This window comes from Silurus meridionalis, chromosome 5 (assembly GCF_014805685.1).
Source record: "Silurus meridionalis isolate SWU-2019-XX chromosome 5, ASM1480568v1, whole genome shotgun sequence".
Taxonomy (NCBI): Eukaryota; Metazoa; Chordata; class Actinopteri; order Siluriformes; family Siluridae; genus Silurus; species Silurus meridionalis.
Genome location: NC_060888.1, coordinates 26,062,114 through 26,195,026, shown reverse-complemented (window position 1 = coordinate 26,195,026; position 132,913 = coordinate 26,062,114). Strand labels below are relative to the sequence as shown.

The 132,913-nt window shown below is 39.8% G+C and overlaps 7 protein-coding genes, 1 long non-coding RNA gene and 1 pseudogene across 9 annotated transcripts; 3 read left to right on the top strand and 6 right to left on the bottom strand.

The window, feature by feature from the left end:
- The first annotated feature begins 11,057 nt into the window (after positions 1–11,057).
- Positions 11,058–17,020, top strand: LOC124386046 (cytochrome P450 2D15-like). The gene is given in 10 exon segments (XM_046849642.1): positions 11,058–11,239; positions 11,932–12,091; positions 12,213–12,260; positions 12,263–12,364; positions 12,482–12,642; positions 13,371–13,544; positions 13,640–13,775; positions 14,540–14,727; positions 16,275–16,416; positions 16,535–17,020. Coding segments are annotated over 10 exon segments (1,470 nt in total). The 5' UTR covers positions 11,058–11,077; the 3' UTR covers positions 16,732–17,020.
- Positions 17,021–21,285: 4,265 nt separating this feature from the next.
- Positions 21,286–30,302, bottom strand: LOC124386058 (annotated as a pseudogene).
- A 4,734-nt stretch (positions 30,303–35,036) lies between these two features.
- On the bottom strand, positions 35,037–38,831 carry LOC124386053 (cytochrome P450 2D14-like). Of its 2 annotated transcripts, XM_046849652.1 has the most exons (9): positions 38,618–38,827; positions 37,799–37,961; positions 37,540–37,692; positions 37,276–37,436; positions 36,954–37,127; positions 36,154–36,289; positions 35,879–36,066; positions 35,665–35,806; positions 35,037–35,516 (listed from the first exon to the last, which is right to left on the bottom strand). In XM_046849652.1, the coding sequence occupies exons 1-9, from the start codon at positions 38,777–38,779 to the stop codon at positions 35,320–35,322; spliced, it is 1,476 nt and encodes a 491-aa protein (XP_046705608.1). In that variant the 5' UTR covers positions 38,780–38,827; the 3' UTR covers positions 35,037–35,319. The 2 variants fall into 2 exon arrangements, with proteins under 2 accessions (XP_046705608.1, XP_046705610.1); XM_046849654.1 differs by lacking the exon at positions 36,954–37,127 and having other exon boundaries at positions 38,618–38,831.
- A 3,213-nt stretch (positions 38,832–42,044) lies between these two features.
- On the bottom strand, positions 42,045–47,772 carry LOC124386054 (cytochrome P450 2D15-like). The gene is given in 10 exon segments (XM_046849655.1): positions 42,045–42,241; positions 42,388–42,529; positions 42,588–42,775; positions 42,863–42,982; positions 42,985–42,997; positions 45,825–45,998; positions 46,147–46,307; positions 46,415–46,567; positions 46,674–46,836; positions 47,582–47,772. Coding segments are annotated over 10 exon segments (1,473 nt in total). The 5' UTR covers positions 47,744–47,772.
- A 2,799-nt stretch (positions 47,773–50,571) lies between these two features.
- LOC124386055 (cytochrome P450 2F2-like) lies at positions 50,572–54,796 on the bottom strand. Its single transcript, XM_046849656.1, has 9 exons — positions 54,450–54,796; positions 53,507–53,669; positions 53,271–53,423; positions 53,043–53,203; positions 52,790–52,963; positions 51,626–51,761; positions 51,345–51,532; positions 51,135–51,276; positions 50,572–50,820 (listed from the first exon to the last, which is right to left on the bottom strand). The coding sequence occupies exons 1-9, from the start codon at positions 54,609–54,611 to the stop codon at positions 50,615–50,617; spliced, it is 1,485 nt and encodes a 494-aa protein (XP_046705612.1). The 5' UTR covers positions 54,612–54,796; the 3' UTR covers positions 50,572–50,614.
- A 2,474-nt stretch (positions 54,797–57,270) lies between these two features.
- Positions 57,271–62,754, top strand: setd6 (SET domain containing 6, protein lysine methyltransferase). The gene is made up of 9 exons (XM_046849657.1): positions 57,271–57,460; positions 57,940–58,038; positions 58,469–58,613; positions 58,694–58,835; positions 59,434–59,628; positions 59,705–59,819; positions 59,928–60,108; positions 61,891–62,033; positions 62,372–62,754. The coding sequence occupies exons 1-9, from the start codon at positions 57,434–57,436 to the stop codon at positions 62,705–62,707; spliced, it is 1,383 nt and encodes a 460-aa protein (XP_046705613.1). The 5' UTR covers positions 57,271–57,433; the 3' UTR covers positions 62,708–62,754.
- Positions 62,755–63,189: 435 nt separating this feature from the next.
- cnot1 (CCR4-NOT transcription complex, subunit 1) lies at positions 63,190–82,928 on the bottom strand. The gene is given in 50 exon segments (XM_046849658.1): positions 63,190–64,181; positions 64,285–64,419; positions 64,509–64,641; positions 65,077–65,257; positions 65,343–65,492; positions 65,586–65,759; positions 65,841–65,942; positions 66,028–66,145; positions 66,311–66,474; positions 66,618–66,866; positions 67,013–67,244; positions 67,399–67,568; positions 67,707–67,815; positions 67,925–68,067; positions 68,157–68,354; positions 68,480–68,599; positions 68,692–68,796; positions 68,896–69,036; positions 69,139–69,434; positions 69,828–69,962; positions 70,044–70,221; positions 70,324–70,401; positions 70,750–70,860; positions 70,942–71,058; positions 71,156–71,335; positions 71,429–71,569; positions 72,156–72,386; positions 72,498–72,576; positions 72,669–72,955; positions 73,046–73,170; positions 73,520–73,645; positions 74,293–74,494; positions 74,594–74,738; positions 74,922–75,073; positions 75,192–75,314; positions 75,405–75,524; positions 75,679–75,919; positions 76,049–76,176; positions 76,352–76,522; positions 76,621–76,731; positions 76,809–76,935; positions 77,021–77,189; positions 77,275–77,391; positions 77,394–77,477; positions 77,660–77,714; positions 77,792–77,860; positions 77,945–78,043; positions 78,608–78,715; positions 79,943–80,240; positions 82,747–82,928. Coding segments are annotated over 49 exon segments (7,110 nt in total). The 5' UTR covers positions 80,045–80,240; positions 82,747–82,928; the 3' UTR covers positions 63,190–64,102.
- A 5,370-nt stretch (positions 82,929–88,298) lies between these two features.
- Positions 88,299–120,291, bottom strand: kdm7ab (lysine (K)-specific demethylase 7Ab). The gene is given in 21 exon segments (XM_046849443.1): positions 88,299–88,826; positions 89,696–89,828; positions 89,831–89,956; positions 90,045–90,112; positions 90,732–90,880; positions 91,973–92,157; positions 93,445–93,542; positions 93,659–93,801; positions 94,483–94,601; positions 94,689–94,919; positions 96,965–97,051; positions 97,296–97,387; positions 97,547–97,653; positions 98,918–99,005; positions 100,108–100,270; positions 100,428–100,614; positions 100,866–101,007; positions 107,474–107,634; positions 108,876–108,993; positions 109,591–109,676; positions 119,970–120,291. Coding segments are annotated over 21 exon segments (2,670 nt in total). The 5' UTR covers positions 120,068–120,291; the 3' UTR covers positions 88,299–88,737.
- LOC124385936 lies at positions 111,167–116,863 on the top strand. The gene is made up of 2 exons (XR_006925825.1): positions 111,167–112,571; positions 115,334–116,863. It is a non-coding gene; the product is annotated as an uncharacterized LOC124385936 (long non-coding RNA).
- Positions 120,292–132,913: the final 12,622 nt, after the last annotated feature.

Below are 132,913 nucleotides of genomic sequence, written 5' to 3'. Positions count from 1 at the left end.
TGTAATTTAACAAACTTAAATTACATTGTCTTTTTTAATCGTACAGATAAGAGCAATACATCATTTGAAATTGTAAGGGGTATACTTTTATTCGTATACACTCATAATAACTATATAAAATAAAGAAAACAGACAGGGGGCGCTCTCTGTTGTCTCTGTCATCTTTCTTCACAAACACAAATAAAACAACCTGAATCTCAGTGAATATTTACCTCACAGACTTACTTTTAAATAAAATCTCTGATTCTGTAATCCGTATGGAAGTTAGAAGTGGTTTCTCCGGTATCACTTCATTAACAGTCTGTGTGGAAAAATAGCAAAACTTCAGTTTGGTGTCCTGATGATTTATGTAATTTAAAACACCATAATTACATTTACAAGAATATTTTGTCTTTATGCTCTATATTGAGTTTGGTTTCACGAATAATAATCATACATTTGCATAAAGCATCAATATTTCTCCATGCCCATGTTGATTAGAGTTTTAAAAACGTAAAGTATTCATTTATGGTACATTTAGAAAAGATTAAAAATGTGTGATTAAGATGCGATTAAATATTTGAATTGATTGACAGCCCGAATATTACCGTATTTTTCGGACTATAAGCCGCTACTTTTTTCCCAAGTTTTGAACCCCGCGGCTTAAACAACAAAGCGGCTAATTTATAAATTTTTCCTGGATTTTTCCCGGTTTCACAAACTTCAAGCCAAAAAACTGAGCGACATAACATTAGACCAATGAAATTTCCGAACGGAAACGAAAAAACGCACCTCACCTGAGTTCTGAGCTGCAAGTCTTTTCGGGAGAAAAAACTTCCATCGGGTGATTTTTAAACGCACGACAATAACAAAAGATAAACTCCAGAGAGAAATAGTTGTGAAAGGAAGGAGGAAGACAGTGAACAATGACTTTCTTGGTCGGCTACTGTTTAGATACAAGCCGTTGTAACGTGTTGAGTCTGGGTGAAGGGAGAGCTCGCTAACTCCAGTTACAACAGAAATCATATAAGCACAGACAGATTTCCAAAACTCGTGCTTTTTTATTTTTTTAGGCAACAGCGTTATGGGTTAGTCAAAGAAACTTAGAAATGAGCATCAGAAAATAATAAGGACATATTCCTCATCTTGAACACACGCAGTAATAGCGGGAAAATGCAGTGGCAACCTATTCCCAAGATACCGCTATGCTCCTAAAGGAAGCGCAACATATTTCACCCATTACACCGTGTGTAAAGTGTCTTTCGTTAAACTCTGTGTAAAGTACATTAGGCGGCTTATAGACAGGTGCGGCTTATTTATGTTCAAAATAAAAATATTTGTAAAATTCAGTGGCTTATATAAGGGTGCGCTTTATAGTCCAGAAATTACGGTAATATGAAGTGAGATTCAGTTACCAGCGTGACACTAAAACAGGTAGTAATAATGACTATTTTTACTTAAGTACACATCAGAGCCCAAACTTCTTTACTTTAACTTGAGTAAAAAAGTGTAGCCAGAACTTCATCTTTTACCAGAGTCTTTTAAAACGTCAGTATCTGCACTTCTACTGAGTGAAGGATGTGTGGACGTTTGCCATCTCTGCCTGGGTTTAACAGTGCAAAGTAATGCCCCTAATGGGGTCGCCACAGTGGATCATCCACAGAAAACTACTCTGTCCTCTACATCTGCCTCTTTCAAAACATTTAATTATTACATATTATTTCATCTCATTTAATTATTACATCTTTATATAAAAAATATGTTAGCATACTAACTATAATATATTATATATTAATATATTATATTAAATATAATAAATATAATTATTCAAACTGAATATAAAATATATTTATATATTATTAAAAATAACAATGTGAATATTTGTGTTAATGAAATTATATTTTATAATATGACGTGTTTAATAATATATAATAAATATAATAATTATTCAAACTGAATAAAAAATATATTAATATATTATATATTAATATATTATATATTAATATATTATATATTAATATATTATATATTAATATATTATATATTAATATATTATATATTAATATATTATATATTAATATATTATATATTAATATATTATATTAAATATAATAAATATAATTATTCAAACTGAATAAAAAATATATTAATATATTATATATTAATATATTATATTAAATATAATAAATATAATAATTATTCAAACTGAATAAAAAATATATTAATATATTATATATTAATATATTATATATTAATATATTATATTAAATATAATAAATATAATAATTATTCAAACTGAATAAAAAAATATATTAATATATGAAAAAAAATAACAATGTGAATATTTGTGTTAATTATATATTATAATATGACGTTTCATATTATATAATAAATATAATTATTCAAACTGAATAAAAAATATATTAATATATTATATTAAATATAATAAATATTAAATATATGAATTAATACATTCTTATACAAAAATATTATATTCATATTATGACTGAAGACCCTTTACAAATATCTTTCTAAATCATTAAAAAATGCTATTAAATGTTCATATATGTCTGTATAAAACTCAACAAAAAGAAAAAATACTACAAGTTTACTGTATCTTAAAATCAAAGAAATAATTATATAAATTCTGCCAATACTTTAAATGATTTTTTGACTGTTCAGATGATTAATGGAGTAGATAAATATATGCTTTATAATAATTACTCCCCACAAAAGAATATAATCATGGGACCAGAATGCTTTCTGTATATTTTTTAACTCTATGGGTCTATGGGATGTTCAGAGGTTGACCTCTTGCGTTGCGTTGCACTGGTCCAGTCTTGAAATGACAAGAGACTGATCAAACATCTGGGTAGCCTGTGTGGACAGAAATGGTCGAATCCTTCGGTTGTTGTAGAGAAGAAATCGACAAGAACGGGTCACATTAGCAACATGTGAAGAGAAGGACAGGGTTTTTTTTTATTTTTTAGGCAACAGCGTTATGGGTTAGTCAAAGAAACTTAGAAATGAGCATCAGAAAATAATAAGGACATAATCCTCAGTCTTGAACACATGCAGTAATAGCGGGAAAATGCAGTGGCAACCTATTCCCAAGATACCGCTATGCTCCTAAAGGAAGCGCAACATATTTCACCCATTACACCGTGTGTAACGTGTCTTTCGTTAAAATCTGTGTAAAGTACATTAGTGTAGACAGGTGCGGCTTATTTATGTTAAAAATAAAAATATTTGTAAAATTCAGTGGCTTATATAAGGGTGCGCTTTATAGTCCAGAAATTACGGTAATATGATGTGAGATTCAGTTACCAGCGTGACACTAAAACAGGTAGTAATAATGACTATTTTACTTAAGTACACATCAGAGCCCAAACTTCTTTACTTTAACTTGAGTAAAAAAGTGTAGCCAGAACTTCATCTTTTTCCAGAGTCTTTTAAAACGTCAGTATCTTCACTTCTACTGAGTGAAGGATGTGTGGACGTTTGCCATCTCTGCCTGGGGTTAACAGTGCAAAGTAATGCCCCTAATGGGGTCACCACAGTGGATCATCCACAGAAAACTACTCTGTCCTCTACATCTGCCTCTTTCAAAACATTTAATTATTACATCTTTATATAAAAATATGTTAGCATACTAACTATAATATATTATATTAAATATAATAAATATTAAATATATGAATTAATACATTCTTATACAAAAATATTATATTCATATTATGACTGAAGACCCTTTACAAATATCTTTCTAAATCATTAAAAATGCTATTAAATGTTCATATATGTCTGTATAAAACTCAACAAAAGAAAAATACTACAAGTGTACTGTATCTTAAAATCAAAGAAATAATTATATAAATTCTGCCAATACTTTAAATGATTTTTGACTGTTCAGATGATTAATGGAGTAGATAAATATATGCTTTATAATAATTACTCCCCACAAAAGAATATAATCATGGGACCAGAATGCTTTCTGTATATTTTTTAACTCTATGGGTCTATGGGACGTTCAGAGGTTGACCTGCAAGCAGAGAGTTGCAGTAGTCCAGTCTTGAAATGACAAGAGACTGATCAAGCACCTGGGCAGCCTGTGTGGACAGAAATGGTAGAATCCTTTGGTTGTTCTAGAAAAAAAAATCGACAAGAACAAGTCACATTAGCAACATGTAAAGAGAAGGACAGGGTTTTTTTATTTTTTAGGCAACAGCGTTATGGGTTAGTCAAAGAAACTTAGAAATGAGCATCAGAAAATAATAAGGACATATTCCTCATCTTGAACACACGCAGTAATAGCGGAAAATGCAGTGGCAACCTATTCCCAAGATACCGCTATGCTCCTAAAGGAAGCGCAACATATTTCACCCATTACACCGTGTGTAAAGTGTCTTCGTTAAACTCTGTGTAAAGTACATTAGGCGGCTTATAGACAGGTGCGGCTTATTTATGTTCAAAATAAAAATATTTGTAAAATTCAGTGGCTTATATAAGGGTGCGCTTTATAGTCCAGAAATTACGGTAATATGAAGTGAGATTCAGTTACCAGCGTGACACTAAAACAGGTAGTAATAATGACTATTTTTACTTAAGTACACATCAGAGCCCAAACTTCTTTACTTTAACTTGAGTAAAAAAAGTGTGGCTAGAACTTCATCTTTTACCAGAGTCTTTTAAAACATCAGTTTCTGTACTTCTACTGAGTGAAGGATGTGTGGACGTTTGCCATCTCTGCCTGGGGTTAACAGTGCAAAGTAATGGAGAGTGTGTTAGAGAAGTGAAGAAAAGAGTGCAGGCAGGGTGAAGTGGGTGGAGAAGAGTGATAGCAGGAGTGATTTGTAATAGAAGAGTATCTGTGAGAGTGAAAAGGAAAGTTTATAGGACTGTGGTGAGACCTGAGATGTTGTATGGATTAGAGACAGTGGCATTGAGTAGAAGACAGGAGGTGGAGCTGGAGGTAGCAGAGCTGAAGACGTTGAGGTTTTCGTTGGGAGTGACGACGATGGACAGGATTAGAAATGAGTTTATTAGAGGGACAGCGCATGTAGGTCGTTTTGGAGACAAGTTGAGGGAGAAGAGATTTAGATGGTTTGGACATGTTCAGAGGAGGGACATGGGGTATATCGGTAGGAGAATGCTGAGGATGGAGACACCAGGAATTAGGAAAAGAGGAAGACCAAGGAGGAGGTTTATGGATGTGTTGAGGGAAGACATACAGGTAGTTGTTTTGAAAGAGGCAGATGTAGAGGACAGGGTAGTTTTCTGTGGATGATCCACTGTGGCGCCCCCTAATGGGAGCAGCCGAAAGAAGAAGATTTGATATATATGATGATATTATAACATGTTTAATATTAAAATAAACTGTACATATAAAAATATATTGATATATAAATAACCATTTATTATGATAAGAAAATTTGTATTATATCTATTATATATTATAATTTTATGCCATATGTTTAATATTATACATAACATATTAAATATTATTTCATTATTACATCTATATATAAAAATATATTAGCATATTATTACAATTACATATAATAATATATTATATATTAATATATTATATTACATATTCTTATATATATATATATATATATATATATATATATATATATATATATATATATATATATATATATATATAAAGAAAAAATACTACAAGTGTACTGTATCTTAAAATGAAATAAATAAATATATAAATTCTGCCAATACTTTAAATGATTTTTTGACTCCAATAAAATTATCAATTGGTACGAAATGAGCTCCATAGCAGCACCTGAGGCATCATTTAATCTGGAAATAGAGCTCTAAGGTCAATAAAAATGACCAGGTTCCATGACCCCTTTTCTCAGCACAGTAGGTCACAGTAGTGCAGTTTGCAGAACAGGGTTGTGTAACTCTGTTATCAAAGTTATATAACAGTGTTACAACCTGGAATGTGTGTCAGTTGTAAAGACCCACAACAATCATGCACTTCACAAGTTCAGATGATTAATGGAGTAGATAAATATATGCTTTATGATAATTACTCCCCACAAAAGAATATAATCATAGGACCAGAATGCTTTCTGTATATTTTTTAGGTCTATGGGTCTATGGGATGTTCAGAGGTTGACCTGCAAGCAGAGAGTTGCAGTAGTCCAGTCTTGAAATGACAAGAGACTGATCAAGCACCTGGGCAGCCTGTGTGGACAGAAATGGTTGAATCCTTCAGTTGTTGTAGAGGAGAAATCGACAAGAACAAGTCACATTAGCAACATGTGAAGAGAAGGACAGTTTTTTTTTTTATATAGGATAGAATTTGTAGTTGTCCATTGATTCGTGTCTGGGTTCCACAAACCTTCCATTAAGAACTTTTCTAAACTATATAACCGACCTGAATTTTTTAAGGGTATTATTTTAGAAAGCTCGATATAACTGACCAAGTGGCGCTCGAAAAACATTATCTCATGTCAAACATTCTAACTGTTAAATTGTAAAAAAATTTACTTTATTTATTGACGAAACATAACAAAGATCCATAGCTTGTATTAAAAGAGCGGTTGAAGTAAAAAACTAAGTATTCATTATTTATATTCCCAGTACTGAGAAAGGGACAATCCACGAACCAAAATAGCAAAAAAAGGTAGCTTTTAATCGGAATCAGAGTCTTTACTAACAAGTATTATGGGTTGCATGCACAAGGAATTTTTCATGGTGTTCTGGGGCTATAAAATAGGAAAACCTATTAAAAATTGGAGAATCAAATCATAAATAAAGATAAAGACATTAACTATACAGTTCAGCCGTGAAATAATTGTTTTTCCTGAATAAGTCCAAGGTGCAGGGTTGCAAAATATTTGTCCTTGTTGATTATGTTAATGTAACAATGTGGGATTTACATTATTGTTAGTGTTAATGGAAGGAAGATCCAAATGTACAATAAATGTATTATGGAAGCGCAATGGTACTGTGTAATACTGTAAAGTGCAAATGTGAAGATATTCGAATGTGACCATAATAGTGCGAAAAAGCAACATGAGGTAGAGTGTTATAATCTGTGCAACAGTAAGAGTTATAACGACATGACAAAATGACAAATATAAATCTTTTTAAGAACAAAAAAAAATCCCAGAAGATATGTTTGGAAAATATTGTACACTGAGACATTAGATTTTGTGGCATTTGGTAGAAACCCTTATCCACAGCAACTTGATAAAAAAGTCCAACATTTTAACCACTGAGCTACAGTTTTACCAATAAATTCAACAAGAAGACTTTAGAAGTACATTTCTGCGTTTCTAGAATTCCCAAACAGTTCCATTGAGTAATAGTAAACAAGCTGAACGTGACGCAGGAGAGTCTCAGGAGTCCTTGTGTGTCATTCTTGCTCAATTTCTGACCCATGAGTTGTTATGTATCAATTAAAAGCTTGATATTTTGCTTGTTCCTCCTGTGTTATCCCCAATATTGGTTGAGATTCATTCAGCCACAAGGGTGTTGATAAAGTCAGGTACTGATGTAGGTGAGGTGAGGAGCACTGGGGTGCAGTCAGTGTTCCAATTTTATCCTAAAGGTGTTCGATAAAGTTGAGGTCCAAGCTCTATAGCAGGAGATCTTCCACTCCAACTCATGTAATGCACATCTTCAAAGAGCTGGATTTGGGGCACTGTGATGCTGGAACAGGTTTTGCGTCTCCTACTGTAGTTCAAGTGAAGGAAAAGTTCATGCAACCACCATCCAAAGACGTCCGATACAATTGTGAGCCTCCAACTTTGTGGTAACAGTTTTGGGAAAGAACCACATATGGCTGGAAAAGTCCACTGTTCCAATACTTTTGTCCATATAATATTTTTATCAAAAGATCAAATCATTATATGGTTCTCTCATGCAACAGATGCAGCTCATCAAGAGCCTGATGTCTAGATCATAAACAGAACCAGGATTGTTTTCTTCATGCTCATTTCCTGGCCAATGAATTGTGGCCTATTTTGGGCCTTTTAATAGGCACACACTTACACTTAGACACACACACACACACACAATTTCAATGTCATCCTTTTTTCCTGAAAAATCACTGTTTAGAAACCAAGTGTGAAATAATAAATACACCCTCTAATTCAAATTTGGATCGTAGTTAATGTAGTTAATTTCAAAGTTTCTTTTTCATGCCGCTCAGGGAGTTTTTTTCTTCACCACAGTCGGCACTGGCTCGTTCATTAGGGACAAACTTACAATTATAAGGAACAAACGTATCCTTTTATAATCACTTTATCACTATAAAGCTGTTTTGACACAGTGTTCACTGTGAATACAATTACATTCAAGGAAGCTCCTTGATCAGTGTTTAAAGTTGTTTTGGAGAAACATTTACCACATGTTTACTAATGTTTGAGGACATTCGTCTGTGCACAGCCTTCTGGACATCCTGTGGTATTTGATTATTTGCCTGTTTTGTACTTTTGCTATGTTAATAATTAACAGGCTCTGTTAACTGTATAGTCTTGTCCTTTCCCAAGGTTTGAATTCTGCTTGTGTTTTGCATCTGTGTCCTCTTTTCCATTCGACAGATAGATATATTCCTCAAAATTCTACAAACAATACCCCATAATAACAATTAAAATTAAAAAAATTAAAATTAATAAAAAAAAATTAAATTAAATAAAAATAAAAATCACATTTACATAAGTTTTTACAGCTTTTGCCATTACAGACTCAAATTGTGTTCAGGTGCATCCTGTTTCCACTGATCAGCCTTAAGATGTTTCTACAACTTGTGAGTCAACCTGTGGTAAATTCAGTGGATTGGACATGATTTGGAAAAGCACACATATGTCTACATGAGGTCCCACAGTTACAGTGCATGTCAGAGCACATATCAAGCCATGAAGTCCAACGAATTGTTTGTAGACCTCCGAGGCAGGACTGTATCGAGGCACAGATCTAAAGAAGGGTGCAAAAAGATTTCTGCAGCATTAACAGTCCCAATGAGAACAGTGGCCTTCATCATCATAAATGGAAGAAGTTTGGAAAGCGTAGCCGCTCTGCCAAACTGAGCAATCGGGGGAGAAGAGCCTTAGTCATAGAGGTGACCAACAACCTGATGGTCACTCTTAAAGAGTTTCAGCGGCTTTTTTTGTGGAGAGAGGAGAACCTTCCAGAAGAACAACTATCTCCGGCCAGACGGAAGTCACTCCTCAGTAAAATGCACATGACAGCCCGTCTGGAGTTTGCCAAAAGGCACCCGAAAAAATTTCAGACCACAAGAAACAAACATTGAACTCTTTGGCCTGAATGCCAAAAGTCATGTCTGGAGGAAACCAGGCACCGCACATCACCTGGCCAATACCATCCCTACAGTGAAGCATGGTGGTGGCAGCGGCATGAACTGGGAGACTGATCAGGATCGAGGAAAAGATGAATGCAGCAATGTACAGAGATGATGAAAACCTGCTCCAGAGTGCTCTGGACCTCAGACTGGGGTGACGGTTCATCTTCCAACAGGAAAACGACCCTCAGGCACACAGCTAAGATAACAAAGAATTGGCTGCAGGGAACTCTGTGAACAGCATTGACTGACTGAACATCTCTGGAGAGACCTGAAAATGGCTGTGCGCCGACACTCCCCATCAAACCTGATGGCGCTTGAGAGGTTCTGCAAAGAAGAATGGTAGAAACTGCCCAAAAATAGTGCCAAGCTTGTAGCATCAAACTCAAAAAGACTTGAGGCTGTAATTGGTGCTTCAACAAAGTACCAGGTACAATGTACTTACGCACATTTTTAAAATGTATTTATTTATTTTAGTAAATTTGCAAACATATCAAAGAAACTTCTTTCACGTTGTCATTATTGGTTAATGTTTGCAGAATTAATTTTGAAGAAAATAATTAATTTAGTCCATTCTGGAATAAAGCAGTAACAACTAAATATAAAAAAAGTGAAGCGCTATGAATACTTTTCGAATGCATTGTGTGTGTGTATATATATATATATATATATATATATATATATATATATATATATATATATATATATATATATATACCGTAATTTCGGACTATAAAGCGCACCCATATATAAGCCGCACCCACTGAATTTTACAAATATTTTTATTTTTAACATAAATAAGCTGCACCTGTCTATAAGCAGGTGTCTACACTAATGTACTCTCCCTTCACCCTGAATCAACGCGTTACAATGACTTGTACCTAAACAGTAGCCGACCAAGAAAGTCATTGTTCACTGTCTTCCTCCTTCCTTTCACAACTATTTCTCTCGGGAGTTTATCTTTGGCATCGTCGTGCATTTAAAAATCACCCCATGGAAGTTTTTTCTCCCGATGCCGTGCAGCTCAGAACACAGGTGAGGTGCGTTGCTTCCGCTCGAAATGTCATTGGTCTAATGTTATGGGGTTCAGTTTTTTGGCTTGAAGTTTGTTTGGCTTATAGTCCGAAAAATACGGTGTGTGTAAGTGTGTAGGTAAAGGCTATAAATAGTGAAAAAGTGCAGAAGCTGTTGCTTCTATACAGTAAGTATTTAAAAGATCTATAAGTGTAATTTTAAATTTAGAATATGTGCAAGATGTGTGTAAGGCACAGTATATGTAGAAAACAATAAGATAAAACATATAACACTGTTTATTAATAAGATCTCTTTTATGGACAGATTAAAGAGCTTTTAGCTTGGACCCATATAATTAATTATGTCCCTGTTGATTATAGCTGCCCAATAAAAGTATTTTTTTAGGTTTTACTGAGCACATAAACATAGCATTTTGTGTTGTCGCGGGGGTTCGGGTTTGACAAGCACCAAAATTGCTATTGTAACTTCAACTTTTCTTCCTCTCAACAGAGAATGTATCTTAATTTTGTTATCTACCAAGTAGGATAGACCCATATAAGCTCTAGTTTAACTCATACAAGGACATTCCCCACTGCCTGTTGTCTGTTCCTGAATTGAAAAAAACATAGGATGGAGATTCAACTGGTTTGCACTGTAAAATTGCTATGTAAATAATTAACAGGCTCTATTTGCTGTGAGCAGTTGTCATAACAAACATTCTGAAGTGCAAAGAGCAGCAGCACAACAGACATCATGCTGTGCTTGTGGCTTCTGGTTGTGTTTTGTGTCTGCCTACTGTTCCTCTTTATCAGGATCCAGAGGCCCAAGAACTTTCCTCCTGGACCACAACCCATCCCTCTATTCGGGAACTTGTTTCATTTCAACATCAAAAATCCTCTAAAAGACTTCGAGAAGGTAAAACATCACGTTGTCTTAAAAATAAAAGATTGATTGTGTAAGCAGTTAATGAATGGGTTGTAGCTGTTTTGCCCAAAAATTATTCATTTGACAAAAAAAACAATATTTAAAAATGATAATAATTATTATAATAATAAGAGTTTGCTCCTGAAGACTAAAAATAATATGTATAATTTAGACTTTATATATGTTTTTATTTTGTATTATATACAATTATATTTGCAACTTAAATATACATACATACAATTTATGAACTTTTCACTTAGCTTAATAAAATGTTATGTTATATATATATATATATATATATATATATATATATATATATATATATATATATATATATATATATATATATATATCTTTAACCATTTTTTCGGAGACTCGTGCATGTTCTTTTGGTTTACTTGCAACAAACTAGGTAATTTGACCATAACAATTTTCATTAAATTGTCACCTTAGGAAATAAAATTTGGTTTTTGAAGAAAGACATGTAACTTTGACACATTTCTGTTTATATTTGGTGTACATGCTTCCTCATTATATACAAGTAGGTTAAATGAATGTAAAACAGTTAAAGGAATCTTATATTTATATTGTTACATTACCTGGTTTGTTGCATAGAAACTAAAGGAACATGCAAAAACCAGGACTCAGTGTTTCCTAACAAAATTTTAATATTTCACATGTAGTTGGCTGAACAATATGGAAACATTTACAGCCTGTATTTTGGAACAAAACCAGCTGTTGTCCTTAATGGTTTAAATGCTGTACGAGACGCTCTGGTGAACAAATTTGCAGACTGTTCCGGACGTCCACAAAACCTCGTTAAAGATGTAACTGAAGGAAAAGGTGAGATCTGGGGCAAACTATACATCCCATATTAGCAGACGGTTTAAAAAATCTAATATTCATGCACCATTATTGCAACTCTAACGTATATTATGTTACTGAATTATGTCAAATGAAACAGGAGTCATAATCGCTGATTACGGCCCTCAATGGAAGGAGCATCGGCGCTTTGCCTCATGACCCTGAGGAACTTTGGCTTGGGGAAACAGTCAATGGAGAAGAGGATTCTGACAGAACTTGAACAACTAGTTGTAAGACTGGAGAAACATGCTGGTACTAACCGTTTTTTTTTTATTATTATTATTTAAGTCCCTGTTGATTATAGCTGCCCAATAAAAGTCATGTTTTTAGGTTTTACTGTGCACATCAACATAGCATTTTTATTTGTAGGCAATTCCTTGTATCCTGAAACTTTGTTCCATGATGCAGCATCAAATATCATTTACCTGGTTTTGTTTGGCACACGCTATGAATATGGAGATGAAAAGCTTAAAGTCTACGTTCGTCTGTATACTGAAAATGCAAAGCTTTTTAGTGGAGCTTGGGCGATGGTAAGTTTTTCTGATTTTATTGATATAATAATAGACACTTCATTTTTTGGAAATCAGATTGATTTGTAGATTTGCATCCTTAAGTGAAAGAAACCTTCAGAAGAACAGTCTCAATTTATTTTTACATTCTGAAATTTGGCACATTGACTGGAAAGAACCTAAGGAATATTCAGACTAAATCTGGGTCAAGTGCTGCCAATGTTGCTATCAGAACATCTGGATGAGTGCCACCATCAGATCACATTTAAGCTTAAATTGAAAGTATGTTTATGGACATACGTCAAGACAATGGATTTTGGTTTTGATTTTCACTACAGTTTTTCTTCTACAATTTTTGCAACATTGTAACCAAATTTGGTGCCTCACAATAGCTGCCAAAAGTGCTTTAAATTCTCCAACTGGATTCGATATAATGAGATAACAGTTCATACAACAAATGCTAAATGCCCCGAATGTCTAATCTCTATTGCCATGTGTTCAACCCAAAAACGCTGCTTGTAAATGTAATTATATGTATTACATCAGATTCAATTATAATCATTATAATGTTTTATGCATTTAAATAATGACTCAAATATTTTGTACAGTTGAATTATGTTAAAAAAAATGTAATAGTCAGTAGAGTTCATGTTTACTTACAAAGCACTCTGGCTGTTAAAAGGTTGTGTAAAGTAGTGTTCATTATACATAGACTACAACAAAAAGAAATAACTTCTGTTTTCCTGTAGATCTATGATGCACTCCCGATGTTAAGGTCCTTACCCCTTCCCTTCCAAAAAGCCTTCAAAAATTACGCCACACTTAGAATGTTGACATCGAAGATGATCAAAAAGCACAAGACAACGAGAGTCCCGGGAAAACCGAGAGACTTTGTCGACTGCTATCTGGATGAACTCGATAAGGTTTGTATTTGAAGATCAAGGTCATGAAGAACCTCCTGTTTTGCTGAATCAGAAATTCTGCTGAACTGTGTTACATTATGTATTGTTTTTCGCAGAAAGACCCTCAGTCCACTTTCAGTGAAGAACAACTGGTGACGTATATCATGAATCTGCATGTAGCAGGAACCGAGACCACGTCGAACACGATCCTTACATCGATTCTCTATCTCATGGCTCATCAAGACATCCAAAGTCAGCAATTTTAAATTGTCCTTTGCTTTGTATGTAAGCAGTGGTGGACAGCGAGAACGTATTTTTCTTTGTTGCAGTACATAAGTGCATTTTTTAGGTATTTGAAGTTTATCAGTCGTTTTATTTTTGTGAACCTTTTACTTCTACTACTGCACTATTATTATGTAATATTTTACTTTTTATTTCACTACGATTCAGAAGAACATGACATTTCCTACTACTTTAAAGTGAAAACACGTCATTTGAATATGAGGTGGTATTAAAAAGTTTCGAGATTAATACTGCTAACTGGTGCTATTCTGACGTTACCACGTCTGCGATTTGGTCGTGGACAGCAATTTTGAACAAAGAGCAAATGTTAAATTCTGCATGAAACTGGGCAAATCTGCCACAGAGATGTCTGACATGACATATGTTTGACGCAACGAGTCGTTCGAGGTGTTTCTAGCGGCGCTCGCTTTAAGCAGCAGAAGCGCATCACTTGAACAATCTCAACCCCTGTAAATTCCAAAACCATTCAGCAACTTGTGCATGATGATTTGTTTAATTATTAACATATTACAGTATATTACCAAACTGATCACCATTCTTTAAGATTCCTGGAAAGGCTTGGCCATGTCTTGACTTACCATATTTTTAAGTTACGATGGGGTCATCTTCATAGTAAGTTGGGGACCACCTGTACTTTGTCCATCGCTGATTCTGCTTATCGGATTCGTACCGTCTTTCATATAATAATAGCGCCATGCGTGCCTTGTTTCTAGAAAAATGCCAGCAAGAGATTGATGATGTTCTACAGGGGAAAGCTTGTATCTCTTTTGAGGACAGACATGACATGCCGTACACACAGGCTGTGATTCACGAGTGTCAGCGCATCGCCAACACCACCCCTCTGAGTGTGTTCCACTGTACCACAAGAGACACTGAAGTATTGGGATACAGCATTCCAAAGGTGATCATTTTACCTTGGGGTTCCAGATATTCGTCTTGTCAGGGTTGAGGCTCAAACCGGAGTGTGAGAAATCAGAGCTCTAACAGTCAGCCATAGGGAGGTGTGTGAACCCGAACTCAAAAATGAGAAAAGATTCATAGTTTTTTATTTCTTAAAAGTGCAAAAGGTACAAAAGTAGAAAACTATAATATAATAGAATATATATAATTACCAAAATCTCAGGTCCCCATGAATGTTAGTAAAACAAAATCAGTCTTCAACTTACAAGTTTTTACTCTCTCTATTAGTTGTAAACAAAAATTTCTCAGGAACTCAGTAAAAAATTATCAATCAATCTTTAATCAAATGCACACTGTGCGATTTTGGCCACGATTTGGTCGCCTGAGACAAATTTTGAAAATCCTAAAAGATTCCTATAATCCTAGGCTAAAGTCTGTAGTCTTTGATCGCTGGTTCGTTCACCAACAGCCAATTAAAAGCCGTTGCTACATTTTAATTTTCTCCAATGAAATTCTGCCAGTGTCAGAAGATTTCAGACTCTTTCCTGCAGTGTGACTTCTCCATACGTCAACCGTCAAACTGAGAACCAATGGGAGGAAAGGGTAATAAAATATTCTACTCAAGTAAAAATACTGTTACTTGGACTGGTTTTCAGAAAGGAGGACAAGGAGATAAAAAACTTAAACTATTTGTTCTTAATTGAAGGAACAACATTTAAAGTTATGATATTTGAACTTAAAGTTCAATAACAAAATAAATAATAATAAAAAAGTCTATGACTTATGACACTGCAGTCTATGACTTGAGTCTAATGTGAGTTCTGCACTTTCAGAGCAAACAAAATAAAAAAATCCCCTGTTATGTTTATTTATTATAACTAGCAAAATCACAAATGCAGATTCAGAAGTCAGACAGTAGCGCACAAATTAAACAACTTTCGGTTCAACAGCATTTTGCTTTCAGCTGCATCCCTGATGTCTGTCTTGTCCGTCTCCATCTTTCTTTATTGTGAGTTTGGCATGTTTGTTTTTTCCCTTGTACTATTTTGAATTAGTATTTTTTACTCAGTTACAGATATGATTAAATGTACAAAACTTCAAACTAAATATACTTCAGTAAAAGTAAAATTACAGATTTTAATAACTACCTTTAAAAGAAGAATAAGCACACAAAACTACTCAATTACAGCAATGCGAGTAAAAAACCTCTGCCAGGAATCGAAAGGAGCATTTGAGGATGATTTGCTCCACACACCTTGTCTTTGAGAGATCGGAGTCTGTGTGTGTCACGGATTAATGACGGATTGATTCAGATGAATCTGTTTTCTTGTGCATATCAGTTTTTGACTGTCGTACAGACTGACATTATTGTCATGTTTGTACAATTTGATCGCATAGGACTATTAAAATTTGCAGTGTGCGTCTGGCAAAAGGGCCGGAGACACTCTGGCGACATTGGTGGTCAAAACAGAAAACACAAGAGAAGAAAAAAAAATGAAAAGCCAGATGACATATTGCACATCTCTTGATTTTGATTCTATGTTCCAGGGAACTATGATCATCCCCAACCTGTCCTCTGTATTAAGTGAAGAAGGCCAGTGGAAGTTTCCTCATGAGTTCAACCCATCCAACTTCCTCAATGATCAAGGACAGTTTGAGAAGCCTGAGGCCTTCATACCATTTTCTGCTGGTAAGCACTCCAGAGTGAAATTTTTGCTACTTTATTTAAAACTTTTGGTTTAACAAAACCAGAACTAATTTAATCAGACAAAAAACATATCAGTTTTTGTATCTGTCTTTGTCTTCAGGTCCTCGTGTGTGTCTGGGTGAAGGTCTGGCTCGCATGGAGCTCTTCCTCTTCATGGTCACGCTGCTGCACCGCTTTCAGTTCATCTGGCCTGAAGATGCAGGAGAACCAGATTTCACTCCTGTGTTTGGATTAACACTGACACCCAAACCGTACAGGATGGAAGTCAGACTGAGAAAGCCAGCTGGAGAAATGTAGAATCAGTATCATTTCATAATGGCTTATAAAATGAGTTTGTCCTTCTGACACGTGAAAGTTACTCTAGTATTCACATTAGATTGTTCTAATCAAAATGGGTTGTTGGATGTTTCAATCACTTACTTTCTCATAGGCTGATTTATCCGATCTTGTGGAGGTTTTTCGTAGAGAAATTCGTAAAAAAAAATAAAAGGTGAATCTGAGGTCTTTTATCCATATAAAATATAACTGCTAATTGTAAACCTGCATCCTGTTTTGACTAATGATTAAAAAGTCGAATTTGTCAGAACATGTTTATATCTATAAATATTGCAAATGTATTAAAACAAACTACCGTATTTTCCAGACTATAAGGCACTACTTTTCCTACTACTACTATTCCTGGGTTTTTTCTGGTTTCACAAGCTTCAAGCCAAAAAACTGAACCCCATAACATTAGACCAATGAAATTGCCGGCTGTCTACAGGAAAGGCGAATCATATATCACGCTGAAAACAACCGGGTATGAAAAAACGCACCTCACCTCTATTCTGAGCTGCACGGCATCAGGAGAAAAGCTTCACCGGTGGTGATTTTTAAACGCACGACGATGGCGAAAGAAAAACTCCCAAGAAAAATAGTTGTGAAAGGAAGGAGGAAGACAGTGAACAATGACTTACTTGGTCGGCTACTGTTTAGATACAAGCCGTTGTAACGTGTTGAGTCTGGGTGAAGGGAGAGCTCGCTAACTCCAGTTGCAACAGAAATCATATGAGCACAGACAGGTTTCCAAGACTCGTGCTTTTTTATTTTTCTTGGCAACATGCGTTACGGGTTAGTCAAAAAAACTTCTAAATGAGCATCAGAAAATAATAATGACATATTCCTCGGTCTTTCACACATGCAGTAATACCAGAAAAATGTGAGGCAGGCTATTCCCAAAATGCCGCTCTGCTCTTAAAGGAGCCACAACATATTTCACCCGTTACACCGTGTAACAGACACTGTCTTTCGTTAAAGCCTGTGTAAAGTTCTTTAGTTTCAGTGTAGACAGGTTTATAGACAGGTGCGGCTTATTTATGTTCAAAATAAAAATATTTGTAAAATTCAGTGGGTGTGGCTTATATTTGGGTGCACTTAATAGTCCGGAAATTACGGTACTAAAACAAATGTAATTGCTTATATAGTAATGCAAATCCAACTTCGAAGGAAAGTGAGGAAAGTTATAATTCTAGTAAGCATCATTACAAAGGAGTGTGAGGATTTTTTCCCTCTTTGCTGTATTCATTTATTTTTACAAATAAACATTATGGTTTTCCAGCTATAAAGATAAGATTATTTTGAGTCACAGGTGATCAGATTTTCAGAATATATATACGAAGTGGTATTAAAGGTAGTATCTTTTCGAAGTGTGTCAAGAAAAGCAAAACATAAAATTGCTTGTTATTTTTTATTAACGCAGTTTATTATTATTAACATTTGTGTTCATCAACATTTGAACAGTTTACATTTTTAAACAATTTTATAATAAAATGCCTGCTTGGTTAAACAATATATAAAATAATATTTGATAAAACAAATATAGAATAAACTGATTTAATGCAATACACATTTTTATTATATTAATAAAATTGAGTACTTAATTAAATTGGCACAAATTAAATTGATTAAATAATATGAAACCAAACTCAACATAGAGCATGAAGACATATGGTGTTTTAAATTACGTAAATTATCAGGACACCAAACTTTTACTATGTTTCCACACGGACGGGTAACGAGGTGATACCGGAGAAAATGTACCACTTCTAACTTCCATACGGATTATGTAATCAGAGGTTATTCATCAGAGATTGTTTATTTAAAGTATACATTTTAAGCTTTCTATAGATATGTTTATTATGTCTCTGAGGTAAATATTCACTGAGATTCAAGTTGTTTTATTGTGTCTGTGAAAAGAGATGACAGAGATGGCAGAGAGCGCCTCTCTGTTTTCTTTCTTTTTTAAAAAGTACAGCATTTTGTTGTTATTATGAGTGTATACTATATTTCTAGTGAAAAAACGAAAGAAAAGAATGCTGAAAATATCAGTTTGTAAACATGCCAATAAGAGCAATCCCACATGCTCATGATCTACCATATTAGCCTTATTGTGCAAAAAGGGAAATACTTGCACTGTGACATGGCCACTACTATTTTTATATACATGGTTGAAAAGCCTGATTTAACCTTTCATAAGCCACAAGCATTTTCAAGGCTTGCTTCTATAACTTGATTTCAGATGCAAAGCTGACAGGAACCCAAAAAGAACCTTATTTAAATTCTACTTATATAAGACTGAGAACCCACAGTGACCAAGCTGTCAATTGTATTGAAAACCTCCCAGAAACAATCATTGATATGCTCATCTGAAAAAGAATGACTGGCCATGAGCTGTAACAGAGCAATGCTAAGCTAGTAATCATTACTGTTACATCATCCCAGCTTCTGGATCATTGATTTGAATCGCTGGTTGAGAAATAAATTTTTAAACCACTGGGAAAACACAGACAGCCTTGTAAATAGGTGATAGGTAGTGACAAAGACCTTCCTGTGTATACAGAGACTCTTTTTTTTAAATACACCTATATTTGGACACCTTTTAAAACACAGAGTTGACCTGAAAAAGAGTTCAGGTTGAGGTAGACCTACATACAGTACAATGCTGCACTTTAGCATGATTATCCTGGTAATTTCATCTAAATTCCGGTACATGCAAATGACCGTTCAATAGACTTTCACTTTTCAATCCTGCATTATTTATGTCACTAATATAACAGTTTTGCTCCATCATCAGCGGTTTGTATCCAAAAATTTCTACAGCCATGAAGAAACTCCAGACTCAAACTCATTATAATAGAAATCAATCAGTGTTTGAGTCATTAATATCATTCTATTAATAGATCAGTGTGCTGAGAGTCACATTAGAGTCTTTTTACTTAAACTGAGGTGATTAAGTAAAGAGTCTTGTGATAAAAATTATAATAGGAACATTAAATTTATAATAATTCATCACAGTGGAACCCGCTTATCTCGCCCTCGGTTACCTCGACAACCCTATTAAGTCGACGTTTTTGAAGTGGAACCGCCAAATTCTCGCTTTTTCTAAGCATTTTTTATCGGTTATGTCTTTTTTTATGTCACCGAACCCTAATATCTCGAGCACAAGGGGGGAAAATTTGCTATTTAACGTCGGTTATCTCGGTGCAGCCGCTTTGGGAAGAAAAGAGCAGCCGTTGAGAGAGTGCCGGTGGGAAGACACGTACCGGGAAACGCATGAGCGATAACAACGACCGCCGTGAACCAACATATACCAACAATAACGGACAGTGAGAGTGTGGAAGTTTCAATAGGAGCTGGTGATGATGATAAACAAGCACCATATGTGAGAAAGCGGCCGAGAAAGCACCTGCCACGCTGAAGGGGGCCGAAGGGGGCGTGGCAGGTGGATTCCTGACAGATAAACATGTACTGTATGTATTTTTATAGCATGCCTTCATCAAACAACGCCGTTGTGTAAAAAACCCCTCAAAAACACGTGCATGCACATTCTCATTTATTAACGCACATCATGTACATAAAGAAATTTCAAGCATGTTAATATATTGCCACCATTTTGATTTTCGTTTATCTCGATCATCGGTTACCTCGATGCTTTTTGGCGACCCCCTAGGACATCGACATAACCGGGTTCCACTGTATTTCGGATACTTAAGTGTATTTGAAGGCAAATACTTTTGTACTTTTACTCAAATGCAAGGGACACTTTTAGTTTTACTGGAGTAATTTTTGAATGTATCTCTACTTTAACTCAACTTCATGGTTTGTGTACTTCATCCAACAATGGTAAAGATCCTGTTAGATGTCTTCACTTGTTTTAGAGAAAGCATTTGTTGACCTTCACTTTCTCTGGTTGGTAAGTAATGAGGAGCGCTGGCTGGTGGTTGGTATGAACAGATTAGTGAGTTAATGGGAAAAAATCTACAAAAAAGAAACTACACTGAACTACTGGATATGTAAACTACAGGGGCGCTGTGGCGACCCCTGATGGGAGAAGCCGAAAGAAGCTTCTCCCATCAGGGGTCGCCACAGCGGATCATCCGCATGTTTGATTTGGCACATGTTTTTACGCTGGATTCCCTTCCTAATGCAACCACATTTATCCGGGCTTGGGACCGGCACTAAGAGTGGCTGGGGTTGGTTCCCTGACCAGGGATCGAACTCGAACTACTGGATATAAACTGGCAAAATCCATAAGCACAATTGGATCCTCAATTTATTTTTTAATTAAGCCCACATGAGAAATTGACTATGGCTGAGTAAATGAATATGATAATGTCTTTAGAATGTTTACTATGTAAATCGTATTTACTGTATAAAGATATAAATTTTTATAATATATAATTATAATATATAATAATATAATATATAATTTTTTTCTTGGCTTGTTTATTGCTGAAACAGGATTCAGAGCAAATATAAACACACATTACAAAGATCCACTACAGACATGATAAGAGAAAATAAGATCCAGGCTAGAAGGACAAGCTTATATTAGCTCCTTCACCTCGGTATCAAACTCCTTAACATACTAAACATTTATATTGTCTTCATGTTATTGTATTGTTGGATCACTCATTTATTTATTGGGATCTACTACCATTTATCCTACCATGACAAATTTGTCAGTTTACAGTATATGTCGCAACATAGTTCTACATTTCTCTAGCTGACTGTCTGAGCCTGACTCCCATCCTGTATGGTCTGGGTGCAAGTGTGATTCCAAACACAGGAGTGAAATCTGGTTCTCCTGCGTCTTCAGGCCAAATGAACTGGAAGCGGCGCAGCAGGGTGACCAAGATGAGGAAGAGCTCCATGCGAGCCAGACCTTCACCCAGACACATACGAGGTCCTGCAGAATAGACATACACACATTAGCTTACCATAGTGTGATTTGTCAACATCGTCTTGATGTTAGATATGTCTTCTGTTATCAAATCCAAAACCTATTTTGAAAGCCTTGCATGCATTATTTTTGTACTATACTAAGTTTACCAGCAGAAAAGGGTATGAAGGCCTCTGGTTTCTCAAACTGTCCTTATTCATTGAGGAAGTTTGATGGGTTGAACTCATGAGGAAACTTCCACTGGCCTTTCTCACTCAGCACCGAGGACAGGTTTGGGATGATAATAGTTCCCTGAGAAACAGAGAATGGAAAACATAAAATGAGTTGCAGAAGGTAAATTGAACCATTGTTTGAAAGCCTTACCTTCGGGATGCTGTAGCCCATCAGTTCAGTATCTCTTGTGGTAGAGTGGAACACACTCAGAGGGACAGTGTTGGCGATGCGCTGACACTCATGAATCACAGCCTGTGTGTACGGCATGTCATGCCTGTCCTCAAAAGAGATACAAGCTTTCCCCTGCAGAACCTCATCAATCTCTTGCTGGCATTTCTCTGTGTTTGGAGTCAATATAAATTGATTTAGCAAAATGGGATTATGCAACAAGACATATAATGAGCTGCAAAGTTTAAAGTTTAAACCCTGGATGTCTGGATAAACCATGAGGTAGAGGAAAGCCGTAAGGAGGGTGTTGGATGTGGTATCAGTTCCAGCTGTATACAGGTTGAGAATGTTTATTACTAGTTGATGTTCATCAATGGAGGATCCATTGTCCCTCTGGTAAAACAAGTCAGTTTAGTTAGTCCAGATTTTACACTTACTAAAACCTTTGGCCATATTACCCCAAATTAATTTACTTTACATGGACTTGGTCACTTCCAGTGCTACAAAGCACTAAATCAATAGGTTACTGTTCGTAACCCCGGTTCTCTGAAACATAGAGTGGAGGATCCACCTATGGGAAGGGCATCCTTACCTGACCTCTGCAGAAGCATCCAATTGCACCATGTCTGGCTTGACAGACAGGTGCGTGTGCCCAATGGCAGGTAAGGGAACGCACCTTACCCGAGTACATAAGGCACCTGCACGCGCTACCTTTCCTCAGTGAGCATATTCGCTTCTCGTGCAGCAAGCAGGGCAAACTTGGTTTGGTGTTTAAAAAAAAAAACGGGGTTACGAACAGTAACCTATTGTTCTCTTTCATCATCTCGTGTTCAAGATCCACTCACAGCGAGGCCCTGTAAGCCAGAAGACTGCCCTCAAGGTGGTGCTCGGCACGTCACAGAGTTTAGACCTCACACACTGAGAGGGTGAAAAACCCAGCCATGAAAACATGACGTGTTAACCCTGATGACACCCAACAGGCGGGCCGCATGCAGAAAAAAACATGTTGATATACATGTAATTGGACCAATCTGGGTGTCAGGAAAGAGTACAAACTATCATGCTTGAAAACATGCAAAAACTAGGCTGGGCAGTCAGTATCGGGCCTAGTATCACAAAGCTACGAAGAGCCCACACCTAAGACTGCATGAGCCACTGAGGTCTGGGAAACATCAAGCCTCAAAGTAATACCTGACAAAGGTATGTGGAGAGTGCCAGCTTGCAGGGGCACACATTTCCTGCAAGGGAACCCATCTAAACAAAGCCCAAGAAGCAGCCAAGCCTCTAGTGGAGTGAGCTCTGAGGCATGACACACAGCGATAGATGCTAAATAGACCTTAATCATAGAAAAGGTTCTTCCATGATCGATAAGGTCCTGCAAGAAGCCCAAAATATCAGCGACTGAGCACAGATTTAAAATTAGCTCGTGCCTCCCACACCACTCCTCGAACACACGCCACTTGTAATCATAGAGGAAACGTGTGAAAGAGGCCCTGGCATTCTAAACAGTTGCAATAACATGAGGGGGAAGCCCCAAAGTGTTTAAATTTGCAATCTCACGGGCCAGGCACAGAGAGCCACCCTTTCTGGGTGAGGATGGTAGATCTTGGGTTGGGAGGTCTGTGCACAATGGGAGGGGCCATGGCTCTGCATACAGAAGGGGGATTATCTCTGCTAGCCACAGTGCCTTGGGCCACCTGGGTCTATGAGGATCAGATACAAATCCTGTACTTCCTCCCTGGCCAGGGTTGGGGTTATCAGGCAGAGCGGAGGAAATGCGTAGAGCAGCACGTTGGCCCATGGATGAGCCAGTGTGTCCACGACGAGGGGGGCATTCTCGTCCCGTAGCGAGAAAAACATAGGACAGTGGGCGTTTTGGCGCGAGGCAAAGAGATCTATGGCCACCCGGCCGAACAACTTTCATAGCAGCCCCACTCTCTGAGGGTGGAGCCGCCACTCTCCGTGGAGTGGGTTCCCCCTCAACAAAAGGTCTGCACCCCTGTTCAGAATGCTCGGAACGTGAGTCGCCCGTTATGACAGAAAATGCCGTCTGCTCCATACCAACAGCTTGTGAGCTAGAGCATTAAGCTTGGAGGAGCGCATCCCCCCTTGGCTGTTGATATGTGCTACAGCTGTCTTATTGTTGCAGCGCACCAGCACCTGATGCCCCTCCAAGCAGGACAGGAAATTACTCAGAGCCTTCCACACAGTAAGGAGCTCCAAATAGTTAATATGGGCTGAGTGAAGTGTGTTTGGCCGCACACCATTCACCATTCATGCCCTCCTGTGTGGCTCCCCACCCTGTTAAGGAGGCATCTGTCGTTACCACTTTCCGCAGCATTATCGCCCCAAGAGGGGTCCCATGCATGTAAATCTGTGCCTCTCCAGTGGCGCAGCGATGCTGTGCATGTGCCATAGCGGCAAAGTGACATAGCGTGACATAGCGTGACATAGCGGCAAAGATCGCGCAACGGGCTGAGATGAAGAGATAAGGTCCACTTCAAGAAAGTCCTCATTCTCAGCAGGCCAAGAGGCAAGACATGGACAGCCAAAGCAATAAGACCCTGTAATCTGAGACGAGAAGATGTGCAATACTGAACCCTTGCTCCTTCCCTGAACTGCGAGAGACAATTCATGAATGAGGAAATGCGCTTTTGCGACAGGCGAACGCGCATTGTAACAGAATGCAGCTCCAAACCCAAAAATATGACATTTTCAGCGGGAGTGAAATTGCTCTTTCTCAAATTGACTCTGAAACCAAGCGCTGTGATGTGCACAAGCACAAGGGTAGTGTTTCGTTAGTCACTTTCTCTCTTGAATCGGCTGTAATCAGACAATCGTCTATGTATGTCAGGATTTGAGACCCGCTGTTCTCAGTGGCGCAAGCCCCGCCTCCACACACAGACAAAACTGAAGTCTGTAACCCCTTGTGATTGTGTGAATCACCCATTCAGGGGCTGAAACAGACAGCCAGCCTGTCATGTGACTCCCAAGCATCCCCACGCAGTCTGGTGGACTGCCTAAAGTCGATCCAGCCGGATCGCTCATTACTGGTGCAATAGCGCCATCCAGTGGGCGAACTAGGGGCAACATGCAGGGGTCTGGAGAGAAATTCTCTCTCAGAAATGAATTAATTTGGTTCATTAGCTTTTTAAATCTATTTTGTGTTTTGTGAAACATTGGGGCCATAGCCTTTATTAAATTTGTGAGAGGAGTGTGAAGGGGGCTGTGTGGTAACTTTTTCTCACATCCTTCCCCTCTGGAACGGGGAAACGCACTCTTTACAACAAAGGGAACAGTTAAGCCTGTGCTAAATAGAGATCGGCACTCACTGGCAAGTTGGGGCTGACCCCGCCGAAAGAGAGAGAGAAAGGGTAAACATGGAGGGCAGAACAGGGGTCCTTAGGGCTGGCCTCCCATGAACGCAGACCGAAAGCCCCTGTGGACAAGCATCAGGCCGGCCGTTTACGTTTAGGATCAGAAGGAGCGGGGCTAGGTGGCTTCTTTGCCGCGGTGAAGGACATCTTACCCCAGAACCTAGCAGGCCACTCTGCTGAGCCAGTGGTTTCCCGCAGGGTTTGTTGGTTCTGACTGTATAGTGGGAATGGCATCCCACAGCAGGGCGCACGGCACGGCACCAGCTTCCTCGGAAGACACAGTTTGAAAGCCTCGTCCTCCTTCTTTTTATTATCGGATTATCAGAGGATTAGCAGGGCAGGGCCAAAAAGAGCCTGTCCAGGGTCAACCGGCGCTCCTGCGATGCGACATTTCTCACTATTAGGGAAACCGGATAGATTAAGCCACAGCACGCATTCTCCAACCACCGATAAAGCCATAGAGCACCCACTCGCTTGGACAGCTTGACAGGCATTACGGAGAACAAGAGCATTAACCTTAACAATCTCCTTCCAGTGATCAGGTGATGGTGACCCTTTCTCCAGTTGAGCTGGATTTTGGCCTGATATGCGAACAACAGCGAGGAGACGTTAAGAGCTCTTATTGAAAGAGCCGAGGCTTTGTACTAAGCCTGATAAATGGACGCGGAGAAGCGATCCATCTTACCTGGTAGGACAGGCTTGGGTGGGGTGAGCAGCCCGCCTTTAGATGGGCACCAGTGTAGCCGGTGCCGACATAGAAAGTGCCATGAAAAAGGTTATGAAGCAGGCGGGCACCTATAAAAAAGGTACAAGCGTGGGCAGCTTGCGAAAGCTAACCTGGCTAAGGACGAGCACGCCGGCGGAGGCTGATCGGAAAATGTGTCCTCCTGAAGATAAAATAGTGTGGTCCAATAACCAGGAAGGTGTGAGGTAGGATTACAGAAGTGGCGAGAAGCGAATGTCAACTGAGGAAAAGTAGCATGTGCAGGTGCCTTATGCACTCAGGTAAAGGCGTTCCCTTACCTGCCATTGGGCACGCGCTCCTGTCTGTCAAGCCAGATAGTGCAATTGGATGCTTCTGCAGAGGTCAGGTAGGGATGCCCTTCCCATAAGTGGATTTTAAACACAAGATTATGAAAGAGAACATCTCATCCCAAAATGTGTAAATGATATTATGTTTTATTGTTATTTACCCTGCCTGCTTTAATCAATGTATACAGGATCTTTGTTTCTGCCCGTGGTGGATAAAGTACACAAACTATGTAATGGAGTTAAAGTACAAATACACTCGGTATAATATTACTCCAGTAAAAGTAGAAGTGCTCCCTTTAAACTTTGACTTGAGTAAAAGTGCTTGACCAGTTAGTTTTTTATCCACTCATGAATAAAAAGGAAAGAATGATTTAACAAATACAGTACAGTAACAGTAACAAATTACATTTACTTCATTATTGTCCACCACTGTTTTATTACATAGATTAAATCTACATTTCAAACACTTTCTGCTGGCATGTAGTATTATGAGGACACCATAAAGAATGCACTTCACTAACTTAAATAAACCCAAGAATCCATTATTTTAGTCAATGACATTAGGACAAATTATAGAAATACAATTTAATTGAAATGAACTAGAAATATTAGATATTCACTGCATTACCACATTTAATCTTAAACCCACACAAACACATACCAACTCAAGCTCATCCAGATAGCAGTCAATAAAGTCAGTTGGCTCTCCTCTGACTCTTGTTTTCTTGTGTTTTTCTATTATGGCACTTGCCAGTTTTTTATCTGCTTCGTTGTTCGTGAAGACTTTCTTGAAGGAAGAGGCAGGGATCTCAACAATGGAAAACTATCATAGACCTGCAAGAAAATCAAGAGTTTCTTTTCTTCAGATTTGTCCTTACTAATAAGTTACATAAATTTGTTTTAGCATTTTTTTCATGCCTACATTTAGAATTAAGAACAGTTCAAATGCAGTCAGTGATGAGGTGATGATATAATGTCTTACCATTGACCAAGGACCATTAATAAGCTTGGTATTTTCAGTAACCCTTGCAATATTTTGTTTAAGGGTTTCGTTGTCATATTCATGGCGAATACCAGACAAAACCAGGTAAATAATATTTGATGCTGCATTGTGGAAAAATATCTGAGGATTCAAGGTGCTTCCTGCAATTGGAAAATATATGTTCATCAGCATGTCTTTATTAAAAAGTTTTATATTTTAATAATCATCAACAGAAACTTGATACATAAGGAAACAAGATGATACCAGCATGCTTCTCTAATTTGGCAACAAGGTGTTAAATTTCCCCCAAAATCCTGTTCTCCATAGATTGTTTCCCCAAGCCAAAGTTCCTCAAGGTCATCAGAGCAAAGCACCGATGCTCCTTCCAAGCAGGGCCATAATCAGCCATTATGACTCCTGTTACAATTCAGGCAAGTCAGTAACTGTATTTCAGTACAAATTTAATCAAAAGGAGTTTTAGTCATCATGCTTGTGTATGTACAATAATTGTTTGTAATCTCACCTTTTCCTTCGGACTTATGGGTAACTAAAATGTTTTGTGGGCGTCCTGAAAAGTCTGCAGATTTAGTCACCAGTGCTTCTTTTATCACCTTAAAACCATTAAGAACAACAGCTGGGTTTCTTCCTAGATAGAGTCCATAAACGTTCCCATAACGTTCAGCCAACTAAAAAAAAAAACATGCTAGTCTTTATTAATTCACACAGGATTCACGTATGACCTACAGTGTGTACTAGTGGTTACAATGAACATCACTGAAATGCTGTTTTACAAATGGTTTGTCATGTTGGAGAATGTGGTATCTAGGCATTTATCAAATACTGACTATAACTAGAGGTACAATGTGACATAAATACCAACACTGCAAGCAATGGGAGAGAATAGCAAGCAAAGCATAGAAGAGCGGTAGATCACTAGGATTGTTAATAGACACATATATTGGCAAGTTGGTTGGCTCAAACACCTTGTTTTAGTCTGGTACTACTGTACAATAGGTTCACAAAGACTAGAGTGATCTACAAGACCAAGAAAAAAGAGCCAAGACTGATACACTGAGACTACTCAGCTGTGTGTTAAACAGAAGAACAAACATCTCTGCCTATTCTGATTTTTTCATGTCCAGAGATCAATTGTTCTACCAAGCAGATAAAAGGATGTTGGTTGGGAGTTTGGGAGGTTCAGACAACATATTGTCTTGATAACAGTACCCTAAAGACATTTTGCAGTGAATGTCAAGAGCTTCTCCTCAGTTTTCTTAATGGACAATTGAAGCTAACTTCTTGCATATTCTGGAACACTACATTGAACAAAGTTATACTCACTCTCAGCCAGAGAGATGGATAGAAATTTATAAAGGTTGTGACAGTCACTGTGAGGTAGGATGTAGTCTAACAGGGTCTCCTATTAGTAGTCTAAGGACCCTCTTTTCCAAAGCAACTTACAAGAGTGCTTTGTAGTAGCGAAAAGTTTAGGGTCATAAAGTCTTATTACTGTCATAACCTGTCAAAACATGTCATTAATACCGCATGAGAATTTTTTTTCCAGTGAAACAACATATTTCCTCGTGAATGTTCAGCTCTCCATGGATTGGCATGTGGTTTCATACATCAAGTGAACTCAGCAGTGTCGTAGCCAAAATACCTTCATTTCCAGTTGCCCAGGCTTGTTGTTTTTTTTTTTTAACACCCATATCTGTCAGAGAACCACCAGCCATGCCTCCTCCTTCACTCAACACTCTCGCTCAGCCTCGCCCTCCTACTAATCACCTACACCTGTCCTGCTCCCACTAATCACCTACACCTATCCCCATTTACCTGTCCCTTTATATGGTCCCTATTCCCGTTTACTCACCGTCCGATCCACAGGTTACTACCATAGATCATTCCTGACTACCCACTGCTCTGTTTTCTGTGCATCCATGCTATGCTTTGCAAGAAGCACTCAGTTAAGTGTACCATTTGATTCAGTCACATCTTAAACTCTTGTGTGTGTATGTTTGTGCAAAAAGAACATTCTGTGTTGCTCCTGGTTTCTGATGCTTGGTCTATCAATGACAATATAATTTACATATTTGTCTTAGCGAAGTTTTCACACCAGATGCTCTTCCTGATTCACCCCTGCCATTTTATCTGGGCTTGAGACTGGCTTTTGGCTCCCTGAACAGGAATCAAACCTGGACCATGGCAGTGAAAGAGCTCAATCCTGGATTCTTTCCAGTGCCCAGGCTAATTATGTAAAATCAGTGGCTTCCGTTAAGAATTTCTTTTGCCAAGGAATCAGTTTAATGGTGCCACAATGTGGACATACAGCTGTTAAGGTTATTGGTTACATTTAAAGTGACACATCTACATTAAACACACAAATTTAACAATTTTGGCAAACAATGACAGCACAATATATTTGATTTAGCAAAAAAAAAGGGATTTCTTTGTGAACTAGGTTTGGACCTCATTAGGTAACAAAGTTGATATTAATTTTGTTTTTAGATTTGCCAAGATGTTTTCATGCAATAATCATTTTGTAACTGTATTCTTCTGGAATGAATAAAAAACGTTTTTAATTTAAATTTAAATTTACAAAACAATACAACACAGATAAACTATTACGGCTAAAACAAATGTTTATAAGAACATTTCAACGATAAACACATCATTTGTTTTTCAGTTCTGGATCAGATATAACACAATGACATACCATTTTAAAGTCTTTCAGAGGATTTTTGATGTTTATATCAAGAAGACTGCCAAATATAGGTAGCAGTTGGGGTCCAGGTGGGAAGTTCTTGGGCCTCTGGATCCGGACTAAGTGGAAAATAAGAAAGAGAAAAAAGCCTAAAAGAATTAAGGAACCCAACATGATGGCTGCTGTACCACCACTGCTCTATAGACTGCTGCTGCATGAAGACCTTTCAATATATCACGTATCAACACTGTACGAATGCGGTTAATCATTTACGCAGTGGTTGTTGCCCGTTCTGTGTGATGCAGAGTTTTATAAAACATTAAACTTAAATTTTTTCTTTATCTTCTTATATTTAAAAAAAGGAATTTTTATGCATTCAGTCAAAATGACAAGGACAACCACAGTACACCACTGCAAATAGACTGATAGATCTCACGATATACAAATAGACAATTCTTGTTTAATCGTGTGAATAGACAGCAAGGTCTCTGACACCATCTATAACCTACAGACAGAAATATTATGGCACATTTCCACTGGTAGGTTAAAGATTCACAAATTCAGACTCCAAATTCCTGCAAAAGTCGAGACTAAGAAACCCTATAAACCTCAGTACAACCCCTGATAATTTGCATTTCAGAACTCGAGGCTCTGAAAATGCGGGTTCCGTTTGGAACCTAACTAACAGAAAGTTGCGGATTATCTTGAAATTTGCGGGAATCTGCAGCAGGACCAAATGTTAGGAACGTTAGAAAAAAAATTTTTTAACTAAAAAAAATTTATTAAAATTTCAAAACACATTATTGTATTAAAGTGACATAATGTCTAGATGAATTCACTAAGGTACTGTCAGGGATTCACCTGCCACGCCACCATCGGCAGCTGCCATGCTGCCGCTATCTCTGCCGCTCCTTGCCTTGATTGCAAACACCTGGGACTCGTTAGCCACACACCTTTCTAAACTCCGTTATAGAGTCTCTTGCTGTCCGTTATTGCACGTTATGCCGGCACTCGAGACTCTCTCTCTTTCGTGTGGACCGCGCCTCATCCCAGATGCACCACAGGTATTACAACAGAGCTTCGGATCCCGGTTCGGACTGTGTGGACCTCACCCCTTCAGGGCGTACCACGGATATACCTACCTGTTTCGCGTTCATCTCACTCACCTGCATGGCTTGCGAGTTTTGTCTTTAATAAAACCCACTTTACCTGCTACGGCTTCCGCCTCCATTTCTCCCAGCCTGACAGAATAACGGACCTTAAATGAGATGATCATGTTACTATCGTGGTCTCCGCATGATCTGAACTATGATGGAAAGACCAACCGAGACAAAAGGAGGATTCTCTCTGCTGCGATGATTCGGCAGCCGAGCTCCACTTCAGATTTTACCCGGAAGCTTGATGCCGCGCCGCGCCACGCCCCTCCGAGAGCACAGTGGAATTCTCGGCTCGCTTCTCTGGCGAAATGGCAGAGTGGGGCAGATTCTTACGGAGCATTGGCAGGTATGTGGATGTATTCATCCCTATTTCCACGGAACGAGCCAAAGTCGTGCTCTACATCTCTCTCCTGTCTGGGGACCCTCTCTCTAGGCAGTAAGTTGTGGAGGTCGACTGGAGGCGATTTTAGCTTGTGCGCCCATTTCATCAAGCTTCTCACGAGGATGTTCGGGATGGTTACAGCAGATCTCCACTACCACTCCCCCGCTTCCGAGCGTGCCACTCTGCTCCAGATTTCCTCCGAGCACGCCGCTCCATTCCAGAGTGGATCTCTGCACTCATAAGAACTCTGGAACGGAGCGGCGCACTCTGAGGAACTCTGGAATGGAGCGGCACGCTCTGAGGAAATCTGGAATGGTAGCGGCTCACTTGGAGAATTTCTTTAACAGAGCGGCGCACTTGGAGGATCTCTGGAACTGAGAGGAGTGCTCATAGGAACACTGGAACTGAGAGGAGTGCTCGGAGGGACTCTGGAATGGAGCCCTCTCAGAATCGAGGGGGCTGTAGTGGAGATCTGCCGTAGTCATCCCAAACATCCCCAGGAATAGCCCGATGAAATCGGCGTACGAACCAAAATCGCCGCCATTAGCGCTCCATAGCCTGCTGGCTTTAGAGAGAGCATCTTCAGACAGGAAGGAAATGCAAAAGGCGATCTTGGCCCGCTCGGTGGGAAATTGGGATGACTGCACATCCATGTACCTGCCAACACTCCTCAGGAATCTCTCCCCACCGGCGAGCATGATTCGCGAGGAGCAGCAGCGAGCTTCTGGGTAAAACTCAAAGCACAGTTTGGCTGCCGACCGGGGCGATTCCTCTTTCGGTATCGATCGGACCTTCTGTTAGGGCACGGACCACGAACCGGAAGCGGGAGTAGCTCTATCATGGTTTATTTAAGTACTGCAACACACAAAACATCAGTCAGAGGTCATATGAACTGTAACGTGGATTGAGTCTGTAAAGCCGGTATAATTCTCTGAACAAGTACAATCCACAGAGAAGGAATACAATCCTCGGAGAAGAAAGTAAACCTCGGAAGAATAGTAATCCACGGGAGTGATCCACGGAACCAGCGGGGAATGCTGGCAGTCTCGAGTTAGATCGGTCACCGTAGCCATAAAGTAGGTCCGACACGGGTAAGATGGGAATGGAAGCTTATATTGAGAAAGCCGGGAGCGGCAGAGCGAGGCAGCGTGACAGCTACAGAGGGGGGCGTGGCAGGTGGATCCTGACAGTACTGAAGTAAAAAGTAATCATCATTACTACCTGTTTTAGTGTCACGCTGCTAACTGAACCTCACATATTAATATTCAGGCTGTCAATCGATTACAATTTTTATCGCAATTTAATCGCCCATTTTTAATCTGTTCTAAATTTACCATAAATTAATACTTTATGTATTTAATACTCTACTTATAACAACTTAATGCAAATGTATGATTATTTCTAGTGAAAACAAACTGAACATAAAGCATGAAGACAAGATATCCTTGTAAATGTAATTAAGGTGTTTTATATTACGTAATTATCAGGTAACCAAAACCGATCTTTTACTATGTTTGAATACTTGATGGTTTATTTAAAAGTAGACATTTAGAGATTTCTATACATATATTAATTATGTCTGTGAGGTAAATATTCACTGAGATTCAGGTTGTTTTATTTGTGTCTGCGAAAAGAGATGACAGAGACGGCAGAGAGCGCCCCGTCTGTTTTCTTTATTTAACATTTGTTGTTATTAGAAGTTTATACAATATTTTTTGTGAAAAAACTACAGAAAAGAACGCAGACTAAAAATGTCAGTTTGTAAACATGGCAATAAGAGCAATCCAACATGCTCATGATCTACCATATTAGCCTTATTGTGCAAAAAGGGAAATACTTGCGCTGTGACATGGCCACCACCATTTCATATACATGGTTGAAAAGCCTGATTTAACCTTTCACAAGCCACAAGCATTTTCAGGGCTTGCTTCCATAACTTGATTTCAGATGCAAAGCTGACAGGAACAGGAAAAGAACCTTATTCAAATTCTACTTATATAAGACTGGTCATTATATAAGTATTATATAATCATTACTGTTACATCATCCCAGCTTTTGAATCATTGATTTGAATCGCTGGTTGAGTAATACATTTTAAACCACTGGGAAAACACACACAGCCTTGTAAATAGGTGATAGGTAGTGACAAAGACCTTCCTGTGTATACAGACACTTGTTTTAGATACACCTATATTTGGACACCTTTTAAACCATAGAGTTGACCTGAAAAAGAGTTCAGGTTGAGGTAGACCTACATACAGTACAATGCTGCACTCTAGCATGATTATCCTGGTAATTTCATCAATGAAAATTGCAAATGCAAATGACCGTTCAGTGGACTTTCATTTCTAAAACTTCATCAAATCAGGTTTATCTATCTACAAGAATCCTGCATTATTAATTTCACTAATATAACAGTTTTGCTCCATCATCAGCGGTTTGAACCCCAAAGTTTCTACAGCCATCTATGGTCAGGAACCAAGGAAACAAAGTTCATTGTGCTCTTGAATGGGAAGTGTGACATTTCTCTCTGCTTCTCACTAGTCTAACATGAGCATGGGTATGCAGAAGAGGGCAGATAGTGCTTTCCTTCAGGTGACACAATATGATTAGTATGTTGTAAAGATCAGTGATGGACAGTAACAAAGTAAACATAATTCATTACTGTACTTAAGGAGCATATCTGTACTTTACTAAATTATTCCATTTAGGGAGACTTTCTTTAACTTTACTACATTTCAAAGTCAAATATTTGCAAAACTACATTTTGTGAAATCAGTCGTTCATTTTTATTTTTAGGATAAAAATGTAACTGATCAAACACACAGCAAGTCACGGATCAGTGTTGAGTGCTCACTCTGTTTTAAAAACTTGTTTTGATTGGTGCTTGGTGTATCTACTGATCACCAACATACAGTTCATCATCAGTTCAACAGCAGACAGAACATTTACAAAGGAATAAATGATGAAGAAACTCCAGACTCGAACTCATTGTAATAAAAAATCAATCAGTATTTGAGTCATTAATATTTTTCTATTAATAGATCAGTGTGCTGAGAGTCACATTAGAGTCTTTTCACATAACTGAGTTGATTAAGTAAAGAGTATTGTGATAAAAATTATAATAGGAACATTAAAGTTATAATAAATCATGTTTTTTTGTATACTTAAGTACATTTGAAGGCAAATACTTTTGTACTTTTACTCAAATGAAAGTTTAAAGGGACACTTTTAGTTTTACTGGAGTAATTTTTTTATGTATTTCTACTTTAACTTAACTTCATGGTTTGTGTACTTCATCCAACACTGGTAAACATCCTGTAAGATGTCTGCACTTGTTTTAGAGAAATAATTTTTTATTCTCTATTCTCTAGTTGATAACTGATGTGATAAGGAGCGCTGGCTGGTGGTTGGTATGAACAGATTGGTGAGTTGATGAGGAAAAATCTACAAAAAAGAAACAACACTGAACTACTGTATATAAACTATGGCTGAGTAAATGTATATGATTATGTCTTTAGAATGTTTACTATGTTAATCGTAATTACTGTATAAATATATAATTTTTTCTTGAACATTTATTTTGTCTTCGTGTTATTGTATTGTTGGATCACTCATTCATTTATTGGGATCTAATACATAGAACATAGTTCTAAATTTCTCTAGCTGACTGTCTGAGCCTGACTCCCATCCTGTATGGTCTGGGTGAAAGTGTGATTCCAAACACAGGAGTAAAATCTGGTTCTCCTGCGTCTTCAGGCCAAATGAACTGGAAGCGGCGCAACAGGGTGACCAAGATGAGGAAGAGCTCCATGCGAGCCAGACCTTCACCCAGACACATACGAGGTCCTGCAGAAAAGCCGTACACACATTAGCTTAGCATGGTGTGATTTGTCAACATCGTCTTGATGTTAGATATATCTGTTCTGTTAATCAAATCCAAAACTTATTTTGAATGCATTGCATACATTATTTTTGTACTATACTAAGTTCTCACCAGCAGAAAAGGGTATGAAGGCCTCTGGTTTCTCAAACTGTCCTTGTTCATTGAGGAAGTTTGATGGGTTAAACTCATTAGGAAACTTCCACTGGCCTTCCTCACTCAGCACCGAGGACAGGTTTGGGATGATAATAGTTCCCTGAGAAACAGTGAAGTGAAATCAACCACAAGGGTTGCTGAAGATAAATTAAACCATTCTTGAAATCTTCACCTTTGGAATGTTGTAGCCCATCAGTTCAGTATCTCTTGTGGTACAGTGGAACACACTCAGAGGGACAGTGTTGGCAATGCGCTGAGACTCGTGGATCACAGCCTGTGTGTACGGCATGTCATGTCTGTCCTCAAAAGACACCTGAGCTTTTCCCTGCAGAACGTCATCAATCTCCTGCTGGCATTTCTCTGTGTTTGGAGTCAAAATAAATATATTTACCAAAATGGGATTATGCAACAAGACATATAATGAGCTGCAAAGTTTAAAGTTTAAACCCTGGATGTCTGGATAAACCATGAGGTAGAGGAAAGCCGTAAGGAGGGTGTTGGATGTGGTATCAGTTCCAGCTGCATGCAGGTTGAGAATGTATATTACTAGTTGATCTTCATCAAAGGAGGATTCATTGTCCCTCTGGTAAAACAAGTCAGTTTAGTTAGTACTGAATTTACACTTACTAAAACCTTTGGCCATATTACCCCAAATTCATTTACATTACATGGACTCCCAGGTGACCCCCAGTGCTATAAAGTACTAAATCATCTCATCCCACAATATGTAAATGACATTTTGTTTTATTGTTATTTACCCTGCCTGCTTTGATTAATGTATACAGGATCTTTGTTTCTGCTTGTGGTGGATGAAGTACACAAACCAGGTAAATGAGTTAAAGTACAAATACACTCGGTATAATATTACTCCAGTAAAAGTAGAAGTGCTCCCTTTAAACTTTGACTTGAGTAAAACTGCTTGACCAGTTAATTTTTTATCCACTCATGAATAAAAAGGAACAAATGATTTAACAAATACAGTAACAGTAACGAATTACATTTACTTCATTATTGTCCACCACTGTTTTATTACATAGACTACATTTCTAACACTTTCTGCTGGCGTGTAGTATTACAGGGACACCATAAAGAATGCACTTCACCAACTTAAATAAACCGAAGAATCCATTCCTTTAGTCAGTGACATTAAGACAAATTACAGAAATATCATTTAATTTAATTGAACTAGAAATAATCGATATTCACTGCATTACCACAATTAATCTTAAACCCACACAAACACATACCAACTCAAGCTCATCTAGATAGCAGTCAATAAAGTCAGTTGGCTCTCCTCTGACTCTTGTTTTCTTGTGTTTTTCTATCATGGCATTTGTCAGTTTTTTATTTGCTTCACAGTTTGTAAAGACTTTCTTGAAGGGAAGAGGCAGGGATCTCAACAATGGAAAAGTATCATATATCTACAAGAGAATTAAGAGATTATTTTCTTCAGATTTGTCCTTACTAATAAGTTACATAAATTTGTTTTAGCTTTTTCTTAATCCTCACATTTAGAATTAAGAACAGTTCAAATGCAGTTAGTGATGAGGTGATGATATAATGTCTTACCATTGACCAAGGACCATTAATAAGCTTGGTATTTTCAGTAACCCTTGCAATATATTGTTTAAGGGTTTCGTTGTCATATTCATAGCGAATCCCAGACAAAACCAGGTAAATAATATTTGATGCTGCATTGTGGAAAAATGTCTGAGGATTCAAGATGCTTCCTGCAATTAGAAAATCTATGTTTATCAGCATGTCTTTTTAAAAAATATATATATTTTAATAATCATCAACTGAAACTTGATAAATAAGGAAACAAGATGATACCAGCATGCTTCTCTAATTTGGCAACAAGGTGTTCAATTTCTCCCAAAATCCTGTTCTCCATAGATTGTTTCCCCAAGCCAAAGTTCCTCAAGGTCATCAGAGCAAAGCGCCGATGCTCCTTCCATGCAGGGCCATAATCAGCCATTATGACTCCTGTTACAATTCAGGCAAGTCAGTAACTGTATTTCAGTACAAATTTAATCAAAAGGAGTTTTAGTCATCATGCTTGTGTATGTACAATAATTGTTCGTAATCTCACCTTTTCCTTCGGTCATATGGCTAACTAGAATGTTTTGTGGGCGTCCTGAAAAGTCTGCAGATTTGGTCACCAGAGCTTCTTTTATCACCTTAAAACCGTTAAGAACAACAGCTGGGTTTCTCCCTAGATAGAGTCCATAAACGTTCCCATAACGTTCAGCCAACTAAAAAAAACATGCTAGTCTTTATTAATTCAAACATTTAAGGGTCATTTATGTTCTATATCAATAACATTTATAAACTGGTTTACATTCCAGTTTTAAAATAGACTTTTTTTAGAATAGAGTTTATTATAAATAATATTAGTACTTAGATACACATATGACCTACAGTATCAGTGGCTGCCATAAAGAATTTCTTTTGTTACTTAGTTGCAGTCAAGGAATCAGTTTAATGGTGCCACAATGTGGACATACAGCTGTTTATTCTAAACTCAACCCTGTCATCCATACATAGGGATTTAGTTATTGGTTAAATTTAAAGTGACACATCTACATTTTGGCAAAAACTGACAGCACAATATATTTGATTCAGCAAAAAAGAAATGGCATTTCTTTGTGAACTAGGTTCGGACCTCATTAAAGAAACAAATTAATTAATTAATTTTGTTTTTAGATTTCTCAAGATGTTTTCATGGAATAATCATTGTGTAAATGTATTCATCTCAAATGTATAATAAACATTTTCCATTTTAATGTTAAGAAAAAAAAATACAACACAGATAAACTATTACGGCTAAAACAAACGTTTATATAAACATTTCCACGATAAACACATAATTTTGTTTGAGTTCTGGATCAGATATAACACAATGACATACCATTTTAAAGTCTTTCAGAGGATTTTTGATGTTAATATCAAGAAGACTGCCAAATATAGGTAGCGGTTGGGGTCCAGGTGGGAAGTTCTTGGGCCTCTGGATCCTGAATAAGTGAAAAATAAGATAGAAAAAAAAGCCTAAAAGAATTAAGGAACCCAACATGATGGCTGCTGTACCACTGCTCTATAGACTGCTGCTGCATGAAGACCTTTCAATATATCACGTATCAACACTGTACGAATGCGGTTAATCATTTACGCAGTGGTTGTTGCCCGTTCTGTGTGATGCAGAGAACAAATTAAACTTAACTTTTGTTTTTATAGCTTATTTAAAAAAAGGAATGTTTTTGCATTTAGTTAAAATGACAAGGACAACCACAGTACACCACTGCAAATAGACTGATAGACTCTTGAGATCTCAGGATATACAAATGGACAATTCTTGTCTAATCATGTGTTATTAGACAGCAAGGTCTCTGACACCACCTATAACCTACAGACAGAAATATGGCACATTTCCACTGGTAGGTTAAAGATTTACAAATCCAGACAAATTCCTGCAAAAAGTCGAGACCAAGAAACCCAGTAAACCTTAGTACTGTAAAGCCCTAATAATTCGCGGCTCGGAACTCGTGGTTCGGAAAATTAGCTGGTTCTTGTTTGGAACCTAACTAACAGAAAGTTGCGGATTATCTTGAAATTTGTGGGAATCCGCAGCAGGACCGAATGTTCAGGAACGTTAACAACAAATGTTTATTAAAATTTAAAAATAGATTATTGTATTAAAGTGACATAATGTTTAGATGAATTCACTAAGGTACCATAGGGGTTGCGGCGGTGCATCCAAAATTTGCGAAGATTCTGAACTCTTAGAACATAACCCCCGCAAGTTCCGGGGGACCATTGTATGGCCTGATTTTACATCTCAACAATCAGTCATCAACAGTTTACATTTTCAAGCAAGTTTAAATAAAATACCCGCTTGGTTAAACAATATATAAAAAATAATATAGAATAAACCAAATTAATGTGTGTGTGTGTGTGTGTGTGTGTGTGTGTGTGTGTGTGTGTGTGTGTGTGTGTGTGTGTGTTTTAAAGAGGTGGCAAAAGTACACACACATCCTTCACTCAGTAGAAGTGCAGATACTGATGTTTTAAAAGACTCTGGTAAAAGATGAAGTTCTGACTACACTTTTTTACTGAAGTTAAAGTAAAGAAGTTTGGGCTCTGACATGTACTTAAGTAAAAAGTAATCATTATTACTACCTGTATTAGTGTCACGCTGCTAACTGAACCTCACATCATATTAATATTCGGGCTGTCAATCAATTAAAATATTTAATTGCAACTTAATCACACATTTATAATCTGTTCTAAATGTACCATAAATTAATACTTTACGTTTTTAAAACTCTAATCAACATGGGCATGGAGAAATATTGATGCTTTATGCAAATCTATGATTATTATTAGTGAAACCAAACTGAAAATAGAGCATGAAGGCGAAATATTCTTGTAAATATAATTATGTTTTTTTTAATAAGGTAAATTATCAGGAAAAATGGAACCTTTTTAATGGAACCAAAATGGAACTTTTACCATGTTTGAATATTTGATGGTTGATTTGAAAGTAGACATTTAAAGATTTCTATACATATATTAATTATGTCTGTGAGGTAAATATTCACTGAGATTCCGGTTGTTTAATTTGTTTCTGTGAAAAGAGATGACAGAGACGGCACAGAGCGCCCCCTGTCTGTTTTCTTTATTTAACATTTTTGTTATTATGAGTGTATACTATATTTCTAGTGAAAAAACAACAGAAAAGAACACAGACTGAAAATGTCAGTTTGTAAACATGGCAATAAGAGCAATCCAACATGCTCATGATCTACCATATTAGCCTTATCATCCAGCAATGCTAAGCTGGTAATCATTACTATTCACTGGTTGAGTAATACATGTTTAAACCACTGGGAAAACACAGACAGCCTTGTAAATAGGTGATAGGTAGTGACAAAGACCTTCCTGTGTATACAGAGACTTGTTTTATATACACCTATATTTGGACACCTTTTAAACCACAGAGTTGACCTGAAAAAGAGTTCAGGTTGAGGTAGACCTACATATAGTACAATGCTGCACTCTAGCATGATTATCCTGGTAATTTCATCTAAAATCAAGTGCATGCAAATGACCGTTCAGTAGACTTTTACTTCTAGAACTTCATCAAATCAGGTTTATCTATCTACAAGAATCCTGCATTTTTAAATTCACTAATATAACAGTTTTTCTCCATCATCAGCGGTTTGAACCCCAAAGTTTCTACAGCCATCTATGGTCAGGAACCAAGGAAACAAAGTTCACTCTGCTCTTTGAATGGGAAGTGTGGCATTTCTCTCTGCTTCTCACTAGTCTAGCATGAGCGTGGGTATGCAGAAGAGGGCAGATAGTGCTTTCCTCCAGGTGTCGTTTTGATTGGCGCATGGTGTATCTACTGATCACCAACATACAGTTCAACAGCAGGCAAAACATTCAGAGAGGAATAAATGATAAAGAAACTCCAGACTCGAACTCACCATGACACACAATGTTTTTCACATAAACTGAGGTGATTAAGTAAAGAGTCATGTGATAAAAATGATCATAGGAACATTAAAGTTATAATAAAGCATAGTATTTTGGATACTTAAGTGCATTTGAGGGCAAATACTTTTGTACTTTTACTCAAATGAAAGTTTAAAGGGACACTTTTAGTTTAGTAGTCATTTTTGAATGTATCTCTACTTTAACTCAACTTCATGGTTTGTGTACTTCATCCCACACTGGTAAAGATCCTGTTAGATGTCTTCACTTGTTTTAGAGAAAGCATTTTTTGACCTTCTCTGGTTGGTAAATGATGTGATGAGGAGAGCGGGCTGGTGGTTGGTATGAACAGTTAGTGAGTTAAATTCTACAAAAAAAGAAACTACACTGAACTACTGGATATAAACTGCCAAAATCCATAAGCACAATTGAATCATCCATTTTTTTTTTTTATTAAGCCCACATGAGAAATTGATTATAGCTGAGTAAATGTATATGATTATGTTTTTAGAATGTTTACTATGTAAATCGGAATTACTGTATTAAGATATACATTTTCTCTAGGCTCGTTTACTGCTAAAAACAGGATTCAGAGCAAATATAAACACACATTACAAAGGTCCACTACAGACACGATAAGTGAAAATAAGATTCAGGCTAGAAGGATAGTCTTTTATTAGCTCCTTCACCTCGGTATCAAACTCCTTAATATACTAAACATTTATTTTTTCTTCATGTTATTGTAGTGTTGGTTCACTCATTAATTTATTGGGACCATAAATCCTACCATTTATCCTACCATGACGAAGTTGTCAGTTTACAGTATATGTCGCAACATAGTTCTACATTTCTCTAGCTGACTGTCTGAGCCTGACTCCCATCCTGTATGGTCTGGGTGCAAGTGTGATTCCAAACACAGGACTGAAATCTGGTTTTCCTGCGTCTTCAGGCCAAATGAACTGGAAGCGGCGCAGCAGGGTGACCACGATGAGGAAGAGCTCCATGCGAGCCAGACCTTCACCCAGACACATACGAGGTCCTGCACAAAAGACCTACACACGTTAGCTTACCATGGTGTGATTTGTCAACATCGTCTTGATGTTAGATATGTGTTCTGTTAGTCAAATCGAAAACCTATTTTGAAAGCATTGCATGCATTATTTTTGTACTATACTAAGTTCTCACCAGCAGAAAAGGGTACGAAGGCCTCTGGTTTCTCAAACTGTCCTTGTTCATTTAGGAAGTTTAATGGGTTGAAGTCATTAGGAAACTTCCACTGGCCTTCCTCACTCAGCACCGAGGACAGGTTTGGGATGATAATAGTTCCCTGAGAAACATGAAATGAGTTGCAGAAGGTAAATTGAACCATTGTTTGAAATCCTCACCTTCGGGATGCTGTAGCCCATCAGTTCAGTATCTCTTGTGGTAGAGTGGAACACACTCAGAGGGACAGTGTTGGCAATGCGCTGACACTCATGAATCACAGCCTGTGTGTACGGCATGTTGTGTCTGTCCTCAAAAGAGATACAAGCTTTCCCCTGCAGAACGTCATCAATCTCCTGCTGGCATTTCTCTGTGTTTGGAGTCAAAATAAATATATTTAGCAAAATGGGATTATGCAAAAAGACATATAATGAGCTGCAAAGTTTAAAGTTTAAACCCTGGATGTCTGGATAAACCATGAGGTAGAGGAAAGCCGTAAGGAGGGTGTTGGATGTGGTATCAGTTCCAGCTGCATACAGGTTGAGAATGTATACTACTAGTTGATGTTCATCAAAGAGGATTCATTGTCCCTCTGGTAAAACAAGTCAGTTTAGTTAGTCCTGAATTTACACTTATTAAAACCTGTGGCCATATTACCCCAAATTCATTTACATTACATGGACTCCCGGGTGACCCCCAGTGATACAAAGCACTAAATCAATCGGTTACTGTTCGTAACCCCGGCTCTCTGAAACATTGAGTGGCGTGATCCATCTATGGAAAGGGCATCCGTACTTGACCTCTGCAGAAGCTTCCAATTGCACTAAGTCTGGCTTGACACCTTTCCTCAGTAAGCATATTTGCTTTTCGTGCAGCAAGGGGGGCAAACTTGGTGGATCTCTCCACTCGATGTTTCAGAGAACAGGGGTTACAAACAGTAACCTATTGTCTCTTTTATCATCCCGTGTTCGAGATCCACCTATGGGAGGTATAGACAACTCCCTGGTTGCCCAATACACTCACAGCGAGGCCATGTAAGCCAGATGACGCCCCTCAAGGTGGTGCTCTGCATGTCACAGAGTTTGAGACCTCACACACTGTGAGGGTGAAAATCCCAGTCATGAAAAACATGACGTGCTAAGATGCATGCTAAAACCCTGACAAATATCCTGCACGGGAACCCCTCTAAACAAAGCCCAAGAAGCAGCCAAGCCTCTAGTGGAGTAAGCTCTGAGGCCACCTGGAGGTTGCACTCCCTAAGATTCATACACCAAGGAGATAGCTTCCACAAGCCAATGAGTGAGGCGTTGCACCACTCCTCGAACACAAGCCACTTGCAATCATAAAAGGAATGTGTAAAAGAGGCCCTGGCATTCTAAATTGTGGCAATAACATGAGGGGGAAGCCCCAAAGTGTTTAAATTTGCCCTCCCACGGGCCAGGCACAGAGAGCCACCCTTTCTGGGTAAGGATGGTAGATCTCCCCGTTTGCTTGGGCCAGGAGGTCCTTGTGCAATGGGAGGGGCCATGGCTCTGCATACAGAAGAGGGATTATCTCTGCTTTCTGCTCTCTGCCACCCAGGTGGAACCTTGGGCCACCTGGGTGCTATGAGGATCAAAGACAAACCCTGTACTTCCACCCTGGCCAGGGTTGGGGTTATCAGGCAGAGCGGAGGAAATGCATAGAGCACGTTGGGCCATGGATGAGCCAGTGCGTCTATGCCGAGGGGGGCATCCTCGTCCCGTAGCAAGAAGATCATAGGACAGTGGGCGTTTTTGCACAAGGCAAAGAGATCGACGGCCCCCTGGCCGAACCTCTTCTATAGCAGCCCCACTATCTGAGGGTGGGCTTCCGTAGAGTGGGTTTCCCCTCGACAAAAGGTCTGCGCCCCTGTTCAGAATGCCCGGGACCTGAGTCGCCCGTAATGAAAGAAAATGTCGTCTGCTCCATACCAAAAGCTTGTGAGCTTGTTGCAGCACACCAGCACATGCTGTCCCTGCAAGCGGGGCAGAAAATGACTCAGAGCCTTTCACACAATAAGGAGCTCCAAATAGTTAATATGGGCTGAGTGAAGTGTGTTTGGCCACACACCCTTCACAGATCTGCCCTCCTGTGTGGCTCATCAACCGGTTATGGAGGCATCTGTCGTTACCACTTTCCACAGCATGATCACCCCATGAGGGGTCCCATGCACGTAAAATTCCGTGCCTCATCATGACATAGTGGCAAAGATCACGCAATGGGCTGAGATGAAGAGATAAGGTCCACTTCATGAAAGCCCTCATTCTCAGAAGGCCTATGCCAAGACATGGACAGATGAAGCCATAAGACCCTGTAATCTGAGACATGTGCGATACTGAATCCCTGCTCCTTTCCTGAACTGCGAGATACAATTCATGAAGGAGGAAATGCGCTTCTGCGACAGGTGCACGCGCAGTGTAGAGGAATTCAGATCCAAACCCAAAATAGGACATTCTGAGCGGGAGTGAAATAGCTCTTGCTCACATTGACTCTGAAACAATGGCTACAGTTCTCAGGAAGGTCGATAGCTTCTTGTGCATGTTTGGGGTGGGAATTCCTAGAGGCGATGAGAGCTCCGCACGCAGCCGGGCAGGCTCATGACAGGTTGTCCACCGGTGTAGCCGGTGCCAACTTAGAAAGCACCATGAAAAAGGTTATGAAGTAGGCTAATAAAAAAGGTACAAGCGTGGGCGGCTTGCAAAGGTAACCTGGCTAAGGACGAGCACGTGCCACTTGCAATCATAGAAGGAATGTGTGAAAGAGGCCCTGGCATTTTAAATAGTGGCAATAACATGAGGGGGAAGCCCCAAATTGATCGGAAGATGTGTCCTCCTCAAGACAAAATAGTGCCGTGCAATAACCAGGAAGGTGTGAGGTAGGATTACAGAAGTGGTGAGAAGCGATTGTCAACTGAGTAAAGGTAACATGTGCAGGTTCCTTATGCACTCAGGTAAGGGGCGTTCTCTAACCTGCCATTGGGCACGTGCTCCTGTCTGTCAAGCCACACTTGGTGCAGTTGGATGCTTCTGGTCAGGTACGGATGCCCTTCCCATAGGTGGATTTTGAACGCGACTAAAAGGTAATTTTTAATCACTCATGAATAAAAAGGAAAGAATGATTTAACAAGTACAGTTACAGTAATGAATTACATTTACTTCATTATTGTCCACCACTGTTTTATTACATAGACTACATTTCTAACACTTTCTGCTGGCGTGTAGTATTACAGGGACACCATAAAGAATGCACTTCACTAACTTAAATAAACCTAAGAATCCATTCCTTTAGTCAGTGACATTAAGACAAATTACAGAAATACAATTTAATTGAATTGAACTAGAAATATTAGATATTCACTGCATTACCACAATTAATCTTAAACCCACACAAACACATACCGACTCAAGTTCATCCAGATAGCAGTCAATAAAGTCAGTTGGCTCTCCTCTGACTCTTGTTTTCTTGTGTTTTTCTATCATGGCACTTGCCATTTTTCTATCTGCTTCGGTGTTCGTGAAGACTTTCTTGAAGGGAAGAGGCAGGGATCTCAACAATGGGAAAGTATCATAGATCTACAAGAGAATCAAGAGTTTATTTTCTTCAGATTTGTCCTCACTAATAAGTTACATAAATTCGTTTGATCTATTTCTTCATGCCTACATTTAGTTTTAACGAAAGTTCAAATGCAGTTAGTGATGAGGTGATGATATAATGTCTTACCATTGACCAAGGACCATTAATAAGCTTGGTACTTTCAGTAACCCTTGCAATATATTGTTTAAGGGTTTCGTTGTCATATTCATAGCGAATCCCAGACAAAACCAGGTAAATAATATTTGATGCTGCGTTGTGGAAAAAAGTCTGAGGATTCAAGGTGCTTCCTGCAGTTACAAAATCGAAGTTCATCAGCATGTTTTTTGGTTTTTTTGTTAATTATATTTTAATTATCATCAACAGAAACTTGATAAATAAGGAAACAAGTTAATACCAGCATGCTTCTCTAATTTGGCAACAAGATGTTCAATTTCCGCCAAAATCCTGTTCTCCATAGATTGTTTCCCCAAGCCAAAGTTCCTCAAGGTCATCAGAGCAAAGCGCCGATGCTCCTTCCATGCAGGGCCATAATCAGCCATTATGACTCCTGTTACAATTCAGGCAAGTCAGTAATTGTATTTCAGTACAAATTTAATCAAAAGGAGTTTTAGTCATCATGCTTGTGTATGTACAATAATTGTTCGTAATCTCACCTTTTCCTTCGGTCATATGGCTAACTAGAATGTTTTGTGGGCGTCCTGAAAAGTCTGCAGATTTGGTCACCAGAGCTTCTTTTATCACCTTAAAACCGTTAAGAACAACAGCTGGGTTTCTCCCTAGATAGAGTCCATAAACGTTCCCATAACGTTCAGCCAACTAAAAAAAAAAAAATGCGTCTTTATTAATTCACTTATTTTTAAGGGTCAGTTATGTTCTATATAAGCAGCATTTATAAACAGGTTTTAAATCCAGATTTAAAATATACTAGGTCTATTTTTGTAATAGAGTTTATTATAAATATTATTATTTACTATGGCTATTAGCTATAGTAATGAGATACATAGAAGAGTGGTAGATCACTAGGATTGTTAATAGACACATATATTGGGAAGTTGGTTGGCTCAAACACCTTGTTTTAGTCTGGTACTACTGTACAATAGGTTCACAAAGACTAGAGTGATCTACAAGACCAAGAAAGAAAGAGCCAAGACTGATACACTGAGACTAGGCAATGGCTAATATAGATGTCAAAGTTATTGGTTACATTTAAAGTGATACATCTACATAAAACACACAAATTCAACAATTTTGGCAAACACTGACAGCACAATTTATTTTAGTCAGCAAAAAAAAAAAAAATCATTTCTTTGTGAACTAGGTTCGGACCTCATTAGGCAACAAAGTTAAATTGAATTTTTTTTTTAGATTTCCTAAGATTTTTTATGCAGTAATCATTGTGTAAATGTATTCTTCTGGACTGTATAATTGACGTTTTCCATTTAAATGTTTACAGAAAAATACAACACTGATAAACTATTACTGCTAAAACAAATGTTTATAAGACCATTTCAATGATAAACACATTTTTCAGTTCTGGATCAGATATAACACAATGACATACCATTTTAAAGTCTTTCAGAGGATTTTTGATGTTTATATCAAGAAGACTGCCAAATATAGGTAGCGGTTGGGGTCCAGGTGGGAAGTTCTTGGGCCTCTGGATCCGGACTAAGTGGAAAATAAGAAAAAGACAAAAGCCTAAAAGAATTAAGGAACCCAACATGATGGCTGCTCTACCACTGCTCTATAGACTGCTGCTGCATGAAGACCTTTCACTGTATCACTGTATCAGCACTGTATGAATGCTGTTAATCATTTACGCAGTGGTTGTTGCCCGTTTTGTGTGATGCAGAGTTTTATAAAACATTAAACTTAATTTTTCTTTTTTATCTTATGTAAAAAACAGAATGCTTATGCATTTAGTCAAAATGACAAGGACAACCACAGCACACCACTGCAAATAGACTGATAGACTCTTGAGATCTCAGGATATACAAATGGACAATTCTTGTCTAATCATGTGTGAATAGACAGCAAGGTCTCTGACACCACCTATAACCTATATGATAAGACATAAGACCCATAATAAGACAAATATTATGGCACATTTCCACTGGTAGGTTAAAGATTTGCAAATTCAGACTCCAAATTCCTGCAAGAAGTCGAGACCAAGAAACCCTATAAAACTCAGTACAGTAAACCCCTAATAATTCGCGGTTCGGAACTTGCAGCACAGAAAATTTGCGGGTATCCGCAGCGAAACCGAATGTTCAGGAATGTTAGGAATAACATTTTGAACTGTGTTTGCACTAACAAATTTCATACAATTATTAATTGTGGCTGCGGGGGTGCATTTTTCAGATCTCTTCAGGGGACCACTGTATAGCCTGATTTTACATCTCAACAACCAGTCAATCATTCTCAGATGTGCAAGATGATGGTATGTCTACAGCAATAGCTATAAAGTCCATCCGAGTTTATGGTCCTCCATCTATCAACCAATATTGTATTAAATGAAATTACTGAAGTACTGCAAAAAAGTGGAAAAATATGAAGAATATAACTTAGACTGGCATTATGACAATATAAAGCACTACCAGATTGTATTTTTCCAAGGAATTGCTGATGTTTAGATTAAAAATATGGGAAGTTATTGGGCTTCTGGATCCTGATTAAGAAGAAAAAAGGTAAAAAGCAAAATACTACGTGTCAAGGAGCCCAAAATGATGCATGTCAGAACACTGTCCTGCGGACCTCTTCTACACCGAGACCTTTTGCTTAGTCAAACTGTGCATCCTATCAATCATTGACACAGCTGTACTGTAATGTCAGTCTAAAAGGTAAAAAAAAATGCAACCTATAACTAAAAGAAACTCCTTTGAGGGTAATTTAATTGCATTTACATGTATGGTATTCAACAGATACCCTTTACCAGGAACTTTATCAATAAACACATCCTTTTATTGGTTCTGTAGGTCATTGGAAACTTTGTTTGTTCGCAGGGTGTTTTGTCTTTAGCAAATAAAAAGCAGTTCAGTTGGATTTTAGTTAAATATGTATTCAGGTACTTTCAATGTAAAGCTTCATATATATATATATATATATATATATATATATATATATATATATATATATTCACAGAGCTGTTATGAAAGAAGGATTGGCCATTTTGGTTATATGGGGGTGCTCAATGTCTGATCTCACATAGAACTACTGGTTTTCTCCCAATAAGTTGATATACAGCCTATTATGGTAATGTTGTAAATAAGAATTTGAAAAGAAATAAGCTTTTAATAAATATTTGTCAAGCTTAAAAAAAAAAAAAAAAGCTTAAAACAGAGACACTGATCGGTGACGTGCTGCGTTTTTGACCAGTTAAGTTTTTATCCTCATAAATAAAAAAGGAAGAACTGATTTTGCAAAGTTTGACAGAAAGTTTCACTTTTCACTATCCATGAGCGAAATAGGAGAATATTGGCAGCTGGGACTGGAATATTTAACAACATCTGGAAGATTCTGTAAAGGTCTTTTCTGTTTGCATCGATGTTCTGCTGTACTAAGATCGTGCTCGCACAGGCGCTTTAGCGGATTACATTTCATTTGGCGTCATTTGAAATGCACATCCAAAATGTTTTTTATACATTTTTTTCTATATCTATATAGTGCAAAGTTCTGTACATCTTAGCTTTAAAATGTTATGAGGAATTGTTTTACAACTGTATATCGACATTGCCTTTAATTTTAACTTCAAAAAGATTTTAAGGCATTGTGAGTTTCTTGTCTCACTTGACAGGCAGTTTTGGTAATTTGATCAGTTGACTGTGGGTAAGACTTTATGATTTTGATTCGACTATGTAAATTCTTAGTCGGAGACACCCATAATATATTCGCTGTCTAATGGGTTTGGAAGCATTTGTCTGAGTCTGAGCAGACAGAATAGCCCTGTATTCTTCTTTTTCCAGCAGTCACATAAATAAAATATAAGGAACCCCATCCACTGGCAGCTACTGTAGGTGTATTGGTGGTTTCTTCATATCATTTGCAGTTCCTTTCATTCTCATTTGACAATTCTTATTTTTTGGCAATACACTGGTCTGTATTTGAGGTATTTTATTTACATTTTGTGGTTAAGCCTCTGCATTTACTCTGTACTTTACACTTGGTTCTAACACACACACACACACACACACACACCTGCCTTTCTCCTAGAAGTTGTTCTTGATCTGGCCAACTGCTGGGATTTAGAATTTTTAACACTACTTAAGACTTTATATTAAGACACACCAACAACAGATTTCCAAATGCACACATGGACCAGACCTTTTGTCTGCTTGCTTGTGAGTAAAATAATGAGAGATAAGATACAGCTGATTACGGAAAAGCTACGAACTCAACAGTATACAGATAAGTGTTAGTAGTTTTAAATATTAAAATACACACATACACACACACACACATACAGAACAAGGTTTTTATGATTTGAAAGAGAGGCTTTAATGAGTTTCTCATCATGTTCAAATCAACATTCCACGTAATATGTGAGGTCCTTAACAACGTCTGTCTCCATATTACATTTTGGATCCTTTATTAATGTTTATTGTGAAGTCATTTCTCTAGCTGGATGTCTGAGCCTGACTCCCATCCTGTACGGTTTGGGTGCAATTGTGATTCCAAACACAGGAGTGAAATCTGGTTCTCCTGCATCTTTAGGCCAAACGAACCGGAAGTGGCGCAGCAGCGTGACCAAAATGAGGAAGAGCTCAGTGCGAGCCAGACCTTCACCCAAACACACACGAGGTCCTGCACATATAGAAAAACACATAGTTTAGATATAGTATTTAGTTTGATATAGATAGATAGATAGATAGATAGATAGATAGATAGATAGATAGATAGATAGATAGATAGATAGATAGATAGATAGATAGATAGATAGATAGATAGATAGATAGATCTAACAATACATGAGGTAGAATGTTGTAATGTGTGCAACAGTAAGATAATGTGCAGCAGTAATAGTAAGAGGCATCATGAAAAAACAATATATGTAGACATGATAATGTAAAAGTACTTGAATGCATAAATTGTGTACTGTGGTTTACAATATTTCTCACCAGCAGAAAAGGGTATGAAGGCCTCTGGTTTCTCAAACTGCCCGTGCTCATTGAGGAAGTTTGATGGGTTAAACTCATGAGGAAACTTCCACTGGCCTTCCTCACTCAGCACTGAGGACAGGTTTGGGATGATAATAGTTCCCTAAAAAACAGTGAATGGAAAACATGAAATGAGTTACAGATGGTAAATCCATTGTTTGAAATCCTCACCTTTGGAATGTTGTAGCCCATCAGTTCAGTATCTCTTGAGGTAAGGTGGAACACACTCAGAGGGACAGTGTTGGCGATGCGCTGAGACTCATGGATCACTGCCTGGGTGTACGGCATGTTGTGTCTGTCCTCGAAAGATACCTCAGCTTTTCCCTGCAGAACGTCATCAATCTCCTGCTGGCATTTTTCTAGAAAACAATGTGTTTGGCTCTGTTAGGAATCAAATCAAACCAATTAACGAAACATTTTAGCATTATAATGAATGCCAGTGAAGTTTAAACCCTGGATGTCTGGAAAAACCATGAGGTAGAGGAAAGCCGTAAGGAGGGTGTTGGACGAGGTATCAGTCCCAGCTGAATGCAGGACTAAAATATACATTATGAGCTGCATTTCATCGAAGGTGGATCCATTTTCTTTCTGTTTAAGACAGTAACAAGACAGTTCAGTTAGTCCTGATTTCAGCAGCTAAAGACTTTCATATCGTTTGGGTTCTCGATAGTGGAATGTTACAGAGATCGAAACTGCTACCGTATTCATAAAGTTTAATAGAAGGTCCGTGATAATTATAATATAATATTATATATATATATTTTTTATATATAGTAGACTGTTTATTCAGCTTGCTACTCCTTAATGCCATAATCTTGTGATCTGTAACCTTTCATTTCTGCACATTTTTCTTAATTACTGTACACCTTTATATTTATTCACTGTACTTCTGAGTGTCCACACATCTCTGCACTGAAATAGCCTTTATATTTATTCACTGTATATACTTCATATATATACCACTGCTGTAAATATGCCAGATAGTTATCTGCACTGTAAATATGCTAGATATTTATCTGCACTTTTGCACGACTGCTACATTTTGCACTTCTGGTAGATGCCAAACTGCATTTCGTTGCTGTGTACCTGTACAATGCAATGACAATAAAGTTGTATCTATCTATCTATCTATCTATCTATCTATCTATCTATCTATCTATCTATCTATCTATCTATCTATCTATCTATCTATCTATCTATTTATCTATCTATCTATCTATCTATCTATCTATAAATCAATCAGTCATATTTTCACATAAACTGAGTTGATTAAAGAAGAGATTTGTGGAAAAAATTTGATAATAGGAAAATTATAGCCATAATAAATCATAGTACTTTGGATACGTAAGTACATTTGAAGGCAAAAATTTTGAATCTCTACTTTAACACAACTACATGCTTTGTGAACTTCATCCACCACTTTTCATTTCACTCATTAAAGAGTAGCTTCTTTTTTGTTTCCTAACGACTGTCACCACTGGGTAACTCACTAGAGATCTAAGTCTATATCCAGATCTTTGTAAAGATCCTACATCACCATCACTATGGTTAAAATACTTTAACAACTAATATTCAACAAACTTTTAAATGAATATTATACACCAAAAACCACTGACCTTGTCCTGCTCATCCAGATAGCAGTCAACAAAGTCTCTTGGTTTTCCTGGGACTCTTGTTTCCTTGTGCTTGTTGAGTAAGGCAATTGTTATTGTTTTTAGTAAGTGGGTGTTTTTAAAAACCTTCATAAAGGGAAGAGGCAGGAATCTAACCAACGGAAATGTATCATAGATCTATAAGAAGAATGCAGAAGGTTAGAATTAGCAACAGTCAATGCAATCATTGATCAGATGATGTGATCTGATGTCTTACAATTGACCACGGTCCATTAATAATCTTATTATTTTCAGTAAACAACGCGATATATTGTTTAAGGGTTTCATCGTCATAGTCATAGCGAGTGCCAAACAAAACAAGGGAGATGATGTTTGATGCTGCGTTGTGGAACAAAGTCTGAGGATTCAAGGAGCTTCCTGCAAATAAAGAATTCGGTGAAACGGGGCATGAAAACCAATATTAGAAAATGAATTCATGTTATACCAGAATGTTTCTTCAATTTTCCAACAAGGTGTTCAATTTCCCCCAGAATCCTCTTCTCCATCGACTGTTTCCCCAAACCGAAGTTCCTTAAAGACATAAGCGCAAAGCGCCTGTGCTCCTTCCATGCAGGACCGTAATCAGTCATTAGGATTCCTGTTACGGTTGACTCGTGTTAGTAACTTAATTACAAAGTCGGAAAGTGTCAGTACTCATCTCAGGAACACTTGATATCTCACCTTTCCTTTCAGTTATATGGCTGGTTAGCAAATCTTGTGGGCGTCCTGAAAAGTCTGCAGATTTAGTCACCAGAGCTTCTTTAATAGCTTTTATACCATTGAGAACAACAACAGGATTGCGCCCGAGATACAGGCTGTAAATGCTCCCATAACGCTCAGCCAGCTACGGATAAACAGAAAGGAGTTTTTTTTTATTGGAGACATTCCTAACAAACGTTTGTCCAAGTCTCAGGAGTTTTATTATTTTTTAATATTATACTGTTTATACATGATGAAAACTGGTAATACTGGTATTATAGTACTGGCTTGTTGGTGCAGGGATATCTACTGCATGCAGCCTTAATAAAAGACCACTTACCTGTTGTTTTGCAATATTATGAATGCAAGTGATGGACGAAAAAAAGAAAAAAAAAGAAATGCAATTTGTTTTGGTACTTAAGTAGCTTTTTTGTGTATCTGTGCTTCACTAAAGTAAGCACCATCTGCTGATCACCAACATACAGTTCAGCATCAGTTGAAGGTTTGGGTTCAAGATAATTGTAATAAAAATCAATCAGTGTTTGAGTCATTAATATCATTCTATTATTAGATCAGTGTGCTGAGAGTCACATTCGAGTCTTTTCACACAAACTGTGTTGATTAAGTTAAGAGTCTTGTGATAAAAATGATAATAAGAACATTATAGTATAATAAATTACTACTTTAGATACTTAAAAACATTTAAGGACAAATACTTTTGTACTTTTACTCAAGTGAAAGTTTAAAGGGACACTTTTACTGGAGTCACATTTTACTAAATGTATATATTTTAACTCAACTATACGCTTTGTGTTCTTCATCCACCACTGGAAACACACTCATTAAAGTCAATTGTTCTAATGCACCTAAGACTCAGTTTCAATTATTTCCCAGACTCGCATATTATGTCAAAATAACAACATACCAGTTTGAAGTCGTTCAGAGGATTGTTGAGATTTAGTTGTAAAAGGTTGCCGAATACGGGCAGCGGCCATGGCCCGGGTGGGAAGTTCTTGGGCCTGTGGATGCCGATTAAGTGGAAAAATAGGAAGACGCAAATCCCTAAAAGAATTAAGGAGCCCAACATGATGCATGCAGTTACTCTGTACACTTCGGCTACATACGAAGCTTTTGCTGAAAATCTCGGTGGAGTGGCAGTGATTCCTGTCAATCATTTACTCTGTGAATTGTTTCGTGTTGTGTATCATATAGAACAGTTGAAGTTAATAATTTATTTTGTATAATCTCATTTTAAACAATTGCAACTGCAAATGCATGTTTTTACTTGCACTCCACAGACCAATCAAATATTTGTGTAAAATATCAAAGATCTACTTGTTCATAGTTCTACTAATTATAATGATAAATAACCTGAAAAACAAATATCACTCTCTGGAGGGGCAATTCATTTACATCTATATTTTATTTGGTAGAAGCATTTTTTTTTCCAGGGTTTCTACCAGTAAACTCATCCAGATATTGGTTGTACAAAAGTAACATATGAAGTATACCATCTATCTAAAGACTCTGTTGTTGTGATCTGAACTTAGAAGGAGGAGATCTTTGCCCAAACATCTATAAAGACAGAGACAGAGAGGTCTTTGACATCACCCATCACCTACTCACAAGGCTGTTCTGGCACTAATCCAGATCTACAAACACAACCTCAGTTTAGCTTACCTTACGTCCCCCCTTACAGCTCAGCATTATACTATATTTCTTATAACTAGGGACTCTGTGGTATTTAGTATTTTGTCCTTTAGGGTTTAGTGAAAAATTCTGACAAATTTGAGTAAAAACTTGAATAAAAATCCATAATAAATCCATAAATAAGGATTCATGATTTTGTTCTTCTAAAATAAAATATTTGGATTGTGTAAGGAGGAGAAGCTGTTAAAGGGAACGGTGTCATCAAGCCAGTAGACATGGACCTATCCAACATTCAGCAGGAGCATAACGAGACAGTTTTGCTCTTCATCTAGTCATACACAGATGTTTGATCCTGAGCGTCACACCCTGGAGTCTCAACAGATGAGCCAAGGGTGAGACGCTGTATCCAGTAAGACATGTCGTTGGATCGTAACAAGCTTTTCATTTCTTTTCATCTTTGAGAACAAAATAAACCACATGGAAATGAAGATCCTGAAGTAAACCTGTGCTGCAGAACTAAACATGTACTGTGCCTTCTTTACTTCAGTAAAGAACTCGACGATGGCAAGATGGAAGACAACGTCTTCTTCTCCATCCACAAAATCGCTCTGTTCCATCCTGGAACTTGCTTCATTTCACCAAAAAAGACCATTCTGGGTACTAATTACAGCTCTTCTGCTGCTGCAAGTGTACCTGGAATGTACCTAGCATGCTTGATAATTAAGACATAGTAGAAAGCCACATCGTCTTCTCTACCCTCAGACATGCTCTTTTACATCCTGGAACTCCAAACCTGAGAAGGTCCATTAAACAAGATCACCACTGGACTGAATCTAGTAATCATGAGGGTGAAGTTCTCCCCAAGGTACTCTCCAAGGATTCTGGGTTCTACTCCTCCTGGTGCTGATGTATGAGGACACCATGTCTGAGTCACATTGGAAGCCCTATCTGGGTCCTTCATAGTCTATTTCAGATTCCTTAAGCAAAAAATATCATTTTGGATACTAATTACTGCTCTGCTGTTGCTGCAGGTTTACCTTAGTACACCTCAGAAATACTCCGTCATACGTCCAAGTCATCATTTTAAAACTTTGGCCATGTTTAGCATGAGAATCCAACTCTTTAACAGTGCAAATAACTCAGAATGCATGAAATAGCATTAGACCCTCTCCATTTATGAGCAAAAGATTTGTGCTCTTAATATGGTTTGTCTGGAACCACCTTCTCTCAGATTGAGAAGTAAGTACACTTCAAGGCTCTTCTCTGTTCTGGCACCAAAGTGGTGGAATGAGAGCAGCAGAGTCCCTGACTATCTTCAAGTGACGACTGAAGACCTACCTTTTCTTGAATTACTTAAATTAACAATTTCCAAGTTTGTAGAATTCTAGGGTTATATTTATATTAAGTTTGTAATCTGGCGTACCAGTGTAGATTTATTCATTACTAGAGATTTAAAGCACTTTTGTACGTCGCTCTGGATAAGGGCGTCTGCTAAATGCCGCAAATGTAAATGTCTCTTCAACCGGGGGTCCGCGACCTCTAGTGGTCCGCGGCGGTACTGCAGGGGGGCCGCTCATTCATTCCGTTGAATTACAAATAATTTTTTGTTATAAAAAATATCGTAATAATCACATTACAGATTCTATCAAACCTAAAGCTGATGTTCGTGTTAATGTAAAAATAAAATGTATGAAACTACAAATCTATTAAAATAAAAGACTGTGAACAACTTATTAAATTGTGATTTTAATGTAAAATGTGTCTGTTATGATGCATAGATTTTTTGAAAGATTTTAAAATATATGAAAATATACAAGCATGAAGATCCGCTGATGATCCCCTGTGGCGACCCCTATTGGGAGCATCCGAAAGAAGAAGATGAAAATATACAAACAATGATGCATGTACAAGAACAACAAGGTTCTGATTTTCACAACATAAAATGACTAGCGTATTATGATTGATTTCTATTAATATAAGTGGCTGTATTTAACATATTTTTGCTGTAGAACTCATATAACCAGGCGATGTTATACCCTAACTCGACCAGAAGATGGCGCCAAAGCAACCAGTAGACGCAGGCTGCGTGACGTCAATAAATCGCGACCGCATCAAACTCACGTGTAGAAGAGAAAGTGCAGTACGGATCTGCTCTTTCAGGAAACATTACTTTTAATAGTCCACATGCAGTTCAGAAACACGGGTTCAGTTTAAATTGTGCTTCAGGTTTTTGTGCCTTTATTTATTCATTCTAAAGACATGGCGACAGATGCAAAGAGACGAAAGGTAAAACACACACACACACACACACACACACACACACACACACACACACGGGGTTTTAACATTTTAAAGTGGGTTGTAATGTTAAAGGTATTTTTTAATAATTTGATAATTGTAGTGTTGTGTAATGGTCATCACAATTACACAATTACAATTACACACATCAGTACAATTACACACATCATCATCACATCAGTACAATTACACACATCATCATCACATCAGTACAATTACACACATCATCATCACAATCATTAAATGTTTGGGATTGTGCAAATATTGTCTGTGTAACTGTGTGTGATGAGTGTGTGATTGTTATTATCACAATTATATAATTATTGTGATGATTGTAGTGAGTGTGATGTTGGTAGTGGTGCGTGATGGTTGTAATGCTTGAAATTAATGATTGTGTGATGGTTGTAATGGTGCGCCTGATGGTTGTAATGGTGCGAGATGATCGTGTGATGATGTTTGCTGTGCAGACGGAGGATGGAAGCTCTAATGCAGATTGCAGTGTGGATGATCCTCTAAACAACTTCCTGAAGTGGTGCACTGAAGTGAACCTGAACCTCAGCAATAAGGTAAGCAAAACATCTCACATACATACAGACGTCGACTGATTCATCGGTTTTGGCAATTAATCGGCACAATAGTTGATTGCTGGAATCGGCTATCAGCAAAAATCCATACCAATAGTTTTTCTGGGTTGTGTCTGTTGCTGTCATTGTGAGAGCGACCTCTAGAGGCGAATCACTGACACCAGACGCTGTTTGTTTTTACACGCGAGACTGCGTGCTGCACGGAGAGCGCTATGATAGATAGATAGATAGATAGATAGATAGATAGATAGATAGATAGATAGATTAGTACATTAACTAACAGTATACATGGTGATCAGATGAAATGGTAAAGACTGGAGTGGATGATGAATTTATTTTAAGTATATTTCTTTCACAGTTGTGAGTCATTGATAAGGTACATTGTTAATTGACAGCTCTTCTGTTGCTGCAGGTGTTCCTCAGTAAACAAGGCACAGCAGCAGGGTATGGCATGCTCGCTAAAGAAGACATTGAGAAAGGTCACATCCTCTTCTCCATTCCCAGACTGGCTCTCTTACATCCTGGAACTTCCAGAACGAAGAAGGTCCTTGAAGAAGGTACATCGCTGGTCCGAATCTACTTATCCATGAGGTTCTACTTGAGGTACTTAGTGACTTTTTTTTTTTTTTTTTTTTAGGAAGGAGCTGTTTGGAGAGTCCGTCCAGCTGGGTTCCTCTCCTCCTGGCGCTGATGTACGAGTACACCTCAGCCGAGTCGCACTGGAAGCCCTATTTGAGTCTGTGGCCTGATTTCAGAAAGCTGGACCATCCCATGTTCTGGTAAAGAGCTTTGAAGCATTATTGTGCAAATGAAGTGAACGGTGCCAATAATTGTGTCTATTTATATATTTTAATTTATATCTGTTCATATGAACCTCTTCTTTTTTTTTCGTTACTTTTAGTTTTTAGTATCGTTACTTTTACCAGGGGATTATTAATATTATTATTATTATTATTATTATTATTATTATTATTTTCAGTCTCTGCTTATTTGCAATTTTTTCCTGCTGTAACGTGGAAATTTCCCACTGTGGGAGAAATAAAGGTTTATCTTATCATATCCTGTTGTATCGTATCTTGTTTTATTTGTTGGGCTCAAATCGAGAGATAAAAAAGCACATGAATCTGAAAAAGAAAATGTGCAAATCTGTGAGTATCTCTGAGAGACAGATCTGAGAAAAATCTAAGACAAATCTGTTTAAAAAAAAGAAATTAAATAAATCTGAAAATGTGTGTTAAAAAAAAAAAAGAGAGATTTGAAAATATCTGAGAACTAATTAAAATATTAAAAGATTCCCCTATGACAAATTCACAATGTTACGTCGTTCCCTTGGTGGCATTGTAGCGAGAATAATGGTCGGTGTTGGGACCGTTTTAGGTCAAAGGAGGAGCGGGAGAAGCTGTTAAAAGGAACGGGTATCCCCGAGGCAGTGGACACGGACCTGTCCAACATCGAGAAGGAGTATAACGACACGGTTTTGCCCTTCATGCGCTCGCACCCGGAGCTGTGGGACCCTCAGAACCACACCCTGGAGCTCTATCAGAGCCTCGTAGCTTTCGTCATGGCCTACAGGTGAGCCGGGGATGAGACGCTGTACCCAGCAGGACACTTTGGCTGATGACAAGCTTTTAATTTCTTCTCATCTCAGCTTTCAGGAGCCAGACGAGGACGAGGATGAAGATCCTAACCCTCCGATGATGGTGCCCATGGCGGACATGCTCAACCATGTGTCTGATCACAATGCCAATTTAGAGTACACGCCGGTAATCTGATCCGAAACACTCCAGCTCTATATTAACTCTTAAATCGACAAGGGTCCAGATAATTCTTCCAAGAGATTATTTTCTCATTTTTTTCCTCCTCTCCCATAGGAGTGCTTGAAAATGGTTTCGGTGAGACCAATCAGGAAAGGTGAGGAGATCTTCAACACGTACGGTCAGATGGCCAACTGGCAGCTGCTGCACATGTACGGCTTCACAGAGCCTTTTCCGGGCAACACTAACGACACGGCCGATGTCCAAATGACCACGGTGTATAACGCAGCTGTACAAGGTGCAAGTCCACAGCAACATTCTTACACACACACACATATAATTCAATTCATTTTTATTTGTGTTGCACTTTTAACAATGAACATTGTCTCAAAGCAGCTTTACACAGATAATGTGGTGATAAAGAATAAAAGATGTTCTTTATAAGTGTAAGTTTGTCCCTGATGAACGAGCCAGTGGCGAAGGAAAAACTCCCTGAGATGGCATAAGAAAGAAACCTTGAGAGGAACCAGACTCAAGAGGAAACACATCCTCATCTGGGTTGCACCGAATGTCCATTTATTACAGATAAACGATGTTGAGGTGCAGTGATGGTGATCAGAAGCAAACTGTAGTCCTGAGTCAATGTAGCAGACTGTTGACATTAACTACAGTCCAAATCCATCCTCAAAGTTCCTGTGAGTCGGCTCTGATGAATGGAGTTTGATTTGGGAAAAACATGGATGCACTAATGTAGGATATGAAGAGGAGGCGGTAGCTTAGTGGTTCAGGCATCTGACTTCGGATCTGAACTTCGTGAGTTTAAATCCCAGGGCCCTGGAAATGTTAAGCCACTCTGGATAATGGTGTCTAAAGACATGGATAAAGATCCGTCGTGTTCGACATGAGCGAGTTCTAGAGGCAGCACCACGGTTTTATAACCATAACCGTTTGCCTGCCACTGCTTCTAGAACAGGCTGCCAAATACGCCGAATACACAAAAAAAAAAAATTACTGATCATAAGGAAAGTGTTTCATCTCGATAACAAAACATTTTTTTTTGACACAAGATTTTTTTTTCTACCGATAATAAAAATGTGTTGGTACAGAGTGTCCTATTTAGCATCGTATGTAAAAAGAAAAATAAACTTGATCCCAGCAATTGTTAAAATGAAATTTTTCCCCCCAACTGTCATTTATTTGGTGTATTTTTTTGTTTAAGCGCTGATCCAAACCAATTATTTTTGGCGTCGGTATTTAATGTTGGTAAGATTGTTGGGTTTTTCCTCAAACCATCCAGATTTTCGAGAATGTCAGGTTACACCCACATAAAGTTCATGTTGTTTGAACAGTTGAAATTCCTCACCCTCCATGCTGTGCAGACACAAAGACATCAGTTCTGATTTCTTAATGATGATTCATCAGTATCCTTATAGGTTTTACTAACCTACTGGACCCCTCAAAAACAATTTTAGTAGTTTTCTGCCCTTTCACCAAATTGACCCTGCTGAAACCTTTTTTTTTTCATGACCACAGATGTCTTTAGACATGATTGTTGAAAAATGAGAAAATTGGAAAGCTTCAGTGTCACTTAGGATAAAAAAATCACTTGCTGCGCCTAAAACAAATTAATCACTGCAGTAATTATCCAATGGTAATTGTACCTTCTCCAGGGAGTGTATAAGGATGACTCGGAGAAATAAAAACCTTTGGGATATGTTATGGAAATTAATGACATAGTAACCAGTAACATCACAATACTCCCTAATCCATTTTCCTAAATCTGAATATTGTAACTAGGGCTCAACCGGTTCAGCCGATTAATCCCGATAGTTTTTCCGGGTTGCATTATGCGGTACGAGAGCAGCCTCTAGAGGCGAATCACTACCATATGTTTATATGAAGTGGGTTTTTTTATTATTTAAGGAATTAGTCATTTCATGATTTAGTGGTTTAATAAAATGTTTAAAAACCTTTTTAAAACTTTGGTTATTGGCAACTACGAGCCAACCTAGCTATCGTTATCATTTAAATCGACTAGCGGTTGACTGTTGATTAAACAGGATGTTTATTTCCTTCAAAGCAACAAAAAATGAGGCTGAGCAGAGTCTCCTGGCACAGAAGTGGAAAATGCTGGGGGACATGGATGTAGTCAGGGACAAGGGCGTCTTCGTGTTTGGGAAGGACGGTTCACTGACTGACACAGAGCTTTACATGACGCTGAAGGTAATTTGAAGGATCCATTTCAAGCCAATCTATTTCATTAGCCTTGGCCTGGTAAAGTGAATAGTGTTTCCTATTAACCTGCTGGTTATTAGAACTTGGTACAAGCATAAAAACCTTCTCACAGACACTGAAGGTGCCAGAACATTAATCAGGCATCTTTCTAGAGGGTCCCAGTAGTTTGAATCTCTGTATACTTCAGTAGACACACAGGCCATGCAGCTACAACACAGAATTTGTATCCTGGCACCAAAAGCAATGAACATTAGAGCAAATGTACAGTCTGGAGATTTCCAGGTATTGAAGTGGAACCCCGTGAAACCAACTTTGTCTCTATCCAGGTGATCTCCATGAGCAAAGAGGAGTTCAGAGAATTCCAGGAGAACGAAGGCTGGGAGGAAGATGAAGGTGATGAGGAGGATTCCAGAGCAGCCCAAGCTGTGAGTTTTGAGGGCATTCCTGCCATGGTTCCAGAGTGGAAGCGACTCCTGAACACAGCTGCAGGTCTCACGCTAAAACAGTACAGTGAGGACATGGAGTCGGATCTAAGAGTGATAGAGGAACCAAAAGCTCTGGCTAAACTCTGCCATCGAGAAAGAAGAGCGTTGGACGTCCGGCTCGGCCAGAAAAGCATCATGCGAAAGCTTCAGCAGCTCACCGAGAGTGGGACAGTGTAGCATTGTGTAGTACAACAGCAAACACCAATTAAACAGCAATAAAATCACTGTGTGAGATTCTCTTCATTTTGAACGTCCCATTTTACAGTTCGTCAACCGGTTTACCACTGATCCTTCCTTGGAGCACTTTTGAATCTGACCACTGCAGACCAGGAATATCCCAAAAGAGCTGTAGTTTTGGAGATGCTCTGACCCAGTCGTCTAGACGTCACAATTGTCAAACTCGCTGAAATTCTTGCACTTGCCCATTTTTCCTGCTTCTAACATCAACTTAATCCACCCACTAACAGGTGCCCTGATTAAAAGATCAGTGTTCTTCACTTCACTGCTCATGTTAGAAATGTCAGTGTTATGCCTGAACGGTGTATAAAGTCAGTCTTGTTTTATAACCTTTGTTCCGTTTTTTTTTCCGCATACTAAAAAGTTCAGATTCAGTAGAACTGAGATTAGTCTGAAAAATACAGAAGCGGATCACTCACCGGTCTGCAGATCAAGTGTTTAATGCAGCCAACTACAGAATGCATACATACAGGAAATAAGTAGCAAGAACTAAAGGCAACTAGAAATAACTACAAAATACAACACACGGACCAATACATTTACAAAACATTCAAAATCCTTACAAAATGGGCTGTATTGGTCCTCCTTTGTGTTCTGCAATTTGGATCTTTGTACAAACTGTAAAGATTCAAATTACCATCAAATTTCTGAATATTTCCACAATTTTACAAGTGCCAGGGAGAACCTCCTACCCACGGTCTTAAATCGGTGCAAAAAGAAAAAACAAAAACAAACGGTGACTCCGTAAAGCGCCGCTGCACTCTAGAGCAGCGCGTGTGCCGAGCCCCGTCGGCTCTCCACACAGATAGATCTCCCTTTTAAACAAAAAATCCGGGAAAAAATACAAATCTGGAAGAAGAAAAAAAAAAAGTAGGCGGCCTGTGTACACCTTTAGAATTAGGCTTCCAAACGAAAAATGAAATCTGGAAGGTGAGGGGGGGGAGAAATAAAAGGAAGCATTAGGCAGGGGAAAAAAAAAAGTGCACCAGAAACGGGGAAAAAAAATTGAAGCATGTATACATGCTTGTTGTCAGAGCTCAGCTTTGGCTAGCAAGAGGGAAAACATAACGCTATATCTGCTCGTCCCTTATCTAAATATTTACATTGAAGTTCGTGTACAGACTGTTTAACAGTCCCACCCCGTTTTGCTAACATCATCATCCCTAAATAGTTTAGCGTGGGCGAGCGGCAGTCCCTGTTAAAGGTGAAGGTAGTCCAGTGCTGGCTGAGATGAGATGAGATGAATGGAAAGGAGCAGGGAGTCAGGTGGAGGGCTAAAGGGAAGACTGGAGAGGCGTTTCTCTTGCTGGGCTCAGGAAGGACGGTTCCTGCAGCCTAAGTGGCACCCGTGCCCTCCATCACCTGTTGGGCCTGTTTCTGCCCCATGCAGCACTGAGCCACAGACTGGAACAGCCTGCAGCAAGAGATTAACAGTTATGTTAACACACATCTCTCTCTCACACACACACACTAAAGCACTTTAATCACCAGGGAGGAAAAGAAAAAAAAAGGCTCACTTCTCGATCTCCGGCGCACAGTGCACAAAGTCATGGCTCCAGAATTTAAAAGCTGGATTCTTGATCAGCTCGATGAAGGTGATGAGGAGTCCCCAAGGGTGTGGCCTGTTCACAATCAATCTTTCCAGTAGTACCCTGTAAATCAAAACATGCCACAAGATGCTCAACTTTCAAAACCACAAAAAAACAAATGTGAAATCCAGATGCACGTTCGCGTTTCTTACCGAGTGATCTGCTCCTGAATGGCCTCGGCGTTGGCTTCAGCAAACAGGTAAAGCATGGTGCAGCTGAAGTAGTGCGTGTGGCTGTTTGGGTAACGCAGCTGATTGGCTATCGCGTTCAGGAACAAATAACGACCTGCGTGAAGAAATGCACATTATTCTCAGTTTTGGCCTTCAGTCCACACAGAGACTGCGACATAACGAAAACATAGCTTTTTGAAAACACCCAAAGCGTTTTCAGACGTTTCAGTGTGGATGAGCAACTTTTGGGAAACGTTTGAAAACAAATGCAAACGAAAACGGCGTTTTTAAAAGACGGTCTTACAAATTCTTACATTTATAATTTTAGAGAACCAATTAGGGCAATAGTATGAAAACATTCTCAATACTTGGTGTCCCCCCCTCACACCCCAATACTAATCCAGACATGGAAATCATTTAAAGGAACCCTGTAAATAATATGATACTGAACCCCTGATCTGACCAATTATGCCTGAACTGATGCCTACTAGATTAAATGTGATATGTAGGAAATGAGAGAGGCTGCCAATTCCATACGCATGTGTCTCACCCTCAGTGTCCAGGTCCACTGCGAGATTCTGGAAGATGTCCATGTGCGCCGAGTGGGTGATGGTGCTCATGGAAGGTGTGCTGCCCTTGTTGTGGATGTGAGCGATGGCCTGCGTGCCTACGTACAGCACCAGAGCGTTGATCAGCTGGATGTTGTAACGGTTCCCTGGCTCATTGGAGACCTGAAGCAAACACAAATCAGGATGATCCGCTTTGCTGTATATTCTTTTTAAAGTATAGGAGAAGGATCAGAGAAGGATCCGGTACCTGCAGGTTGCTGCGCAGCTCTGAGAGGAAAGTGACAGGCGAGCGGGTCTTCAGGTACGAGTCCAGATCCTTCTTAAACTGAGACGGCATCACGCCAGTGAAGTTGGTGAGAATGCGTGGTGCGATGTTGATCTCGCTCAGCATGTCCACCTGGTTAAAGAGGAAAATTCATTACTATTACTAGAGCATCTGAGTGAAACTATATCCCTCACTCTTTTCTCTAGGAGGACATGATCGTGTTACCTTGAGGTTGGGGGTGAAGGGGTCCGGAAGCCTCATGTTGCGGGGAAAGGCACTCAGAATCAGATTTCTCAGCTGGATGCAGTTGGGTGGAATCACATCGCAGAAGCCGTAATGATAATCACAGAGGAACTCTGGGAAGTCGTGCAGCAGGACCAGAAGAACCCGCAAGGTGCCCTAAAATTACAAACGGCAACATGTAGATCTCCAAGTACAGGAAATACTACTATCTGGGAGTAATCAAGAGCATTACTGTACCTTATAGAGGATTTGCATAGGTTTATTAAGCTCGACATTCCTCAGAAAAGGGGCCAGGAACTTAAACAAGTCGATCAGCAGCTGAGCGTACATGGGCCATCCCTGCTCCAGGATAAGAGGAACAGATTAGGAACATAATTGAAATGGCACAAACGGCATGTTTCGCACATTCAGAAAAATGCCTTACCTTCTGCTGTGGGGTGTGTGCCAGCATTCTGGCTATAAAGATTCGATGAGAGATGAGCTCCAGCCAGGCATAGACAAAGCCAGGTGCTTTAGTTGGCCTCAAGATGTGGAAGGTGTTGCTTTATTAAAAATGAAATAATTTAATGCAGACAACCAGAACATTTTTTTTTTTTTCAGTTTTGAATATGAGAAGTAACTTATGACAAAAAACGACAAAGCTAACAACTGTGCTTTGGGTTTAACATCTAGAACAGTAAAGAATGGCAATTTTATATAAAACTTACCAGAAAGCAGTGAGGGTCTGGAAGTTGATGGTCTCCAGGACATGCTCAGGGGCATTAAGTTCCAGCAGCAGCATGATGAAAATGCGATGGTATGGTAGCTGTTGGAAATCTGCCTGCCTCACGTCATGATCCTGGATCAACACGCCAACTACAATGCCCAAAACCTGCACCCACACACATACCAAAAAGGCAATCAAACCAAAGTCTTCAATCCTTTAAAGAATATCTCTATCAAAATAACCTGCATTAATATTTGGTAAGTCCAAATCCAATTGCTGGTTATGTACTTTAACCTTTTGTCTCGCACCTTGTTTAACAGGTTTATCTTTGTGACTGTGTTTGTGGCCTCTCCAGAGTGCTTGACAAGCAAGGCAATGAGGCGAACGAAAGCATCCAGGTTGTGGTAGCATTTGGCGCGAATGATGGCGGCACTGGCGGCTGGGTTGTGCTGCTGCTCGGCCTGAGCACGGTAACTGATTTCTACACACATCTCCGTGCACAGCCGGAAGAAACGAGTGATGAGGTCATCAGTCTTCAGAATGCCTTGCTGGTGCATCTGCAAATAGATGTCAAAATGTAAGTGCATTTAAAAAATAAAAAAAATAAAAAATAAATTAAATAAATTTAAAAAGGTGTGGGGGTAAACAGTATATAAATAAATATATATATATTTAGCACATTTAAACCATTTAGGTGCTCTACCTGGCCCACAAATGCAGAGAAAGCTTTGGTGCTGTCCCTGCCAGCAGCAGCCGAATGGTACAAATTGACCCACTCTCTTAGCAGATACTCCGCTTTCTCACGCAGGCCCGGAGGATCATCATATTCTGACGCTTGCGAGATCCCAGAGTGCATCATGAAGTTGGGTCCTCCGTGGTGCCGGTCGATCATGGCCTCATAATTGGAGCGAACCACATCCATCAGCTGGGGCAGGCTAGAAAACAACCATATAGGCCTTAAGTTCTCAAACTATGTAAAAACTATGTAAAATGCATGACTAAGCAAATTAATGAAACATGGAGTGTGGCGAGTGATGCAACAAGGAACAGAGACTCATGAGTTGTAATATGATAAAAGTAAGTTCTAACCCTTCAGGTGCATTGGCTCTGGAGTGTGCACAGGTCCTCATCAGGGTCTCGATAGTGTGGAACAGGTCCGCTTCAGTGATGTGGCTTACGCTGCGCTCGTCCACCAGCAGCAGCTTCACTAGCTGCATCGCAAAAGCTACTGCCATGTAATGCAGCCCGTTCTCCATTGACTGGAAAGAGAGATTAACAGCTAAAAGGTATAACACTCCTCTTGTAATGCAGGAAAAAAAATAACACAATCCAGGCCTAATTAATTAGGACAGGTTCTAATAATAAACATATGGCGGGGATGCATAAATGAAGCGTACCTGTGCAAGGTGTAGATCATATTGCTGCATGTTGACTAGGTGATTTCTGATCAAGAGCTCGACTGCCTCCACATTGTACTTGTATTCATCACGACACTCAATCAGGCACCTGGAGCATGTCGGCAGGTTACAAATTACACTAATGCTAGTTGGGGCGCAATTTCTTTCTACACTAAAGTGCGAGATCTTGCTGTTCTGCTCGTGTGTTCATAACTAACCTGGTGATTTGCTTGTTGCACCATTGGGGCCCATAGGCACGGCTGTCCTGCAGAGCCTTTAGCACCAGCAGGTGGCACTCTCTGTAGCTCAGGAGCAATTCAGCATCTGCACCACTGGTGGCATCCAACAAACCCTCAACTGCCTGAAGAGAGAGAAAAAAAAAAGAAAAAAAAAAAAGGGTGAGTAACTAATAGGCATGGCATGCATCAAAAGCTTCAAATCTTAACTCACTTTCTGCAGCAGGCCCAGTGCGGTGATGCCATCGCGAGAGTTTCGTGCCATCACAACAGCCTCCAGCAGGCTGCGCAGGGTCTGGGCTTGTGGGTTCATGGCCAAAGCTGGAGGAATGGCATGCAGATGCTGTTCTAGATCAGAGATGCACTTATCGTAGATGTGAGCCATATCATCCGTAGGCCACGTCTGCTGCTGCTGATATGTGAGAGAGAGAGAGAGAGAAGGATTTAAAGCTTTACCACGATACCCTCCCACACACACTTATTTTATGCAACATGACAAGCATATTTAATACAGCAATTAACTGATTTTATACACACCTTCATAGGCTGGGCCAGAAATCCAGTGGGCTGAGAAAGATCATTGCTGGGCAGGAAGCCTGGCACATTGCGGGCAAACTCCTCATAAACAGCCAGCTGCTTAGGGTCCACACCACCCACCTGCAGAGAGAAGGAAAGTTTGATCAGATATGATAGTCATTATCATAACTTGATAATGTAACTGAAGTGCAATAGTTAAAATAAAGGGGAACCTTGAGGCGGATCTGCTCTGGCATGCGCTCTGCTTGGTAAGTGAGCACCATGGGATCACAGTAGCGCCGGCCCTCCTGGCGAGCATGTTTCCTTAGCTCAAACTCCTACAGTGAACAAACAGCCCATATTTAATTTTATGTTTTTACAGCATGCAAAACTGATTGGCTAGTACAATTTTAACCACATTAAGCTCAAGGTCTTACAGTGGCCAATCTCTTGTCCATCTCGGGTCCGGCTTTCTCCACAGCAGTCTTCTGAATGAAGCAGCATGCCAGCTCGCAGTTATCCTGAGCGATGCGATTAGCTGCCTCCTCCATCATTTCCCTCTGCTGAGGCGTCGGTGCCTGCACAACAATCAGGTAAAATAAATAAATAAATACACTAATGGTGTGCAACCGAAAGTATATTGTGATCGTGTACAGTTATAAATAATAAATAAAGCATACTCTGAGGGCAGCAGCGAAAGTGTTTTTCAGGTTGGCGGTGATGTTATTAATAAGTGGCTCTCTGCAGGTGATCATGGCCATTCCAGCAGTTAAATTGCGCATCATGTGGTGGGCGGCGACGCGCATGTGCGATTCCTCGGAATCCAGAGCAAAGTCCTTTCTGACGATCTGCTCACAGGTGGTCATGGCGATCTTGATGGAGCGGTCCACTACTGGGTGAACGAGTTCCTGCACGGCGCGTTCGATCGCCTGCCTCACGCACTGCTTCAGCTGGGGGTGTGCCTGCAGCAGCGGATCTGTTCAGGATGAGAAAAGCATGCAGGATTCAACACAAGTCAAGGGTGAACCTCTTTAAATCTACACTAATTCACAAATGTTGATCGTTCGCACTGAAACGTCTGAAAATGTTTACGTCCCTGTACTGTGCATATTGCAGGATGTTTTGACCCCAGCGTCATTTCTGCCTGCCATATATATGTACTTTCCGGCTCTGTGAAACTTCGTGGCAATGACTACAAATGATGTTTTTGAAAGCTTAGTATAAATTGTGGCATTAGTTTAATTTTAATATATTTAAAAATCCAAGACTACCGTTTCCATATTGCAGCGCATCTACAACGTGATTAGGACCCAAATCTAGAACTTTGGCTCCAACAATGAATGATCTGTAAGCTTAGGCCCTAATTAACTTACATTGCCATTGATGTTAATGTGAGGGGCCAGGCCTGCTAGTGCATACACATTGATGTCATGGTAGCTGAACTGTGGTGTGGGCGGCCCAGTGGTGGTGGTGGTCGCAGTGGAAGCAGGAGCTGAAGGAGCAGCTGTGAACAGTCCAAGGCAACAAAGTTAATAACAAAATTTAACCAGACTACATACACTATGTGAGCATAAGTACTAATTACCTGAAGTGACAACTGGCAGCATTTCTTCAGGTGGCTTCGTTTCCTTCTTTGGTGCAGAGAGCTGCTCCTCCAGATTTTTCAGCTTCTCTTTGTCTTTCAGCAGGTTCCCAGGTTTCAGGTCATTAATGTCCAGAGACAAGTTCTTACACAGCACCTCGATCTCAAACTTCAGGTTTAACTGGAGTAAGAGCAGAAAATGTACACTATTAACTTGACTGAACTAACAAAAAATAAATAAATAGATAAAAGCATAACGCTTGGGCGTATTGTCTTCGCAAACCTTCAGATCATGCTCCTGGTGTAGCTCAGCCAATACGTTCATGATGGCCATGGTCCAGGGATTCTGCGGTCTGAAAACCTTCAAGCCAGAGATTTTTTTGGGGTTAGCAATCTGTCTAGAAAAAAAGTAGCTCATCTCTTCTCTTGCATGTACCCAACAGCGATATAGAATTCTCAAATCTGATTGGTCAGTTGGTTTTGATACCGCATGCTTATTTGTAAAATATTAAATTTTTACAGAAGGTCTCTCTGGTTGCAGTTCTATGGAAAAGTTAATAAAGGGAGAAAAGAGTCAGTAAAGAAAAAGTGAAAATACGAGGTTGTGTGATACATTTTCTTATTATTACAATTCACCCCCAATTCCTTATACCCCCCCCCCCGCCCTTTTTTTTTTGGGAACAGAGGGAAAAGAATTAAAGAAAATTACCACACTACGCAGACTTGACTCAAGGACTTTTGCCACAAACGGGACCACATATAGCAGCTCTTGCTGGCCTTTAACATAAGCCTCCAGTAAGAGAGATTTCAACTCCAAATCCTACAGAGAAACACAAGGTTACCAAAGTTAACGATAATGCGTTTACAAGGCATAATATGTTAACAGAAAAGAAGAACTCACAGTATATAGAATGGGTTTGTTCTTAGCCAGGGTTATCATTCCAAGCCAGTGGCCCAAGTTCTTCAGCAGGGATCGATCAGAGAAATTAGCAGCTGCCTTATCAGAGGTTAGGAGAACCTAAAACCCCCAACCCAAAAAAAAAGGACAATATATTAAGCACTGTGCTAATACTATACAAACTATCAATGTTAGCATGTTTTGGTCTTTAGATTACCTTAATGTTCCTGTAGGTTTCATTCAGAACCATTTTAACGAACTCTGGATTCTTCAGTGTGTCAAGAAAGTTGGAGTAAAGGCTGTGAAAGTTCGGCTCGATGCTGACACGCTTCATAACGAGGTACTGAGACACCCAGGGCATAAACTCCTCCTTCACAGTCTCCTTTAGTTCTTCAACCTATACAGATAAATACACACCGATTTACCTTGCATCACACCACAAGGAGTAAAGAACGCAACATGAAAATTTAATAAAAGGTAATATTTCTACCTTTTGAGTCATATTGGATTGGGACAGGTTGTTAAAAATGAACGCTATCTTTTCCTGAATGTTCTCTGGAGGCTCCACAATCCTTTCCGTTTGGTCTGTAGCCACTAGTAGTGTGTCGATGTTCGTGGTGTTTATTGAAGGCTGCGGAGCAAAAGCAAACATTTTCCTCTTAATTTTCTTAAAACTAGTCTTCCGTCACCACAGTTTAGGTGAGACATTGATACGCTTCCCAGTCTCCACTCTCAAAAAACTAATTCTGAATGAACAAATCATTCATTTATGACACGTATACAGAGAGTATACAGAGATTTATCAAAAGACTATCAAAAGAAAAAGTTTGTGCGGTTCGGTTCACAGAAAACAGCTTTACAAAAAAACACTTGAGGTAAAAAAAAAACTGTTCATCGTTTGAACCTTCGAATTTGCACCCTCGGGTTGCCACTGCTCTTTAATCCACCAACACAAAGCATAGCTCAAAGGCCGGATTTGAAGGAGATGCATAAATAAACCTCAGCTGCATTTTTTTATTCTTTTTGGCAATTTTTTGTTTAGTGAAAAAGAAAAAAGCGGATAATTAAAAAAAGAATAATAATAAAATCCTTGCTGGGGTTTTATTCTTAGCATTTCTCCTTTACTGCTTAAATATTACAAAAATGTATGTTTCCAAAAAAAAAAAAAATCCAGGCCTTTGTTCTTGAATGCACACATCCTGATAAAGTCTACTCACTGGCATATCCTTCTTAAAACCTACTGCAGTGGGCCTGGTGATGGTGGCAGTTTTGGCGACTGTGGTGGTCGTGGTTGTGGTGGTAACCAGGGTGCTGACTTGGCCTGGCTGAGGAGCTTTAGGAGGCTGGGATTGGGCCTGGGCCTGAGCCAGAGCCAGGCTGCCTGGTGTGGTAATGGAGCCTTGCATCTTCACTGGAGGGTCACGAGACTGCTGGCCGTACTCGATATACTGCACAGATGATGCACACTGACACGAATTAACAACCAATATATTTCACTGTTTTAAAAGTTTCACAGCAATATAGAATAATTGTCGAGTGAATAAAATAAACCCGTTTACCTCCTGCAAATGGTGAGGAAACTGGAGAAAATGGCCTATAGAAGCCAAGTGCTGACAATACTGTGGGTAGTCCTTCAATCTACAAAGATTGAATCACAGCAATCAAAAACTGAATAAACCTACTGCAGGGTGCCATTTCCACCTACCCTAAAAAATAAAACGCAAACATACCTGTTCTTAAACCGATCCAGTGCAGCGATACCGAAGTAATACATTTTGGAGCCATAGGGTTTACGCAATGCTTCCAGGACATATCGCAGGGCGAGGCCAAGGGCCATGTAAGTAACCAGGCCCTTTTCAATGATGCCCCCAAACAGGCACGCGGTGATGTGCAGCTCTTTATCTGGGTACTGAGGGAAGAAACGGTACTCCTCAAAAAGATTGCGGAGCATGCAGTTAAACACCTCCCGCTCCCGCTTGATGTTCGAGTCCTTAAACCTCTGCAGCATCTCCAGCACCTGAGAGAGGCAGGTAAGAAAAATTTCAATATACTTCAAGTTTTTGCTACGAAAGCTTTTGCTTCTTTTGGTGAGAAGGTGCTGTCTCACCTCATCCACAGACATGGTGGGGTGAGGGGGGTGGTTGTAGATTCGCTGGAAATAGCTGTTGGCCTCGTCGTCGATCTCTTTAGTAAAGTGCTGGTTTGCCTCGGGCCACACCTGAGAGAGGTCAGCTAGTGGCAATAAGAGCGCACAAAGGGAGCACAAAGATATTTAGACCATTAGTAACAGTTAACACTATTTAAGCAGATAACATATATAAGCAATTGATTCCTAGCAAACAGCTCGTCTTTGTACATTTCTAAGAAAACATTTTGATTTGCACATAAACAAGCTGGTTGCTAAGAAAAATACAGCAGCAATGTAGACTGATCTGTGTTTCATTTTATGTCCGGTATGATTTTAATCCCAAACAGGGCAACATTTTAAACTGGATTTTTGTTTTTTGTTTTTCTCTAAGAGGAAACACAGCTGAAGCACCAGGCTCTCAGTCTCACTACCACTTACAGTTCTTTAACCTACAATGCTGGAAGGTGGGCGGGTTCAGCCCTGGTGTGCTCATCTTCCGTGGACCAAATGGGTCACTGCTCACTGCTGGCATTCCCAAGCCTGACCCAATGCCACTTAAGCTGCCTGAACTCAACGGACCTGTGTGAACAAATAATCCTGTTAGGCACAAGCAAATGAGAAACTTTTTTTAAGGCTAGTATTTAGACAAACAATGCAGAACCACAGCAATAGGTATTAAACTATTAATAAAGTATTGACTGGAAAGTAATGGCTTGGCATCTGTTCATTATTTAATTGCGTGGTGATTTGGTTGGCTACTGCACCTATACACATTCGTTTTTTTTTTTTGTTTTTTTTTTTTTTTTTAAGTAAGCCAGATTACATAACCTGTTTAACAGTGTTCAGTTCAACCACTGAAACTTGACCGAACTGCCCCTACACTCACAGTCCTGTTAAACCCGCCATGATATCCAGTTTGTGCACTTTTAGCGTGTGGAAAAGATATTCAGATACAAGCTGAACATGTATCTAGTTTGGAATCTTTTTACTTATCCTGGCTTAAGCCCATGGTTTTGTATTCACATGGTGAATCTCTTTTCCTTTCCTTTTTAACGACTCCCTTCACCATTCAGGCAGTTCACACTCACGTAATCATAACACGACAGAACCTGAGAAGCACTTCTGCTGAAATTGAGCTATACGAGCAAGAATGTAATATAATGCAGCTCTCAAGTATAAATATTAGAAACAGTGTAATGATTAAAATAAGCGTTATGAAGTTGTACCTGGGAGCTGCGAAGAGAGACTGCTGATGCCCCCGAAGGCCGTGCTGGGGTTGGGATTGGTCAGAGGTGGGAAGGCCTTGGCAGGGGACTGAGGGTTGCTAAAGGCCGAGCTCAGAGGTGTGGGGAAGCCTTGCATGTTCTGCGTGTGAGAAGTGGCTGAGCCACCCAGATTTAAAGAGCCCATTGCAGTGAGAGGGTCCACCTGGATCACAGAAGAGAAGTCATTTAGTCATAAGAGCAAATTTATAACTTTTTTTTTTACCTACAATACAAGGCTGAAATTCTGGCAGGAAAATCCTACCGGGGAAATAGCATCCAGACTGCTGGTGCTGGGTGCCCGGCCCTTTGGCATGACTCCTGGTGGAGGCTGGCGTGGCTTGTTCATTACATTGCTACAGTTGGCCGCCATGGTTAGGATTGTCTCAGACAGCTCTTGAGATACACTTCTGAGATAAGAAAAAAAAAAAAAAAAAAAAGAACATTTAATATACATCTCTCACACGCCTTTTTAAAAAAACTTCTACTGTACTACTTGCTCAAAAAAGTCCCAAATCAGTCTACTACCAGACTATCAGAATAGAGTGCATACAGCATGAGAAGAAAAATAATCTGGTTGGCATATTTCTCACCCTGCACAGGACTGCAGACAGGCCAGCATCGTCGCCAAGGTTTCCGGAGGCAGTTGTGCACTTTTGGGCTGGTCTTTTTCCGGAGCCAGTCCTCCCATGATGGTGGGACAGCGTCTCTTCAAGAAAGTTACGCATGCCTGAATAAACGGCTCCTATAACAGACAAAATGGTTTTAATCTCGGAGGCCTGAAATATCTCATAGGATTTATTAAGTGCGCATGCGCACACACACACACACACACACACACACACACACACACACACACTTACACCATGCTCTCTGATTTTATCAGTCAGCCATTTGTCTAGTTTGAGGTATTCACGGCGGGAGGCAAGTGCAGCAAGGTCAATAACAAAGGCAAACGGAGTACCATTTAGCAGCATCGATAGAGACTGGAACACAAAAAAAAACAAAAAAGTGTGAGCTTGCTGGTTACCGAAGATGAAGGTTTAAAGAAGAGCATGAAAAAGCAACGACAGAACCTTCAAGTCCTGAGCTACGTCCAGGATGCGCGAGAGCTTGGCCTGGTCGTACTGCTCCCCCCTCATGTACCACTCTGCCATCGAGTGCATGATGAGCTGCCGAATGGATGGCGACTGGCCCTGAATAACAAAAGGTATCCTTATTAAAAAAAAAAAAAACTTACTACAAATCAGATGGAAGAAAAAATAAAAATCTCAACCCTGATAATCGTCAACATTAAATAATCCTAAAGTTTAAATCCCAATTTAATTTCAAAATAAAATCACAACATACCTGCCCGTGCCAGGCGTAATGTAGGATGATGGCAGAGTTGGGGTGGTTGCCCAGGAAGATGGGCATGAGCGTCGAGATGAGCTCATGGCGCAGTGTGTGCCAGGATGTGCTGATCTGCAGCAGTGCCAGCACCAGCATGTCCGGACAGTGCTTGATGGGGAAGCTGAAAAGTTGCTTCACCTGCTCGTACTGGCCCAACTCGGACAGTCGTAGCAGGCTCTCTACCAGGTCCAGGCTCTTCCTGCGAGACCCCGTAGAACATTTAGTGTTGAGTACATTAGACAAATTCACACACGAAACAAAAAAACGCTCATCACTTTGGGCACTATTTACTTTTACGTAAAATACATTCTAATCTGCTGGTACAGACCATGTGGCTATCTCTCTGTTGTCGTCCTCGGGTGGAGCTTTGAGGATGTCAATGACAACGGCGTGACAGGGGAAATCCGCAAAGCAGAACACCTCTGGACTCATCAAGGATTGTTGAATGAAGGAGAGCTGGAAAAAAAAAAATAGGCGTTAACAGATTGAAATGCCTGGTATGTATAAAAAAATTTAATAAATAAAATGAATTTTTCTACACAAAAGTCATAGCACCTGATCGAAACATTCTTAAAAGAAACTTTTCTAAAATCTTAAATACATTTTCATAAAAAGTCCACTTATCCCTTACCTGTCCCTCTGCATGCTTCCATGGTCTATAGATGAGGTCCACAGGGAAGACCTCCATACCCAGGCCTCTCTGAATACCATACACAACAATCTGCAGCCCTTTACTGTCCCGGATCATGAAGCCCGCATGGTCCAGCTCGTAGGTGACCTCTTTGAAATTGAGATTGGGGTTCTGAAAAAAACAAAAGAAAAAGGGTTTTACATTATAGAGGAAGAATAGAGGTTATTATAATTAGCAGTTTGGACAAAAGAGGAGTGAACTGGACTTACAAGTTCTTTAACAACATCAATCAGAACTTCGACATTCCAGGTGTGTGGTTGAGAGCTGTCGCTTTTGTCTTTCCCGTCGCTCCAGATGCCGCTGCCCGGTGCGGAGATGGACTGCAGAGAGAACAGGGAATTAGTAAGGTTTGAAAACATGATCTACACAACACGGTGTTGAAGATGCTTGAAGCTACCTGTAGTGCGATTCCATCAGAGAGGCCAGAGTGAGTGCGAGCCATCATGCCCAGCACTCTGGCCACATGGCTGGCAGTCACCTCACGCACTCCATACTGCAGGATTATGTTCCTACATTCATCGACACTGAACAGGAAAGCGAACACGTTACACCTTCGGTGATGAAGCAAAGCAAATACGTGGACTTGAAAATGAAGTTAAATCAAAGTACCTTGCACAAAAGCCATAGCCAACTTCTTGCATAAACTCCGCAAGGGAACTCTCCATCATGGTCTTGGCTAACTCTCCAGAGTCTGGTAAAATCCTGTCCATGAGAATGTCCCGTTTCTCAGGGTACAGAAGTGGTGCAAGCACCACAGGGCAGCGCTCTTGCGGGAAATCTGAAACCCAACACCGATTGAGTAAAGAGCAAAAATGCAGAAATCTTAAAAGACCAGGCCAGGATGTTGAATTTAAGAAAAGTACCTCTGCACAGTGTTTTGAGGAAGGCGTCAATCTGTTCTTGCCCGACTCCGCTGGAGCCTTTCTGCCCAAACAGAAGGTGTGAGAGCAGCAGGTGCAGAGCCTCTATGGCAATGTCCTGAAGCCACCTTCCTGGCTCCCTCCAAGGTCAGCGTCCACGTATGAGCGCAGGAGGTCAGGCAGCTTCTGCTTCAAGAACTGAGCTGCTACAATTCACAACGAGGAAGTGATTTATTTTTTACTTTCTTTTGTGATAAACTGAAGCTTTCTTCTCCACTAATGACTGCTTACCTACTAAATACTACATACTGCACATTTAACAATGTGTTTAGTGTTTAAAAGCTTTAACTATGGTCTACTACAACAAACCAAACTGCAGAACACTTACCAAATCCACGAAGGTCTGAGTTACTCGAGTTCAGAAGAGCGAGGCCAAAAATCACCTGGTAAGAAACGGATCAGAGACCAGTTACAAATGGAACTGTCTATATTAATTATAGCTCCAGTAAAAGCTTCTTACCTCCTGAACCTTGCTTAGTTTGAGAACTTTACTCAATTGAGCAAACAAATGTGGCGATGGCTTCAAACTCTGAGAAACAAAAAAAATAATTAGTGACCGGTTCTCAGGGACACAGGAGTGGAGCCATTAGTCAAGGGGTGGGGTCAAATTTACCTTCTGATAGTGCAGAGGATTGTCAATGGCGTAGCAGAGTGTTGAAATAAAATTTGGCTTTGTGATAAGGGAGACACACTCCTGGATTAGAAATTGTGTCTATTAAAAATAAAAACACAACCAGACAAGACCATGAGATTGAAGAAGGAAAGTTCCAATACTAAAGACAATTGTATTCTGTCCTAGTGTAATAATTTAAAGAAGGTAATCAAACTACTTGAACTACACGCAACACGCACGTACAAACAAGCTGCAAGCAAAAACAGGGGGAAAAAGTCCACTTTTGTGTTTTAATATTAAACACAAAATAAAACACCTAAAGGATTTAATACTTTTACGCCAACCACAATTTTGGTGACAATGCGTCAAAGCAAGATTTGCAACAAGCTTTAAATAAAATTAAATACAAATAACTGCTGCTCAAGGGTTAAAATGGCTCAGGAGGGTTTTTTCCATACCTGGCAACATTACACTAGCTGCTGATGACATTTAGACCAATTACAGCAGCTCATTAAAATTTTTTTCATTCATCTTTTTCTATTGGCTGAATTCTGATCTAACATTTTGCTATACAAAAAAAAAGAAAAATCAAATATATTCAATATAAGCTTTGCTGAAATAATCACAATGTTTGGGGGAAGAGATCACCAAAAAGCACGTTACCTGGTGGAAATCTTTGCCACTGCTTTTACCATCGCCACTGAAATCCACATGGGAAAAGAGACAGCGTAGAAGATGTCTGTCTGCCTCCGGGCCGTGACGATTCACAATCTAAATAGAGAGATGTTCCTCATCCCATGTTCATGACATTGTTAACAATTCATTTTACTGATAATCCCGCATATGACTTACACTGAACGAATCGAGACCAACTTCAAGGTTTGCGTTTTTAGACTTTTAAAATGGACTGTTTCTATGCAGTGCACAGGGAGCAGATTATTTGCTGGTAACCGGTTAGTCATGTTGCCTGCACACCTTTGCACATGTTTACTTTATGTTATGTCCTGCGTATTACCCTGTTAGATGCAGATGCTGTCGTGTTATGCTTTATTTATTTATGCTCGTTTCATTTGTACTGCACAGTAAATGTTTTTGGTCCATCAAGTATGCACGTTGTACAATAACGTTTCCTAAAACACTGGCCTGCGATGCGAAACGTACTTTATATTTAAATAAAGAAAATGAAGTCACATGCCTCCATAATCTAAACAATTTAAATCCAAACTACACTTACAAGTCAGTCTATAAAAGAACAGTCAAGCTACGATGTCCTGAAGATAGAGAAGATTTCTAATAAAAGCGTTTAAACAGATGTATACTGGAGGGATCAGGAAAAACTATCCGATTTCCTTATTGGTTTTGGACACAATGTGCTCCTACGTGCGATGTTTCAGCTACGGCTTTAGTCTCGCCAACATTCGTTACTACAGGAACATCCTCTATGTAGAGATCAGAGAACAAACACCGCAAAGCGTTTAGAAACAATGGCGTGTTCGTTTTCCTTAGAGACGCTTCGCAACCACTGACCTGTGTGCACTTATCCTGGTGATGCATGCGTTATAACTGTGCATAAAGACTCATTTGGACACAGCTGCTGTTTAGGTGGCTTGTGATTACATTTCACTTCATTACGTTCTAGTGCAAAAGCAGCAAAATGGTGCAGTGTAAAGGAAATGCTCTTAAATTCTCCAGAGGTAGAAAGTGCACGAGAACTGAGATTCAGGGTAAGACCCAAGTGCCATGCTCTACATTTTGCATTTTCTAGTGCTTGGCTAGAGAAGGTAACCCTTTACAACTGAGAAGCATCAAAGACTTTGTTTGGATGGGATTTTCTTTTTTATATATATTTATATAAATATCTGCATGTGTAGAGAGGTACAATGAGGAGCACAGGTAACTACTAAAATGAAGAAAATTAGTTTTGATGTGATTTTTGCTGGAAAAAAAGCATTAAGCCAAATAGGCTCAAAAACAAAAAAAAAAACAAAAAAAACTCACATGCTGTATCTCTTGCTGGCTGGCTCTGTAGTTTTTCTTGGTTAAATTGTCCACCAGGTAGCTGATTTGAGACAAAGCCAGCGAGAGCGAGTCAAGATTCATTGCTGGTCGGGGCGGAAGCAGGCGGCCGAGCCCGGCGCAAAATCACCATTATTCCCCTTTAGTCACTTCAGTGATGGGTTACTTCTGCTCCCCTCCCCCCCCAACGGTGCTAAAGTGTCCGTGTGTTCCAGAAAAGTCGGTCTTGGTGGGTTTTGATTCGGTGTGCGGGTCCTCAGTACAGGTGTGGGTTTGACATCTGGGCGAACGAAAGGGAAGAAGAAGAAAAAAATTTGAAGGTGGTAAAAAAATTAAGGAAAACATAGCACAAAACATAACTGCTACATTGAATTCTTTGAAATCTTTTGACATTACAGAAAAATAAGTGAAGTTTAAGAAATCATCGTTCATTGAAGCTAATATTAGAAAATGAGAAGTGGTGACAAACCATACAAAAAGCACACGCAACATTCAGATGTTTCGTTTTAATAATTTAATGCAAAACTTGACTGCCTTTAATACACCCAAATATAAAATGTGGCTATAAAAATTTCATTGAAGTCTTTACAAAATAAATACAGTTGGATACAATTTAACACGTCTTTAAAACCTCCCTGCATGTGAATGATGCCATGGGCTCCTCCTGCATGAATTCAAAACAAAATGGTCAATAAAAACTTGAATTGCACCAATTAAGTTTCCATAATTTGTCAACAAGCTCCTAAAAGTTATATAATTTCAGGTGTCTGGCACAATTCCCAAAAATCTAAATAGAATCTTCACCTGCATGATAACCCGATCACGGAGTGTCGGATTACACCTCGATTCTTAAACGAAGAACCTGCGATGACAGAAAATTACTATGCTCTGCCCTGTGTTATTAATCGTGACCAAAACAATCCTGCTGAACCACAAACAAGGAGTGAGGTTGTGAGTATTATTTTGCTCATTCTTACTACTGTGTGTTTGTGTCATCCTGCAAGTTTTCCCCATCATACTACACCAGACTGTTTTTATACGATATCTATAGCAACAAACTGGACGTCGCAACCGGAAACTTGTTACACAAAGTTAGAAAAACAACTTGGAAGGACGTTGGGCTCAGTAATCAGGTCATCTCAGTATTATCTTAGCACCATATCAGTAATGCAGAGCTCATGTAGTTTAAAAAAAACACTAAACCTATTACATAGAATCTCACACTAGTTAAAATGAGCAAAGGAGGACGGTGCAACAAAGTGAGCACCGAAACATGCACGGTTTCCTTTCAATGGTAACTGTGCCTGCTAATACTGCTCAGTATACTTGAGCTTTATTGTGAATGGATTAGATTATCCACAGCATGTCAAACAGTTTCTGTAAAAGTTTCACACGTGACGAAACCTTCGCATCCAGACGGCAATAAAACAACAAATCAGAGTTTCGAAAATGATCTCTGGACTTTTTATGCAGGCTTTCAAGTTGTAACTACCGTGTGTACGAGACTTGTTATCGTTTCAGAGAACGCTAAACTTCCATGTGAGGGACAGATTGCTTGTTGTTACTTTAACATTACGCCAGCATCGATGGAGATTTCCATAGCAGCATCAAAATGAGTAAAAATGAACATTAGCAGTAAAGGTTTAAAGCTGTGGTCAGATTTGGAGTCCTTCGTTTTAATACTCCAAGTATTTGGATAATACATTTTGGAAAAATCTTTCATGCAAGCTTTGAGTTTGAAAGAAAAAAAAAAAAAAAAAAACACGACCAGTTAAACGTTTTCCTCTCGTCGAAATTATTCTAATATCATTGTTGGATCGTCACCATTTCAGTCATCCTTCGTTCGTGTTAATGCTGTCCAGAATGCTGATCACTGAGGAGACAGGACTTTCACAACCTTCCCCCAGATAAACTAATCCAACAGAATAGGTCTCAACATACACCAGGAAAGATTTTCAGGCATCCCGAATCCCCCAAAAAAACAGCTGTTTGTCCAAAATCGTGCATTGGGTGGGGAGAAAACAACAAAATGTGTTAATCAGTAACTTTTAAAAGACTGATGACAAGGAACAACCATGGTGACAACACACAGACCTGAAACCTCTCTTCATGCGCAAGCCAACACTTTTGATATGCTTGGAAATAGATATTTCGGGGTTGTGAAATCATGTTTTACACATGTCATGGAATTTCAGCTTTAAGTGGAAAAGAAATGAATTAAACCTAGCAGGAGTGAATTCTATTGTTCAGACCTAGCCTCCTAGCTCAGTCGGCTTACCTTGCTTACAAGCAGCTTCAGCTAGTCCAAGCTAGGCCAGGTTGTTGAGCTACATACTAACATTAGTCAATTTTTTTACATTTTATTTCAATACTAAAAAATGCCAAGGCAACGACTTAAGCAGTAAGCTGAATAAAATGTACAAGTAAATAAAAACACATATATGATAGTCTGGCTAGTCATCTAAACATGCTAGCATTTTTGGGCCTGCATGACTGACTAGCGAAAGATAAATGAATAACCAAGTAATCATTATAGAATGATTTTAAACATAAAACACATTATTATAGAGGCGACTCTGTGTTTTAAAAGGAATATGTTTGTATATAGTGCTAACTTCGGTTGTGTGGTGATAAACTGTGCTATACAGGAAGCCAGGCGGCTCGCGCGAGAAGGCTAGCTAGCCAGTTAGCCAGCTAGCAAAACTAGCGTTAGCAAAGAAAGCTAACAACGTTTTAACCGTAACGCGCTGCAAATGCGACCCGGAAAGCTCGAGCACACAAATTACCTCCGAGTCATACACAATTACGGGTCGGTTATCATTTTCTCCAAGGTTTCTGGTCTCCAAAAAAAAAAGAAAAAAATAGATGTACAAGATTATATTTTATAAAAAATAAAGCTGGGTTGTTGCTTTCTTCCCCCCCGCTTCTGTTGAAGTTCTCAAAAAAAATAAAATGGCGTCCGTGTCACAGGCTCGCGCGTGCACGAGTGCGGCAGTCCTCTTAAGCGCGCGCCCGAGCGCCGTGACACGGCAACCAATCGAACGAGGCGCGCGGTGCGAAGCCCCGCCCCCGCGCGCTCTTCCTCCTCCTAATATTTTCATCAGGGGTTCAAGCAACGTAGTGCAGAAACTCTATTGTAATTGTAGGAATTATTATAATAATTATTATTAGAATTATTATTATTGTTATTATTTCGCCCTAAAACTGATCGTGCAGACTAAACCGTAAGATCTAGAAACTTAAAACTTCCGCAGAATTTAGTTATTTACAAAACCCTCTTTTGCGAACTAGTCCACAAAAAAAAATAAATAAATAAATAAAAACCAGAATTGTTCCCTATATCAATAATTATTTTCAAAAAGTTTAACTTTCGACTTTTGTACCATCTTGGTACACATGTGTATCTCAATCTTTGGTCAAATTAAAAAAAATGCGGATCTTGACCACTTGGTGGCGCTATAAAAGGAAAAAAACCGTCTGTAACTACTACAAAAGGCTATAACTACGCAACCGTTTGTCCAATCGACCTGAAAATTGGATTGCAGTGTCTGTGTCCAATATGACACAAGGACCTATGAGAACATTTACTTTAAAAAAAAAACCTTGAATTTGAAGCACCTATTAATCAAGTTTCACGATTTTCGATTGGAAAAACTCAGTGGGAATTTTCAACCGATGGCCCTAAACTGTGCTTTATGAATTTTAAAAGGAATTGGCCACTGGGTGGCGATATCGTGTTTTTATGGTGTATAAATGTATATTTTAAGATTTTTCAAACATACACTTAATCTGCATATCATTTGATAGACCTCCTTCAAGCAAGTGCCCCATGGATCACTGCTGTCAATCAAATTGTTCATTAATTATTCTCAATTATGTTAAAAACCTACTTTTGTGAACTGGTCCTAGATTTTTTTGCCAGATCGGAAACAAACCAGTGCAGAAATGTTCCCTAAACAGTGACTATCAATAATTATATAAAAAAAAAATTACGCAGGAACTTTTTACTAATCGTTGCAAAGGTTCACCAAAATGTTTAAAATAGGCAGATGGTTATAACTCATGAACGGAGTGAGATATCTTCACTGAACTTAGATGTGTATTAGCTCACCCTGTGGTCCTAAGAATTAATAGTAGACTGATATGAATTACAATCCAAATCAGTCTTCAAAGTTATTGAGCTGCTCAGAAGCTTCGTGGATCATTAGGATGTAGATGTGGAACCATCCCCAGCTGCACTGAGTGGTCTCGATTGAGAAGGTCTCCATCCAAAGGTAGGACATTGGGATGAACCAGGCAAATCCGAAGAAAAGAAAGGACAGGAACACTGGTCACTGGAACCTCAGGGGCATGTTTACTCAACAGAGAGAGAGAGAGAGAGAGAGGGAGAGGGAGAAGGAGAGTGTGAGAAGTGAAGAGATACACTGTGATCAGTGTGTAAGTAGGAACTCTGACGGAAAGACCTAAGAACTAAGACCTACTGATAAAAGGCTTAAATAAATAAATGGGTTTTCAGTCTAGACTTGAACTCTGAGACTGTATCTGATTCCCGAACACTAACTCAAAGGCTGTTCCAGAACTGTGGGGTTTTGTAAAAGAAAGATCTGCTCCCTGCTGTAGTCTTCATTATTTTAGGTACTAACAAATGGCCTGCACCTTTTGTTCACTCAAACACTGCGACGCGAGATCGTTCAGTGCTTTCTACATCAATAGAAATATTATGTAATCAATGCAAGATTTAATTGCGGGCCAGTATAGACTGATTAAAACAGGGGTGATGTGCTCAAATTTCCCGGTTCTGCAATCTGGACTAACATAAGCTTATTTACACATTTATTGGAACATCCAGAACATCCGTTACAGTAGTCTAATCTCGATGTAACCAAACCACAATCTAATTTTCTGCATCATGTAACTACATATTTCTTATTTTAGTAATATTTCTAAGGTGAAAGAAGGCGATCCTGTAATGTTATTCACATTCTGTTTCTAGATGGTTGCTATGATAACTTAGCAAAATGCTATGATATCTCAGTCGGTTGTCATGGTGTTGCTAGCTGATTGCTATGATATTCCAGCTGGATATGTTGTTGGTATTTGGTTGCTATGCTATTCCATTCCAGCAAGTTTTTATTGTGTTGCTAGATGGTTTCTATGATATCCCAGCTGGTTGCTATGCTGTTGCTAGGTGTTTGCTAAGTGGTTGCTATGATATCCCAGCTGGTTGCTATGCTGTTGCTAGGTGTTTGCTAAGTGGTTGCTATGATATCCCAACTGGTTGCTATGCTGTTGCTAAGCGGTTGCTATGAAATCCCAGCTGGTTGCTATGGTGTTGCTAATTGGTTGCTATGATATCCCAGCTGGTTCCTATGCTAAACCCTATTGGTTGCCAGGGATCACAGTGACAGATCCACACGTATGACAAGCTGAACCATGTTCACTCATAAATCTTTTTTTTTTAATATGTACAGTCCGCATCATACAACCAGAACATCAGATTGAAAACACCATCGCAACTTTTTACAGTGTGACAAACATCCAATGTACAATAAAATTAAAAAAACCATTTAGGTATTAATTCTCCAAACAAGAGACCAAAACAACTCTCATTCTGTAAAACCAATTTAGACAAAAATATATATAAAACCCCAGGAGAACTAAAATAAATACTGTACAAGCAAAAAAAAAAAAAAAAACTGCATAATGACTCAATTAGATCTTCAGCACCATGTTGCAGGAAGTTGGTGTGGCCGAACGTGGAGCATTGTAGTGTGGAACAGTGTCTTCTGGGGGGAAAAAAGATGAATGCGCACCGTCAAACAAAATCCAACAGTACAAGAACACACACTTTGGCTGGAGAACTGTTTGGATGAAATTAGCACCATAAGAAATAAAGCCTTTATCTTGAACAACTTTGAGATTCTATCCTGGAATTTTTTGGATCACGGATTGAGATCTTTCCTTGTCTTGTAGATGTCCAACAGCTTCTGGATGCAGCCGTGTGCGCGAGTCCATCCACGTCAAAAGCGTGGTAGAACAGTCACGTGAGCCCTGAGCTTTCATCAGTTAGCTTTGAGGAGGAACAAAAAAAAAAACCTGAAAAATTACCTGGAAGCTTGTGGGAGTCTTATTGCCTGGAGAAGTTCTTTTTTTTTTATGTACCTGATGAATACTGATATAATGAAGACCGTTTCCATTTAATGCAGACAAAACACACATTCCCGGCACAATAGTTTGGTCAAGGGAGGAAAAAAAAAAGGGACCGAATCCTTGAGCTTTAGTCTGACAGTTGACCTGAGGTTGTTCAGACTACATGGAAAAACACACATACAATTCCAACTAAAATAAAAAAAAAATTCACACACATCGTTGGTTGTTTTTTTCCACACAAATTAAAACTCGTCTTAGAAAAATAAATACTCTTAATTCTCTGTAAAAAGTCGAGGAGCCAATTCAAATAAACGTATTAAAAAAAGCCCCAAAATCCACTGAATTCCCTGCATTTTTATTCCAATCATCACTAAAAAAAAAAGTGAAGTCCTATTATTATAATACAATATCCAGCACCAGTTCATTCGAGGCAGCAGAGCTCATACTGTAGAGCTTCGAGGGTGGAGAAAAGAACAGGAATGTAAGCGAAGGTAGGAATCACTGAGATGAGACTTGAAGTATTGAAAACAAACAAACACAAAAATCCTGACCAGCCGTGACACGAACAGCCGTAACATTATGACCATCTGCCTAATATTGTGTTGGTCCCCCTTTTGCTGCTAAAACAGTTCTGACTCATCAATCATCAACAGCATGAACTTCTTCAGCAGTATGAGCTACAGGAGCTCTTCTGTTGGATCGGACCACACGGACCAGCCTTCGCTCCTCACGTGCATCAATGATCCTCGGTCGCTCACGACCCTGTCGCCGGTTCACCACTGTTCCTTCCTTGGAGCACTTTTGATAGATTCTGACCACTGCAGACCAGAAACATCCCACAAGAGCTTCAGTTTTTTTGGAGATGTTCTGACCCAGTCGTCTAGACGTCACAATTTATCAAACTCACTCAAATCCTTTCTGCTTTTAACATCAACTTTGCAGACAAAATGTTCACTTGCTGCCTAATAAATAAATCCACCCACTAACAGGTGCCTTGATGAAGAGATGATCAGTGATCTTCACTGCTCATAAGGTTACAATGCCATAAAGTCATGCCTGATCAGGTTATTATAGTCATACAGGACATACGCGGGGGGGGCAAAACTTCTGACAAGAACATACGCAGGAACTCATTAACCATCGTCAGAAACGAGTAATAAAACAAAATTTAATCCGCTGTAGTGCAAGATATTTACTTCTATGCAGACCACATACAAAATGTGGCCAAAAGTTTATGGACACCTGACTGTGCTTTTTTTGTTTGTGTGTGAAATTAGCTCCAGAGAATTAGCTCCAGTCTTCTGGGAAGATGTTCCACTAGATTTTGTGGATATTTCTGTGAGATTTCATTCAGTCACAAGGGTGTTAATAAAGTCAGGTACTGATGTATATGAGGTATTCAATAGAGCAGGAGAACGTGTAGCAGATGTTCATGGAACTGGCTTTGTGTACTGGTTTGAGTCGCGGAAAATTTAATACAAAAGGAGGCCCTACACCATTCTAATCAATCATTGAGGCTTAAAACAGCATGTTTTAACACTCAACCAGTATTTCAACCCTCATCAGAGCTGAATTTATTCTAAAAACATTCCGACTTTAGTCTTGAAATATTACTGTGTTTAACCTGGTGGCCTTAAAACACCATGATGTACAGTAAAAAGGTTTCAGGTGTCTTAATTTACAGTATAACACCTAAATCATCTGTATTGGCACCCCTACGTGTGCTGTGATGCAATGGACCGGCACCGATCCTCATACTGGATTCATATTCCCTGAAATTTCCTGTAGTGGACATGTGTAAGGATTGAAAATTCTCTTGAATGTCGAGTGTAAAGTTGGAAAAGGTATTTGATTGAGCTGCGTTTTATGAAATGCGAACCATTTTTTGCTGCAAAGTGTCAACCCTCCTCTTATACAAAACTGAGTTCTATTCCAACGACATTCACGTTGAAATAAAACTCTCGGCAATAATAAATACATCATTTGACAAGCAGTAGAAACAAGTTGAGAAACCCCCAAAAAACAAGTAAACAAACAAACAAGCACCAGAACCTGTACAAATTGTAATAAATTAGATGGAAAAGCTCTTGATCATCTGTCGTGAAGCTATGTTTCCATCACAAGGGGGCGCCAGAGAGCTTATTCCTGACCAAGAAACCAGAAAAGATTCTGGTGTATAAACTGGGTGTAAAAATCGTAAGAAATTATTTATTTATTTTTTGTTATTATTGAGGGGGGTTTCCTGATTGAAGCCCCTGAGCGGTCTGTCATGACCTGCTAAATAGTCACGAAGGAAAAGAGGAAGCTGAGGGCGTTTTTATCACGGTGCCTCTACCTCAAGACACCGACTCGATTTAGGAAAATCGTCTCATCGCTTGCACACCACCTGGAAACATCCAAAAAAAAAAGAGGACGTGGCTCGTTAAGAGCAGGAATGGAAGCCTTCCAGGACGTTTAGCATCTTCGGGTTCCATCTGTTCCTTTTGAACCCGGTCATGAAATGCTTCCTGTGATGCTCATGTCATGCTTCTGACCTGTTCAGTGTTTGGAAGCTGTGCTCTTTAAATACCCTGGTCACCCTCACAGACATACGTCTCTCTCTCCATCTCTCTCTTTCTCCGTCGGTGCTACACGAAGAACGGTTTATGTCTGTTTAGCTTGAGAATTTTTCCCAGTCTTTGTTTCGCCGTGGCCATGCCTTTCTTGGGCCGTTTACCTGTAAAAGAAAACATGATTAAAAAGGGTTTGCACACTCATACAATGCAATAGCATATAACAAACACAGTTACAGTCCCGACTCCGAATATGAAAAAGACAACAGTGACTTGAAATATTTAATACAAATGACAATTGTTTAATATTATAAATAATTTTTAAAAATCCTTTGAAGAAGAATAAAGTACATGAAATAATGTGTTATAAAACATCCCTTAATAATTTACATTTATTCATTTGACAACGTTTAAATTATCTAAAAAAAAACAATTAATATCACATATACAATATCCAAAAATGAAAATTTTAGAAAGTAGAATTAGACAAACATATTACACTATTATATTCTAAATATATAAGAATAAATAAATCAATTTAAATAATAATCTCAAACTAATTCAAAATATACTTGTATTTTTATTTTTATATATACTATATTTTTCACAAATTTACTTCAGTGCCTTTTGACTTCTGACGCATGGCCCTTTCACAAAAACAATGAAATAAAAACAAGCTGTTCTTTTCCTGTTCTGTCTCCAGGAAGTTACAGCTCTACCTCTGCCATGTTAATCTGTATTCTATGTGACTCTCAGGACACGCCTCGGCCTTCGTAGTGTTGCGATAAGTCATTCACGTAGCAGTTTAGCGAGGAGAAACCGACATACATATCGAAGTTATTGGTCACTTTCTAAATACCTAAATTATAGCACATCTACTAATAATTATATATAAATAAGTCGTTTTTTTACAGACGCAAACGATGCATCGCGATACAAATTCCAACTTGCATCCGATGTACGCTTTTTAAATCGATGAATTTATGCCGACTCACCGATATAGACACTTTTTTACTGAAGGTAAGTGAGGTACCTTTGGTGGCCTGGTTGCTAACAGGTGGAGGATTTGTAGCAGGTCTTTTTGTCGGATGCAGAAGCGGGGAAAGTGAAGTCTCACAGTACTGATAGTGTGACTCTGGGCTTTCTTCTCCCTGGGTGAGAGTGTGTGGCTGCCCCAGGCGTCGCTGCTGTTGCTACTGCCCTGACTGTCCATGAAGCTCTGGCTGTCCTGTAACCTCTGGTTCCGGTCGGTCCACTTCTCCCTGCCACGGTGCTTCAGCATCTGCCGCTCGTCCTGATCCAACACAACAGCGTACATACAGGACCATTAGCCAGAACGTCTAACATGAAGACCTGCAGTGTTTGTAGGATTCGGAGGTTACCTGACTGCTAAATGTAGAGTTGCTGTCCGAATCAGGGTTCTCCTCTCCGGACCCAGCTTCCTTCTCGTCTACGAAAAAGAAGTCGTCGGGCAGAAGTTAACGCATAGTGTATCAATCATCCTGTATAATAGAAACATCTAGAGCAGTGGTCCTCAACCCCCGGGCTACAGACCGGCACCGGTCTGTGGGTCAATTTTTACTGGGCAGCACAGAAAGAATACATAACTTACATTATTTCTGTTTTATTTATTATCTGATTCTGAAAGATGTATTATTTTGGAAAATTCCCAGATTCTCACCGCCACTTCTGTCTATGACGTCATGATGCCTCAGTCACATGTCTTACCTCCATCCGCTACCTTCTTAAAGGGGCTCCTCCGGCCGCTAACACATAATACATTACCGCTAAATTCAAACCCCCAAGCGAGCGAAATTAACAAAATACAACACGATGGAATCACGTTTATTATTATATTTCAAAAATACCGGTTTTTATGGTCGTATCATTTTATTTTGTTGTATTTATCCGCCACACCGTAAAGGCCGGTCCCTGAAAATATTGTCTGACATTAAACCGTCCATGGCGCAAAAATGGTTGGGGACCACTGGTCTAGGGGGTGTCGAACAGAATCAACATATCATTTGGAAATTCTGGGTTTTCTGTAATGATGATGTGTAAACCCTTACTGTAATCAGGAGAAGGGTGGGTATTACAGGACCACCAGGACTCCTGCGAGTTGGTGCCCTCCTCTGATGGGTGAGGGTACAGCAGGCCTGCCATCGTCAACATGCCCTGAATAGCGTCTTCCTCTGCAGTCAGTGAGGTAGAAGGCTCTCTGTGCATGCATGCACGCACACACACACACACACACACACACACACACTGTTAACAATGGTGTTTCCTATATTTCAATAACAATAAAAATTCCTCAATTGTACAGAATCTATACTTAATATATAACTTATGTATATTCTATTTTAAATTTCTTATATACAAATGTACTTTAATCTTTCATTTTACTGTGAGCAACTGCAACCAGGCAATTTCCAAGTGATTCCGATTTTAGATGTGGAACGGTTGCCAGTTGATTGCCGGGCGTTTTTGAGCACCGTGTCAGAAACTGCTGATGGGCACAAGGTTGTGGACACCTGACCATAAGGATGTTTAAACATCCCATCCCACATTTAGTCCCCATTTGCTGTTATAATAACCTCCACCCTTCTTGGAAGATGTTGTCTCGTAGGCCCCGAATACATCTGCTCTAAACTCCAATCTGAATCTAAGTCTGTGCAACTGTTTCTTTCCGCATTGGCATGTATAGTTTTTCTCTTTCTCTACTTTACGTCTTGATGTTCTCTAACTACAGGTGCCGTCTCCATCTACTGGTGAGTTGTGCTGCACCAAAAAGCGGTTTTCTGGATTACACAGAAGTAGAAAGGGGGATGTTAACACGAAGTGATTGAGTGTTTTGTGATTGTAAACCCTGTTGGACTGGGTGTGCCTCTATATTTCCTATAGTATTCCTCTGTATAAACACACTAGGATGCCATCCAATATATTTTTATATTTTCTTTTATAAACCAGCATGTATATTGGTAAAGAAAACGATTTGATCCCATCGATCCCAGTTGCAGATTGTTCCTTTTCTTACTCCTTTCTCAGTGTTTACAACTCCTGTGATTTGTGTTTTTCCTGGTTGAAAGTGAATGAAAATTAAACTACTACTAAAAGTCATTTATGTCCTTAGATTTCACAGATACCACACATTCCACCCCTTTACCCTAGACTTTAAAATGGGAACGTAACAGCAACACATTTAGGTTAAAGATTTCAAAGAACACAACAGGAAGTGATTGAAATGTTTAAGTAGTTGTTTATGTACTTGACTTTTTGGAAAAAAGAACAAAGTCAGGAAACCACCTCTAACCTTTTACGAGGTTTGTTGTGGTGTCCGAGCTGCTGGATGGCGTGGGTGGAATCTGTAGCGCTGCTGAAGTTGCACTCGCTTGTTGCACCTTGGCCTGAAATGAGCTTCTTTCTTACCACTTCCTCTATCTGTGTTTCCTCCTCTTCCTCGTTCGATGAGCTCTCAGAGTTTTCTCTTGATGACTGCTTGGGGGGTGGCACGCGCACACACACACACACACACACACACACACACACACACACACACACACAAATATACCTTGTTTATATACTTATACTTGTATGTACTTTATTGATCCTGTGAGGGAAATTATTGCATTACAGCAGCAGCAGGTTAGGGCAGCAGTAGGGCAGAGAAAACTCGAAATTGTGTGCAAACTGGCAATTGTAAATGTATATAAGTTGCTATTTTCATGTTACATAGAGGTGAGTCATTGTACAGTGCAATGGCATACAGTAGGATTAAGTTCCTGAACAGTTCTTTGTGACAGCGAAGATCAATCAGTCTGTTGGAGAATGAACTTCGCTGAATATGTATGGGATCATGTAGTGGGTGGGACGGATTTTTCATGATTGACAGGAGTTTGTTCAGTGAACTGTTGTAGTTTCAAATATGTCCAGTTTGTGTCCGACTATGTATTCGGTCTAATCTACAGTGAATGCAAAATACACCAATTAATAAAAGGCCATTCTTGAATCTGATTGGTTGGAAGGTAATAATTAATTTCCGATACGTTTCTAAAGTAACGGGTGACATTTAGCATTTATGGAAGGAGTCTCCAGTGTCGGTGTTTGCCATATATTGTAATGTCAAAAAGAAAAAAGAAGGAAAGCGAGAGCGAGAGAGAGAGAGACACTGGTGATAAAACAGGAACTAACAGCATTAAATGTAACTATAAATAGATAAAAAGTATGATATTGTGAGAAAATAACCGGCTCATCATTGTGCTATAACAGCATGCTTTATTCCTCAGTATTAATGAGCGACAAAAAAAAAAAAAAGAGAAACTGGAATAAAATGGGACAAAAGTATTGGGACACCTGACTTTTCCAGCAATATGTGGTTCTTCCTCAAACACAAAGATGGACCCCACATTTGTATTAGACGTCCTTAAATGTGGTAGCGTAAATTTTTTTTTTTACTTCACTTGAACTTAGCCTGTGCACAAAGCCAGCCCCATGAAGATCTGCTTGACATGGATTGGAGTGGAAGATCTCCTGCTATAGAGCTTATTGTACACCTTTGGGATGAACCTCAGGCATCTTAACTTTACTTACATTATCACAAATCTCAAAAAATCTAGTCGAACATCTTTCCAGAAAAGTGGAAATTCTTATAACAGCAAATACAGCACATACCAATGTTAGTGTCAGATGTCCAAAAGTAGTGTATAATGTGCAGCGCTAAAAGTAACAATAAACCGATAAAAAATGCTTTTTACACTAAACGCCTCAAATGCTTATTGCACGCACCTGTGTAGCGTAACGCCCCTCTGCCTTACAGTCTGACAAATCTCTGCCGCATCCTAATGCATCGTTCCTGAGATCTGAGCTCTCGAACTTACACAGCTCTGGAAACATAGAACAACAAACAACAAAAATAAATAAATCCTTCATCATCGTCATCATCAAAAAACGGTCAAACGTTTTCTTTGCGCATTTTATATCCAAGGGACACGCGAGTCACCTGCTGCACAGCTCAGCTTCTTCTCCTCCATCACCTGCTCCGTTTCCTCCTCCTTCACATGTACCTTCAACATGTACCTCTTGTGGTCATCTGCTTCCTCTTTGGCAGACAAGTTCTTTTTCCGGACATGACACCTGTCGTCTCTGCATGTGCAAATTTATGAACGCACGCACACACACACACACACACACAAACACAAACACACACCCCAAAGTCATGAAGGTTGATTTTTATTTCCTTTCGCAATTCCGCGATTAACCGGGGGCACGAGATTGGAACTGTATTTACTGTATAAGCATTCTTTGTCAATAATTATAATTTTTTTATATTAGGCATGTGCATGCCCATAACTAAGGAAGATTCGATTTGCATCTTGTAACATAGTCAATGATACATTTGAAGCGTGTACATATGAAGCAGCAAATCATCTATTTACTTGAGTGCCTTTTGACTTTCAACGCATGGCCCCTCCAACCAAACTCCAGTTTTTACTCAACACACGACTGCAAAAATAAAAAGACTAAACACGTGCTTTGTCTGTAATCCCTGAATTCAGCTAGCAAGCTTCGCACGTTTGAATGAAAGCGCTACGATTGGTTAGTGCTTTGATAACTGACATGGAAGAAAAAGTATTTGCCCCTCCCACCTATACAGAGAGCAGGGGCAATTTCAAGGGCGATTATTGATTTATTATTATTGTTTATTTTTTTTTACATACATTGCGATAGAGTGCATGATATAAAATGCATAGTTTGCTAATTAATAACTGTGTATTATGACACACCTCATGCATAGATCCTGCTCTCACAGGATGCGTCTCTCACCTCATAATGCGTCCGTTGCACATCACCAGACGCAGGTGGTTGTCCAGTTTACTCTCAGCAGCTGCGGCTGAGGCCGTGGACACCTTGTTGAACTTGACCTTCAGATTGAAAGAAGAATCCTACACAGGAAACACAAGTGAGCAGATCATTAGACGGACGACACGTTTCCGGTTCTAGTGCTTTACTACGTAGATTTGCTGACGTACATCCTCAAAGCGTCTCGTCTCCAGTCTCTTCAGGACCTCCTGAGTGTGATGCTCGAAGATGTCCAGGTTCGATGGAGGTTTCGGTACGTGAGCGTGGTGATGGTGGTGGTTTTGGTGGTGGTGATGGTGGTGGTGATGCCGAAGCTTTCTACCGTTCTTGCGAATGTGGGAGCCCCTCTCGTGAAAACACCATTTCACAGGCTTGCTCCCAGCATTTCCGCTCTGATCCTCCTGTAGAACGGGGGAAAAAACACATTTAGTAGATCAGCCATCCAGATTTGTATAAAACCTCCAGCAACATCATCAGTGAGGGAGGTGGGTGGGAGCTTAGTGGTTAAGGCATTGGACCCTGGATCAGAAGATCACTAGTTCCAGCACCGCCAAGCCTCTACCTGCTGGGCCCTTCAGCAAGGCACTTAACCCTCAACTGCTCTGCTGTCGCTTTGGATAAGAAGGTCTACCAAATGCCATAAATGTGAATCAATGTAAATCATCCTAAACACTAGCATGCAGTCTTTTCCAGCATGCAAAGCAGGAACAGGAGATTTTTTTATGATCTGAAAAACAAACTATGTTCTTGACATACAGTACAGACCAAAAGTTTGGACACACCTGCTCATTCAAAGAGTTTTCTTTATTTTCATGACTATGAAAATTGTAGATTCACACTGAAGGCATCAAAACTATGAATTAACACATGTGGAATTATATACATAACAAAAAAGTGAACTGAAAATATGTCATATTGTAGGTTTTTCAAAGTAGGCATCAAGAGAATGCCAAGAGTGTGCAAAGCAGTAATCAAAGCAAAAGGTGGCTTCTTTGAAGAACCTACAATATGACATATTTTCAGTTGTTTCACACTTTTTTGTTATGTATATAATTCCACATGTGTTAATTCATAGTTTTGATGCCTTCAGTGTGACTCTACAATTTTCATAGTCATGAAAATAAAGAAAACTCTTTGAATGAGAAGGTGTGTCCAAACTTTTGGTCTGTACTGTATTTCAGTTAAATAATAAACGGTATAACGTAACGTTTTTTTTTTTTCCTTTTTTTTCCTTTCACAGTCTGCAGGGTGTTCGAATGGGAAATATCCACTTTCGCCTGTGCCAATTACATTTTCTGCACTTATGTCAGTTGTGGGTTTTTTTTATATGCATCGATAAATTCTTAATGATTCTGCATTGTGGCGAATTGAGATTAAGATAATAATGAAATCATATGTATAATATTAACATCAGACGCACGCGATTGTGTTTAGTTATGCACGTAAAACTCTTTGCCTCTTGTAAAATCTGTCGCAGGTGTTCTTGAACGTTGAAAGGTTCTGGCATGGAGGATGTTCGTGTTGAATCTATAATGATCTCAGATGCTGAGCTAATTTATGAGTTTATGCTCAGGTTTTATGAGTTGCTTATGATTTTCACAACTCTGACTGACTGTAGAAAAGACATTACTCAATCACACAGTCTGGTGCTCATGATATTTCTTACTCTCCAGCGTTTGTCATTTTTACTGATTTATAATCACACTCTTCGTGTCACCCAAATGAGGATGGGTTCCCCATCTGAGTCTGGTTCCTCTGAAGTTTTCTTGCCATCTAACAGAGTTTTTACTTGCCACACAGTTGCCCCCCAGACTTCATCATCAATTAAAATATTGGTGAATTTTGTTCTATAATTCTTACCTTCCTTAAAGCTGCTTTGAGACAATGTCCATTGTGAAAAGCGCAATAGAAATAAACTTAAATTTAACCCAAAATTCAAAATGTTCGTCACTAATTCGAGATTTCTTTCTGACCTTGCCATCCAGTTCAATAGGATTTAGGTGCGGTGACTGGAACAACTAAACAACACTTACAGACCTTGTCCAAAACAAAACCCCAAACCATTAAACTTTCACTTCCATGTTTGACTGTGGGGGTGGGGCAGTCTGCTTAAGGAGCCATAAATGTCAAATTTGGACTCCACAGATTCTTTCTTCCACACATTCACTGTCCAAATCTTGTGTGTTTTTGCAGTTTGTTGCATAGAAACAAAAGCATGCGTCTCAAAAACCATAAAAGTTCATATATATATCAAACCTGAACAATATGCCTTAAGGGAACACGTTTTCCACCTTTCTTATGAAATCTTATTGATGACGAGGAGGTTGAAGACCTGACCTTTGTTAATGGTGGTATTAATTGGTGCTAGAACTGAACCGGAGCATTACCCAGCTTTAGAACCAGTCCTGTGCTGGAATAAGATCAGAAAAATCGACCTGAAAAATACCTCAACGTGACGGATTTCCTTGGTGAGCTCCTTAATGAGATGGTTGGGTCGGATATGATCGGGAACTTCACTGGCTGGCTCGGTGACCTGGTGTGGAAGAGCGAAAGTGAGAGAACACAATGGCAGGTTTTGTGATAAGATGGGGCAAGTCTGAGCTCGGTGTCCTAGCGCTTCTCCAGGGGCAGATTATATCACTGAGATAATCATAGAAAAAAGTCAGCCATGAGCTTGGGGCAAATCCACTGAGAACGGAACCAAACAATGGCAAATGCTGCGTGCTGACCAGTGGTTTAACGTCACCGAAGATGATACGTGATTGTCGGTGAATTACCTCTCTCCTTATCCAGGTCTTCAGTGCAGTAATTAAAGCTTTCACTCCTTTAGTCAAGTAGTCAGGAGGCAGGCAGTTATCTTCTCGCAGCTCTGATGAAGAGAAAAACATCTTTCATCCGATTTATCTACTAGCATCTATCCATTCGTTCCAACAAAACAAAAATTCACAATGTTTCATCAGTCACATGAAGATGCTTCATCTTATGAATATCACTATCAATTATCTCCATAAAAGACACTGTTACACACCTTTGAGGGTCTCCAAGAGGTTCTTGGCCACATACCAGCAAATAGCCTCAAAATACGGAAACTTAAAGAGATCGGGAGTCTTCAGCCGCCGCTCCATCTCATAACACCTGACAGAAAAATGTACATGAAATGACCTCACACCATAAATACAACAATTTATTACCCAACATACACACTGTGTTCTAACCAAAAGCATGTAGACACCTGACCACCACACTTATTCATGTGTTCGTTGAACTTCTCATACTTCCACTTTCCAGTTGTTTTAATTTCCATTTTACAAGAGCATTAGTAAAATCACATACTGATGTTGGAGTAGGTGAGGAGACCACAGTTCCAGTTCATCCCAAATGTGTTCAGTGAGGTTGGAGACATTTTGGAGACATTTCAACCTTCACACACCATGGGCTGCCATAGCTCCAGTGAAGGAAAATCACTTTCTGCATGATGGGTGTAATGGTCAAGGGTGCACATACTTTTGGCCATATAGTGTAGCAACTGTATTTTATTTAATTAGGCTCCTAAAAATGCCTCTAAATTTAGAATTTCTACTCTGGAAGTTCAACCAAAGAGTTGAACATGAGACAGTCACTAAACTTCGACTTCGACATTCAATGAGACTATTGAACCGAGGCTGAAATGTCTGAGTCCAACTTCTAATTCTGAGGTAAAATCTACAATATCTTTTAAAATCTAGGTCTAAACTCACACACACACACTCACTCACACACTGTCTCTCTCTCTCACACACACCCTCTTTCTCTCTCTCACCCACACCCTCTTTCTCTCTCTCACCCACACCCTCTTTCTCTCTCTCACCCACACCTCTTCTCTCTCTCACCCACACCCTCTTTCTCTCACCCACACCTCTTTCTCTCACCCACACCTCTCTCTCTCTCACACACACACCCTCTTTCTCTCACACACACACACCTCTGTCTCTCACACACTCACACACACACACACACACACACACTCCTGTCTCTCACACACACACACACCCTGTCTCACACACACACACACACACACACACACCCTGTCTCTCACACACACACACACTCCTGTCTCACACACACACACACACACACACTCCCTGTCTCACACTCCCTGTCTCACACTCCCTGTCTCTCTCTCTCACACACACACACACACACACACACACACACACACACACACACACACACACACACACACACACACACACACTCCCTGTCTCACACACACACTCCCTGTCTCACACTCCCTGTCTCACACACACACACAAACACACACACACACCCTGTCTCACAAACACACACCTCCAATTCTCGCACTTCCTCACATTTGCACTCTCTCGCTCTCACACATTCGCACGCTTTCCCACGCTCACACCTGAGCTGCATGCCGATGTTAAGGTTATGGAGAAAGTTCCCTCCGAATGCCATGCAATCCTCAGAGGTCAGAACTCCATGGATCCATCCTGGTGAAAGAGACAGAAAACATCAGTGGCTGACCGACAGATCACACACACACACACACACACACACACACACACACACACACACACACACACACACACACACACTTTTCTGAACAAACTGCAGCTGTCCCTACTTTTCCAGCTGTCAGCCATTAATATCCTGCATAGAGCCAAACCAAAATCTGTCCCTTTCTGAACTGATACATGTATATAAAACTCCACCATTCCCCCATATTTAACAGCAAAACAGCTGTGTGTGTGTGTGTGCGTGTGTGTGTGCGTGCGTGCGTGCGTGCGCTGGAGCTGCCGAATGTTGACTCCCACGGTGTCAGACCCCGGAGAGAAAAGCAGAAATTACACCAGGGCTTCCTGTGGAGCCTCCATTAAAGGCAGCTGCTCGGCTTGAAGTGGTAATGCAGAGCGTTCCCTCACGTCCACAGCTACACTTTAAACCCCTTTCATCATTTTGTACGTCCACGTTTTTGCAGGATAACTTTCACGCTTATTCCAGTCACTGACTTTTGGTGGACGGTCTCCCCTGCACAGCCGCAGTTCCAATTTTAGCATTAAAACCTAAGGGTGCAAAATTTTACATGCGGATCGGTGGAGAAATTGGACTCCAGATCCAACTGGAAGGTCATGAGTTCAAGGCCCAGCACCAGTACGCGATCACAGCTGGGGCCTTCAGCAAGACCCTTAAACCTTCAACTTCTCAGGTTTATAAAAGCCATGATGATCCGGACTTCCCCAATGATTTTGCGCTCTTAGAAGAACCGGACTTATGACATGGAAAAGTGATCAGTCAATCAAATCGGAATTCCCAGTTTCTAAAAACTCGACCAAAATCCAAATCCAAAATAAACGTTCACTTTTGCACGTTTTCTGTGACAACAGACCGAATTTGATGTAATATGCTTTATTCTGTGCAAATTGCATCCATTTAAATTATTTTTATCCCACAATTTGTGGGTAAGGTGGTGGGGGGTAAATACTTACAGTAACTCTTTGCTAATTGTGCTCACAGGTGGCTATAATGACCATTCTAAAGCGCTAATGAACGGTGTGGAGAGAATTACGGTGAGATTTACGAGAGGAGATGTACCTGTGGGGATGAACAGGGTGGTTCCTGGGCGAACGACGCACTTGTAGCACTTGTCCACTTTCTCGCCGAAGAACATCTCGCTCTGGTTGGGCGACGAGCTCCACTCCTCGTACAGCGCGAGGTTCGCCGGGGTCGGCTTGATCAAGTAAAAGACCTTCTCCCCCTGTGCGATGTGAAAGGTACATAAAGCAACGTATCGATTTTAAAAGGTCCGCATCGGACACAAGCTGGAATTTGTATCTTGATGCATTTAAATGAGCACTACAAATGTAATAAATTGATTTATAAATAAATATATATATAAAAAAAAATACACATACCCAGAGCACGTGGTACCACACCGATGTGCCCCCGAAGTCGATGTGGAAGTCCGTGTAGCTGCCCTTCACCCCCATCAGGCAGTACTTCTGTACAAAGGGTTTGGGGAAGTAGGAGTCATCAGGCCAGTAGTTCTCCACCCAGGACATCTTCTGTGCAATGTCAGGGACCACCACAAGCTCGGACATCCTGACACACAAGACAACGTGTTTAAAAAAAACACCCACTGAACGTGTTTTTTTTTTTTTTTTTAATGCCACCTGTGGTTCTGTCAAATTTCTGTAGGGGTCATTTTTTTTGGTCTAATGCACATCAGTAACAAACCATTTTTTACTTATGAGCTCAAAACATTAACAACAAAGTGTAAAAGATGCACACACACACACACACACACACACACACACACACACACACACACACACACACACACAGATACCTACTTGGTGTCGGAAAACTCAAGGCTGATGACGTTGAGCACCTTCGGCCGCTGACGGCTGTAGTAATACTTGACGAACTCTTTCAGCTTCATCTTGCTGTCTGCTTGCCGCGCGACGTCGATAACGTCTATCACTTTGTCGCCCCCTGTGGAGGAAATCACGTCGCAGATCGGTCATTATCTCGCCGTTCTGGGGTGCTGCTGAAATCTTGAAAGGGTATTTAACTAGCATCGTAGAAGGAGTGAGCAGTGTTGACGATTTGCCAACGGACACGAGTAGTGAAGCAACGTTAAGGTACAGGACAAAGGAATTTACGTGTAACAGGGAAAGAGTTTACAAAGAAAGAAAAAGAAATGAAAGAAAGAAAGACACTATATACTACTCACGTACTTTTTACAGTGAAATTCTTTCTTCGCATACCCATTATATCTTCATCAAACAGCAAATTCAGTCATGTATAAAATGTCAGACATGCGCTCACATCATATGACACACGAGACAAGACACAATGCGGAGCCTGAGAGTTCGGAGTCTTGACAAGCCCAATAAAACAGTTCCTGGGAATTAAACCTACAACCTTCTGATGACTAACTACTGAGCTGCTGAAATATTTGTATGTGGCACTCTTCAGTCCCTATAAAGACTGTTCTTACAAAATAAAAAGCTTGACATGGTACTTCTATTAAGAATAGCCTTCAAATGTACATTTATGGTATTTAGCAGAGGCCTCCCTTATCCCTTGAAGTCTTAATCAATAAATACCTCCTGATTGGTTCATTAGGACAAAGAGGATGGAGGCAGTGGTAGAGGACGAAGGGAACAGTGAAGCAGTGGTAGAGGATGGAGGCAGTGGTAGAGGACGAAGGGATCAGTGAGGCAGTGGTAGAGGACGAAAGGAACAGTGGAGCAGTGGTAGAGGATGGAGGGAACAATGGAGCAGTGGTAGAGGATGGAGGCAGTGGTAGAGGACGAAGGGATCAATGGAGCAGTGGTGGAGGATGAAGGCAGTGGTAAAGGACGAAGGGATCAGTGGAGCAGTGGTGGAGGATGGAGGCAGTGGTAGAGGATGAAGGGATCAGTAGAGCTGTGAAGAACCTAGGAAGGTTGAAAACATGTTTTGTGGCCAAAACTTATTTTGAAAAAATTAGGGTGTTCATCAAAGAAAGTGGGGGTTAAAAAGCAGATTTTTAAAAGGTCTGATCGCTAGTGGTGCATCGGCGAGATGAAATCAGTAAAGGACGCCTCAAATAGTTTTTAGGATAAAAGACTCCACACTCTCTCACACACACACACACACACACACAGTAGAATTCACGGTCATGTATACAATACGGCCTTCTTTTCCCACTTCACTTCTAATTATTTGTCAAACGAGATTTGTAGTCACGCTTCCAATCTAATCAAATCCAATTCTGCGCACAGATTCAGTCGTATAGATTTACAGCACACGTAGGTGTTTTCAGACCCCCAGCGAGCAGATCGATGTGGAGTAAATCCAGCCTTTAACATTACAGCGGAAGGAACAGAAGGCTGTAGCTGCACCGGTTATAAGGAGGACAGGAGAGGCAGCTGGCAGCCAACAAATCAGGCGTGTCATGGAGACGGCGTAACAGAGGCCCCCGCAGAGCAGCTGGTGGACGCTGAGGCTTAAAGACCTCACAGACAGCTGGAGAGAGCGAGATGTCAGTCAGAGCCACGTTCACCTCGCCTCACCTCTGCTCAGGGGCAAATTTATAGCCCCGACTTCACATCATCAAAGGGACGGGGGCCAAAGAAACATTTCCCAGCGCAGGAAAGCGTTCACAGTGTCACGGCTGATGCCGAGAGGGACATAAAATAATCAGTACAGAGAAAGATAGAAATAAGTAATAAATAAGGTGGCAATAAGTACAGAAGTTAAAAAAAATCCTTTATACTTATAAAAAGTGTAATACTAAAGTAAAAATAATATATTTTTTGATTTGTATTTATTTATATTCTATATCTGTTAAATTTTGGAGAGTAAAAAAGCACTTCACTACATGTCCTACTCTATGAATGTGTGTGACAAAATTTTATTTGAATTTTAAAAAGAAAGAAAGAAAGCCAAAAAGAAAGAAGAAAAATGCTTAATGCTTCTTACATGTAGCACAGTGAAATTCTTTCTTTGCATATCCCAGCAATGTTAGGAAGCCCTGAGCAGAGCACAGGATCAGCCATGATGCATCTCCCCTTGCTCAAGGGCCCCACTCAAGGGCCCCAAGAGTGGCATCTTAAACCCCTAACCTTCTGATCTGTAACTCAAAGCCTTAACCACTGAGCTACAAAAAAAAAAAAGGGGGGCTAAAGGGTAAGAAAACGAGGCATGTAACAGAGACACACGTCATTTCAACTTCCTCACTGGTACGGCTAGAAGCTTTTGTTCAGTAAAATATTCAGAGGTATAAAAACTTAATTAATGAGTAAATATGTCATAAATATGTAAATATGTCATAAATTAGGATTTCAGAGTCTGTCAAAAGTTTGGGAACAACTAGTCTTTTGTTTGTAGGCAACAAACTCAGCAAAAGACAAACCCAGTGAACGAATGGAAAAAGGTTCTGTGGACAGATGTGACATTTTTGGCTCTAACAGAAGAACTTGTGCGAGACGGAGAACAGATGTGATCAGACTGCCTCACCCCCCCACAGTCAAACACGGAGGTGAAAGCTTAATGGTTCGGGGACTTGTGAAAGGAATCCTGTACCCAACAGGGCAACTATTCCATACTTCAACACCATGTAATTCTGTCTGGACTGCGGCTCATTGGAACCGACTTCATTAGACGATGAGCCGAAGCGTATGTCTTTCTTTCTCAAAGTTCTGTAGCAGACAGTCGTCTGGAGCGAGATCATGGGACGACCTGCTCAGTAAATCCTCCTAAATCCTATTGAACTGCTCTGGGATGAACTGGATTACAGGAAAGAAATCTCCAACTAGTGGACAACTTTAGCAAGTTATACAAAAGACATGGCAAAGTATTTCAGCTGAATATTTACGATGGACGCCAAACACAACTTAGCGATGTTTTTGAGTGTCTTATTAAGTATCGCATATTTCAATGAAGGAACTGAATATTACGCATGAATGAATTCTGAATTTTTTTTTAATGTTTATGAACATTACCAGACTTTTGTCTTTAATAGCTGATAATAAAAATACAAAAACAAAGACTGCTCAACCTTCTAAAAATACAATGATTGAAGATGTAATTTACAGCCAGCCTCTAGGGGGCGACTCAGAGGTTTTGCTGAGACTGAAGAACAGTTCATATACAAAACCAATGACCAAATAACAACAAATGTACAAACCGTTTATTTACGATAAAACATCTCGAATAAGAAGGAAAAAAAGCTTAACAGCAAACAGTTGCACAGTTTAAAAGTTACAATCACTAAAACATTTAGAAGAAATCTGATGTTTTACATTATCTGGCCAAAAGTACTGGGCACCTGACTTTTCCAGCCATATGTGGTTCTTCTCCAACCCGTTACCACAAACTTGGAGGCACACAATCTTTGGATGTGGGAGCATTACATTTTACCTTCGCTTGAACAAGAAGACCCCAAACCTGTTCCAGCATCACAATGCCCCTGTGCACAAAGCCAGCTCCAACTTTACATGGGTTGGAATGGAAGAACTCTTGCTATAGACCCTATTGAGCACCTCTGGGATGAATATGAACATTGACTGCACCCCAGGAACCTCCTCAACTGCTCACCTACACCAGTACCTGACTTTACAAAACACCCGTGTGGCACAAATCTCCACGAAATCTAGTAAAACATCTTCCCAGAAGAGTGGAGGTTATTATACGAGCAAATGAGAACTACATGTGGAATGGGATGCTCAAAAAAAGATGCACATACCAGATCTTATGACCAGGTGTCCACCATTTTTTTTTTGTCCATAGAGTGTAGTTAGAGCAGTGCTGTTTCTGAAAGAACCATTTATGGCAGTGTCTTCCTACAAAAAACCCTGAGCAGTACAGTAAAGCACTAACCAAACATACATTTTGTAGCAGAATACTTCTGGTGCACAAAACACACACACACACACACACACCAGAATTACACCAATAAATTTCACAAATCATTCCTTCCAACCCAAAATACTATATGAAAGTTCTGGAAACACAAACACACTTTTTATGGTTTAACATCTGGTGTTTTGGAATTGTAAAAAAAAAAAAAAAAAAAAAAACACGTAAAGACGCAAAAAGTGTTTCGGAGAAACAGGAAATGGAGGTGGTGAAAACAGAGAGCTGTTCGGGCGTTAACCGAATTAGCCAGGTAGCTAATCTGCACTCTCTCTCTTCAGCAGTGCATTGAGGACGTGAAGAAAGGAGGCTTTTAAGTCACGCCGCAGACGTAACGTCAGCGCGGAGAGCTCATCGAGTGATGTGTGAATGTTCCAGCATGACAATGCTCCTGTGCACAAGGCCAGCTTCATAAAGATCTCCTGCTATAAAGCACCGACCCTATTGGATGAAAGGGAAAGCTGACTGCAGCCCAGGCCTCTTCACCTCACCTCCATCAGTACCTGACTTCTCTGTTGCGTTTTACTTCGCTAACCCCTGAAAGGAGACTAGATGTGGAACGGGCTGCTCGAAAAGCACAGGTGTCCACAAACATTAGACTATATAGTGTGTGTGTGTGACCTGGATGCTAAAGACACACCTCCTGTCTGGCACAGAGGAACATGAGCTGTCTGTAAAAGGTGTTGAGCGTGTAACCAGACACTCCGAGTTGCTCCAAATGTGCAGGAGAGGTGAGGGGGGTTGAGGACCCACAGGGCTGGATGTAAACCACACTCCCCCCGGTCTACACTCTTCTCATTACAGCTCTACAAAACGCTTTCTCACTCGTCAGAGAACAGTCCATAACTCCGACATGAAGCTGATCAATTGGACCGAAGTTCCTGAATTCTATGCAACGTCACCAGACTCCCTTTCGAGTCTGGTTCCCTTCTTGAGATGTTCTCCTTCAAGCTTGTTGCCCCTGGTTTATTTATTACAGACACATTAATAAATGCAGAATTTGTGGTGATATCTGTTGCTGCACAAGACAGAGCTGGAGGTAGCCGAGCTGAAGATATTGAGATGTCCGTTGGGAGTGACGAGGATGGACAGGATTAGAAATGAGTTTATTAGAGGGACAGCACATGTAGGACGTTTTGGAGACAAGGTGAGGGAGGTGTGATTGAGATGGTTTGGACATGTGCAGAGGAGGGACATGGGGTATATCAGTAGGAGAATGCTGAGGATGGAGCAACCAGGAAGGAGGAAAAGAGGAAGACCAAGGAGGAGGTTTATGGATGTGGTGAGGAAAGACATGCAGGTAGTTGGGTTGAAAGAGGCAGATGTAGAGGACAGGGGGGTATGGACACGGATGATCCGCTGTGGCGACCCCTAACGGGAGAAGCTGAAAGAAGAAGAAGATCTGTTGCTGCACCAATGAAATAAAACAGAATTACGGCTCTCTGAGACACAGCACTCGTTCGTCCTGAGGCCTTCACGCGACATCTGGTGTTTATTGCATTCGGTCATGTCGCTACTAAGCTCCATTACACATAATGAATATTTAAACTGCTGGTAATTACACATTAGGTGAATGACTAACACTGAGCTATAATGTAAGAGAAGAACTGCTGACCATTTTCTTTCTTACACACACACACACACACACACACACACACACACACACACACACACACACACACACACACACACACACACACACACACACGGAAAGTAACAAAGAACATTTACTCGTGTTGCTGTAATTGAGCGTTTTATGTTTACTTCTGCTTTTAAAAGTAGTTTTTAAAATCTGCAATTTAACTTTTTTTGAAGTATGTTTTGTTTGAAGTTTTGCACTTAACTACATTTTTAATGGATATTAAATTATATCCGTTACTGAGTAAAAAAATGAATAAATAAAAGTAATGCAAGGGGTGGGGTTGGGATGAGGGGGGATCGCGTCTCAGAAACTACTGATCGATGTGCGGAGAACAAACGCGCTAAAGCCACAAAAAAGAAAGAGGAGACGGACAAGAGAGACGTCAGCGATGCGTCTGAAAGCGAAATGCCGTCGAACCGAAAGCTGTTCGCTGTGAAAGTTGCTCGCTGTCTAAATTCTGAATTCCATATCTGCATTTGAAATTTCTCTCGTCATCATAAACATTGTAGCATTGTGTGACATTGGACTCAAATCAATGAGACATTTTCTACTTTCACTTAAGTCGATTAGCGAATCGCGAATAGCGTTTATTTGTCACAGCACAGTGAAATTTTGTTCTTCGCATATCCCAGCTTGCTTAGAAGCTGGGGACAGAGCGCAGGGTCAGCCATGATACGGCGCCCCTGGAGGGTTAAGGGCCTTGCTCAAGGACCCAAGAGTGGCAGCTTGGCGATACCGGGGCTTGAACCCCCGACCTTCCGATCAGTAACCCAGCGCCTTAACCGCTGGAGCTACCACTCCCCACACATTATTAGACCATTAACTTTACTTGTACTTAAGTAAAATTTCATTGAAGGTCACAATACTTTTTATTACTCTTTCCACCTCTACACATGCATACGCTCCTCTTACCAACGTATTGTTCCACGTCTTTCACAGTGAAGTCTGGGGATGGAAGCTGGAGTCCAAGCCCCTCGTTCTGAGTCACGGCGATGGGGTAACGGAAGCCGTGCCTCTCCAGGTAGCGCTGCGTCACCTGGCTCCCCTGCATCTCCACCAGGACCTCGTCGGCACTGTTCAGGGAGACAAAGTTAAGCACGGTCAAATGTTAAAAGATTAAAATAAAATAATAAATTACAAGACCTTGAATTTTATGTACAAAACAAGAAGAACTCAAAAATAGAAACATACATCAAAAAGGTAAAACAGCTACTGAAGAAAATCTATTTCTGACCTTCCTGTAAACTTAAATCAATTTAGTTCATCTTGGTTATAATGATAATAATAGATCACATTCTCAAATTGAATTGTTTGTTGTTTAAGTTTTAACGCCATGTTAGCGTCAGGGCTATATGTCTATATGCCTATGGCAAGACATTGTCAAATCCATACAATTTTTAATTGCTACATTAGTAATTTCAGCTTTAAGGAGATAAAAAACACAAAACATTCAGATGATACATTATGAAAAATCCTTGTAAACAGGTTTCTGAATAAAAGTATCGCAAAAATTACAATCTAACCACTCAAACTGAGATAAATTGGTGTTTCAACCACCATTGTGAGACAGAACTGTTTATCAGTAGAGGAAGCAAATGTATGTGTCCTTCAGCCTACAAACAGGACAGAAGTTTCTTAAATTTCTCGTTCCTCATGAAATTGTAACAACCCCAATTCCAAAAAAATTTGGGACACTGAAAAAAGAAAAAAAAAAAAAAAAAACAGAATGCAATGATGTGCAAATCTCATAAATCCATCAGTTGTAGATGTAGAGGACAGGGGTTTATGGAGACGGATGATCCGCTGTGGTGACCCCTAATGGGAGCAGCCGAAAGAAGAAGTTCAACAGGGTGGTGGAGCTCGAGAACTTCTACACACTTCCAACCCATGTAAAGCAGATCTTCCTGGAGCTGGCTTTGTGCCCAGAGGCACAGTCATGCTGGAACAGGTTTGGGCCTAGTAGATACCTCCAAAAGACTCTATTTACAATTGTGTGCCTCCAACTTTTGTGGAAACAGTTAGGAGAGGAACCACATTTAACAAAAAATCTATATAAAAAAGTGTCCCAATACTTTTTGTCCGTACAGTTTGCTTGTCCCAGGTTTCCCTTTTCATTGTGCCCAGCTCGTCAAGTTAGATTAGCTTTAATACTCCCAGTAACAGCACTTGATTTGTCATTAAAACAGCTGTTCTGTATTCTTCGAACAGCTGTATTCGCAGTTCTCGAACGCCGTCCTGCGGTGCTCCCTGCGACACCGTCGGCTGAGGGGGTGGGTTTAAAAGGTGTCACATAGACACAGCTTTATTTACATACCTAGCGAAGGTCCTCTCCTGCAGCTGCCGCACAAACACCAGGGTCCCAGCTTGCACGGGCTTGCTGCCGTCGTCCGGCTCCGTGTAGTCGTGTCTGTGGAAGTTCCTCCGCTTCTTCACTACAAAGTCAGAAGGACAGAGAGGTTTTAGTGTCGAAACTAAAACCTTCAATCACACCGACAGCTCACTCCTGCATTATTGCAGCAGTTGTTTTAAAAATACTGTAACAATAAAACGTACAGAAAATGAGGACTTAATGAACGGGATGCGATGCCAATCTTATCTTCAGGTGTCTACAAACTTGTGTTAGTTTTTAAGTTAAATAAAAATAATAAAAACAATTGAATCCTATAAACTCACAAGCTCTTAGTTTGTCATTTCGATCTGTCCGGGGGTTTGAAGAAACACGGCCGAGGATGTTATCGGCGTGCGCTTAAGTGTCAGTGAATTATGAGGGCACTTCAGCGGAGCAGTTCAAAGAGACTGTAAAGCCCTCAACCTTCTTGACCGACGAGGGGTCCGGGCTCAACCCCCCATTTGATTATTACACTGGTTAATTAGCTTAATAATGTCTGCCTCCCAGGGGGGCTGGAAAATCACTGGCGCTTAAATAATAAAAAAAAGGAAATCAATAAAGCAAGAAGGAGGGGGTAGAAGGGGAGAGGAGAAGTGCTGAGAGATGAGGAGAAGAGATGAGAGAAGAGACGAGGTCTTACTCAGGGAGGGTCCGTGCAGAACTTCACAGTTGGGGCAGTGATAAACGTCAATGTCCACCGCATGGTGTTCTTCGACTCGAACGCAGCTGGAACACAAATGGTGAGGTGGTGTGTAAATAAACCCAGCTGAATATAAGACCCGGCGGGTTTCTCACGGATGATCTCTAGTACTGTGTTCCACGTAGCCAAACGTTTTTAAACCGCTATTCATCCACAACACAAAGCTAAATCAGTTACACCTAAAAAGTTCTATTGAGAAACCGAAACTGCTAAAGAGGAATGAATGGGGTTTATTTGAAAAAGTGCCTTCAAACTTCTGTACACTTTTCTGGCCCTGAGATTCAGACTCCCGAAGGCAGCAATCTGATAAACTCGCGTGTTGATGCCAAGCGTAAACGCAGCCCTAGATAACTACAGCTACACTTTTTTTCTGGCCACCAGATTCAGAATCCTAAAGGCAGAAAGTCTCCTCATTATCAACTTTTCTGATTGAGTTGCCTCACCCTCCATGTGTTCTCTGTATTTGCAAATGGAATTAAAAGAGAAAAAAATTAATACTCAAATACTGACATTGCCAGAGCAAGACCTAATTACTGGATTTGGAAATGCGTGCAATCCAATCTTAGCAATCTTGTCAGAAAACCTGCAAATGTTTCCATCTGTCATTCTATATGAGAAACTATGAAATTCCAAATCATCACTGACAGACAGACAGACAAATAGAAAAGCATAAATGGTACAGACATGAAGGAGCAGAGAAAAAAGGAAGGAGAGATACAGATGCACAAAGATAGATGAAGGAGAGAAAGGTAGAGAGGTGTTCGCACCAAGGAGAGAAACATAAGATGATTGAATGATGGAGATAAAAGGAGGTGGTAGAAAAACTGAAATGATGGATGGATGGATAAAGAGGTGAAATGAGAGACGGAGAGAGGAAATGATAGAGAATGAACCGAGACAGTAGAGGGATAGACAGAGCAGAGATGGCAAATGTACACACATCCTACACTCAGTAGAAGTACAGATACTGATGTTCTAAAAGACTGAAGTTCTGACTACACTTTTTTACCCAAAGTTAAAGTAAAGAAAACCTGTTTTAGTGTCGCGCTGGTAACTGGACGCCACGTTATATTAATATATTAATAAAAAACAAATAAAAAAAAAAGTTATCTAACGAATGCTCTCGGTCATGTTTACATCACTGACTCCCTCTGTCTCTTTCACATTGTTCGCTTCGTAAACTAGCCTACGTCTGTGGTTTGGTGGAAGGATAAAGAGATTGTGATGGAGAGACCGTGACAGATAAAAGGAGATATCTGCACTTTTCTGGCCACAAGCTTCAGAATCTTGAAGGGGCAATCTGATTAGCGTTCCCTACAGCCATGTAGTCTGTATTTTCTGTATTTCATATCGTTTTCGGAGCAAGAGCTAATAAACGGGTTGCAAGATTGATGTTCAGGGGCATCCAAAGTTTCAAAATCTTCAAGAGAGCCTTGCTCGGCACAATTAGTAGCAAGAAAAACGTGATTGGCCGTCCTACAGAAAGTTCTTGGACACGTTTATTCACACATTTAATCTTAGCAGAAGATAGAAATCAGAAGACAGTGAAAATTTTATTTTTGGTCAGTTACGAGTGAGCAAAACATTGTTTTATTGTATTTATTCTTTTTTTTTTTACCCAAGCAAATTCCAGATGTCACAGGACCCCAAATAAAAGCCTGCGCCTGCGCCATGCGACTTTTATTAAGCGGTGGACGTCGAAAGACTCCCATGACCTGAAAGTAACTCTGGGCCGCTCGAGCGAGTCTCTAGCTGATTACGGTTACAGACAGCTCCAATCAGCACTCCAGATGTGCAGTTCTATTTGGGTCGCTCTGAGGAGAGGAAGTGCGGGGGTGCAGCCTGTGGCACGGCAGGCTTCAGGGTGAAAAAGCAGCGTCGGAAGGGCGGTGGAGGTGTCCACATCAAAGCACGAGTGTGTGCAAGGGGGATGGTGGTCAGGACAGTGTCTGGTGCCTCACGGGGGCGGAAGAAAAAAAAAATTTAAATCATAAACTCACAGGAATTTCGATATATACTAAGAGAAACAGGCGAATACTTTTTTTTTTATTATGGAAAACAAACACTGGGAGCTACACAGGGAGATAATAAAAAAAAATCTGGCCCTGGCAGAGAGATCGGAAGTGACTGCAACACTCCTACATCCGCATTCCCTTTCGGTCGACTTCCTCCGCCGAGGCACGCCGAGGATTCTGACTTCCAGCCAAATCACTCGCTCCCTGCCTGAGCGTCCTGTTCTGACAAACAAAGAATCATCGGTCTGGTTGTTCTGACGCAACGAGACGAGCGCACGGGATGTGAGTCACTTCGGCGGTTATGTCACTGACCTACTGAGGCGTTTTCGTGCTCCCCAAAAAGAAAAAAAAAACGGGACACTGTGAACCGTAGCGCTAAAAACAGCCTCCGGGATGGAGGACTCGTCAGCAAGTTTTATGGAGAGGATCGAAACACCGGGAAACTTTCCCCTGGTTAAACAATTCTAATTAAAACAAAAGGGACAAAGCAGAACAAGGAAAAGCACTTGCAAAGAAAAGTGAGCATCAAATTCTCTCTCGAGAAAGAGAGACGTCGAGGCCGTCTTGCATCATTGCCGGCGCTACAAAAGCAGAGGCTGGGTGATGCAACAGGCTCGGAAAATGTGTCGCCTGAGCACAAAGGAACCCGCCAGCGACTCGGCAGGAGACAGCGGTAAATCTGAGGTAAAAAAAAAAAAAAAAGGGACATGGAGACAAAGCTAGCGGATTCTACAGGATTGATGGCTGTAACGACAAAAGTAACAGCGTGGCGTTCGATCATGCCACGGCGTGAGGAAACCCGGGGCTGCGATTCGGAAGAAAAACGTTTACCAAAGGGCTCCCGTAGGAAGGCCGTCCTGATAATCCTGTTTCGGTGTTACGGCGTGACGTGCTAAGCCTTGCCTGGTGATTGCATTATCCTGTTATTGCACCGGGATTGCATGTTGCATGCCTTTTTTTTTGTGTACGGTTTATTGGCTGAAAAATGTTAACCAAAAAAAAAAAAAAAATTCCAATTTACATTCTATAGCACTTTTCACAATGGCAGCATTACAGATTATGAGATATATAGAACAAAAACATCAGCCTGGGGCAGCTGTGGTGAGGAAAAAAAACTGCTTTAGATTGTATGAAGAAGAAACCTTGAGAGGAACCAGACTCAAAAAGGGGAACCCATCCTCATGTGGGTGACACCAAGTGTGTAATTGCAAGTCTAATGCGGTTTCTTTCTTTTTTTTTTTTTAATGATTTATAAAACAGAGCGTCTGCTCAGGTCGGGAAAGTTTTGAAAGACTTCCACAGATTAATTAGCCTTCTGAAACGCAACAAAACAACAACAACAAAAAAAAAAAACCAGGAGAACGTTTTTATCATCTCCCCACGGTCTGATAATCTTCAGGTCTGACTGGAGTAACTTGTGAATCGATGGCATTTTTGTAGACATTAAAAAGAAACGAGTCCAGTGAAAGGAAATGAGGGCCTAGAGGTGCTCTAATCAGCAGCCTGGTGCTAGCAGATTACTGGTGTAGATAAAACACACACACACACACACACACACACACACACACACACACACACCAGATCCTTAGGCTTCTTATCCTCAGTTAAGCAAAACAGAAAGCATTTCCACCAATGGCGCTCCTACGATCTATCCAATAGTTTTTCTTGGGTGAGAGAAGAAACGTGTCTCCATAGTGATGACAGATGGAGAGGCAGACTTCTCTGTATATATCAGCCATCTCTCTCCATCTCTCTTTATCTCTCTCCCCATATCTCTCTCGCTGTGAAATTCTTATGAATATATAGGTGCCTCATGGTCTTCACAATAGTGTAGCAATCATGGGTTCAAATCCTGCTCCAAGCCAATCACGGTCCAGAGTTTGGACACATTCCCCGTGTTTCACTTTAGTCAGGAAAAATAAAACAGTTGTCCGTCAAGCATAAGATAAAAATGTATGAACTTCAGGCTACAATTGAGTTGAAACTATTTGTTTCTCTTAGGAATGTCTAGAAAACCACTATGATCGTCACTTGTGCTCTAGTAGTTTTTCGGGGTGTCCATGCTATCCTTTTTTTTTTTTTACATTAAATACGGCTGATGACAGATTTAGATGTTGGACTTTTTATCAGAGGGCCATCAGTTCAAATCCCACCACCATTTAGTTGCCACTGCTGGGCCCTTGAGCAAGGCCCTGATCCTCAAATGCTCAGTCGAATAAATGAGAGAACTGTAAGTGGCTCTGGATGAGGGGCGTCTGCCGGCAAATTAAATTTAATCATAGAATCATAGACAATCAACAGAATACACTCCGGTTTAGACACACCCCAATTTGCTGACAAGGCTGCATTTTTTGCGGCAAAACTGAACAGAACCCACAACAGGACAGAAAATCGTGTGCACCACAGTGACCTTGTTTTCTGATGTAAATACTAGGTCATACTCCAGAGTTGGTCTCTACAACTCTGAACTGTTTGTGACAGATGATGAAGCCAGATTATAAGAACAGTGCTTAAGTGTTTTTGTGGGAGGTGGTTGCTTAGCGGTTAAGGAATCGGACTTTGGATCCGAAGGTCACAAGTTCAGATCCCAGCCACAACAAGCTGTCACTCCTGGGCCCCTGGGCAAGGCCCTCAATCCGTAGCTGCTCAGTTGTATGAATGAGATAACTAGAAGACGCTCTGGATAACGGCGTCTGCCAAATGCTGTAAATGGAAATGCTGGTGTGGAAATTTAGCTACGCCATGCCAATCGCCACAATATGAAAATAATAATAATATATACGAAGTTTGATATTTTGTTACACCCCTGATCATAAGCATATACAGGTGGTCCCTGGGTTATAATGGTTCGACTTTTTCGATCTTACGTTTACGATAGCGCCTCAAATGTCAAAATTGTAAAAATAAACAATTTACAAATTGTAAAAAAAGATTTTTCCATCAAACTAATATTCTCTGATTATGTAATGCATATAAAAGTTAAAAGAGGTACAGTTTCTCCGTTATCACCCCATTAACCTTCCGTGTGGAAACATAGCAAAAGTCTTGTTTGGTGTCCTGAATGATCATTTAAAACACCAGAATCTTTTAAAAACCTTGACAAGAATATTTTGTCTTCGTGCTCTATGTTGAGTCTGGTTTCACTAATAATAAACATACATTTGCATAAAGCATCAATATTTCTCCATGGCCATGTTGATTAGTTTTAAAAAATAGGAAAAGTATTAATTTAAGGTACGTTTAGAACCGCTAAAAATGCGCGATTAAGTTGCGATTAATCAAAATTATTCGATTGACAGCCCTTATAAAAATAAAATAGAAAAATCTAATTAATGCACACACTCTTTTGTTAGATTGATTTAATTGAGTACATACGCATATCGCTAGGCTGTGGTAAAAACGTTGCCGATGGCAGGTCATCGATTTTGCGCAGAACAAAATCCCAGTTTACGCACATGGGCAGTACAAATCACATCGCGCAGTGTCGCAGTCTAGCGATAAGGATATATTCTCAATTTATTCGATATCTTAAAAAAGTGTATTGAATTTATTCGATTTCTTTTATTTTCTATATTTTTTTTAAAACCAAGCAGGCATTTTATTTACAATGTTTACAAATGTTAAAAATAATAAAAAGAACGTTTTAAAAGCTATTTTATATTTTGCAGCTCTTCCCCCCAACTGTACGGAAATTGAACCCGCATCGCGGACCGAGGTACGTAGCGTGAATTATGGGTACCGCTACAACACCCTAGAGTACGGTACCATAAGTTTACATTTGAGCGACGTACAAAATGGCTCTTGTTTCGCTAAATTGTAAAATGTACTGTCATTTATGACATTATCATCAATTTACAGTATGGCCGTGTTTTGATGGTTTTTTAAGTTATGACGGAGTCATCTGAGTCACGTCTCCTAGTAATCCTTAGACATTTTTAACGCCGAATTACGTCAAAATAGGGAATAAAGGCATGAAGTAGAGGTTAGGGGAGACAATACAGGATTTGCACAGAATTTGGAAGAAAAAAAACGGAAGTCGTTTAATCGCCAATGCAATGTGGAATGTCTTGGATTTGGACATATCAGACTGGTCAAGAAAGCATTCATGTATTGTGTGAGAAGGAGAGTAGGAATGAAACCAACAGCTTGTCCAAGTCATCATTGCTGATGGAACGTAAACCAAGCGGTGCCCAAGGTCAGACTCTGTCACTCGAGTCAAACACACAGACCCCTTGTTAAGGAGAGGTGTAAGGTTTCGACCGTCGCCACGAGAGTTTGTGAAACCAGAGTACGAAGCCCCAGCAGAACCTGACAATGGCCTCACAAGCGCATCCATCACGATCTTGTTGGAAAAAAAAAAAGCCACAGACACCAGCTTGATGTATGGCTGCCCCTACGGGCTAAATCCGGCTTTGTCCTCACTGACGTCCCTCAAAAAAAAAAAAAAAAAAGGGGCTCACTCATCAGACGGCTGAAGAGCAGGAAGTGTAAGAGGGCAGAAAAGATAACAGCAGATTTTCTTCTGAGATCCAGACGGCCTGAAACTATTTACATTGCTTGAGTTAATGAGAGGAGGAAGTGCTGCGAAGGAAGCAGACCATCAGTGGCACGGTAGCTGTGGACTTCCTGCTGCAGCCTTCACGCTGTGGGCGAGCGTCGATCATTCCGGGCAGGTTCGACAACGCGGGGTCAAGAGATACATTTCAAACAATGCACACACCACTTCCGGTACAAGAAGTCAGATTTCCTGCCGAGTGAGAATTGTTATAGAACTGGTACGCATTTCTTGCATGGTAACCGTAGCAACTGCAACTCCTTGCTTTTTTTTTCCACTCGTTCGTGGACTTTTTTCCAGCAAAATCACATGTAAGCTGCAACAAAGCGACTGGAGAGCCTTCGTTGTTTTTCAAATGAAAGCTGGTCATTTCTCTGTGACGGTGTGGACATGTCCAGCGACGCAACAACTTTAAGAACTTTTCTTTTTTAATGCAAATACAGAGCAACTCCAGAAACTACCAGTAGTCCATCTTATTTGTGGAATGCCAATTGCTTCACCTGCTGATAAAAGTAACCACTATAAAGGACTTTAGGCAGAGAACCGTGTATTTGATATTCCTCCAAATTAAGCTAAATAGGGACTAAAGGCAGGAAAGTAACGGTTTTGGGGGGAAACAATGGAAACCTGTCTCAGGATTTGCCTAGATTTTGAGAAAAAAAAAAAAAGTCAAGTCAGCACTATTGGTGCTGGTGGGGGAAATAAAACAATGTGTTTGTGTCGTAAGAAAGAAAGGAATTCCAGGTAGCTCACGGGTTACGATTTTTCGATTTTATGATGACAACAGCGATATGAAGAAAATATTAGTTATGGTGGGACGCTGCCAATGTGTACCCATCTCCCGCCTTTCGAGATGCCTTGCTTTTGCCAACTGACAAAGTTCGGAGCGTTCGGAGCGTTTTTAGTGTTACAAAGCCCAAATTTAGCTCTCGTCCCTCTACTATTTATCACCGTCGTTGGACACTGAAATGGAGCGTGTCCGGCTCCGCTTTCGGCTCGTGAACCGGCGCTCGTACATGTGCCCACTGGCACATACATACGTACTGAAAAGAACCAAACAGTTATGGGTTAAGAGCCTTATAACTACAGCTGGATTGGAACTCACGACCTTCTGCGGTCGGATCAAAAGTCCGACTTCATAACCTCTGAGCTCCCACTTCCCTAATGATGCATCTCTTTTTCTATCTCGAGTGCTTGGTTCATCCACGGAAAGAGAATTGTGTTGTTTTTAATTCACATGCACGAGTCTTTACGGTAGTTTTTTTTTGCCCTAATTTAATGAAAATAGGCCGTGCGCATAAAAGCAGGTCAGATGGAGAAGAAAGAAAAAGAGGGATGCGCCATAACTCGATTCTGGGGGCGACGTATGGCGCTATAAAAATTCCGTATAAATCGCATTATCGCGCTCTTCCAGTCAGCGAGGTGCTCCGTATTCATGCCTAATAAACTAAATATTGGGAGATTCACAGTGTTTGGATCATTTGGGGACAGTGATAGATGAGGCTTTGATGGTGCCGCGGGCTGACAAATTCTCTAGCTTCTCCTCCAACACACACACACACACACAAATGATAAAATAATGATATTACGCTTCCATTTCACAATCCTAACCAGGATTACAATCAGGGTTGTAAAGAATATACGAGACATGTTCAAAGCCTAAAGTGTCTGTAAAAGCGACATGGTGCGCACACACACACACACACACACACACACAAAAACACAAAGACAGGTAAAGTCTACACTGAGGTGCTGTAAAGCAGACATTAGACCGAAACCTGAATAACGAGAAGACTCCTAATTCTCTGAGCTCGTCTTCCCTGGAGGCTGAGCGAGTCTGTGAACGCAGTCAGATAACAGCCCGGGTCTCGGCCTCTGGCTAGACAACCTAATCCTGCTATTCGAGACACAAAACCGCTGCCTTAAAGCGATACTCCAAAAGATTTTTTTTCCTAATCTCTATCCGCCTTGTGCACAAGCATTTAACACCAACAGGAATTTTCACACGTGGCCCTGAAACAACAAAGGAGCCTAAAATTTTGCCAAGGCTTGAAATGTGCAACTGTAGAACAAATTTTAAACTACACGTTTTTTAAACATTTTGACGCCACTTGAAATCTCCCAGCAATACATTGCATGAAAAACCTGTTCAAACCTACATACGTAATTCATGCTAACACTATCTATCTATCTCACTAAACCAGGTCAGTTTGTAAAAAAACTAAAATAAATAAATAAAAAAAATGCAATAAAAATTTCACAAATCTTTGGAAAGTCACGTAATCGATGTAACGTCCCCATATTACAACCCCTCAGTCCTGCACAAAGCAGCAATTTTCCATGATTGAAAAAACACTGTTAAAAGGGGCAGAATCTTAGTGAATGAGTAGTTTTTCCAGGTGTTGTGCAAAGAAAAAAAAAAGGTAACATTTCAGTGTGTAATTCATAATAATCAACCATTAATTGCCTTGTGAGACCAGGATGGTATAGTTGGATAAGGATAAAGCTAAATGAACTACAATACATTTAAAATTCATTTAAAATTACATTTAAAAAGGGTCTCACGCATTCCATGTGAACTGGTTTTCGAACAAAAGTTTTGTCTGTCTGAAACAATGTCAGAAGCAAAGCCTGGTGCACTCTTGTCTTCTCGATATGACTCATTTGTGTATGCTGGGTGCCAACCGAAACATCTGCAGAGCTTAATAATCACTTAAGGAAATTACATTTATTTATTTTAAAAGCAATGCCTTCCTTTAAGAGGTGTGGCCTAATCACTTTGAATCTTCGATTTTGACTAAACCCCAGTATGTGTCCCGTTAGGAGGCGGGGCTTAACAACCACTACAAAAACTTCAATTTTTGGCAGACGTGGTCATATAATCCAAATTTTTGTATTTTAAAATTCATTGCGTGTCCCTTTAAGAGGCGTGGCCTACTCACAGACGCCAGGCGGCCCTCTCCACGTGCCCATATTTGCAAAAAAAAAGAAGCATTTAAATGCCCCCCCAGCTGTCAATCAGAAGCCCCGCCCCCTCGGCAGCACGCAGCGCTTCATGGCGGATATTTTTTTTTTTTTTTTTTTTTTAGGTGTGTGTGTTCGCAGAAAACAAATCTCGAACCTGCAGCCGGAGCGCGCGCGACCTTCATCTCTATTAATACTGCAACGGTTTTATTAATTGCAAAACAAACAAACAAACAAATAAACAAAAATCCATCTCCGAGATGGAAATCCAGCGGCTCTTTGTTTCGAAGCCCCGTTTCCGCAGGTTCACCCACAACAACGCCACCATGTGTAGAAGTTCTGGCACAGTGCAAACACTTCACACACACACACACACGTCAAAGGGACATCATCTAATGATAATAATCAACTGTTCTACCATAGAAACATGACATATTTAATAATAATAAAACATAATAACTAAACACGTGGTTTTAGGGATTAAGGTCTGGGGTATGGGGGGGTAAAAAAAAAAGTAAACAATGTTCACCCAAAACAACACCGGAAACGACATGTCACGTGACCCGATAATGACATAACAGGGTTTGGGTTTTCTTCTTCCAACATCTTCAACACACACACACACGCGAAATCATCTCAGCTGTAGAAGGCTCCTATCCTAGCTTCTATCTCCGGCGCGCGCGCACACACACACACACACACACACACACACACACACACACACAGAGAGGAACCCGGCCACATCATCTGCGCTTCTTCTCCCTGATCTTCTTTCTCTTTCTTACCTGCCGTGAAACCAGTCCTTACAGATGTCGCACTCGATCATGAAGCGGTTCACGTCGTACGGCTGCCGGCAGACGCAGTACAGCGGAGCCGCCGCCATCTTCACACCGACACCGCGAGCCTCCGTGCGCCTGCTGGCCGAGCGAGAGCCTCCGAGCCTCCGTGCGCCTGTCCCCTAAACAACGCCGTGTCTGGAGGAGGGAAACACAGCAGTGGGCGGAGACTGGGCGGGGCTTCAGCTTTAATGACGCGGAAGTGGCCTTTAAACAGAAAAAAAGAGAAAAGAAAATTCACGCAGAGAGAGAGAGAGAGAGAGAGAGAGAGAGAGAGAGAGAGAGAGAGACACGCTCTGACGTCATCCGGAGAAAAAAAAAACCTCAACCTCACCAGAAATGTGAACTATAAATAAACAATATTAAATAAATAAATCAATAAATACATTTATAAATAAATACGGAATAAAGAAACATAGATAGATAGATAGATAGATAGATAGATAGATAGATAGATAGATAGATAGATAGATAGATAGATAGATGATAGAAAAATAAAAACAAAAATAAATAATTAGACTAACCAACATGACAGACAGACAGACAGACAGACAGACAGACAGACAGATAGATAGATAGATAGATAGATAGATAGATAGATAGATAGATAGATAGATAGATAGATAGATAGAAAACAGCACAACAGAAATAAAATGCATTACTATTATTAAGTTCACTGATTGGTAAAAAACTGCATGATCAAAAGTATGTGCACTCCTGACCATCACAGCCTTTTGTGTGTTATGGCTGGATTCCCACCTCTGTCCTGTTCTTATGTTCTCCTCGTGCTTTAGAGGCTTTCTCTGTGTATTCCAGTTTCCTTCTCCAGTCCACAACCTCAACCCTCTGTAGAATGGACCTTAATGTGCAAACACTGCTCCTGCATGGTGATAACAACATGACCCACTAAACACCGCTGAAGAAATGGACCTCTAACTGCACCCCAGACTTTATTAACATGTGTGCCTGATCTAAATAATGCTCTTATAGCTGAAAGAACACAAATCCCCACAGCCGCATCTCAGAACCTTGTGAAAGGAGAACATGCAGAAATCGATGAGCAACCTGAGCTCAGGATTGTACTGGGATTGGAATGCTAGGATGAAAATATTACGTAAATAAAATAAATATGATACAGTAAAGTGTATCAGAGTATCAAAGGTGTTATTCATTAGAGCAGATCTGACAGTGGTTCTGGCTGAACGGGTGTGGGTCTCCTGGTTTAAGTGAAGAAGAAAAAATTTAATGCTACTGCATCTAAACACGTCCTTTACAATTGTGTGCCTCCAACGTTGTGGTATCAGTTTGGTGGAGAATCAAACGTCGCTGGAAAAGTCCAGTGTAACAATACTTTTGTCTATAGTATATTGTATATAGTGTATAATACAATTGTTATACAAGGCACTTTTTCACATTGTTGTTGCAGCATGTGCTTATTTCTGATTAATATATAATTACAAACCAATGCCCATGATGATATAAAACTCATTACTGTAGTTAATAATAATTTATAACATATAGACTACAGAAAATGTATCAATTATTCACCTGTTCAGCACTTTGGCTTTCTAGTATTAATAAACAGGAAGTCACCTGAACCAATTAATAAACTCTTATTAACTGTCCAAAAGGACAAAAGTCTTCCTGAAAAACTAAAGATTTGTTTTTTCAGAATCCATCAAGGTGAGTGTGTACATCACTGTAGTAGTCTGGAGGACTTCAGAGTTTTGTTGACATGGCAAAGACTTAAACCTCTTGTCAGGTTCAGGGCTTGAACTGGTGTCGACTGCATGAGAAGCAGGAGCTCTGGCAACCTGCCACAGGGAGAAGTGTGAACCCAAGTGTCGAGATGGACTCGGATACAATAAAAAATCCATAATACTCATATTATTTATAACTCGATAGATAGATAGATAGATAGATAGATAGATAGATAGATAGATAGATAGATAGATAGATAGATAGATAGATAGATAGATTGATTGATTGATTGATTGATTGATAGCCCACAACGGGAGCTGAAGAGGGGCTTGGGAACACTCCGGCGGCATCTGCTGGTAAAAAAGGGAAACTACAAAGAAAAAAAATCCTGTTGCATCTTCATTTCACACTGAATCGTTGTCTACAAAAAATAGTTTGTAGTATAGAATTTCTTTCTTTTCTCTTCGGTCATCTAATGTGGTGCGTATGACAACCTTATATTACTGAAATACAAGCCAGGATAAATACAAGGATTGGACACAAAATGCATGTTTATTAACTTCTTCTTCTTCTTCTTCTTCTTCTTTGGCTTCTCCCATTAGGGGGCGCCACAGCGGATCATCCGTCTCCACACCCCCCTGTCCTCTACATCTACCTCTTTTAAACCAACTACCTGCATGTCTTCCTTCACCACATCCATAAACCTCCTCCGTGATCTTCCTCGTTTCCTCCTTCCTGGTGTCTCCATAGTCAGCATTCTCCTACTGATATACCCCATGTCTCTCCTCTGAACATGTCCGAACCATCTCAATCTCACCTCCCTCACCTTGTTTCCAAAACGTCCTACATACGCTGTCCCTCTAATAAACTCATTTCTAATCCTGTTCATCGTCGTCACTCCCAACGAAAACCTCAACATCTTCAGCTCTGCTACCTCCAGCTCCACCTCCTGTCTTTTACTCAATGCCACTGTCTCTAATCCATACAACATCTCAGATCTCACCACAGTCTTATAAACTTTCCCTTTCACTCTCAGATACTCTTCTATCACAAATCACTCCTGCTATCACTCTTCTCCACCCACTCCACCCTGCCTGCACTCTTTTCTTCACTTCTCTAACACACTCTCCATTACTTTGCACTGTTGACCCCAGGTACCTGAACTCCTCCACCTTCTCCACCTCTTTTCCTGCAACCGCACCCTTCACTGCCCTCCTCTCATTCACACACATGTACTTTGTCTTACTCCTACTGACTTTCATTCCTCTTCTCTCCAGGGTGTACCTCCACCTCTCCAGGCTCTTCTCCACCTGCTCCTAACTCTCACCACAAATCACAATATTATCCACAAACATCATAGTCCATGGAGACTCCTGTCTGATCTCGTCCGTCAACCTGTCCATCACCACTGCAAACAGGAAAGGGCTCAGAGCCTATCCTTGATGCAGTTCCACCTCCACCTTGAACCAGTCTGTCGTTCCTACTGCACACTTCACTGCTGTCACACTGCTCATACATGTCCTGCACCACCCTCACATACTTCTCTGACACACCTGACTTCCTCATACAATACCACAACTCCTCTCTCTACCCTGTCATACGCTTTCTCTTAATCCACAAACACACAATGCAACTCCAACTGTCCTTCTCTATACTTCTCCATCAACATTCTCAAAGCAAATAATGCGTCTGTGGTGCTCTTCCTCGGCACAAAACCATACTGTTGCTCACAGATGGTCACCTCTTCTCTCAGCCTGGCTTCCACTACTTTTTTCCATAATTTAATGGTGTGACTGATCAACTTTAGTCCCCTGTAGTTACTGCAGGTCTGCACATCTCCCTTATTCTTAAAGATCAGTACCAGCACACTCCTTCTCCATTCCTCAGGCATCCTCTCACCTTCCAAAAACCCGTTAAACAATCTGGTTAAAAACTCCACTGCATCTTTCCTAAACATCTCCATGCTTCTACCGGTATGTCATCTGGTCCAACCGACTTTCCACTCTTCATCCTCTTAATTGCTGCTCTCACTCTTCCTCCTTACTAATCCTATCCACTTCCTGCTTCACCATCTCCACATCATCCAACATTCTCTCTCTCTCTCATTTCCCTCGTTCATCAGCTGCTCAAAATACTCCCTCCATCTTCTCAACACACTCTCCTCACTAGTCAACACATTTCATCTCCATCCTGTATTGCTCTAACTGACAACACATCCTTCCCAGCTCGGTCCCTCTGCCTGGCCAATCGGTACAAATCCTTTTCTCCTTCCTTAGTGTTCAACTTCTTATACAGCTCCTCATGTGCCTTTTCCTTGGCTTTCGCCACATCCCTCTTTACCTGCTGCCGCATTTCTTGTACTCCTGCCTACTTTTCACATCACTCTTCTGATCCCAATTCTGTTTTTCCAACCTCTTTCTTCTTATGCTCTCCTGCACTTCCTCATTCCACCACCATGTCTCTTTGTCATCCTTTCTATTTCCAAATGTCACACCAAGAACCTTTCTAGCAGTCTCCCTTATCACTTTTGCAGTAGTTACACAATCATCCAGCACCTCTTCAACACCACCGAGCTCCTGTCTGACCTCTTCCCTCAATCTCACACTACAGTCTTCCTCCTTCAGTTTCCACCATCTTATTCTTCTTTCTGTCTTCACTCTCCTCCTCTTCTTCTTCATCTCCAAAACCATCCTACAGACCACCATCCAATACTGTCTAGCTACACTGTCCCCCGCCAACACCTTACAGTCTCCATTCTCCTTCAGGTTGCATCTCCTACATAGAACATAGTCCACCTGTGTGCACCTTCCTCCACTCTTATACATCAAACTATGATCCCAAGTGTTCACCACTGCCATTTCCATCCTTTTAGCAAAAACTACCACCATCTGCCCTTCCACATTCCTCTCCTTAAAGCCACACCTACCATCACCTCCTCATCACCTCTGTTCCCTTCACCTACATGCCCATTAAAGTCTGCCCCAATCACCAATCTTTCATTCCTAGGTTCACCATCCACCACTTCATCTAACTCACCCCAGAATCTTTCCTTCTCCTCCATCTCACAACCCACTTGTGGAGCATAAGCACTGATGACATTTATCATCACCCCTTCAACTTCCAGCTTCACGTTCATCACCCTATCAGAAACTCTCTTCACCTCCACTACACTCTTACTGTACTCTTCCTTCAGAATCACCCCTACACCATTTCTCTTTCCATCCACACCATGATAGAACAGTTTAAACACCTTCAATGTTCCTGGCCTTACTCCCTTTCCACTTGGTCTCCTGAACACACAACATATCTACCTTTCTCCTCTCCATCATATCAGCTCCCTCTCTCCCTTTACCAGTCATAGTGCCAACATTTAAAGTACCAACCTGAACCTCCACTCTCCTCGACTTCTCCTTTCCCTGCCGTCTCTGTAGATGTCTTCCTCCTCTCCTTTTCCTCCTTCGGCCAACAGTAGCCCAATTTCGGACCCTGTTGGCGGTCATTGTTAACCTGGGCCTCGACCGATCCGGTATGAATTTCTGCTGTCTTTCATGCTTTCATGTCTTTTGCACCTGCTGTTTTTTGCACTGCATTGTGTATGTTTGTATCCCAGTTATAGTTTTACAGTTCTCCTCACACAGTACTGTATAATCAAAGTATACAGTAGGTTTACTGGTCGGCGCTATCTCGGTTTTGTGTCTTGTCTTGTGTTGTCTGTCTGTACTGTTTTTTTGTCTGCACTGTTTGTCTGCATTGTTTACGTAGCTTGTTTTGTGTTGTAGCTCTATGTTGTTTAGTGTAGCACCAGGGTTCTGGAGGAACGTTGTCTCGTTTTTACTGTGTACTGTGTACCACTGTGTATAGTAGAAATGACAATAAAAGCCTCTTGACTTGACTTATGAAAATGCATGTTTATTACAATGTAATAAATTCTTTGTTTGAAAAAGCCACATAATTCTGTCCTGTTGTTATTATTATTATTATTATTATTATTATTATTATTATTATTATTATCACAAATCCCAAAATTTCGAAGCACTTTTCCTTCTAGCCAAAATTTCCACTGACTTCCACTGGATCTTTTGTACAGTTATAACTCCTAAACCTTTCAATTTGTGCAGACAGACAGACAGACAGACAGATAGATAGATAGATAGATAGATAGATAGATAGATAGATAGATAGATAGATAGATAGATAGATAGATAGTTGTTCACTCGGGCTACATTAACCTCATCCTTGTCTTCAGGTTGTATTAATTGTGTAAATGTACTGAAGCAGGCGCTGTTTAGATGCAGACTGTCCTACATCAGGTGCATCTTCTTGGTAAACTTGTCATAATTGTTTATTCCCAATCTGGCAACCCTTTCCATTCAGAGTAAGAGAGCGCTACCTAGTGGGAGTTCCGAGCTCTGCTAGCAGCCAGTGAATTAAAGAAAGAACAAAAAAAAAAAAAAAAAAATAGAAAGGAAAAAAGAAGAAAAGAAAAGTTCACCCAGCCCGAAGACTGAGTGAGGGTTTTTGGGGGCGCCGCCTTGTTTCTCCTCAACCAATCGGAGCAGTGTTTTCACACTTTGTAAACAACATGGTTTTACACACCTTCCACGCTGTTTGCAAAACACTCACGGACGCGTCGCTTCCATCCACCGCACTTCACTTCTCCCAGGTAAGGTGTGCGTTAATCTTCAAACACACACACGCACACGCACACACACACACACACACACACACACACACACCAATGATAGTAGGTAAAACACGCACTCTTCTCACTCATGATCTGGTTCACATCCGGTACCGTAAAAACCATCAAAGTACCGACAAACAACAACAAAAACAAAGGATCAAAAGGACGCACGCGACTGCATGACGTCACAATGCTACAATGTTACAATGTTACCAAAGTTACACATTTCTTATAAGGTGCTTTAAGTAACAGTGTATCGGATTTCTTCTCTTCTTTTTCGGCTCTCCGGTTTGTTCTCTGTTCTTTCTTTAAGCAAACGTATATCTTTTTTATGTCTCTGCTACAAATGACATTTTTTTTCAGTGTATCCACTGTTTCAGGGTGAACACCTGGTTCATGCCTCTGAGTTCAAACAAAAGAAAAAGCTAAAATATGACAAATCAAAGAAACTCGAAATCCAGCGGGAAGACTGTTGCGCAATTGTTTGGCTTTGACGTTGAGATGTTGTGAGTGAACCTTGTTTGAGCTTCACCAAGCTTCTTTCTTTCTTTCAATCCATATAGCTGTAGGAATAATCATGAGTGCGGACAAAATAAAAATATAATTAAATATGTGAGTTATAATATTGTGACAAATTTCTGCACTTTTTTTTTATTTGTTGGGGTTTGAATTAAAGCATTTTATTGAACAAACCAGTCCAGATGGCAACCACACAAGACTATATGGGACTAAACAGCACTACACAAAACTACACAAAACTACACAAGACTACACTGGACTTCACTGGACCACACAGAACTACACAAGATTACACAAGACTAAACAGGACTACACAAGATGACTACACAAGACTACACAAGACTAAACAGGACTACACAAGAAGACTACACAATACTAAACAGGACTACACAAGACGTCTAAACAGGACTACACAATACTAAACAGGACTACACAATACTAAACAGGACTACACAAGAGGACTACACAATACTAAACAGGACTACACAAGAAGTCTAAACAGGACTACACAATACTAAACAGGACTACACAAGAGGACTACACAAGACTAAACAGGACTACACAGGACTAAACAGCACTACACAAGAAGACTAAACAGGACTACACAATACTAAACAGGACTACACAATACTAAACAGGACTACACAAGACTAAACAGGACTACACAAGACTAAACAGGACTACACAAGATTAAACAGGACTATACAAGACTACTTGAAACTAAACAGGACTACACAAGAAGTCTTAACAGGACTACACAAGACTAAACAGGACTACACAAGATTAAACAGGACTACACAAGACTACTTAAGACTAAACAGGACTACACAAGAAGTCTTAACAGGACTACACAATACTAAACTACATAAGACCTCCACATGGCTAACTAAGAACCATACAAGACTACATAAGACCTTCTCAGCCAAAAGACAATAACAATGACTGAAACCTCTCTCACTATCATTATCCGGTGTGAGGTCTTGCGATCTGATATACTGAATGTATGAGGATGGGGTGTGCATGTAAAATGTACATATCACAAAAGTATTGGTCTTTCTTGGTTATGGAGCTGTTGTTGGGAGACCAGGTGAGGTTCTCCAGCCAGGTGAACACTGAGATATTCGGTGCGCTCGATGATTTCAATGATGGAGCCATTGACATTTAGTTACATATGAAACAGGGTTGTAATTGTTTATTACTACAATTGCTAATTATTCTGCAATAACAGCACATTCTGGAGTGCTTTAATTCCCTTTACACTGCAGCAACTTGCCAATGAGTAACTATAGTAATAGTACTGAACCACACATCATGGTGTTATTAAGAAAATGGTTCTCATCCAATGTGTTTTAGTAGCGAACATCGTTCCCTCAACAGCCTCTGTAGTGCCTCGTTTTTTTGGAAGCAAAAAGCACTAAAAACACCAGTTTCTCTTTTCACACGCTAATTTTTTTGCCAAATTGGTACAAATTGGTGTAAAGTTCCGTGAAACACCTTGTAAAAAACTACTAACTGCAAATATGAGCTTTTTTTTCTTGAATACTAGCCAGTGACTGCTTCAGGCAAATTTGTGCAACACGTGACTTGTTATACATGCCAGGTCTTGGCATCGATGGTCTTGTGTGTGCAGAAACCATGTGGCACGATCGGTGAAATCAACCATTTCGGTATTGTGGAGACTTTCAACAAGCCGTTTGAAAGTCCACGATGCAACTTGCACATGCACGACTCTAATAGCGTGCAAAATGTATATCATATGTAAAATTGTATAAAACCACGACTTATTGTTTTTAGCATAAGGTGAGCATGCTCAGTGATTAAACATACTATTTGTGTGTGTGTGTGTGATACTCAGAAACCTCGCTTTTGTTTGTTTTAATAAACATACTTCTCACGTACCTCATGTTTCCTCCATCACGAGGACATGGTATAAAACACAGTAGTGTGCAGTGGTACAGGATGTGTGTTGGTGTGCATGTTGCGTCACTAGTCGCTCGTCTAGACCTGCACGAGGCAGAGAATAAGGCGGAGAAAATCATTTCCTGCCAACACTTTACAGTTAGGAACACGTTGGCTACTTGCATTGCACGTGTTGGTTCTGCCTGCGATGGAGCAGGAATTTAGAAACGTCTGATGGCTGGATGTAGTCTTTGTGGTTGAGTTGATGCATTCTTTCACCTACTGCGGTTTGAGAGGAGACTTCGCCTTTTTAGAAATGACATCCTTAGCATACTGTTTCGACAAACTTTTGTCCCTTTGTGTCCCTTTAAACTTTCACTTGAGTAAAAGTGCAAAAGTTTTTGCCTTCAAATGTACTTAAGTATCCAAAGTACTGATTTATTATAACTATAATGTTCCTATTATAATTTTCATCAAAAGACTCGAATGTGACTCTCAGCACACTGATCTATTAATAGAATGATATTAATGACTCAAACACTGATTGATTTCTATTACAATGATCATAAACTCAAAACCTTCACAAAATGGTGTAAATAAAGTCACATGTGTTGTGTTGAGTTCGAGTCTGGAGTTTCTTCATCATTTATTCTTCTCTAAATGTTCTGCTTGATGTTGAACTGATGCTGAACTGTATGTTGGTGATCAGTAGATACACTGAGCGCCGATCAGAACACGTGTAAAACAGAGCGTGCGCTCGATCCTGATCGGTGACTCGCTGCGTGTTTCACCAGTTATGTTTTTATTCTCATGAATAAAAAGGAACGACTGATTTCACTAAATGTAGTCGAGTAAAAAGTTAAATATTTGATAGTGAAGTTACAGTAAAAGTCTCCCAACATAGAAACACTTCAGTGACATACAGACACGTGAAAAAGCAACTTAATGCAGGACGCATTTCTGTTGGACTCTTTTTATAAAAATCGAAATAAATAAATATAAAAGAGGCAAAATTAAAGAATCATGACTAAATATTTAAATCGATTGACAGCCCTTATATTTATGTATGTATGTATGTATGTGTGTGTGTGTGTGTGTGTGTGTGTGTGTGTGTGTGTGTGTGTGTGTGTGTATATATATCAGAAATAATGTTATGAGTGCTCAGATTATGGTGAGTATATTAGATGTGTTGTATGTTGTAAATAATACATACAAACCCGATTCCAAAATAAAATTCCTAAAAAAGGAATGCAATAAACTTTCTTTTCACTTCTCCCATTAGGGGTCGCCACAGCAAATCTTTCGCATGTTTGATTTGGCACATGTTTTGACGCTGGATGCCCTTCCTCCCCAATTTATCCGGGCTTGGGACCGGCACTAAAAGTGGCTGGGGTTGGTTCCCTGACCGGGGATCGAACCCGGGCCACTGCAGTGAGAGCGCCGCACCCTAACCACTAGACCACCAGGGAACCCTAAAAATTTTATAATATAAATATAATATCATTTATATTTCAATCTGGAACAATCTCTGTGCGTAAGGGTGAAGGCCGGAAAACCATACTGGATGCTCGTGATCTTCGGGCCCTTAGACGGCACTGCATCACACACAGGAATGCTACTGTACTGGAAATCACAACATGGGCTCAGGAATACTTCCAGAAAACATTGTCAGTGAACACAATTCACCGTGCCATTCGCCGTCGCCGGCTAAAACTCTATAGGTCAAAAAAGAAGCCATATCTAAACATGATCCAGAAGCGCAAGCGTTTTCTCTGGACCATCAATGCTGAAAGGTATATCCAAATTCTAGACCAACATATGCTCCCATCCAGACGTCGTCTCTTTCAGGGAAGACCTTGCATTTTCCAACATGACAATGCCTGACCACATACTGAATCAATTACGGAATCATGGCTTCATAGAAGAAGGATCCATGTACTGAAATGTCCACCTGCAGTCCAGATCTTTCACCCATAGAAAACATTTGGTGCATCATAAAGAGGAAAATGCAACAAAGAAGACCTGAGACAGTTGAGCAACTAGAAGCCTGTATTAGAGAAGAATGGGACAACATTCCTATTCCTAAACTTGAGCAACTTGTCTCCTCAGTCCCCAGACATTTGCAGACTGGTATAAAAAGAAGAAGGGACGCCACACGGTGGTAAACATGGCCTTGTCCCAACTTTTTTGAGATATGTTGATGCCATGAAATTTAAAATCAATGTATTTTTCCCTTAAAATTATACATTTTCTCAGTTTAAACATTTGATATGTGTTTTATTCTGATTAAAATATTAAAATTTGAAACTTCCACATCATTGCATTCTGGTTTTATTCACAATTTGTACAGTGTCCCAACTTTTTTGGAATCAGGTTTGTATAATAATGATATATTGAGTATATTGCAGATACACACACACACACACACACACACACACACACACACACACACACACACACACACACACACACACATGAAAACCAGCTGCTTCTTTCACTGTGCCCATTTTAGACTTAATGAAGCAGGTGGCGCTTTTTTTTGGTCACATCGAAAGAGAGGAAAAAAACAAATATGGAGGATGAAATGTCAGTAAAATAAAATTAGTTTGTTAATGAATGTTAATGTTAATGAGATTTTACATCTTGAACTGAAAGCATTTGATTGTCAAAATACCAAATTTGCAAAAAATAAAAAATAATATCCCGCTGTATAAATTTACAATAAAATTGTACAGTAAGAATAAAAAACTTTATAATATAGGGATAAAAAAATGATGCGTTTAAGTGGAAATTTTGAAATAAATTTTTATCATTTTTTTATGACTTAATACAAAATATTGTATACAGTATTTCGATTATTTTGATTTGTTTTAGTATATTTTATTGTTTGTTTGATGGTATTAATAGCTCATCACATCATTAGGAGATATGTGTATTAAATAACGAACACAGTAACAACTTACGAACAAATTCATGGTACGTAACTTGTTCGTAAGATGGGGAGCGTCTGTGTGTGTGTGTGTGTGTGTGTGTGTGTGTGTATATAGATAGATAGATAGATAGATAGATAGATAGATAGATAGATAGATAGATAGATAGATAGATAGATAGATAGATAGATATAATACAGTGTGTGCCAAAAGTTTGAAAACACTTTGTCTTTTATGGTTCCTAAGTTCATTTTGTTTCTATGCAACAAACTCGGTATTGTAACAGTATGAAGATTTACTTTGACTGAACATGTATATAAATGTCCAGATGTTCCACTTCATTATCATTTTAAAAAATGCCAACTTGCCAACTTCACTAGTTGCATATTTCTTTCTTTCCTGTGATGCAGTTCATCCCAGAGCAGTTCAATAGGATTTAGGTGCAGTGACTGGGCAGGTCGTTTCATGATAAATATCACTCCAGACGTCTGTCTGCTCTCTAAATTACGCTTACAAAACTCAGACGTACAGACGTACTGTCCAGATGCAAATGCATGGTGTTTAAGTATGGAATTTCTATTTCTGTTTTCCTGTTTCCATTTTTATATGTAAAATTGTCATTTTTATTTAATTGCAATTCTATTTATCTTATTTATCTTCTATATATCTTATAATTCTATTCTATTAATCTATTTCTTTTTTTTGTCATTTTTATCCTTTTATTTTGTATTCATTTTCATGTTTTTTAATACAGTATAAATAAAAATAAATAGAGATAATTTATTATTTATTTGACATACGTGCATTTTTTTTTTTTAAACATGGCTCAGAGTGGAAATGTAGATCAGGACGGGGTCATGATGGTTATGGAGCTGTTACGTCTATACATAATGTATTATTAAGTAAACAGTAAACGTATTTATTTTCATTTCAATACGTTTTTTCGTTGTAATCTAAAACTGTCAGAAGATGATGATTATTATATTACATATAGAATTATTATTTTTCTTTTTAACAACGATGCTATTTTGCATACATTCGCTACAATAGACGCTAGACGTTAGATTAGACGTTGATTAACAAAGAATTTCGTTAGCTTCAGGAATCAATGCTAGGCTAGGTTTGCATTAGCAGGAAGAAAACGTCTAGGGTACATCCAG

Coding starts and splice junctions, on each gene's coding strand:
- LOC124386053 (XM_046849652.1), bottom strand. CDS start 38,779: ATGTTGGGTTCCTTAATTCTTTTAGGCTTTTTTTTCTATCTTATTTTT. Junction 37,693..37,798: donor CCATATGACCGAAGGAAAAG/GTGAGATTACGA, acceptor GAATTGTAACAG/GAGTCATAATGGCTGATTAT. Junction 36,067..36,153: donor GGTTTATCCAGACATCCAGG/GTTTAAACTTTA, acceptor CTCCAAACACAG/AGAAATGCCAGCAGGAGATT.
- LOC124386055 (XM_046849656.1), bottom strand. CDS start 54,611: ATGTTGGGCTCCTTAATTCTTTTAGGGATTTGCGTCTTCCTATTTTTC. Junction 53,670..54,449: donor CTCTGAACGACTTCAAACTG/GTATGTTGTTAT, acceptor GTTTATCCGTAG/CTGGCTGAGCGTTATGGGAG. Junction 50,821..51,134: donor CTTCATACCCTTTTCTGCTG/GTGAGAAATATT, acceptor CTATATGTGCAG/GACCTCGTGTGTGTTTGGGT.
- setd6 (XM_046849657.1), top strand. CDS start 57,434: ATGGCGACAGATGCAAAGAGACGAAAG. Junction 57,461..57,939: donor CAGATGCAAAGAGACGAAAG/GTAAAACACACA, acceptor TTTGCTGTGCAG/ACGGAGGATGGAAGCTCTAA. Junction 62,034..62,371: donor AGCTTTACATGACGCTGAAG/GTAATTTGAAGG, acceptor GTCTCTATCCAG/GTGATCTCCATGAGCAAAGA.